We start from the raw sequence: 144,179 nt of genomic DNA on the forward strand, positions 1-144,179 counted from the left end.
AACAAAAATATTTACATCGCACCGACTATAAAGTGGAGAATTCATTTGTTATTAATAATTAGAATTCAATAAAATCAGGAATACACTGGAACCTCTTTTTACCGTACAGATTCAATTCAATAAATTAACAAAGCAGTCGGTAGAAAAAATAAATGGTTAAAAACAAAGTTGTTTTATATTTATCTTAGTAAACAATATATTTATTTTCAATTCCCGAATTGACCACCCCCCTTTCGTTGATAGTGAGTGCGGATTCGTAGTAATGTAATATTTTTCGCAATGTAGTGACATTGGAAAAGAAATTAAAAATAATTGAAATGATAGAAAATGGTGATAAAATTGCAGTTGTAGGTAGGGATTTCAAATTATCAGAGTCTACAATGCGATAGATTGAAAAAAAAGCCAAGATAAATGTTTTTAAAGCAAGCAATGCGTGGTTTGATCGGTCGAAATAACGATCAAACTGGCGTTGCCTTAAAACGATTGACAAATCGGGGAGTGAAGACATAGTAACAGCTGCAAAATATCCGATAGAGTTTCCGTGAAAAATCCCCCATTGATCGCAAATTCCATTTATCGCCGCCATGTCCAGAACGCATCCCTCGCGATCAACGGAGGTTACCTGTGGCCCCATTCTGTAATGTATTCGTTTCGTAAATTCATTCGTATCGTATGAGAGGGAACGAGAGCGAAATACGATTTTTATTGAGTAACAGTGAGACGGATATATGACAAACTAACGAAGCCGGCTGCATTGTTATTTTTTTATACGGAATATGCGTGCGTGTAAAAAGGGGTTCGAGTGTAATATTAACTTCATCGCTCAAATCCTAGGCAACCGATCTTAAAAAATTTATAGAACAGTAACATAAATTTAAAATTAGGTTGGAGACATTCATACGTCACTATGTAAAATGGTAAATTTTTTTCTATGCAGTCTTCACGTTTGTACGTCGGTTGGGTTCACCTCTTCTTCTTCTTAATTTTCTCCGAGTCAAACATCTCCGGTTCCGAGTCCAGCTCGGCTTCCGAGAACGACAAAGAATAGCCTAGCCTCCTGTCCAACAAGGTTTCCTGGAAAAGCACATAAACAAATCATACATTATCAAGTTTTTTAATGTCCTGCCGGTAAAACAACTTCAATTTTTTTTGATCGGGAATAAAAATATGTCACAATAGCCTTGAGGTCTTCAAATAATAACTACAGTAAATTTCACAAAAGGTGTTATAATTTTTCAAATACATATACCTACCTACTTTTATGCAGTATTTTACACATATTAGGGTATTAGAAGCAAACTTACAAATCTCCATTGAAGGAGTTACGGAGATATTTGCGAAAAACTTCGAAAGAAGTACTGTGAGATAGCAAACGCTTCACCAACTCAATGGAGAATGCTAAGTTTGCGGCGTCAAGTAGTATAATTGAAATCTGTTTTTGCAAGATTTAGAGACGGTTTTGAATGACGCTATTACTAACTAATCAGCATCAATAACTAATTTTTCATTTTTAGTGGAGATTTCTAAGTTTGGTTCTACCAATACCAATACCCTCATATCTATATCAATAAAGCATAATGTCATTAAATACTTTATTTTTAAAATTGTTGTTTATTAGATAAGTCTTCTTCTTTATTCCCTTTCCGCACCGAATGGTGCATAGGGCACTGCATTGGTACATCAATCAGTCTTGGGCTTCATGTGCCAGTCCAGACATGATTATGAACATTATATGATGTGAATCAATTACCTAAGTCATTTTTTAAAGATTCTCATTAACTTATTTCATAAAATATAAATAAAATAAAAGATTAGTGACTTATCAAGGCAAAATATCCACGCGAAATAAAACAACAAAAAAGAAAAACACACTAAAAATATAACAAAAAGTAATTACAACAAACCGCCATAGTAGAATCATTGAGAAACTCAATGTTCCCTTGGCTATTTTATAAGTAAATAAAGAAAACTTGTTATTTAACAATACGCACAGTTAAAAATAAAACAAAATAAGAGAGATTATCTATATATAGGTCTTTTTAAATCTAAGAACGAGGGGGTTCAGTGGTATTATTTTAATTTGTTATGAGGCTATAAAGACTACACCAAATAAAAAAAATGTGTATACTATCAGCGCTATGATTTTTCAGTTTTGAAATTTGACGTCACAAGTTCTCTTCGGATGTTCAGCTGATTGGTGAATTGGCTTCCCGTAAACTGGAAATCCATCTCAAAACTCTATTGTGGTTTAAAGAAGTTTGTGTATATTAAAAACAAACATATAAATCCAGAGAAGCAATAGCTCTTTTTTTATAATAGCTCGCGCTGATAGTATACACATTTTTTTGGTATAGTTTTTGTCTAAATCTTCGTAGACAAGAACTGGATTTAACCCCCTAGGGAGCTGTTAATATCAATTTATTACAACAGAGAGTGAAAACATTTTAGAGGTTTCAGCTTTTTAACTTCACAAACATCAACAGATTGAAGAAATATTTGAAACCGGGTTGTGGTCTTGTGGTTAGTATCGCGGTCTCACGGATCAGAGGTCCGAGGTTCGAACCCCACTCTACCGCAACTTGATTTCCATTTTCTAATAGTGAGTTATTTAAAACTCGTTGATAATGTCCTCCAAAATATAAATATCTGGGTAAATCATAAGAATGCAAATATAGGCAGAATGGCGAATACACACAGTGCGTAAAGTGGCCATTTATACCAGCCAATGACAATTCATAAGCCTTGTAGATGGCTAGACTTATATAATCCCTTCTCTCCATCTCTGTTGTAATATGTTAATAACCTTTACAATTTTGTTTTACTTTTGGTGCTCGTTATTAGAATTGAAAAAAATAGACACAACTTATGTTAACATCTAATACAGTAGAGGATAGAATACGAGCATGTGAAAAGACTGCAGAAGTTGATTAGTCGCCACCACCAAAAGTAAGAAAAGTTCCATACAAACATGACCAGGGAATAGGACTAATATGTTCCAGCAAGCTCGGTATCACTCATCCAAGAGCTCTCCATACTGGATCCCATTTGCTGGAATGTTACAAGACTGGCTTTACACTGGAGTACTATCTTAGGAATAATTCTTATACAACTCGGCGGTTAAAAGGATAAATTACTAAATAAATGCAAAAATTGATCTCTCAAACTTTTTGGTTTTATCAATTGAATGATGACGGGCTTCACAAATATTGATACCATCGAAACTCTTTACTGCTCACTAGTTCGACCCCATTTAGAATATGCTTCTCCAATTTGGTCTCCATTCCATAGGACCCATATTGATCATATGAGTCTGTCCAGCGCCGTTTTCTAAGAAAAGTGGCATGGTTGCTCGGATTGCAAAGGGGTAATTATTCCTATTTTGAAATAGAGCTATTTCATAATCTGTCTTTATTGGAGAAACGTTGAACTGAAATGAACCTTATATGCATTTTCAAAATACTTAATGCTATAAGTGATGGCCCATCTCTGTTGCAATCAATTTCTTTTCATGTTCCCAACCGTATCACCAGAAGTCAAAATCTGATATTTAATTAATCTTTTAAGAGCGACTTTTGTTTAATGCCCCATGTCCAGAATTTTTAGATTAGTCAATTCGTCACACGACTTGGAATTTTTCAGGATAGAACTTCCAGCTTTTCTTGGATCTCTTTGCCACTAAAACAGTGTGGCTTGAAGATGGATTCGCATGGTTAAGCTTGATGTCTTGTATGTTTATCGTGTTTATGAATATATTGTAGAGCATTATTTTATTGCCCTTGTTTGTCTTTGCTACGTAGTTTTATGTTCTTTTTGTTCCGTTTTTTGCATATGTGTTTCTTCATGTAATTGCTGTAATTGGCTTAGGCCATATGTACAATAAATAAATAAAATACGAGAGTCGATTGAAGATTTTAAAATGAAAAATGAGAATAACATTTAAGGTAAGGGGCCGTTTACACCAATACAATAGATAAGACAACATCGTCCTGTCCCAGCTCCGTGAACAGCCTCGACCGCGCAGGACAGAACGCTGGGACAATATGAAAATTCAGTGACAGTTCACATGTGTGAACGCTGCGGAAATGAATACACACACGGTGGCATTTGTTATGATCAAGTTCACGAAAAATACTACATATTAATTTTATACCAAGATGTACTGGAATTGTTAAAGAAAGAATTGGCGGCCTCCGTGGTGTAGTGGTTAAGACACACACGGAAGGTTCTGGGTACGATTCCCCGTGGGAACAAAAAAATTAATGTGATTTTTCTCAAGCCCGGGTATGCTGCGCTGTAATTCACCACTATAATTGGGCCTCCTGGCCTGTTGTGGTTCAAAAAAAAAAGAAAAACTAAATAGATTATTTTCTGCCTCCATTTTTGGCAGAAAAATTATGCGGGAGTGACACGTTCACATCAAACAAATTTCTATTGTCCAAAGGTCCCGCCATGCATGTAATCATTATTCCGTGGAGATGGTCAGTCTCGCGACAATGGGTCTTGGGTCCTGGGACAAAACAATATTGTATTGTCCATGTGTGAATGGCTTTAACGCAGGTGTTATGTAAAGCTGTTAAGACTATGCGGGACAGTGACGGGTAACCTATGACGGAGGCCACACCAAGATATTTCGAATGACATACGTCGTTTACTCACAATATTTCCGTTAATGTACTTTTGCGGGACCTTATTCTCAGCGTTGAATAATATTAAAACAAATTAATGACTCGACTGACTGATAAAGTTTGCAAAGCTAGTTTGTGTTTCAAATGTACGAAATACTAACCTTCAATTCGTTTTCAGTTTTTAATAATAATAATTAAATAGTTCAAAAACTATTTAATTTACACCTTGTAAAAATAAGCTTCAACCATAGAAAATTCCCATTTTATTTACAAATATTCAGTGCCTATTCAGAAGTGAACAATATTTTTTTAGATATTGTACGAAAAAAATATTAGTTGTAGAAGAAGAAAAGCGTGCAGTGTGTTAATCGGCGTTAACTGGATAAGAGAATTACAGTGAAAATTATAAAAAAAACTAATTTTAAGATTTATTTACTACAGAACGTACTAAAATTAAAAAAGCCTCGAGTTTATTTTTTAATTACTGGTTCTTATTTCTAAATGAGGAGAAAATATTCAAAAAGTGATTTGTCCAAATTTAAAAAAGAAAAATAGATTTAAATAAAATTTTACTGTTCATATCTAAATCTATGAGAAGAAAACACATTGAGCCTTACTTATAAACCTAGTATAAAGTTACGCCTAGGCATATAACTAGGATGGTATTCCCATCAGTATTCTACCACTTTTAGGCGTACCTAGGCGTTTTACCTAGGCGTAATTTAAAGCCCCAGTATTCATAAAAAAATGTATTTTTTTTTACATAAGTATGTCCTAAAGTTCATACATTTAAACAAATCGCATTGTAAAAAGAGAGTTGTTTTTCAGTTTTCAAACTATATTTCTGAGACGCATTACTTTTTTAATGTTTGCTCCTCAAAAATGTCTCTATTTTTTTTGTGCTCAAGTTGATAGTCAGCATCAAACGAAGAAAGTTTTTTTAGCTGAACGAATTTCTGTCTTCATTACAAATAATATTACATCACAAATTATTGTGATATATTATATACGTTTTAGATACTGTGCCGATCAGTCATCAGTTGGAAAGCCAGTGCTCATAAAAATGAAAATAAAATAATTCCTTTTGTAATAACGATACATTTTTATATCCAATTAAATTAATTAAGACCTGAAAGGGTTAGCTATTAAACATACCTACTGATATCTCAATCGAGATGAAGAAATTATTCTTATTAATCATTGATTCTTGAAAGACTGTGCAAAAAAATGCCTTTGGAAATCGTGTGAAAGATGAGATTATTTAATTTATAAATTAATAATCTATTTTCTGTCTCTTTTTAACGGAGAAAAGGAAGAAGATATGTTTGGAACATTGGGTGGTAACTCACATCTAATATTCCCGCACTGGGCTCGGAAGCATAGCCCCCAAAGTGAGTCTCTCTCCCCTCGTCCTCAGACTCGGAAAGGCTCTCATCCGAGCGAGATCCGGGAGCCACTTGGCACACCATCTGAGCCAAGTCTGTGAATGTGTATCTGAAAAGCAATTAACACTCGAACCTTAGCGGCGCTGCAGCAGTAAATTTAAAAACTCTCAGGGCAGGGTTCAAAATATTGAAGACAACTCACTCGCTGGCTTTGTGGTGGTGTTCCCTATGCGTGCCCCCGTCCTGGCGCAGTACCGGCAGGGCTCCGCGCCTCTTCTGCCCCTCGAAGTAGCCCTTCCCGTGCTGGTAGCCGACGTCCTTAATCTCGTCAAACGACCCAAACTGCAGCGTCTTGTACTTGTCGATGGGCGGCCTGATGTACTCGCAGTAGTCTGACGTCTTCACTTCCTGGATTAAAAATAGAGCCATAAGATAGACGAGACGTGCGAAAATAATAATAATAATGAATAGATATTAGTGACGGACTAGCCTCCAGTTGCTTCACACAGGACACATATGCCAGCCTGCTCTGTATGTCCGGTATGTTGGGCACCTTCACCGGGGTGACGAAGGGATTCCATTTCTTCCACAGCAGCCACCAGCCGGAGAGGTCGTCGCCGTAGTTGGTCAGGTCCATGTCGTCCTGCGAGCCGACGTCGATGGCCAGGATGTGCCGGGCCCCGTACGCGCGCATTATGTCGGCTAAATGAGACATCGCAAGTAAGCAAAGGTACAAAAACTGTGAAATATTAAATGGATCGATAGACCACAGTGAAGGAATAGCGTACTATAATAAGCGTATTGAAGTGGGTCTTATCTCCACTCAATTACCTTTTCAAGATGTTTACCGGAGAGCGGTTATTGAATCATAACGAGTACGAGTATATTAATATTTCATACTCGTTTTTTTTAAATATTTTTATTTTTAAGCACTCTTTATACCACATATATGTAAATGGCAGAAATGCCGTATATATATAAATAAATAAATAAATAACACTTACAGGATTCTAGTTTTAAAGCACTTTCTTTTTTCTTTCTTTTTTCTCTTTTTTTTCTTCTCTTCCTCTTTTTTTAAAACTGATATTTTCTTTAATTTACCTTTCTTTTAACAATAAATATTTATATTTGTTACGATGTAGTATTTTTTAAAAATATTTAAATACTGTTTACCATTGTATATTTTTCTCAATGTTTTGTTCTTTTTTAATATTATGTTATTTTTTTCACTGGTTTTATTGTAATTATGTAAAAGGTTCATGGAACCGTAAATAAATAAACTCCATTTCGTCATATTTGGAGTAACCGTAGTTTACCTTTTGCATACATAATTGTTACTATATATATATATTTTTTACAGTAAATGAAAAATCTCTTTAATCACAGACAAATTAAAATTAAACAAATACGTTTTGAATAACATACTTAAAAAATTAAGAATTTTCCGCATCATAGTTTGTGAAATAACAAAGAGGTGGAAAATTGTATACTTACCATAAAATCAGAACATTTAGTAGCGTAAAGCTATGGTTTCCTAAGAAAGCGGTGCCGTTACCTAACGGCCATAATATTCCGTGATGCGGTGGGTATTACAAGACCAACCGTCTTGAGATGTCTACTTTTTATCTGATATTTAAAATTTTTAAAGATAATGCTTAACATTATTAGTAGATGTATTTGAAAGATGGAGGAGTCTTCGGAAGTCGAAAACTATCGTTTGGAGAATGAGATGTTTAAAAATCATGATACAGAATTTTTCAAGGTTCAGTGACAATTTTTAGCTGTTCATAATTTTCTTTCAAAATGTATCAAAATTTTGTCGGTTTTAGATGCAAAAATGATATGTACCAAACTGCTCGTACTCCTGCAATTGACGGCACGGCTGTTTGACGTTCTGCTCACAATCAGCGCTCTCTGAGAAACCCGCGCAATCTAAAAAGACTTTTTAATGATGTCATCCACCACTTGGGAAACCATAGCTTAACACATTTTAAAGAGATTTCTAAAGGTTGAATCTTTACAGCGTGTAAAAGTTATAATATACAGCAGTAATTGACACAATTGAAATAAATAGAGAAACATTAGTTACCTGGTACATTGTTAACATAACAGCCGTCTACCAGAAGATGTCCGTCCAAAGGGTCGCAAATTGGTGGGAAAATACCTGCGATGCTCATCGACGCGCGGCAATACCTCCACAATTCACCTAATCAACAATACTGCCGGCTCGAGAAACAGTCTCCAAAGGATAAAACCAACCCACCCACCACAAAATCTCGGGAAAACGTTCACATGTCGAAACACGCGAATGTTCAATTTTGAAAATGGAATTTCAAAGTTGGTATTGCCAGCACTATGACTCTGGAAAGGGTAGGGTCATCGTTTTCATTTGACTTACCTCAGGGTAGGAACTTGCGAAATCATGAAGGAAGGGATGATGTGAGATGCATGTTTATAAATTATACCTACTGATAAAAGTCTGTCTACAACACCGAATGTATTTCATTTCAAATATACACGAGACATCACATGGAACGCACATCTCACAATAGCCAACATTCAAAACATACCAATGGTGATTGCCGATTGTTTTATTTTCCGTTCTGTTTTCGGTTTCGGTCGGCGCCGGGGCAGATCGCTTATGATTGGTTTACCTGGCAGATTGTTGACGTAACCGCCGTCCAATAGTAGATGGCCGTCTGTGGGGTCGCAAAGGGGCGGCATGTACCCGCTGAGTGACATGGACGCGCGCACGTATCGCCATAGAGATCCTGCCAAACGCGAGCTGCCATTTTAATTCAGATCGACAAAATGGCCGACACACAAAACATAAATCAAACAGACCACTGTCCATTCTCCTTAACTCAAAAACATTTCAGTCAAACCAAAAGTGTATATTGATATTAATACTTTCCGAACGAGACACAAATTAGAAAGTTTTAATGAGATTAGGTTAGGTTTGAGAGGGGGATTGGGTGCACTCTACTCCTCTCGGCTAAGAATTTCTAAGCAACTGTTTGATAATTAACTATAGAAGGCATTACCATAGCACGAATAATAAATTAGCTCAAGCTTGCTACTCTTTTAAGTAAAAGTTTACACAAATTAAAATGCATTTCACTAGGTCATCACACTAGCATTTTTTACATTGCTACCAAGTATATTACTGAATAACTTACACAAAATAAAACCATTCAATTGAAAATAATTTAATACTTCAATATTAAATTTCACCTAATCAACACAATCCTTACTGCATAAGCTTACTTGTAAAACATTAAAGATATAAACTATTTCCATAGAATTGAGAATAGTCCAGAAGGAGCGTAGAATCATATTTTAATACATCAGACAATCCCCCCACTATGCCAATAAAATATTGATTGGCACAACAGAGTAGATAAGTTAAGAGTCGTTTAATAAGAGTAATTGAATTAATGAACTTTGAACTTAGAATATAAAACAAATTTTATTTTACATAAAACTGATATTTTTATATCATGTTAAATAATATTTACTGTTTAAAAAAAAATGTCGGTCAAATGTCCACCACATAGTTGTTTAATCCGAGGTCCAATTTTGATTTTTTCTCTCATTAGATGAACAAAGTAGGGTAAACAAATTTACTATCCTGGCAACACAACAAAATGTCCATTTTGATTTCTTCGACAATCTGACAGATGGAAAAATAATTCAATTTTTAAGTAATGTATTTGCTAATTACACATTTATTTGCTAATTACACATGAAATGTGATCCCATCCTGTTTCTTTAAGATCCTAGCAGTATTTCTACACTTTAAAAGGACACAACACGGCATAGTTGAATTCAAATCAGGAGTTGCGTACTGAGCGACGTCTAAAAAGAAACTGTTTGATGCTTGTATGCGGTTTCTGGACTATTCTTAATTCTATACCTATTTCATTGATCATTTATAAGTAGAAACTGTCTATCTCGGATAGCATCTATGGAGATGTTTTCATAGTATTTGGAAATCAACATTTAGGCTGGTTTTAGTCTGACGCACACACATGTATTACTATGAAGCACTTCTGGATAATGCTGATCATACGGTCACGCGCCAGCCCCACTGAACATTCAGCACCGACGCGCCGCCGCAGCCAGCGAGCGTTTTCGTTTCGCGCTGAGGACTACAGTCACGTCTAGTCGCAAGCATCCGTACTTCACGGTAATCAGCACGATACTAAAACGAATCGAGCTGACAGGTCGGCACTGACTTGCAGCGTAAAACGTAAACCAGCTTCATGGTTTTTCTCTATATCTGCTTTTTGACAATGACATTTTTTTTTCAAGATTTGTTTGTCAACATTGCTATATTTTAATTTTTTGAAACCGTTTTAGCAACAATTACTGCATACATCGAATGAATCCAATAATATGTTATTGTGTTTAATGGTTAAACAATGAAAAAGAGGATTTATTTTATGTCTTTTTAGAAAATATTGTACAGACAAAAACGTGACGTCTCAAGTTCTCTTCGACTTCTGCTCGGTCACTTCTGCCAATTGGTCCATTGACGGTAAGTAAACCGGAAACCTTCCACGACTCTCTTATTATTGGTTGATTCATATGAACTAGTGAAGTCGTTCTAAGTAGTTCGTTTTTATTAAAACATATATAATTTTTTTGTACATTTTCAAAAAACTTTGCTGTAAAATTTAATGCTCTAATTTTTACCACGCGCAAGAAAACATTGTATCCGATTTTCCATAGGGCTGAAGTTCCTCATTAATGGACGTTTTTAAAAAACTGACTTTATTTTCATGACATAATAAAATAAAAACAATAGAATATAATGATTATAGTAAACACATACATATATCAACAGAAATGGGGATTTTTTTTATAGAAGGGAATATGGAAGTCTGTCATTGGGTGCTTTAGGTGATACTCTTTATTCACCGCGTAACATTCACCATTCTGCCAACGTTCGAACATCCATATTTCTTCAATTTTTCCATCCGTTGATTTTCACATTTTTTAAACAAGCCAGTAATGCGAAGAAAGAGATACAAGCATTGAAGAAAACACTGCTAAGAAAGAGAAAGATAGAAAAAAAAAGAATTTATGTATTTGTGGATATAATGGTGTGTGTGGGGGGGGGGGGCAGGTGTAATTAATTACAGATTTTTAAATAACTAAGGTGAAAATAAGTTATTATTGTTTTTTTCCTGCTAAAATGATAAAAAAACTATTTATTTTTTTATGAAGTGTTTGGCTACAAAATTAGATTTTTTAGTTGCGTACTATTATTGAATTAGGGTCAGGAGGGGTAATAGTGAGATGAAATTTACATATTTTCTCGCTAAAGAATCTAGTTTAATATATATATATTTAGACATAAATATATTATAGGTTTGAATAGTCTTTCATTATGGACATTTTCTTTGACAATTATAACTATTTACTCAATAGATTTAAAATATTCTTTCCAATATACTCGTACGTACAAAATGATACGTCAATCCTCAAACCACTCTCATACACACGTTTGTCTAATAATAATGTAAAAAATAAATAAAATTGAGCGGGAATTTCGTACCCATTATAAAACGAAATAATACAGACTAAAATGGATACAAAGTCGTTGGAACAATAGGCTTCTTTCCCCCCTCGGCCAACTACATGTGGACCGGACCATCTTCTAGGAATTTCGCAAAAACATGTGTTTGCACATGTGCGACACTGCGACAATGACTAGTGACTACCCAAAATCTACGAAAGCTACCCTTCGGATATTTTTAACTGTTATGTTACCCGTAGTGTTGAAGTGCTTTATCTGTTTAGTTTTTTATTGTTTACTTTTTGGCATGAACACTTTACAAATATACTATTATGCTCAATGTTTGTTTTTGTAAATTTATTGATAATTTTAAGTTGCCAGAATTTCACTCGTCCATGCACTTTGTAGTTGCATCTATAATTTTCTTTAAAACCTACGGGAAACGTCTCTATTTCAGCTAATTCAAAATAACCCCAATTTGAATATTTGTAGAAAAACATTACTATTATTCTTCTAATTTTTTTACTATTTTACAAAAGAGGGTATTAGACGCAAACTTAGAAATCTCCACCAAAAACGGAAAACTAGTTATTGATGCCAAAATAAACTATACATAAAAACCTACCTACCTAAATAGTAGCGTAATTCAAAACCGTCTCTAAATCTTGCAAAAACAGATTTCAATTATACTACTTGACACTGCAAACTTCTCAGCATTCTCCGTTGAGTTGGTGAAGCATAATTACAAATCTTACAGATCAGTGTTTTTTTATATTTTTTAATAGACTATTAAACTAAGCCAAAAAAAAATCTTTTCAATTTTTATATATAGTATTATCAGCGCTAAGATTTTTGTTTAGTTTTGTGTTTCGGAAATAACTCCGCGTGCGACGTCAGAGGTTCTGTTCCGCTTATTCTCTCGCTCAGCAGTTCAGCCTATTGGTCCATTCACGGCAAGCAAACCGGAAATCTTCCATAACTCTACTTAAAGCTTGCCAAATGCTGGGCTTCATTTTAAGAGTGCGCCACGGTTTGGCCACCACTGGTCTAAACTATATCTTTTTTATGTTATTATATCATTGTTGACTGTTTGTTTCTGTAAAATAAATAAATAACTCTCTCTTATCATTGATTGATTCATATGAACCAGTGGCGTCGTTCAAAGTGGTCCGTTTTTATTAAAATGTTTTTTGCTATTTTTTTGTACATTTTCAGGTAACTTTGCCGTACAATTTAATGCTCCGATTTTTACCGCGCGCAAGAAAAAAATTATTGTATTCGTTTTCCGTGGGGCTGAAGTGCTTCATTCTTTTTTCAAAGATTTTCAAAAATATCTCACTAACTTAACATAAAATTTCTCAGTTTGGTTAAAGGAATATTCAGATAGCTGGAACTGTTGAAAAATAAAATGTATTGTAACAAGGGCCCGTGGTTACCTTAATCATACGATAACATTTGTAATTTCTTCTTTCTATTTTTCTAGGATTGTCAAATTAAAATACGACTGGTTATAAAATTATTAAAAGCCATGCGAAATGGTGATTAATGCTACATAAGCTCCTGTGACGTCACTGCGACCTGTGTAGATCCACTGTGACGGCTCTAAACTTAGGTCAGTTTTAGCATGCGAACCCTCATACAAAATGAAAAAACAGTAAAATTAAAATTTATATTACTTTTTAATTAAAAAATAAATAAATTGTATATTTTTCTTTGCATTTTACAATAGGTATAGTAAAATTACATATACAAAAAACTACAGTCGAACTTGTTTATTACGAGAAAAACAGGACCTACTGAATTTGCTCGTATAAGCATTACTCGTTGCTAGGAAAAATGGCAGCTTTAAAAAAGAACTGGGAGTGCAATTAGGAGTAGCAGGCGCCACATTCAACAGTATGAAAGCTGTCTGGAGATCGGATATTTACTCAGTAAAAACCAAATGCTGATGATAAAACGCCTGCATAACACCTATTCTCCTCTACGGGTGCAAATCGTGGCACCTCTCTAGGGCCCAAAACAGCAAAATTCTGAGTTTTGAGAATACGTGGCTCAGACGAATCTTGGGTGTGCGGTGGTTTGACTTTGTGAGGAGTGAGGTAATAAGAGAACGGACGCAGCGAACTCCGGTGACAACTGTCGTCAAGTGGAGGCGATACGGTCGGTTTAGCCATATACTGCGGATGCCTCCTGAGAGCCTCAACCACGCTTGCCTACTTTACAAGGCATCAGGTTCTCGATGTCCTGGACGTCCACTGCTGACAGTTCGTCGGCAGTTTATGTCAGAACTTCGGGACGAGAACCTGACTTGGGGGGATGCAAAGGAGTTGGCAGCCAACAGAGATGCATGGAGGCTCTTTGTAGATACCATATGTTCCAACTAGGGAGCGGACATAGAATGATGATGATGATGAACTAGAGATGAACAGATTTTAACACGGGTAGCGTCTGCGAGGTCTTGAACTAGTTCCCGGGTAAATTTCATTCTTGATCTTAAAAGAAGATACTTTTAAAAATTGCTCTGCTGCATAAGTCAACAACAATGTCATACATATGAAACAAGGGGTAAAAAAAAGGATAAGATTAGCAATGAGGAGTAAAACAGAATCTCAAAACTCATTGTACAAGGGATTGAAGCTGTGCAATGAGTTAACTGAACAAATAATGAAAAGAGAAAAAATCGAAATATTTAAAATTAATTTTTTAAAAATATGTTATTGAGAAATTTTGATAAAAAAAAAAAGTAATATTATTAAAAGTTTATATTAGTTCTTAAGATGTTATGAACTAGCTTAATAAAGTATAAATAAATAAATAAGTAAGTATCTTTGGTTGGTCTTTAATCTTGTATCTTTAAAATCGTCCACAACACTATTCCACCAACAGATTTCTTCGTTTTCTCACAAATGTCTCGCACATTTGATCCTTGCTGATGAAGAATAATAACCTTATGACGATCCATCAGGTTGATTTTCCCCCTTATTACTATTAAAGAAAAATGTGGGATTCTAGAACTTTTTACGCTATAAAATAATCAACTGCTTACTCTCTCTTCGATGGCGCTACAGCCTATATAGAGCTTTGGCCTCCTGCAACTTTCGCCTCCAACTCTGTCGGTCCTCAGCCGCCGTCTTCCAATTACCACCTGGAGAAACTGCGCTGCACCCTTTCTCACTCCATCCTCCCATCTCAGCCTGGGTCTTCCCACTGATCTCCTACCTCCCGGGTGTCCGCTCATTATTGTTTTAGGGACACGTGAGTCAGGCATTCGCTGTACATGTCCGGCCCATCGAAATCTAAGCATCTCCATATGTGCCGAGATACTCGTGGCCTGGTATATATTGTACAGTTCTTCGTTATACCAAATGCGCCACTGATTATTCTCTCTCACTGGTCCGCAGATTCTTGCAGAGTATTTTTCATTCAAAAGTGTCCAGCATTTCAGCCATCTTTACTGTCAGTGTTAGCGCCTCACACCCATATGCCAATACAGAACGTATAATTGTTTTGTATATGGTTATTTTGGTTTTCCTGTGAACGTTACGTGATTTGAACACTGGCAGCAAAGAAAATTATGTTTTGTTGGCTGCTGTGATTCTTTTTCTGATTCCTGCTGGATCCTCATTATTCTCAGTTATACTGGAGCCCAGGTAGGTGAATTGCTCGACCACTTCGAAGGAGTAGTTATCTTTGTATCGGACACAGCCTCTTGCTCTGTGCGATGGGTTTCTTCTCCGTGTCATTATTTTTGTTTTATCAACATTGATTTGCAGTCCCACATCTCGTGCAGCTGTTTCCAAGGGATCAAAGACCTCTTTGATGGCTGTTATTGATCTTCCGACAATGTTGATATCATATCAACTGCTTACTACCACTTTTAATTCTTCTAACCCTTTTCAGTTACAGGAAACGATAACGAATTCTTAGAATGAATTAATATTCATAAATTTCTAGTCATGAATTCCTGGTATTTTGAGGACGAAGGTATTTAAAATATTGACTTTCTGTAGTGTCTGTGTAATTACGGAACACAGAGCCATAACTACCCAGCGTTCGGATCACGAAGCACTTTCGGTTTCATCAATTTCCACTCGGAATCATTCGGCTTCTAGCTTCCTTACCAGTCAAACGTCATTGTTAGAATGAACTAATATTAGATTGTTATAAATGATAAATAGAGTTATCATTTACAAGAACCTACAAAGTGATCTCTTGCGACTGGAGTGGATCCAGGCCAAGGATTTCACACTGGCGCAGTGGCGCATTTAAACATTAAGAACAGTAAGTATATAAGCAAAAAATTGCAATAATAAATTTGTTTATTTAAAGACAGTTTCATAACTACAGTCTATATAATATGATTGAGGAGCTCAGTTCGAAGACTTTGTCACACCACTGTATGTCACAGAATCTTAAAATAGGGCACTCATAAACATATGTTTAGCGCACGCCCTGACCTATTAATGAGTTGCCACCATTATGAGTAAGCTGACTGTTGTGTACGCTTCGTGGTGCTTGTTTGAAATACCGAAAAAAATTGGAAATCCCGCCGCTTATGAGACAAGGTCCGTAATTTGTTTCCTTAATGCGAAGAACATTAAACCAGTCCACATTCATCAACAGTCCTGTGAGGTGTACAGAAAATATGTGGTAAGTGATTCAATGGCGAGGAGATGGGTGAGACAGTTCAATGACGGTCTTGCACGACGACGAACGAAGTGGGCGTCCCCTTTTACGAAGAGTTAATAAAAAAGCTTGTGCCACACTATAACAAGTGCCTACGAAATGGTGAGAGGGATAAAGGGTCTAAAGATTTTTTCACAATATTTTTTTTTTAATGTGTAGGTACTTGTTTTCATCCCTGTCAAACGGAACATAATTTTTGAATATACTTCGTATAAAAAAATCTACAAAAATGTTTCGATTAGAAACTCGCAGCAAAGCAGTACATGATAGCAAAGTTAATTACTAAAGCAATCTAAAAACATCAAATTAAAAGGAGTTAATGACAACTAAGTGAAAAATTATAAAAATAATTAAAATATATGGGGAATTCAGTAACAGACAATGTGAGGCATTCGGGAATTAAAAACGTGTTTATTTATATGTCAAAAGGTAAAAGGAATACAATTTAATCACCTTCTACAAATGTCCATGACTCATTTTATTGAGTTTTAAACTTCATGCCGTGTTTGAGGTAAAATATTGTTAGTAGTAAAAAAAAAACACAAATAATTCTTAATTTATTATACACACATCAAAATTCAACAACTAAAAACATGTAACCATTTTTGTAACCAATCAAAAGCGATCCGCATTCTTAACTTGAGCATTTTAAAATCTGAAATCTTTTTTAAAAATATACTCAATGGCCGTCAAGTTGACCATTATGATATGTAATGTAAGTAAGGTAGGTGGTATGAAAAGATTGTTGTTTTGAACTGAAAAATCCAAAAGTCATAGTACTGGTAACACCAAAACAACAAGAGAAAAATATTCATCTATCACCAATGTAATTTTTTTTTATGAAGAGAGTGCACCTCGCATTATGGAAATGATAACATTACAATTGTCCCCCTCCCAAAAGAGAAATGTTTGGATATTCAAATTATATAATGTGTGTATAAAATATTTAATGAAAAAGCAGACATTTTAAAAGTGATTTAAAAATGAAATAATAAATAAATATTGATAATTGATTGCAGATATAATAAAGGGAAGCCACAATGCCCCTTTTTTTTCAAATAACGATGTTTGTCAAATGATTTTTAAAATATTACATTTATAGAATCGGGTTGTGGTCCCGTGGCTAGTGTCTCGGACTCGCGGATCAAAAGTCCATGGTTTGAATCCCTAATAGTGAGTTATTTACAACTCGTCAAAAATGGTCCTCAAATTAAAATATTTGGCTAAATTAAAAGAACACAAATATTTCTTTTCATAAAAAAATAAATAAAAATTATTACAGTATATATAAATAAAAGCTTCCTTTTATAATTTTTCTTATATTTCTATAATACTTTTTTGTAAATTGTTAAAAAATGTTATTAAATATGATTTCAATCATCATCGTCGTTTCATTTTCCGCACCCAATGGTGCATAGGGCACTGCATTGGTAAAAACAAACGCAGTGTATTTTGATCATATTTTACACGGTGATAAGTTGATCAGTCTTACGCTTCAGGTGCCAGTCCAGGAACAATGAAATATTGAGTTTAAAATCAATATTTCACATCGAACCTGCAAGGAATCGAAGCCAGGATCTCAAACGTGGTAGGCCAACATACCCACAACTAGACTTCAAGGCGGACTGATTCTCAATCGATTTATTTTTTCAAGATTTTTACCTTGATTCGAATATAGCCATTGTGAACCAACTCGAGGGGGCTGTAAAATAAACACGCCGACATGTCTTGCAGCTACAGAGCAAATGGGCGAATTATTTTATTTTATTTATCCCAAAAAATATAGTTCAACTAAACTTTAAAATTTATGGAATTAAATGGCATATTTCCATTTAGCTACATTGATATGTATGTACACACTAGATGCGGCACTAAGCACCCGTCTTGTGTTCCATTCAACTTAGGTTCCGGGACTTAACTTGTATTTGACAGCGTAAGAGGGCGCAACATACAGCTATGAATTTACAGCAAACTGGCAGAGACAGTTAGTCTTTTTTACGACGCGACAATGCTAACTTTTTGGAACATATTTTAACCTATCGTTCTATGAAGCATCACCTCTATTTAATTGTACCTCAGTTTTTAGCTTTAAAATACATTTTTTCTGCATCTTAAATGGACATTTAAAAATCACTTTTAATTTTTCTGTTTTCATAAAAATTAATATAACCAAGCATTAATCGGCCGAATGAATTAGAACATTGACACCACAAAGAGCAATGATTTATGAACGATTGAAAATACACATATTTATAACAAATAATATTAAATAAACATAACATTGAAGCAGTTTTTCCCACACACCATTTAAATGTAATAAAAACAATTGACATTGAAACATTTTCGATAACCTTAAATAATAATTGAATAGATTATTTTGATTAAACAAAATAATTCATCAGCTTTATTAGGTCGAAGGCAAATCTTTAAACACTGATCTTACTTTAATCCATAAATCAAAATATTTTCATGTTATTTTTTAATAATAAATTGCCATTCTAAGTGATGCTGTTTTTTTTTTTCTTTGAGTATTTACTGAAATATTCATTAAAACTTTTGAAAACAAAAAATTAAAAAAAATACAGGTTCCTTCTGTCGATCCCATCTGACAACCGATTTATTAACATGTTTAGTACCCTATCTGCACTGGGAGGTGCATAGGGTACTGAATTGGTACTCCAATTGCAGCGTTGATAACCACTTTTAAAATCAATGTTTCACATCCACAGGCCAGGGATCGAACCAAGGACCTCAAACATTGTAGGAAAATGTGCCATCCGTTTATACAAATATAATATTGATTTTCTTCATCATCATTCCTTTAGCTGCATCTAATGATGCAAAGGGAACATTCATTTTTACACCAAGAGCAGCGCATCTCGATATTCGGAATCACCCGGCAGATTTATATAAAAACATCAGATCATTTAATCGACGCTGGAAAGGAAAAATTACAGAGCGACATGTAGCGACTTTGCAGAAGAGACAATTAAAGTTTTTTTTTATTTTTAATTACTAACGATTCGTATTTAATCAATTTTTTTTAATGATTTATTTATTAACGGACATTGTCCATTTATACAATTTATAGGGTTTAAATATTACAAAAAAAGAATAGTTGAAAACATCTAAAAAAGAGAAAAGAAGCATTGACAAATATAAGGGACATCAAGACAAGATCTGGACTATTTATTAAGTGCTTGTTTAAATCGCTGTAAACTTAAACCAAAAAAGTCCAGATCTTGTCTTGAGTTAACAATACGACAAAGACGGGTCATTGGAGAATTAAGGTCATAGTTTGTTCTCTGATCGATGAACAGTACTTCATTGTTTCTCAACCTACAAGTTGGAATATTGAATTTTACTTGTCCCAGTAATGATGGAACATCAATTATACCATTTAGTATGCCGAACATACATATAGAATCAATATTAGTTCTACGTTTTTGTAGACTGAAATATTCAACATTGACTCTATATCAGCATAAGAATAATTACCTCTCTCTAGTCCAAGCATCCACGCTACTTTTCGAAGCGAGCGATGTTGGACTGATTTAATGTGATTTATGCGATTCACATAATGGAGACCAGACCACTATTCTAGAAGAGGGCGAACAGTTGAGCAATAAAGAGTTTTGATTGTACGGACATTAGTAAAATCAGAGGATATTCTGTATAATTATGTAGGAATGACACCAAAATAATACATAAGTATGGGATTAAAAAACTTTCATTGGCTCCTCTGCTAGTAATCTACTTTTTCCTTTCCAGCGTCGATATGAGTTATATTGTAATTAGTTCCAAAACCATTAGATATATTGGAGTTAAATTGATGTTATGAGGGATCCAAGACCCATAAATAAATGTTTTTTTAACATATTGATAAAATTTACTGTTGCTTATATATCTATATATAACATTAAACATACAACGCGGGATATTTATTAACTATATTATGTCCAATCAGCTTCAATTACACAATCCATTTTTGTAGAAATTCGTTAAGAAACGTCGGAGATTTTTCAAATTGCATTATTCAAACCGGTCGCTAAATTCTGTCATTTCAATATTTTTAAACCTACTAAAAAGGTTCATTTTTTTAAAAACAAAGATAATTATTCAATTCTCACCATATCGTCACCCTAACTTGTAAAACTCGTAAGTCCCAAACATACTTTTGTTTAGGGGAGAGTAAAAAAAGTTTTTACTTCAGTAGCAAATAGCAGTGAATTAAAAAAAAAGTCAACACAAGGAATATATATGTAAGTTTTACACACATATACAGTAAAACCCTTTTTTTACGTTTTTCAAGGGAGCAAGAAAAAAAGTTTAAAACTGAGGAAAACGCAACAGTGAGGAAATGAAAAATGTATGGAAAAGATAGAAATTACATAAATATAAAATTGATTTGCTACGCTATAGTGTAAATATACTTCCAGAAAAATTGTGAAAACGGTGATAAGTGGAAATCGACCATATTTTTTTACCCATTTTCAATGATTTCACTAAAAATATTTTTATTGTTTTTCAAACAATATTATGTAATCTGATTTTTATTTGATTTAAAAACTGCATGTTAAAATTATTTTATGTGTAAATAAAAAAAAACGAAAATAAAATTTTGAATTTGCATAAAATAAAATACAATAATTTTTCCCCTAAATGTTGGGAAATTTTATTTTTATGGTATCACTTTTTTCTATGGCATTACTAAAAACAACTGTCATATAGATCGCGGCACAATCATTTCCACTTTTATGACAACTTTTTAAACCATCTTTTTTTTAACTAAATATTTTTATTGTTATGTTTTAAACATCGCAATTTGATGATATTAAAACTTTATTGTTTCTAAACGTTTGTCAACTGCGTAGCATGATTTGTACAAGTCAATATGGCGTTTTTGTTCAAATGAAAACTAAGACTAACCCTAAAGGAAGACACTCGAACAAAAAGGTCAATTACACTGCACCTGCTTTGAATTTAGGTTGTGACAATAATTTATCCTTTATTAGTTGTTTACCTGTTTTTATTCTTCATTCGCGCGGCACACGCGAAGGCGCGGCATTATTATTACGACATAATTTTGGCTTTTTTGACACATCAAATGAATTCCGTAAATTTTTAAGCGTAAAACCGGGGTGATGAAAAATGTAAAAAACGTTAATTGGGGGGAATATTTGTATGAGAATGTATGAATAAAAGTGAGTCCTGAACATTTCAGTGTAAAAAGTGGGAAAACGTAAAAACGAGGTTTTACTGTATATGATTCGTTTAAAGTCCTAACAGAAAATGTCTGAGTTTTTGACGATTTGTGGAAATGCTAGTTTTAAAAGTTAGGGTGATGATATATATCTGTTTAACCATTCTTTCTACATGACCAAACCATCTTTGTGGCCCTTTCTTAATCTTATCAATTGAATGCAGTTATGCAAAAAGCAGCCAGTCCAATATTTTGAAAAATGAGATATTGATGTTATCGGGTGCAGGAAGGTCAATTCTATGTTCTTCTACAACAGCCAGGCCGCTTTCGCACAAAAAATTGTATTAATCACCTTCTTAAAATGGTGTCGATCACAAAAAAGCATTTTTCAATTTGCAGAAAACACCCACATCTCTAGAAAAATCTTATGGTTTTTTAAAAATCATTAAAACTGGTCAAATACATTATTAGATTCTTGTTTGTAATATAAAAAAAAACTTATGTTTTCATTGTTTATTATTTGTTAAAGTCAAAAACATTCTAACTGTTGTTTAGATTTGATAATTCACTCATTATACAAAAGTGATAGTATCTCAGTTTCATTTTTATATGGCTGGCTGCTTTCTGCATAGCTACGTTTAATTATACCTGTCTCAGATTTGTACTCTCGCCCGACTTCATCATTCGTAACCCTGTCATACATTGATTTTTCACACATTTGTCTATGAGACTATATTGTTTTATAATTGATTCGAAATAAAAAGAAGTCATTTCACCGTCCATATAATTGTAGCTGACTGGACATATCGAATAGTCGACAAACAATACAATGAACTGAATATAATATATGTATTATAATAAGTCAGTTGTAACATACCGTGTCGGTGAATCCTCATGCAGCTGGCCGATATATCGGTGGTGACGGTGAAGTAGGGCAGCCAAAGGTCCTCGATGTGCGTGTCTTCGAATGTGCTACGAATGGTCATGTTGAAATGGCGTCCGGTGAACATCGATGTGGCCGGGTATGTCAAGTCCAGGAGTTGGCGGCTCCATTGTGTCATTTTCTGGATGCACAGAGACGTTTAATTGACAGTTACAAGTTTAGCGGTATCAAATTATTCTTTTTTTCACTTTGTCGTATGATATTTTACACCTATTTGTTGTAACAACTGACCAAATATTTACATTGAGGATTATACCGGAAAAAATGCTGGAATATAATGTTGAGATCTAACACACGTTTAAAAGCGTCATATGACAGTATAAAAGGAATAGAAAATATTCAGAACAAATTTATAAAGTATCTAAAATACAAAACCAGTATTTCTTATGTATCAACTCTCGCTGCCTCCACCTACCATGGAATCACTTCTCTACAATACCGCAGAGTGTGTGTGGACCAACTACTGCTTCACAAAATTATGACAGGAATAGTTGACTGTGCAGAATTACTTAATTTAATATCAATACATGTTCCAGCAAGGATTCGTAGATGGTACCGTCTGTTACATGAACCAATAAATAAAACATAGTATGTTAAAAATTCTCTTTTTCGTAGGACTTTTTCAGTGTACAATACAAAATTTAAAGGCATAGACTACACAAACATCACTCGGTCAGAATTAAAATTGACACTAAAAATGCATTATGTAACTTAGTAGACATTATAATAATAAATATGTACATCTCCCTTCCCCTCCTTATCCTCTCTTCAAGCATCCTTGTCCTAATCCCGCCCAATTTACAATAACTTACTGTTCTTAAAAAAAAAAAAACTTTAATTATTAAAAATACATACATGAAAATAGTGTTTTTATATGTATAAACTTATATGTATTTATATAATTTGTATGATATTTTCTTTATTAACTTTGTACACTTTGTGGAAATCTGTTATTGGTTCTGAGTTTATACACTATATCTGTTTGTTCACTATAAATATGTTTGTTGATTTCCCGAAAAAAAAAAAAAAAAGTATCAAGAGATTGAAGCTGTACGAGGCAATGGCTGCATCGGGGATTACTAAAAAGCTAATACGACTTACTAAGATGACAACCTTGATCATTTTTTAGAGAACCTTTTATACATGGTACTGCATGGAACGTATTCACCATGTAAAAAGAGTCTTCGGTATAAATAATTTATTTATATTTTTACTTGGCAGTGCACTACTACAGTCCATAAAATATAGCTGGATTAAAATGAAAGCTGTCAAACTAATGTCACTAGTGATGGGAAATTACTGATCGCTGATCATGTACCGGATCAAATAGATTTTATCAGTTTTTTCGTGCAAACATGAAACTATGTTTCCGAAAATTGATAAAAAAACGCAATAACAAGCCTATTATAGTGTGTTTAAGACAATTATTTACTAAAAAATAAGACATAAAATACTTTTTTTCATGAACAACAACAAATGAATTATTTTTTATTCGATCGATTTACATTGATCAATTTGTCCCATCTCTAACATTTTTGCAAAATGATGTAACCTTGTAAGAACGTCGTTAAAAATTAGGTTTATTTTAGTTATTTTTTGTTTTAAAGCTGATTTTATACATTTATGTTGATTTATATGTCAAGCATTGTATTAAAAAAATTAATTAACATACCAGACACAAATGATTTTTTGTGTGTCAATATAAATCACTCCTTAGACATTACTACAAAGTTATGTCACCACTTTTGCTAACAACTGTCATTCTAATCAAGCTACACTTCAGGGACTATAGGAATCGCCTTTGGCAGGTAGGCAAGTCCTTTTTTAATATGGTTTGCAAAATGGCTTTAAAAATTACCTTGGACCATTCTCTGGCCTTCTGCGTCACGGATGTAATGTTTTTCTCACTGCACCACAAAGCTCCCATGAACGCTCCAATGCTCACTCCTCCCACCATGTCAATGGGTATTCCAGCCTCCTGGAATATATAGAAAAACGTAGATACAGGACACTTTATTTATTTATTGATTGTGGAAATCATAGTCTTTTTAGCAAACTCAGGGTACATCAAAACAATTAGGACCTATTACAGATTTCACATTCATTTATTATGAAAACAGAAGGAGAGGAGAAAAAAATAGTAAATACTAAAACAATAAACATTAAAAAAATTCAATGAAAAGTTATTATATCAAAACTATCATAACTTTCTTATTGCAAAATGTGATTTCTTTGAATATGTGGTAAAACTATGCACGATAGATGCGCAAATGTCGAAATCCATACAGAAGCACAGATGACTTCAAAAATATCAATACCCTTAAAACTCTCTTCTGTTCCCCAGTTCTGTTCCTCTGTTATCTGGTCTCCATATTATGATGTTCACATCAAGAATATTGAATCAGTTCAACATCGATTTTTAAGAAAGATAGGCTGGAGGTTGGGCTTATCCAGAGACCAATATACGTATAATGAGTTAGAAATTAGCTTAAATATATCTTCTCTTCAAGACCGTCGAAATAAATCCGACCTTCTAGTCCTATTTAAAATTCTCAACTCTTGATGCGCCTGAACTTAGTGAAAGCTTAGTAAAATAAAATATCCCAACTAGAAAGCTCAGAAAAACTTATTCTTTCATACCGATAACCATAGAACTAACTATGGTTTTCATTCCCTATGCCCAGAATTCTTAGGTCTGCCAAGGAACATACCTGTCTTGATTTCTTTGATAACAAGTTGTCTTCTTTCATACGATCACTGAATCAAATTCAATTATAAACACCTCTCTCCCGCTTCCACTCCCACCGAGTCTACTATATACCATTGTGTCTTTCTACTTTCCTTTATAATAATTTTCTATGCATAAATATGTCCTTAAAAATGCCCACTGGGCGTATATATAAATAAATAAATTACATACAGCTGAGGATAAGCTTTATCGACAGAATCAAGAAAGGAGTCCTGCCCTGGTTTGGACATGCAGAGTGAAAGGACGGCTAAAAAGATTTAAGGATGCGAATGTTGACGGATGCAGAAATAAAGGAAGACCGAGAATGACATGGCATGACCAAATCCAACAAATATTTGAAGATGGACATGTCAAAAGACGGAATAATCGGTGCGCGTGCATGAGAAGATGAATATGAATGTAAAGCTTAAATTAAAAATGCTTTTTTTCGTAGGACTTTTTCAGTGTACAATACAAAATTTAAAGATATAGATTACACAAACATCACTCTGTCAGATTTAAAATTTACACTAAAAATGCATTATGTAATTTCAGTAGACATTATAATAATAAATATGTACTTCTCCCTTCCCCTCCTTATCCTCTCTTCATGCATCCTTGTCCTCATCCCGCCCAATTTACAATAACTTACTGTTCTTAAAAAAATAATTCTTTGATTATTGAAAAATATTTACGAGAACATGAAAATATCATTTTTATATGTATAAACTTATATGTATTTATTTAATATGTAAATTATTTTCTTTACTAACTTAGTACACTTTGTGGAAATCTGTTATTAAAGTCCTTAAAATTAAGCTTGATTAAAATGACAGCTGTCAAACTCATATCAATAGTGATGGGAAATTACTGATCACTGATCATGTACCGATCAAATCGATTTTATCAGTTTTTTCATGCAAATATGAAACTCTGTTTCCGAAAATAGATAAAAAAAAACGCAAAAACAAGATTATAGTGTGTTGAATACAATTATTCACCAAAAATAAGACATTTATACTTTTTTCGTGAACATTATCAAACGAATTATTTTTTTATTAGATCAATTTACATTGATCAATTTTTCCCATCTCTAAAGTTTTTGCAAAAGATGTAACCTTGTAAGAACGTCGTTAATAATTAGGTTTATTTTAGTTTTAAAGATGATTTCATATATTTATGTTAATTTATATGTCAAGAATTGTATAAAAAAATAAATGAACTACCAAATACGAATGATTTTTTGTGTGTCAATATAAATCACTCCTTAGACATTAAGTTATGTTGTCAGTTTTTCTGACAACTGTCATTCTAATCATCTTACATTTTAAGGAATATAGTTCTGAGTTTATACACTATATCTGTTTTTTTACTATAAATATGTGAGTAGAACTGTTGATTTCCCAAATAAAATAAAGGAAGCGAGATCTGTATGCAAAGACAGAATGATATGACGTTCTATCCCCTCTGCCTACCCTTACGGAGAAACGTCGTGAGGGTTTGTTTGTTTGTATGATTGTAATATATTTCGTGCCATTTTTGTAATATAATACTTCAAGGGCGCTTTGCAAAGTGATTAATTTTTAAATTGTAATTTAAGTAAAACAATTTACTTTGTTACCATATGCTACGGATTCATTTAAATGATTTAGAGAACAAGTGGGTTCTAAGATTTTTCCGAAACATCACTTCACTCTCACAGCTTCGCACCTCTGCTGGGAGAGCATTCCATGCCGTAGGGCCTGCGACCGCAAATGCTTGTTCACCGATTTTAATCCGCTGTTTGCATAGAGGTATAATAACTTTTCCCATCGACGCAGATGTAGCTGATCTAAGCGTAAGACGCCTGTCAGCTAGTTCATCTGGATGCAGAGTTCCCTCAGATATTCGGAGCGGAGTTGTGCAGTGACTTATACATAGACCAACAGAGTTTGTATTCCACCCTCTGTGGAAAACGTAGCCAGTGTAATTCCTGAAGTAATATAACTGAATTATATTTATTTTTAATTGGCCGTATGTTTCCTTTAAATAAATAAATATGAAATATCAGCAAATTTGCCATGAACTATCATCATTACTAGTTTTCCGGAATCTAGTATTTGAAAAATATGTCGACGGACTAACCTGTATGGAGCGTATCATGCCGACGTGTGCCGCCCCCCGCGCCCCTCCACCGCCCAGCACCAGCCCCACAGACGTGCCGGTGAGCCAGCGCGCGAGGCGTGAGAAGTCCGAGTGAACCGAAGCCTCCGACATCAGCACCTTATTGTAGAGCTCACACTGCAACAAATACAAGCAATACAGATTGATTGGATGATTGAATTTTTTTAGTATAAAAATCCTAGTGGTGTTTGTAAAGTAAAATAACAATATACGAGTATACTGTGCATGGTGTTTCCGGAAAGGATTTGTCAGTGATTTTTTTGATGATCAATTTTTGCGTCAAACTTGGCAAGACTGCTGCGGAAACTGTTCGAATGATCAAGACTGCCTGTAAAGAAGATGCTCTGTCGAATCAACAAAAGGTCGACGTCTCCTCACCCCAAGAAGGCCAGGATAAGCAGATCCAAAATCAAGACGATGCTCGTTGGATTTATTCTTAGATATTTAAGGTAGTCAACTGGTTTTAAAATCTGCACGAACAATTAATATCAAAGGACTGGTCGATCACGAGTTTGTACCACCTGGTACAACTGTGAAAGCTAAATTTTACGTCAGACTGAAACATAAGATTCAACGAGTTCGGCTGGACATCTCAGACGACTGGAAGTTCCATCAGCGCCTTCCTCACCACCAACTACCTGACCAAAGCAGGGGTTCCAATAAGTCCCCAGCCCCCCTACAGTCCGGACCTGGCTTTATGAAAGGACCCATGAAAGGAAAGTATTTCCAGACCATCAAGGGGATTCAAGCAGCTTGTACCGCGCCTTTAAGGAACATTCCGGAGGAGGCCTACCGAGGCTCATTTGATGCCTGGAAAAATCGCTGGAGTTGATGCATCAACGCAAGAGGAGCCCATTTTGAGGAATTTTGATGTGTTGTAATGAAAAATTCAATAACTTCTTTGTGATCGACTTACTGACATTACTTTCTGGACCCACCATGTACAATACATATTTTTTATAAGAATAAAGTTCTGTGTGTGAAATTGAGCAAAACCCTAAAGAACTGTAGAACAATTTTCAAACCAATATACCAATTACCAACCGATTGTGGAATAATCTACCCACTAATGTTAGAGACCTTCTTTATTTACATTTAAGTCAAGATTAAAATGTCACTATCTAAATATTAAAGTCATTCCTTTATCATTCTTCTTTCCTTCCCATTCCCTCTCCTCTCTTCATAGTATAGTGTTAATTATTTATGTATTTTTATTTTCTTAATCTGTATTTTTAATTTTGTATAAAATCATAAGTTTCAATGTGTACATGTACTTGTAATTTTCTCAAACTGAACAATTTGGGCAGGTAGAAAGAAATTTAATGGTGCCTTAAAGTCTGTCGTAGCAAATAAGTGTCTATCGCAAGAGGCTAAATTAGCAGTTCATAATGGAGTTCTGGTACCAACCCTAATGTATGGAAGCGAAGCATGGAGTTGGAAAAAAAGGGACGAAAGTAGACTGAATGCTGTTGAAATGCGATCCCTCAGGCGAATGTGCGGAAAAACAATGTATGATAGGTGCCCTAATGTCGAAATTAGAGCAGAATGCAAGGCTGAGTTAAGCATTATCGACAAAATTAAGAAAGGTCTTTTGCGATGGTTCGGTCATGTGGAGCGAATGAACGATGAAAGAACGGCTAAAAAGATTTATGATGCGAATGTGTCTGGTTGTAGAAGTCGAGGAAGGCCGAGAAAGACATGGCATGATCAAGTACAACAAATTCTTGAAAGTGGTCATGTGAAAAGTCGGAATAATCGACGTGCGTGCATGAGAAGATGTATGAATGTGAAGGAAGCAAAGGAAGTGTGCCAGGACAGAGTGGTGTGGCGTTCTATCCTCTCTGCCTACCCCTCTGGGGAAATGGCGTGATGGTTAGTTAGTTAGAAAGAAATTGCCTTAAGGCAATGTGCCCGTCCTTATATGTATATAAAGTGTTAAATAAATTTTTAAAAAAACAACCTAATCCAACAGAGATTTTTAAAAAGATAGCACGATTAATTAAAATCAACAGCCTGTACAATTCAAATGCGTATGTGTGAGTTACATAAACGTGCCAGCAATAAATTGTAAATCGATCTGTACATATTAGTGGTTCGTAGCTTGAAGTTCAATGTGCACATTGAACATAAAATGGAGCTTAAAAGAAATAGTCCATTCGCTACTGATTTTGTTGGTTGACCTGAAAACAGTGATCGTGGACAGTGGTGTTTTTACTTTTCTCCTGACAATACTTACGATCCTATACTGGCTCTTTCTCGTAAACATTCTGTTCTGGCACAGGATGTGGTGGTGGGAAGACACCCAGGCTCGCATGTTGAGCCAGTCCACCGTGCCCCGCGGGCGCGGGCCTCCCTCGCGGTGCAAGAGCACCAGCTCTTTCTGGGTGCGGATCGCCAGACGCTCTATCTCCTTCTCAATCTGAAATTACATCAGAAAGTAAGACTCCCGATCGGAAGGTCGCATATTTTATTTTATTGTCCATGAAATACAGCTATATCAACATATACAAGCTATATTGGCGGCCTCCGTGGTGTAGTGGTCAAGACGCTTGACTCACGCACGGAAGGTTCAGGGTTCGATTCCCGGTGAGAACACAAAAAATTAAAAATGTGATTTTTCTCAAGCCTGGTTGTTCTATAATGTAATTCACCACTGTAATTGGGCCTCCTGGTCTGTTGTGGTGCAAAAAAAATAAATGAAAATGAAATGAAATGTGTAGAGAATATGAAGGTTTAGAATCCAACTAAGAATTTTTTATTGAAAGAGTTGCCGAGATATTTGCAAATAACTTTGAAAAAAAAAATTGTGAGCTTTCTATTTATGCTTCACCGACAATGGAGAATGCTGAAAGTTTGCGGTGACAATTATAATTGAAATCTGTTTGTACAAGATTTAGAGACGATTTTGAATCATGCTATTATTTAGGTAGTTGGGATTTTATGTATATTTTATTTTGGCACCAATAACTAATTTTTCATATTCGGTGGAAAAATCTAAGTTTGCTTCTAATACATTTGTGTCGTCTATTTAATTCTGAATGACCTTACACGCCTAAATATAAATGTACGTTCAAGAGTACTGTAAACACTGCGTTATTGTAAAATTGTTAAAAGCGATAAAATTCAGTGAAGAATCCAAAGTATAAATAGCCAGTCAGTGGTTATTTTCACTAAGATAGCAGAACTTAAGCTTAAGGCTGTAGTCTGGTAAAACGCACGCAAAATGAGGGAATCATACGACTTTGCCAATTTAAAACGAATATTTTTTTAAACTGGTTTTTTAATACAGGTACCAATAAGGGCAGGTATGAAAGTCATAAAGACGTGAATAGGATATTGTTATAAATTGAATATTACAACCAGAATTATCATCTTTTAAAAAAAAGATAATACAATTCTATAACAAAAGGTTTCAACTAAAATATTTCAATAAATACATTAACATATTACAACAGAGATGACGAACATTTAAGAGAAGGTAATATAGAAGTCTAGGCATCTACAGGGCCTGTCAATGGCTGGTTTAAGTGGCCACTTTACACACTGTGTAACGTTCACCATTCTGCCCCTATTCGAACATCTATTTTCCTTAAATTCTTTCGTCTATTGATGTTTGTGAAGTTAAAGAGCTGAAACCTTTATTTATGCGGGTGAGATTCATCCAATTGAATTATTTCACCTACACACTAGGCAACGTCTGAAAATGTTATTTTTTCAATTTCTATACTTCTTCATGGACCAGCTGGATTTATCAACAATATTTTGAGCTTGTCCAAATTTTTGTAGACAAGGACTGGATAATTCAGATAATTAAGAAGACAAGGTGTCTCATCCTTCGTAATCAAAAATAATATAAAATACTTAAACTCATTAAAATAGCATTATATCCATTCATTAGTTAACCCATAGAAAATTTGTTGATAATGATCCTTAAGATAAAAATAACTTTATTTAATTTACTTACATATAACTTTGAATTATGTATCCTTACCTCTGTTCTGTATAAATACATTTAACTTTTTAATAAAGATACCAGTCTCGAAGATGTCGCGAAAGCGATGAAACCGGTCACTGGATATTCCAAATTTGTGGATTAAAGTATCACTCGTGTTTTATTTATATAATTGTATTTTAGTTACATAAATACCTTTAAAAATTATTGTTTTTATCTAATTTATGTTTTAATTTTTTATTATTATTTCACAATTGAAAAAACATTAAAATGGCAAAATCGTATGTTTTCCTCATTTTTCATGCGTTTTACTAGACTAAAGCCATAATGTCTCGATACATGCCGATGAAGATAGTGATTGTAATCACCCCACCGAGGTTCCAATCCGGCCGATCACAAATATAGGAAATATTGAATACAAACCTTGCCGATACTGGGCTGTTTGTAGCCAAGTCCGACGATCAGAATGCAGTCCGCTTGTCTCACACACCTCTGCGTCCACTGAGTGAAGCCGGGGTCGCACTGGTAGAGAGCAACCTGTCAGAAGCGGAGGAATACATATTATTAAGAAAATGTACAGTCAGAAATTAATTCTAAGAGTGATGCTGCGTCTCCCCGCCTTCGTTTTGTTCCATTGTTCCAATTCATTCAAGTACTGGACATGAGACAATTTTTTTTTAAAAGAGTCATTGACACATTTCTGATCATGCGGCTACGAGAGTAGATCCCAGCAGAATGCTCGTACGAGGTTTTCCTGTAATTTGAATGATTTAATTCCAAAAACACGTAGGACGCTTGCTCAGAGGAATGTCCTGGATGAACATGTTAATCTGTCCAAAACGAAAGCCATTTTCAGGAGGAGTGTACAAGTCCGGAAGAGACCATTGCAGGAGACTGCTGCCGAGATATTGCATAGATTTATATACTATTAAGCGTGTTGTCCAGATGCCCTTTGAAATATATGTATGTTAATAATATTCAATTTTTATTTTTTTGCTATTATTTAATTATGTACGTGCTTCCACTTTTCATTATGTTGTATCCCAACTCAACACAGGACCCTTAGCCTCATAGAGTTTGGGATACATAATAATGGTATTTTTTTGTAATATAGTATGTATTTGTATTTGTATGAATGAATAAATAAAATAAATAAATACACATATAATATGAAAAACAAAGATATTCAAACATAAAATGACCAATTTACCAACTTAAATTTTAAAAAATAAATAATCATTGACGTTTGCATTTTCCATGGAGATAATTTTTATAACTTTTCATAATATATAATCATTCTTAGGGATACCAGTGATAAAATAAAAATTACAGATCAGGTAATAAAATAATATAATGCCAACCTTATGAGTGTCTTCTTGCTGGGCCAGCCAAGAACTCAATCGGTACTCGTTGTTAGGGTCCATTATACTAAGGCCTAACGTTTTTCTAATTACTTCAGAAGTCAGTCGAAGGGTAGGACCTGTCAAAGATGATTGTTTTTTAATGGACAGTTTTGATGAAAAAATAGGACGTTTTGTGAGACTTGTACGGTGAAGCAGCCAGATAGTGCAAAAAATCATTGAAAGAGGATGCCCACTTTGTTACAATTTGCAAATTACATTTTGTATATTTTCAAATCTGACGCATATTTATTGTATTGAAATAAATTGTGGTAATTGAACTTCTTACATTAGATATGTAAATTGTGGTATTTTGAAGTTTCAAAGTTTGTTCTGGTTTTCTACACATGAAAAAATGAGAGATTTTAAATCGTAAAAGTGTAATATTCATCGGCAATTGCTTCAATTATTAATGGTTGAAGTCAAAAGGGAAGATATTTTAAAACATTAACTCATGTTCTCAGTGCGCGCAAAAGAACCGTACCCAACAAAAGTCGGGAAGCTACTAACGCAGCTAACAGGCATCTGGGAGAAGTACAAGAAACTTTGCTCTTTGCGCGTGTGACGCATAAAAATTATCTCGCTCGCTCCCAATTATACCCGTATTATCGAGAGTGAGACGTAAAAAGTGTGCGAGACAATTATATGTTAGGATTACTCTTTTACTACAAACGCAACATGCGACACATTGGTAAACTTTCTATTGTATTAGTGATATTTCCGATTTTTGATAAAACGCTTTTTATGTTCCCAATAAGCATTCATTATTTAATAAAACAAACATTTTATATGTAAATGTATAACGAAGAAATACTGAAAATCTCAACCCATAATTGATTATATTTATGGAGATATTAAGGTTATTAGATGCAATGTGTACTGGCTACACATCACCGGGAAGGGAGAGTTAACTTGAATAAAAGTGTCTAAATTTGTTGTAACAGAGGGAAAACATTTTTGAGAAGGGAATATGGAAGTCTAAGCATTTACAGGTATAATGACCTATCGTTGGCTGGTTTAAGTGGCCACTTTACACACTGTAACTTTCCCCATTCTGTCTATGTTTAAACATCCGCATTTCCCTGACCCGTTCGACCCTCGCTGCCTACTTCTACGGGGGAAACACTGTGACGGTTTTATAGTTCCGGATGCGGAAAGGGTTGAGGGTTACCTATGGCACACAGAGAGTGGTAGAGTTCATACGTGAAGGCGGTCAAGGGGACGTCATCGCTGACGGGAACTATGGCTACTGTTGAGAAGTTCAGCTGCGACGGGCGAGCGTCGACCGCCGCATTCGGCCTGCCGATGGCGTGGGACGGCTTCTGCCAAGAACCTGCATTCAACAAAAAAAGACTAGGATCATTATTTGAGAATCAATGATGGCTAAAAGACACCCGAACTATTCTTGAGAATAAATTAAAAACAAACAAACTATCACGCCGGGATAGAACGCCACATCGCTCTATCTTTGCATACAGATCTCGCTTCCTCTACATTCATACATCTTCTCATGCGCGCGCATCGATTATTCCGACATTTAAAATGTCAGTCTTCAAGTATTTGTTGGATTTAATCATGCCGTGTCTTTCACTGTCTCCCTCTATTTGTGCATCTATCAACATTCGCATTGAAAACATTTTTAGCCGTTCTTTCGCTGTCCATTCACTCTACATCTCCCAACCAATGCAGAGCTCCTTTCTTGATTTTGTCGATAGTGCTCATCTCAGCCTTACATAATGTACGGATCTCAACGTTTGCGCATCAATCGTACATAATTTTACCACACATTCGCCTAAAAGATCGCATTTCGGCAGCATTCAGCCTACTTTCGTCAGTTTTTCCAAGTCCAAACCCTCCCATACATCAGGGTCGAGACCAGGACTCCTCTGTGAACTGCTGATTTTGCCTCTTGCGACAAACATTTATTATTCAAAAATTACTCGTAATCAAGTGAAATTTATTAGTTCATCATAACTTACTATGGAGATAAAAGTTGAATAATGCTGAAATCCACAATTTGAAATAACCGGAGACCAGTTTCTGTACCCATTATAATATATTTACTAACAAGCTTTTACCACGGCTTCGCTCACACGGTATTAGGGAGAAATTAGTTAGTTAATTAATTAATTTTGTCGTTTAGCAATAACAATTTTTCCTGATGAAACGATATATTTTTTTCAGAACAGAAAGTAGCTTGCATCGATTTGTTAGTCTATGGTGGCGTCGCGTCGTTATTTTGTTCACAAATTCAAAATCCTATTACAAAACTAAAACGAAAATCAAATCAAACTAACCATAGATAAAGCAAGTCAATTATACAAATTTAAATAATTAATATCAAATTGATTCTTTTTGACATCCCACCTTACCGCATACCCATTTTCAAATAATGTTGCGCATTGTTGATATATTATATATTTTTTTAATTGTACTTTTTTTGAATCGGAATAAAAAATAAGTATCCTATATTATTTCTCATCTTTCCGGCTATCCCTTTGCAAAAAATAATGTCAATCGGTCGCTTCGTTGAGACGTGAAACAAAAAAAAACAAACACACTTTTGCATTTATAATATTGGTATGGATAAATTATTTAAATTTATTTCAACAGAGGGGGGAAAACATTATTGAGAAGGGAGCATGGGCGTCTAGGCATTTACAGGGCTTATGACCTGTCATTGGCTGGTTTAAGTGGCCACTTTACAGACTGTGTAACATTCACCATTCTGCCCATGTTTAAACATCCACATTTCCTCAATTCTTCCATGTGTGGTCTTAAACCAGCCGATGACAGATCATAAGCCCTGTAAATGCCTAGACGTCCATATTCCCTTCTCAATAATGTTTTCCCCCCCTCTATTGAAATAAATTTAAATATGAATAACTCCCTAGGGAGGAAATCCAGCCAGTCTGCAAGCATTTGGACATACTCAAACATTGTTAGATAAATTATTTTTAAATACTATATTTAAACGGCTAATTGCCGGTCATTTAGTTCTGATTTCTTGCCAAATGGTTGAAACTTCTTTGGCACGGAGACAATACTCTTACATAGAAAAAATATCTTTATATATATAATTCTTCTGTACGTATGATGTCACTGAACTCCTCCTAAACGGCTTAACCGATTAATGTGCGGTTCTTAAAAAAAGTGTAGATCTTTGCGCTTCGCGTGTTCGTAGATATTAAAATTATCGAATCTGTAAAAAAAAGTTAGAAGCATAAATATTTTTTTCATCGACCTACCAGGGTTGCATTCGACGAGAATGTATGGGTATACAAAAAAAGATGTTGTTTTTTTTTTTGTTTGAAAAAAGTATGTTTTTGGATGTTTTCAAACAACATTAGCTTTTTATGGATCCCAATCAGATTCTTTTCTTACATTCCTTATAATTTCTTCCCATTTATTTATTTTTACTGAATTTTTGGTAATACTAAAATAATATTAACTGACATTCAATCAATGCACCCCTGTTGGTGAGAAGAGTCGAGTTTGACATTTGCAAAAAGAATTCTTTATATGAAAATGAAATATTTTATGTTTTGGAATTCAACTATAAACAAGTACCTAGGTACCTGCTTGAATTCAATATTTGGAAATTAATAGTTTTTAGTTTTGGAATTCAATCGTAAAAAAGTACCTAGGTACCTACTTATCAATGAAAAGTTTTTTCCAAGCTAAGAGCAGTCAAGCCAACGTTCGGGCAGGACAACGTCTGTCAGGTCTGCTAGTATATGATTTAATGTACGAGCAGTCTTACACGTGTTGAGATAGTAGAAGAAGCACTGGTTTGATCTAAAATTAAGACATTTTACCTAAAATTCTGTGTCCCAGCAGATTGATGAGCCGCGTGACAACAACCGGGAACCTGAATTTGATGGCATTGAAAAGCCCCTCGGGCAGTTTGGCCAGTTCCGAGTCCCTGACGGCCATCACAGTGGTACTGCGTTTAGTCTGAGTCACCATTTCAACCTGAAGACAATAATGATTATTAAGAAAATCTAATGCCAATAAATCCCCTCAAGTAGGGCAAACGATAAAGTGACCGGACACTTGTTCCGATTCCTTACAATGGATATTTCAATGAAATAAAAATATTATTTACATTCAGAAAATAAAAAAATAAAAAAATTGAACTTGAAAATGTTCGATCACGGCGGGGGTGGCCCATCACTATATCATTTACCCTATCCAAGCTTTGGGTATGTCTCTAAACTGGTAGACATATAAAAGTCGGTGAGTAAATTAAATATGTTTATAGTATAGGACTACTTATGCTCTAAAGATAGAAAATCTCCATCTTAGAACAGGCTGTGCCATGTTAGATGGAGACTATCATAAACAGAGAACACTCCGTTTTCATTTTATATTAATTGGTTTTATATAGATTCCCTGTTATTAAGTATGTATATTACTTTTTTTGCAATAAATTTATAAATAAAATTATAATTTAGTGGTCAGCGCGGATGCCTACCGTGCAAGAGGTCTCGGGTTCGATTCCCGACATGGTTGACAAGAAATATTTATTTTTAAAAAAGGTGTTTTTACACTAGAATATTAGTCCCTAGACTGATACCGGAAGCGTAAGACTGATCATCTTACCTTCATGTAATAAAAATTATCAAGATGAACTGTAATTGGTGTACCAATGCAGTGCCCTATGCACTATTAGGTGCGGAAAGGAAATGATGATGATATTATAATTTAGGTAAAAGGAAATAAAGCCAAATATGTTAAATAAAATAAATAAATACAAAGTGGCTTACTATTCCGACTAAATCTCCCTTGCCATACTCCCCCACCAGCTCCTTCTTTCCATTGGTGTGGGTGATGACAGAACGCAGGCGCCCACTGAGAACTATGAAGGTCGAATCAGAGTCGTCATCTTGCCTGTACACCGCTCGGCCGGACTCCAAAAACACCTTTGAAAGGATACACACATTCGTTACACATTGGCTTAACAGGCACTCAGCAATCATGAGCTAAAATGAAAATCAATATTGCAAAAACTGGGGTAATTTATACCACTTTGTGCCTTGACGCCCTAAATCCCCTGACTGTCAAACCAAGCAATTGAAAGGGTTGAGAGTTTTAAATAAGTTTAATTTAATTTAGTATATTCTCTCCTAAGGACAAGGCAGATCCAAGACCTTGAACTGATATATGACTATGTACCTTGGCTTGCTTATTTCCAACAACGGCAGTTGCAAACCTGAGATTGGTCGCAGGATTCAAATGGTCAAAGAAGCAATGAATCGTTTGGAGAAGATTCGGCGAGATTGGGGTATATCAATAAACACAAAAAAGCAGTTGATGAAAGCCCTGGTATTCTGTTTTCTTTCTATTTTCATCCTAGATGGGGCTGAAACGTGGACGATGCGTCCCTACGAGAGGAAGAGGATCGATGCATTCGAGATGTGGTGTTGGAGAAGGCTGCTGCTTGTGCCTTAGACAGCCAGAAGGACGAATGCATCAATACTGGAAGAGCTTCATATTAAAACTCGTCTGTCAGTGTTGTGTTTGAAGAGGATGCTGTCTTTCTTTGGACATATTGCTAGACATGAGCCAGACAATCTAGAAAAAGCAATATTGTTGTGCCGAGTTGAAGGTAGGAGAAGCCAGGGTAGAATCCCATATAGATGGACTGACCAAATAAAGGAGGCTACGGGGATAAAATTCCATGTGTCAGTTCATCGGGCTGAGGACAGACTGGAGTGGACAGACTAATCAGAAGTGTTCATGGTGGTCAAGATCCTCAGCATTGAGGGACCGACTTGGAAGAAAAAGATTCTTTACATAGAATTTATTGAATCATTTATAAAGGTCAATAAATTATAACTACAGTAAAACCTCGTTTTTACGTACCTCAATTTTACGTTTTCACGCTTTTTACACCGAAATATTTAGGTTCCGTTTTTTTCCATGCATTCTCATAAAATTTTCCCCCAAATTAACATTTTTTACGTTTTTCATAACCCCGGTTTTACGTCGAAATTTTTCCACAACTCATTCGATCTGTCAAAAGACGCGTGAATGGAGAATAAAATTGAGGTAAATAAAAAAATGTGTAAATTATTGTCTCAAACTAAATTCAAAGTAGGTGCAGTGTAATTGATCATTTTGTTTAAGTGTCTAATTTCGACATTTTACGAAATAGTGACGTGCAGTTGACGCATGTTTAGGAAGAATAAAGTCTTCACATCAATAAATTACGATGCAGAAAGTTTAAAAAATTGGCAATATAAATATTATTTGATGTTATACACACAAGGAGAGATAGTTTAAACAGTTATCATGAAAGTGTGAAATAGTCCGCGATGTAAATGACAGTTGAAATTTTGTGGTGCCATACTAAAAAAAGTGATACCATATAAATAAAATTTCCCAATATTTAGGGAAAAAATCGTTGTATGCATTTTATGAAAATTCAAATTTTTATTATTGTGTTTTTTTATGTTAAGTACCTAGATAAAATTATTTTTGCATGTATTTTTTTGATTCAATAAAAAATAACACATTGCAGTATTGTTTGAATAAATACAAAATATTTTTAATTATATCATTGGTAAATATGAATAATCCCAGTCATGACAGTTCTTACAATTTTTCTGCAGTAATTTAGTATGGTCTTGTACAATAATTATATTTTAATGAAATTTCATTCTTCCCATACATTTTTCATTTCCTCACTTTGAAGTTTTCCTCAGTTTTACACTTTTTTTGTTGCTCCCTTGAAAAACGTAAAAAGGGGGTTTTACTGTATATAATACAATTCAACAATTAGTAAATTTAACTCAACAAACAAATAAACTCAAATCAACAACACAATTAAAATTGACAAACTAAAATCAGTAAACACAAATCTAATGCCGAGCTGTCTTGTCCTGTAAATATTCTTCAACTTCGAGGAAGCTATTCCCAAACAGCCATTTACAGAGAAAAAATTACTAATAACAATTTATACGAGATAGGTACTTACCCAATCTAAAGCAAAGTCCACCTGTCTTACAAAAGGGGACAGTCTCTTTACTACTGTGTGAGCTATGTGCAGAACTATCTTTGGTTTCTCCCTCATTATACTGTAACAAAAATTGCAAAAACATTAAAACTAAAGAAAAAACATTGACAATATCAAGGGAAATTAAGTATCAGTTGACTCGGGTTGTGGTCTCGTTGTAGTGATGCGGACTCCACTCCACACGACTTGATCGCCATTTTCTATCAAAGTGCTTTCCACTCCAACTCTTTCCGGTGATATTAAATTTACCACTCTCCCTACAACCCCCGAGGCTGAGACGAGTATTTTAAGAAAGGGGTGCTGCGTTGGTTGAAACATTCAGAGCGAATGAACGGCAACAACTTAGAAGATTTAAGATGCAGATATTACGGGGTCTAGGAAACAAGGAAGACCGAGGACATGGCATGACCGAATCAAACAAATACTTGAAGATGGACATGTAAAAAATGACAGAATATACAACTTAAATTAATACCACTTTCAGACAAAGGGATTTTGAGTATTATGTAATTAAAATCTATGACCTACTTCTACTGTCTATTAAAACAATTAGAAATGAGAAAATGTTCAAAAAGGCTATAAAAAAGGATAGTGGAGCTGGGTACAAGTAAAATGAATTGTCTCATTCGCCCAAACCAATATCGAACCAAATGCTCTACAAATGTATAGTTTATGTTTTGTTTTTGTTCCTTCATCATGCATTTTATAATATAAATGTAGTGTTTAAAACTGTCTGAACATTTTGTTGATTATCTCTGTATATTAAGTCTTCTTTGTTTATTGTCACATGTAAAAATATTTTTAAAAAGTATATTTTTAGGTGTTCTCGGCACGGGTAACCCCAGTGGGGTCACATTATTTTTATAATTAATCTTTGTTTATGGTGGAAAAAAAAAAAATAACGCAATAACCATCGCACGATATGCGAAACCGGCCAGCAAAGGGCATTGTAAAAACATTACTCAAGACCTATGCAATTCTAAAGAACTGCGATCAAATCATGTTGAATCGGGATAATCGAACATCAGTTCACATTTTGACAAATGTACGAATGTAGAGGGAGCGAAACCTGTATGCAAATAGTGGTGTTGCGTTCTATCCTCTCTGCCTACACCTAAAGACAAATGGCGAGATGGCTTGTTTGTAAAAATACTAGTCTCACTTGTAAACAGAGTTCTTTGAAAGGAGTCCTATTCTTGAGAAGTGCTTGGCTCGGATGGTGAAGAAACTCGGTTCCCCGGTTAAGACTGCCAGACCTCCCAAAACTTCACCTGAAGATGGAAAAAAATGTTTTATTATTATTAAATTAGGGGCAGGCACCTATCAGCTTCGTCCCCATCTCGTCTTTCTGATCTTATATAACTTTTACTATTATTGTCATAGGCAGGCAGCGTTTGCTGGTGCGCCGATAGAAAGGACAGCTAGGCTTGGTAATTTATTCCAGTCTGAAACCACCCCGCTGGGAAGTGAGTTTTTTCGGGATTGACGTGGAATTGGAGACAATAGAGCTTCCATTTATGACCACGTAAATTGGTGTTTGGATTTAATTGATACATCTCATGCGGGGGGCAGTCATAGTAATCATTGAGTGTCTTTGAATTTCAATCAAGTCCCCTCTCTTCTGTCGTTCTTCTGATGATGTAAGTCCTAGTGCTTTTGATCTACCACAGTAGGGCATTCTTTTAAGTAATTTGGGGATTTTTGTAGCATATCTTTGGATTTTTCCAGTAACCAATAGTATTCAATAGAGGTATTATATATTTTGAGGAATATCTCCGGAGCAATATTTCGGAATACCTTCTTATTCAAATAAATTATTGTCTCACAATCTCAATCTCACAATGAGGAATTCCACTGTTCTCTAATATTTTTTTTCTATTAGCGTACTATTTAACTAAGCAAATATATATATATTTTATTTTTTTGTGCGTTATTTACAAAGATATGATTTTTTTAAATTACATTTATCAAATACCGCGCCCAAATGACTGTAATCAGTGTGTCACTTTTCAGTAGTGATGTCATGAAACGGTTGGCGTTCTTACTTTCACTGACCTGACAAGAATCTATGGAATATTGCTTTGATTACTTCATTTAGTTGATCGTAATTTGCTCATTTCTATGTTATGGTTGTTTTTACGAACGTTTCTATTTGGAAAAACCTAGAAAGTTGACATAATCTCTGGTTGAAAAAAGAGTACGATGAAAATTATACTTTTTTTTCTATGGTCAAAACATTCCTTAGAAGGTGCGGGGGGCTTTAAAGCGGAAATACTACACGTAGATATTAGGAGTGACGTCATTATTTACGATTTCAAAATGAATACTATTTTTATCATTTTTTTATTTATTTTTGCGTGCGTTTTTGAGATATTTCATCCTACTCCAAAATTTTTTAATATTCACGTGTACACGAAAACATTTTTAAAATTTAATTCCGGGTTGGGCTGGAATTCCTCATTCTTTTTTCATAGTTTTTCGCAAATATCTCAGTAACTCCTTCAATGGAGATTTCTAAGTCTGCTTCTAACACCCTCATATGCTGTAATCGGAACACTAATGCAGTGCCCTACGAGCCACTGGGTGCGGATAAGAAAATGGCGATGAAATTTGGATCGGTTACTTTACCTGGATAGGATGTGAACATGTGAACTTCTGTATCGCCTTCGGACAGTTTCTGCGATACGAACAACGCACCAGACAGGACGTAGACCAAGGCGACATCCTAAAAGGAGAAACAAACAAACAAAATGTTATTTATAATCATAGGAATAAAATTGTCGACAAACATTATACTAAATGTTAGTAAATATTAGTATATTACCACTTCCCCACTTTTATGTCTACTGGTTTAGTTTTGAAAAATAATATTCCCTAATAAATAATCAAACTTCAAAATTTGTTGCAACCGAGAGGGAAAACATTTTTGAGAAGGGGATATGGAAGTCAAGACATTTACAGGGCTTATGACCTGTCGTTTATAGTAGGATAATTTATATAGCGCCATTTTTGAAAAAATCACCTCAAGGGCGGTTTGTTAGCTGGTTTAGGTGGCCACTTTACACAGTGTAACATTCACCATTCTGTCTATGTTTAAACATCCGTATTTCCTCAACTCTTCCTCTGTTGACTTTTGTGAAGTGAAAGAGCTGAAACCTTTATCATGTGGGTGAGATTCATCCGGCTGAACCAATTCACCTACTAGGCAACGCCTGAAAAAACTTCCCAATTTTTATACTTCTTCTCTTAAGCTAGGGTTTCCTAGGACAGCCGTGCCCGTATTTTAACGACCGTAGTGAACGGTGATGCAGTGGACAGCCGTCGTAAAGGTGATTAGAGAGTGGTTTCCTAGGAAAACGGTGTTAAATGGTGTTGATAACACCGTTTTCTTAGAAAACCACACTCTAGTCACCTTTACGACGGCTGTCCACTGCATCACCGTTCACTATGGCCGTTAAAATACGGGCACCGCTGTCCTAGGAAACCCTAGCTTTACCAGTTAGTTAATTCAACAATGTTATACTAAATTTAGATCTAAATAACTCTCTTGGGAGGAAATCCAGCCAGTCTGCAAACATTTGGACATACTCAAAACATTTTTGAATCAAATATATTTTCAATATAGCCAACTTTTTGATTTAAAAATTAACTAATCAAGTAACTTTCAACCTCCTAGCCCCTCCCCTTCCTAACTCCCACCACCACACATTCTGCGACATATCGCTAAATATTATCAACCTAATTTTAACACATAATCGGACATGGTGGTGTTTGCATCCCCTCTAACTCTGCATGTAATTTAGGCATTTTTTTCGTAAATACTATATAATATGGTAATTACGATGGTAAAGGTGAAAGTATATTTTAGTATTTGCATGTTGGCGTGGTGAGTGTCCTGACGAACAGACGGGATGTCTCGAAACCGGTAGACATAAAAAGTCGGTAAGTGGTTATATACTAATATTTACTAACCTTAATTGAACATAAAATTACTTAAACTCTTTTCTTGTCAAATGTATCCTATTGGAAACATACGATCTAATTTTTTTCTCATGGACTAAAACACAAATAAAACAGTATTCTGTTAAAACTGCTTTACTATATTTTTCATTCTTAACTGCTTAATCACAATAAACTTTGATTAAAACAAAAAAAAATGGTAGGAATTCCTAGGCCCTTTAATTCATGTCTTTCTATAAGCCCAAAATATGGCTTATAGAAAGACATTGACCATGCATTCATTGTTTGGCCTTCAGGGCTCCAATTACAATACGAAGTTAACAGAGTTATCTTCGACTAATCTATCTTAGACTATCTTCGATAAAGCAAAACCGATATTCGGGTACGAAAATGAGTATATTTGCATGAACATTTAAAGTATCTTCGTCGGTAAATTATAATTGAACATGTTTAGAAGAAAAAATTGTACACATATTCTGGTTTTCATACAGAAAACCATAGAATTAAGAATAGTCCAGAAACCGCATACGCACATCAAACAGAAGGCGACTCAACTACTCATAAATTTAAATTTTTAAGTGTAGAAATACTGCTAGGATCTCAAAGAAACAGGATGCAATAACATTTCATGTGTAATTAGCAAATGAATGTGTATGTCACAAATGCATTAATTACTTAAAAATTAATTTATTTTTCCATCTGTCAGATTGTCGAAGAAACAAAATGGAAATTTCGTTAGTGTTGCCAGGGTAGTAAAAATTTTTACCCTACTTTGCTCATATAATAAGATAAATAATGAAAATTGAACCTCGGATTAAACAACGCCGAGGTGGACATTTGACCAACATTGTCTTTAAAACATCAAATATTATTTAACATGATATAAAAATATCCGTTTTATGTAAAATAAAAATTGTTTTATATTTTAAGCTTAAAGTTCATTAATTCAATCACTCTTATTAAATGACCCTTTACTTATCTACCCTCTTGTGTCAATTAATGTTTCCGGGTGCACAATAAAATTTTAGAAAAATTAACAAATTGTTTTTTTAACCTTACATTTGTGTTATGGTTATATTCTTCGCGATCTGGCAATATTACGCGGTGACTTCAAGTATGCGCGCGGCGAAAGTGTGTCTAAGTGGGGGAATTATAGGACACAGTCCGATGTATTCAAATATGATTCTACGCTCCTTCTGGACTATTCTTAATTCTATGCTGAAAACTTAATTTCACTTTGTGGATAAAATAAGGATAAATGTTAGCTTTCCATTGTAATCGGGGCTCTGGTACTCAAAGAAGTTTTTAGGTGATGAATCGGGTGGATAAGGGCAATGAGACGTTACTTCTGTGTTTTTCTCCTTCAATTGATCGGAGCATGAGTCACATAGCTTTTAACCATTGAAATATTTTGTGAAATAATATACTTAAAATTATGCTAAGTGTTTAAAATTTCAAATTTTTAAAATCCTTAAGACATCATTAATGATTTATGTTAATAAATAAAATAAGATGTTTCTTTCAGTGAAAACCATTTTCATTTAAAGTCAACATTGTCAAACTGTTGAATGAACTCGAGCATTCTAGAAGAAACATTTTTGAACTGGAGAATTGACTCAAGCATGCGAATGAACTCAGCATTCTCGAACAAATGGTGAATAACAAGAGCATTCTAAAAGGAACATTCTTGAACTGGAGAATTGACTCAAGCATGCGAATGAACTCAGCATTCTCGAACAAATGGTGAATAACAAGAGCATTCTAAAAGGAACATTCTTGAACTGGAGAATTGACTCAAGCATGCGAATGAACTCAGCAGTCTCGAACAAATGGTGAATAACAAGAGCATTCTAAAAGGAACATTCTTGAACTGGAGAATTGACTCAAGCATGCGAATAAACTCAGCATTCTCGAACAAATGGTGAATGAACACGAGCATTCTAGAAGGAACATTCTTGAGCTGGAGAATGAATTCAAGGATGGGAATGAACTCGAGTATTCAAGAAGGAACTTTCTTAAACTGGTGAAAGAACTTAAGAATTTTAGAAAAAGCATACTTTTACCGTTGAATGAACTCAAACGTAACAGAATAATACTCGAATTGTTGAACATTTACTTGGTTTGTCTGATTGTGGAAAAGTAGAAATAGGGAAGGGAGAGAACATGGTGCCAATAATTATTTCACATGTTGATTCTGACCTTGTCATAAGGGGGATGATCTGGCCAAGTCCAAGGTGTCTGGACAAAATATTAAAGCAGCAACTCGATAGAACAAAACAAAATATTTTAAAAGAAAAAAATATCATAAAACATGCAATTTTAAAGACTTAAGTACATTAAACTAAATTCAAATTATTTTAATGGGTGCTGGTTTATTTCATATGCCGAAACCTTTATTGATGTAGGTGATATTATACTGAAATATTTCACCAAGAAGAGAACAAGTTTCGGTAGAAGCTTGACTGCAGTTCTAGTGTCGAAATGGGAGACATTTTGATTTTTTTTCCATATTTTCAAAGATTAAATTAGATTAATTGAGTTATTTTGTAGGTACAAGCAGTTTTTATTTGTTGCGGAGATTACATTATTGAAAATAAAACATATATTAATTTAATAACATATCCTTATGCGTCTCAATCTAATTTATTTATTTATTTGGATAACCAAAAGCTATAATTATCTTATATATATATATAACAAAACAAATAACAAATAAGCCAATTACAGGTTTTCACAAGTAGCATCACAGTAAGTTAAAAAAGATTCTCGAACATAAAATGAATAGTAATTAAATGTAAATTTAAAAGAAAAGAAAAAATACTACAAATTATTTTGAAAGCAAACGCCGTGCGTCATTAAGATTATTTGCAAATGTCTATCTATCTTAAATGATTTATTTATTACATTAAAATTATAAAAAGTTCGCCATAAATATGAATTTTGCCTATAATTAGACGAAACAAGAGGTATGTGAAGAAGAGGGTTATTTCTTAAAACTTTGGAAGGAACATTGATAGAAAGTTTGCAAAGTAGTTCAGGACAGTCGATTGAACCAGAGGCAATTTTAAGTAAATAAATTATATCCGCTATTTCACAACGTTTTTTCAGAGGCAATAGGTGATGTTTTTTACATATATGAAAATACTGGTCGGATTTAAACTCAAGTAATAACTTGTAATACAAATATTTACAATCGAAAATGGCTTTGTTTGTCAAAATATTATCTTTGAAGATCGATACACTTTTGCATGCGTTTTAACCAATTTTCTTTTTTTTTCTGGCACAACAGCCGATTTTGGACGACCTTCACGAAATTCGTCCTGTAATGAAGTGCAACCACAATTGAATCCAGAAAACCAACAAAACACGGTGGCCCGAGATGGAGCTTCATCACCAAAAGTCATAGTGAATGGATCGGCACACTGTTGTTGGTTTAATCCACGTCGAAAGTCATAGAAAATCATCGCACGAAAATGTTCACGATTTAGTTGTTCACATTTATTTTAACAAAATGAATTTTTCAAGTATCTGTAAACAACACAAATATAGCTCGTATGACAAAACGTTCTGAGTACGTTTACCATTAAAAATGGCAAACTTTACGATGACAATGTTAGATTTGACATATTCACACCGGTGTTGCCATATCTCAAAACTTAAGTAGCAACCCTCGTATAGTAACTGAAATTATTTTTGTTCATTTTGATTATGATGTAAGCTGTAACTAGTTGTTGAAGTTATTTTTTACAACTATCTAAATAAATACACTACATAACACAGCGGTGAGAGATAGAAGATTCTCGAAGGTGCAGAATTGGAGGCATTACTTGATGAAGATTCGAGTCAAAATCAAGAAGATTCGGCACAATCATTGGAAGTGACTCAACAAGCAATTTCAAAATGCCTCATTCATAACCATGGAATCGGCCACAATACAACAATTCGATCTATGGCACACGGCCTGGCTGACCAGCGCTTGACACACTGACTCGCAATACAACGAGAGACACGGTAAAGTGATTTTACCGCATGACAACGCTCCACCCCATATTGCGAAAGTGGTCAAGACATACTTGGAAACGTTGGGAAGTCCAGACTCCAGATGTTGCTTTCTCAATGGCACGCGGCCTGGCTGACCAGCACTTCCGGTCTTACGAAGAAGTGAAAAATTGGATCGATTCGTGGATCGCGAAGAAGACCAGTTTTTTCAATGCAGAAGTCGTGTGCTGCCCGAAAGATGGGAGAAAGTAGTGGCTTGCGATGAACAATAATTTCAATCATAAATATATAACCAGTTTTTTATAGCAAGACCTTGAATTTTTGAAAAAAACGGAAGCAAAGTTGTATCTTAATAATCAAACTATTCATTATTGGAATGTCCCATGCCATTTATTTTTAGATTATTTAGCAAATTTGTTGAAATAAGAATTGAAATTGATGACGGCTGATTAATTTTGACGTACTGACCTTGTCGCTCTCCTCCTTCATGAGGTAGGTGCCGGCGGGGACTTCCCGTATTTGCACCTGCCCCTTGCCCAGCAGACTCGCGTCCCCCAGCCCCAACTCGCGCACGAAGGCCTCAGTGGCCAGGGCCAGGAGGGCGGCCTCGTCGCTGTCAGCGAGCGCGCCGCCGCGCCGCCCCTGAGGGATGCTGGACGGGTGCGGCTGAACATCCGGCATTTTCTAGAAGGAGAGAAAAATAATTACCGTGGCGCTAAAAGCATGAAGAAGCCATGTTTGTTTTATCTGTCACAATGAGGAAGTTAAGTCGTTTTTTAGAAAAAAAAAATTATTGGTTAAAAGACTATTAAACTAAGCCAAATACAAAGTATTTTATTTTTATGTGTTGTATTATTACCAATTACACTGCTCGCAATGTTATGAGTTCTGATCAGTGAGTGATCAAAACACACATATGAACGGAGAAACATAACTGACAATAAGCCAAGAATACATGAGTTTAACTGAAGTTTATTGTACGAGCTGAGGACTTGCAAGCATTCTACGACATCATTTGACATGATCGGATTAGTTTGTAGGAACGCCAAACAATCTGTTTTTGTTTATGAAATTTTTTGAAAGTTAAACCCCGTGCAGTTACAATATGTATCTGTAACTCGCTAAACGTCAGCAAACATGGCTACCCCGTAAACTGGAATCCTGTTGCTGGTAGCAATCATGATCGCCCATGGTTGCCACAACGCTATAATTTGTTAGCTATTGCAAACACGTGGTCTCATAAACCTATGACGTTGCAAAGCAGTTCATTTTATTTATAAAACATATGTTCGTCCACTCCTGGAGTATGCCTACCAAATCTGGAGTCCCTATTTTTAAAAAGACATAGAGTTGTTGCAGAAAGTCCAGAGAAGAGCAACTAAAATGGTAGTTTTGCTAAGAAATAAATCTTACGAGGACCGCTTGAGGGAGCTCGGGTTAAGTTCACTGGAAGAGCGGAGGCAGCGTGGTGACTTCACTGAGCAATATAATGTACCCAAGTTGAAATCAATGTTCACTATAAATGAAAATTGCCATCTCAGAGGTCATTCATTGCAACTAAACACTGCCTCCTTCTCATCCAACCCCGGGAAGAACTTCCTGACAAACCGAGTTGTGGAGAAATGGAATGGCCTTCCCGAGAAAGTGATTGGTGCTAGTTCAATTAATGTTAACTAGATGCACACATCAATTTATAATGTTTAATAACTATGTACACTTGATATACACGCATCAACTTAATAGCTGCTAGTGTATTATTAATAATAATGAAGGTAAGATAATCAGTCTTACTCTTCAGATATCAGTCCAGGGGTGCTATTCGGAACCACTCTCGAGGCACGAGAAAACAGTTTTTCTCGTGTATTTTGTATGTAAACACATGAGATAATACGGCCACGAGAGCGTTTGGAATACCAGCCCAGGGACTATGAAATATTCTAGTGTGAAATCACCCTTTGAAATAAATATTTCATATCAACCATGTCGGGAATCGAACCCGAGACCTCTTGCATGGTAGGCAAACGCGCTGACCCTTACACCACGAGGCTGACAAAAAGATTACAAAACTTTAAAAAATCAAATCATAGGAACAAGACAATGCGATACATAAAAATATTTGTTCAATTTTTTGTTAAATCTTCCCCATTCAATTCTCTAATTTTAACCACGTGCAAGGAAATATATTTAATATCCTATTTTATATAATTAACTCCCCTTCATTTCCTCAGCTAAGATTTTGACCGGGTTCCGATACATAGAACTCTATTCTTCTCTCGCCTGGACACAGAGAATATCTGAATGATGTTTACCTGCGAAGTGCTGGAAGTAATGTCGGCCACCATGTCTGGCTGCTTGCTCCTCAGGTAGCTGGTGTGAGGAGCCTGGGGTGACACACTGTGCTGCAGATGTTGCTCTGGCTGTAAATATATCTATATGTATAAAAAGCAATGTTTATATGTGTGTCCTCAATAGACTGATAAATAACTACTGGACCGATTTACGTGCTGTTTTTAGAGAAACAAAGAGCTTTAGCCTGAGCATGTTTGTAGCTATTAAAATATTAAATATTAAGTGGCATAAACCAAATTGTTTTTATTTTGATTTAAATTACAGAAATATGTTTACTGTGGAAACCATACAGTCTTTAACTAAATAATAATTCAACTATCATATAAAAAAGTTAAAAATGTAAAGTAAGAATCATGTATTAAAAGTAAACCACTTTTTTTTTTTTAAATAAATATTTGCGTTCTTATGATTTACCCAAATATTTCATTTTGAGGGCCATTTTCAACGAGTTGTAAATAACTCACTATTAGAAAATGGAATCAAGTTGGGGTAGAGTGGGATTCGAACCACAGACCTTTGGTCCGTGAGTCCGAGACACTAGCCACAGGACCATAACCCGATTAGAAATAGAATTTACAGACGGTAGCTAGAATCCGGGAGTTTAGAATTGTCTCAGGTAAAATCAGTATCCGGACTTACAGTGCAGTTCTCCTTCGGAGGGTCGGAGAGGGAATAGTGAGTGTGGTCAGAGTTGATGATGTCATGCAGCCCGCTGGGTTTCTTTTGGGGGGAATGTCTAAACATGGATGGACGCTTTGACTCTCGGCTCTGAAAAACAAATCATTATTTTAATTGTTTATTTATTCGTGGTTCAAAGAAACTTTAACATATTGATTTCACAAAATTAATTAACTATTGTGATATAACTAAGTTCTCGCTATTTTTTTGTGAAAATTAATGCTAAATATAGAGGCCTTTGAGACATGTGATAGTGGTGCTACGGAAAAATATTGTAATTTCCTGGAGACCACATCACTAATGACGAGGTTCTCAGCAGAACCGTAGAAGGGAGGCACCTAATCAAAACCATCTCGGAGAGGCAAGCCCGATGGATTGGCCACATTATACGCCATTAGGGCCTCCTGCATGCGGTTGACGCATGTTTAGGAAGAAGTCTTTACGTCAATAAATGTATGTTTATGATGTAGATAGTTTAAAAATTTGGCGATAGAAACATTATTTGTAATTTTATAGGTAATTTGGAAAGAAGATAGTTTAAACAATTGTCATAAAAGTGTGAAACAGTTTTACCGCGATGTAAATGTCAGTTTAAATTCTGTGGTGCCATACTAAAAAAAGTTATACCATATAAAAAAAAAATCCTAATATTTAGGGTAAAAATCATTGAAAGCATTGTATGCAAATTAGAATATTTATATCAATCTCAAATATATCGTGAAACATTTGGGTACATCATAAAAACTTAAATATTACTTTAAATAAAATAAAAAAACAATAAGTCTAAGAAATGCTTGTTATACTTACAGGATTTACCAACTCGGAGCTGAGTCCAAGATACTGGTGAAGGGCGGTGAAGGTAACTCTCTGGAGACGCACCATTATAATCTAAAATACATTGTTGCAAGTCAATCATTTCGATTAAAAAATAACACATTGGAGGGAGGGATTCTACAATTAAAAATCAATTAATTACAAAAAATATTTAACATACGTACGGTAAAATTTAGGCAAACTCAAAATACTGTTTTTCAACATGTTACCATTTACATAGGCATCAAAATTTTGCTTATTTGTATAATAATAATGTTTATTTGCTACTAGAAAAAAAATTACATTCCAGCATTTTTTTTCTATTTCAACACATTTTCTCTGGAATACCTACCGCATGCCAAACTAGGTGAAACCTGTTTTAAGGCAGACATTTTTTATACAGGAATTTACCAACAAGACCAACAATAGTACAAACCGTCGCTTATTTACCCTTTCAGCCAGGGTGTAAATTCAAATACACACTAATTTTAAAATGTTTTCACTGGAACCCCTAAATATGTTTCTATTTTTTTTTGTATACGTTAGTAATCAGCATTACACAGAAAAGTTCATTTTTGACAGCTGGCTTCTGGCTGGTTTGTTTGTTTCGGAGTGAGTTTCTGTCGTCCTTATAAATTATATGTAAAGCAAGTCTCAAACATATTTCAGAGATTGAAATAATTTTGAAAAAACATATATTGTAAGATAATAACACATTTAAAATTAATTTTGTCAGTTGATTATCAGTTTGACACCCATAGTTTACAAAAAAATTACATAAATGATTTCTAAAGTATAAAAGATAAAAAACATTGAAAATACAAAAAATGTTCAAATAATTTCTTTAGTACACGCAGAATAAAAAGTACTTTTACATCCACAGGAATTAATTCAGGCCCGAAAGAGTCAATAATAAATACACTTTCTTGCTTATAAATATACAGGATGTTCTTTAAACCTTGTCACATCCGAAACCACGATGATCAGTATGAGCAAGAAGACATACTGGCACATTAAAATACACTTTTAGAACGAATAAAATTTAAAAAATAAAATATTTATATAAACAAATGGTTGCTAACTTCTGCAGGGAAGAAACGAGGAGGGGGGAGGGGAGAGTCTGGCACATCGTTAATCGCGCGGCCGCGCCCCCCTCGCTTGTCCCCTGCAGAAGTAAGCAACCATTTGTACTTTTTAATATTTTATTTTTACAATTTTTTTTCGTTCTAAATATTTTTTTAATATGCCAATATGTCTTCTTGCCCATACTGATCATCGTGGTTTCGGATGTGACAGGGTTTAAAGAACATCCTGTATAAATGAATTTATCATTTTTTTCACAATGCTCCCTCTACACATCCAAAAACACTGAGGGTTTTTCAGTTTCTCATAAAAAAAAAACTTTTTTTTTGTCAAAAAATGAGTATCAGTATTTTTTTAAATTTCATAAATTAATTAGAATTTGACTCCCTGCTTTCGTTGGCCCTTTCACTTTGCGTTTGGCAAATTGAATGAAGGGCTTATGTCAAATATTGTCATTCTTCCTCATGACCAAATTATTACACATTATTTGAGACACAAGTCCCAACTCCATGGGACTAAAAGTCCTGTGTTGAGATGGGACGAGCAATTAGTTGACACAGACACATGAGTATATCACCACAAATATAAATTCAGAAACACAAAAAATAATTTTAAAAAACATATAAATGGCAAACAGTAATCTCAAACATTGATAAATTCATCAAGGAGTTTTCCACTTAAATCCCTCCCACTAAGGAAAATCCAGTCCTTGACTCCTCTCTTGAAAATAGTTTTTGTCCTTGAGAGCTTAGTACGCTCTACCAAAATATTGAACACTCTCAGTGCGACAAATGAGAGATATCTCTAACCAAAAGTCGTACGGGTTTTAGGTATGACATAATTTGTGCTGTGGGAAAATCTCGTATGGACATTTTGTTGAGACCTCTCCTAATTGTTCGACCAGAAGTGTGCGAGTGCTTCTTCTAGGTACAGTTGTCTCATATCCAGAATGCAAGTGTTACCTGCATAACTCTAACAAATATGTCCGGATACTCTTGAAAAACTTCTTGGAAGGCAGCCATCGGTAATCTGATGACCAGAGAGTCTTCTAAAGCTTTGGCGCTAACAGTTTTATATGGTTGAGGATGACCCTAGAAAAATTACATAAAATCAAAACAATTGAAAAAAAATTGTAACGCAATTCGATAATATGATTTATAACAATGTTTTGAGTAGGTCCAAATGCTTGCAGACTGGCTGGATTTTAACTGTAAATGCCTAGACTCCCATATTCCTTTCTCAAAAATGATTTCCCTCTCTGTTGCGAAAAAATTTAATATGATTTATATGTTAGAATGAAGAAGTTCAGCCCTACGCAAAATTGGATATAAAAAGTATATTCTTATGCGCAGTAATAATTAGAGCATTATCTGAACAAATCTGAATTGGGTTGTGGTCCTCGGACTCACGGATCAAAGGTCCGTGGTTCGAATCCCACTCTACCCCAACTTGATTCCCATTTTCTAATAGTGAGGTATTTACAACTCGTTGAAAGTGGCCCTTAAAATGAAATATTTTGGTATATCATAAGAATGCAAATATTTCATTTAAAAAAAAAAATTATACAGCAAAATTTCTTGAAAATGTAGAAAAAAAAAATATTTTGATAAAAACAAACTACTTTGCATGACATCATTAGTTCTTCCGAATCAACTAATGATAATAGAGTTGTGAGGATATGCGTGATAGGGAATTTTGATAAACAGGTATTTGAAAATTGTTTTTCTGCAACTGTCTTGATAATGCCTCCCTAAAATTGTGCGAAAAAGACAACTGCATATCTGGCCTTTTATGCCCAACTAAAATAGATAAATAAATAAATCACTGTTCTAGTGCCAAAATCCAGGGAGAAAATATGGAAATATATTTGTGTGAAGAAAAGTCAGACTGTGTTTCCTCTTAAGGTCATTATTAAGTATACCTAACTTAACATTAGTTTATAATGCTTTTACGTAACCATAGAAACAGGTTTAGTATTCTTAAATAAAACCATCAACCTAGTAATACACATAGACGCACCCTGAGCCCTCTAAAATTATGACACTTAACTCAGGCCCAAAGCGTATTTAGTCATTCTTTAACCGCCAGTCGGGTTTTGGCGTGAGCTTGACATTTAATTCGAAACCAAAATGACTAACTGTTTCGTGAAAACATGCGAAAACCGTTCAGATAAATGTAAAAAGATGTATAACTTTTCATTGGTATGTAAGTACCTAGGTACTTGATTATGATTTAATTCCAAAACTAAAAATAATTCATATTAAAATATAGAATTATTTTTGTAAATGTCAAACTCTGCTCTGGGAGCACTTAATGTGGGAACATGATTTTCAAAAATGTATTGAATGTCAGATAATATTATTCTGGCATTACAAAATTTCTAGTAAAAAGCGAATGTTGTTTGTAAACATTCAAATACGATATTTTTTTGTATAGTAAAAAATAACATCCGCCCATTTTTTAAATATATGCATTCTTCTCATCGAATGCAACCCTGGTAATGGATGAATAAAACATTTACGCTCCTAACTTATTTTCTACTAATTAAATTGAATATATAAGAACTATAAATGTGCCCAGCGCAAAGCTCATTATTTTGCAAAAAATCACACGCAAATCGGTCCAGTTAGAAGTTATTTAGCACACAAACATTGCCTTTTATATATGTAGATTATCTATTTATATTTATACTAAGCAGTGTACTATATTTAAATGCATACTAAGAAACCGTCTTGTTGGAATTAAAGAAGAAACTCACAGTAAGAACGTCAGTAAAGCTGAGAAGAGAAGTGACGCTCTCTCCCGCTTTGACAACCTTTAGGGATAAGACTGAACCATCTGTAGAACGGATGAAAACATTCAGCCGTCCCGTCTGCACTACATATACATTCTCATCGGCGTCACCTGAAAACAAATGTAAAATAAAATAAAATCAGCACAAAAAAATAAGTACATCAAAGCGCAAGTTCTTTACTTCAATGCGTGGCAACAGTAGCTTGGAGAAGAAATCCACATTTGCTTGTGTATTTTTTCCGATCACGACTTAACAAGTATTGAAGACTTCCGAGATGAAGACACTGAGGACGGTAGCAGGTAAAGCTCTGAGAGATCACACGAGGAACACCAGGATAAGAGAGATATGTGAGGCTGAGGACATAGTAAAATGGAGTAGCAAAAGAGTGTTCAAAGAATGGATACCACCACATGCCCCCTATGGTCTCTTTAAAGGCCATGTCTCCATAATGTGAATGTACTACAGGAAGTTGTTCATATGTATGGACGTTTTATGCGCAGTACTGTAAGTCTCGCAGAGTGTAATGTATTGTATTAATTATAAAATGAGGACTTGCTTTATCGATCGTTGGTCTTTACTTCAGGTGAAATTACTGCACGTGTGTGTTTCACCGATCAATGGGCTATGACCCCCACAAAAACAAAAAGATGACAATGGCACAGAATACCCCAGTAGCGAAGTGAAAAAAGCCATCAAAGTAAAAAGAGGAGTGCCTTACCTATTTTGAACAGGTAGTTGCCCATGGGTATGTTGAGTATCTCCGTATATTTACAGAGCTTGAGGAAGACCGGTTTCTCAAAGTGACCAAACACTCTTATGGAATGTAGTATATAAAGAGCGTCTGGGGGGACACGCTCATTACTTGTCAGATCCTCTTCCAAGTACTCTGCTGGAGGCTCCAATACCTGAACAAAGATATGTTTATTTATATGATAAAGACACTCCATACATATGTCTTGACAAGAAACTAGAGTAGTGTAGAATGAGCTGGACGCACGTCGATTTGAATAGGGAAATATCACGTTTGTACGTATTAGTTGCAAAAAAAATACTTTTAAATTTTAGATTTCCTCAAAAACGGTTCATCGCATTGGCCACGCCCCTAATACGTCATGATTCGGTTAAATTTTGAACTTTGTTTGTGACCGTTTAAATTCAAATAGAAGATCGTCACGAATCTTGACGACACAATTGTCAAAGGCAAACATGTCGGGTTTTTGTAAAGACACATTTTTTGACAATTTCATTTTAAAAATTATGTATGAAAAAAATTCTCCACAATATCCATATTGATATCAAAAATGCAATTAATTTTTCTAAATTCATTTCACATGTTTTATTCGTAGAATGTGATATTCCTCTATTGTATTTTTTTTCAAAAATATAAGACGGGATGCGGGACTGTGTAAAATTCCTTTAGTAAAGACCTTGAGTTGCGCGGGCGCCTGCTCCTTCTTGAGCTGCAGCAGGCGGCGCGCGAACCTCATCACCGCCCGCCGCTTCCTGCCCTGGCCGCTGCTGGAGATGGACTTGACCTTGCGCAGCATCCTCCTGCCGTAGAACAGCATCTTGTCCCGCTTGCGGAAGCGGCCGCGCGCCGCCCCGTCCGCGCCCGCCGCCGCGTCCGCGTCGCCCGCCAGCACTTCGTCTAGAAGGAGAGATGCAAACGAATCATATTCCCGAAAGATAAAATATCCCTCAATAACGATTGTCAAGACAAGCATCATCATCATCCCTCTTTTCGCACCCGGTGGTGCATAGGGCATTGAGTTGATAAACCAAATGCAGCGTATTCCGATCATCTGATCACATGAAGACAAGGCGTCAGTCCAGTAACAGTTTAATATTACAATCATATAATTAAGAATAGTCCAGGAGCGTAGAATCATATTTGAATACATCGGACTGTGTCCAATAATTCCCCCACTATGCCCCACTTTTGACGCGCGCATGCAGTCGCCGCGTAATGTCGCCAGATCGTGAAAAATATAATCGTAGCACAAATGTAAGATGATTTATTTTTTTTTAAATTTTATTGTACACGCGGATAAGTTGATTGGCACAACAGAGTAAATAAGGAGAGGATCATTTAATAAGAGTAATTGAATTAATAAACTTTGATCTTTAAAAATGTAACCATTTTTATTCTACATAAAGCGGATATTTTTATGTTTAATATTTGATGTTTTAAAGACAATGTCGGTCAAATGTCCACCACGGCGTTGTTTAATCCGAGGTCCAATTTTCATTAGTTCTCTCATTAGATGAGCAAAGTAGGGAAAAAAAATTACTACCCTGGCAACACTAACAAAATGTATATTTTATTTTCTTCGACAATCTGACAGATGGAAAAATAATTACATTTTTAAGTAATGCATTTGCTACTTACACATGATATGTGATCCCATCCTTTCTTTAAGATTCCAGCAGTATTTCTACACTTTAAAATGACACAACACGGCATAGTTGAATTCAAATCGGGAGTTGCGTACTGAGTGACGTCTACAAAGAAACTAACGGGTCAAATTGTAAAACTACTAGTTTAAGAGTAGTTTAGTCGCCCTCTGTTCGATGCGCGTCTGCGGTTTCTGGACTATTCTTAATTCTATGATTACAGTTTAAAAAAACTTTAAAATCAATATTTTTTAACGTCCACCCCGCCGGGAATCGAACCCAGGACTTCAAGAATGGTAAACGCATTCGTCAACCACACAACGAGGCGTGACTAACGCGTATTTCTGTGATTTTTTATTTATTTATACATACATTTCATATTTTTAATAATGGCACAAAAAACACAAGTTCTGCTTGTACTGGGAGTAGGCTCAGTATATGAAGGGTTAGCAAGCCAGTAGCTCAATCACAAATAACTATCGACGTGCTTAAAAACATGCTAAGCATTTGAGCGATCACAAACAACGAACAATAATAAACATGCTCAAGTCATTTTTTTATTTTTAAAAAAATGTTTTTTTACAATAAACATAAGAGGTAAAACAGAGTATTCCAAAAATATAGGATAATTACAAAGCAATGAAATAAATATTAATAGTAAAAATAGTAAACAAAAATCCCACAAAGGCATGGCCTGTTCGTGGTTATACTAGAAAAAGACAATGAACTTTTGCTCCTATAATAATACAGTTATAATTTTTGTGTAACATAAGAAAGAGAAAATAAAATATACTGTAAAAGATCATAAGTTTTTTTATGGTATAATTAAAAAAGGAAATAAAAAATATTTTTTAAAAAACATAAAAATTTTCATCATTATTAAAGGGCAACAAAATATATCATAGAAAAAAAGAGTTCATATCTTTAGTTTGAATCCAGGATAGTGCGTGTTTTTTAAAAGAAAGAAAATTTTTAAAGTTTGGAATCACAGAAAAAGTAAAAAATAATTAAAAACTTTTGGGCCTATAAAATATGCATGTCTCTATTATCGCGTCATAAGTTAACGCGTGTGTAATCTCTAAGTCAACGCTCGTGTCGGTTTGTTTTTTGTTCTCCTCGTAAATAAATACAGTTCATTGGCAAAAAATCGGCGTTTACTATAAAAAATAATACAATATATTGCATTTGCAAAATAGTAAGGAGTATCTAATACAAAAAAGTCCAAATTAAATTACAATTACTATGGCGACTGCTTTTCTTGACATTTGGCTTGCCAACCATCGGCTAAATGCAATAAAAAGCATGATGAATGATAAATAAAGAAATAAAAATATCAATTTTTGAATATTTTCCACATTTACATCGGTAAAGTTAAAATATGTGATTGCGCAGCAGGATCATACGTCGCAAAACGTAAATATTTTGACATTTAAAATTAGGTGTTCACGGATGTTGCATTGTGATCGCGAATACGATAAACAACCATGGTGAGAAATTGTTAGCACGTCGCTTATTAGCACGTCGATAGTTATTTATGATCGAGCTACAGAAATATTAGTATGCCTGATGTTGCAACCGGTTCCTATATGGGCAAATGGCTGTTCTAAGAAACCAATTTGCTGCGGCAAATACGGTTATCGAATATGTTTCCCATAAATAAAAATAATATTGAAGATTGATCTTAACAAATTACAACAGGGATGGAAAACATTTTGGGGAAGGGAATATTAATGTTTAGGCATTTAAAAGGCTTATGACCTGTCATTGGCTGATTTAAATGCACACTTTGGGCAATGTGTAACATTTATAATTTTTCCTATGTTTGAACATCCATATTTCTTAAATATAGTATTTTCACAAGTCGGGAACAACGTTAATTTAGAGCAAATTATTACGATGTTATTCATAAAACTCAATATATTCAAAATATGTTTTCATGTATAATTTTCGGGTTTAAAAATGAGCACATACAAAACGGCTCGCAGTTGGCATTACGTCATTTTGACGTCACGCGTTATGACCGCCGACTGCGCTTCTAGTAAATATTGCGTACATGTTGGGTGCCAAAACGTCATACGTGCCGTTTGTCCCACAAGGCACCAATCGTCTCGTTTTCGGATAATTGAAAATATGCATATTTTAAACCTTTGTAGAAAATTTATCCGACGCGATGTTACACAAAAAAAATATTACTACCGTTACTCATTGTAATTTTTAGCTTAATTATTAATAAAAAAATAATAAAACAAGGTAAAAAGACCCTATTCTTCCAACTGTTGATTTTAGTGAAGTTGACGAGCTGAAACCTTCATTGTTGGGAAGAGATTCATCTGATCGAATTATTTCTCATACTAGGTAACGCCTGGGTTCGACGTGCATTAATTAACAACTGCGGCAAGCCTACACGCAACCTTCCGACTGCGCAGTTATGCGCGGACTGAAGTAAAATACACTTGCGCTTCGTCTAATTCTGGAATATGGAACTGCGTTAGATTTTTCAGTACTGAATTCAAAAGTTCGCGCATGCGTAAATTGAGATCTTTATTATCTCCGTTGAAGTAATTTTAACAAACCAATCCACGTTTATATTTCGTGTATTGTGACGATTTTCTAACAAATTTAGCAGTTAAATCAGTTGACACGATGGTATTATAATATGTATTAAACTATGAAATATAACACTTTTATGGTGAAATTATAGCATAAAATTTCTTTTTAGTTCATTTTAAAGCACTTAACTCGAATAACTGTTGGTAGTAGGTACCAGGGGCGAATCGTCCAAATAAGCGATTATGCACAGCTTACCATTATATTTGACTTTCTATAATAATGTTTTAATAGTAACTACGTTTGTGGGAAAATAAATAAAATAATTATTATTTATTATAAATTACCACTACTGTTAAAATCTTCTTACAAAAAAATATATAAAGTGCGCCCAGCGCCCAGCTCGATCTCAGTGAAACTAGCCGATTACCTCAGCTTATTTCTCCATACAAAAAAGTACGCTGTATTTTACAACTTTAACACAGTCCTGTTTTTACAGTACTAAAACAAGCTTGTAGATAAAAAACATTATTTGAAGATTCCTTATTTCGAAACTAGTATTTCAAACAATATTTCTGAAGGACTTTTTATTACTATATATTACTAGCGAACCCGACAGACGTTGTCATGCCCGAACATCGGCTTGCCTGCCATTAGCTGGTTCAGCAAACGTTTTTTCAATATTCAATTTTTCGATAAACTATATACTAAGTGACATTTGACATTGAGTTTGACATTCCAATCTTTTCGTTTCGTCATTGTGTGATTTGCTGTTGCCTAAAGCAAAAGCAAAAAAAAAGTGTGCAATACCTCGTTATCCTGCGCCGATTGGCTAAGGCTCGGTTGTATGATCGTTAGTAATGGTAAAAAATCTGTAGTAATGTCCAAAATAGAAAAAAATAATTCGTTAATAAACTAAACTCTAGTAAAACTCAACTTTCGTTTTAAAAGTACTTATTTGTGAATAAATTCCAAAACTAAAAGTTGTCAATATTAAAAAAATATTGAATTTAAGTAGGTACTTGTTTATGGTTGAATTCCAAAACATAAAATAAATATTTTTTTTAAATATGGCATTCTTTTTGCAAGCGTCAAACTCCGGCCGTCTCACCAACAAAGGGGTGTACTTATGTAGGAATATGATTTTTAAAAATGTATTGAATTTAATATTATTTTAGTGTTAGCAAAAATCCAATAAAAAGAAATAAATGGGTAGAAATTATAAGGAATTTAAGGGAAGAATCTGATTGAGATCCACAAAAAACAAATGCTATTTGTAAACATTCAAAAACAAACTTTTTTTATACACAAAAAGACCATATCTTTCCATTTTTTTGCAAATGCATTCTCCTCGAATGCAACCCTGGTAGATCGATGAACAAAACTTTTACGCTCCTAACTTCTTTTTTAAATATTCGATTGAAGATTTTAATCTCTACGAACACGCACAGCGCAAAGATCTATATTTCTCTAAAAACTGCACGTAAATCGGTTAAGCCGTTAAGGGAGAGTACGGTGACATCACACATACAGAATGATTTTATTTACAGGTAAACTATAAGAAAAATATCATATATTTGTACCTACATAGAAGGTACATAATATAATGGAAGTAATTTATACTATAAATTGATATTTTTCTGTGGTTGTGTGATACAACAACTCTCATCCATGAAATCAACTCAAACGATGTAACTTCGTGATATATTATATAGATATATTATCCGTTACTTTAATACATATTTTTTTATAAAACAAATAAAAAATATTACTATGAATTCAGTCGATATTAGGTATTCAACTGAAATGTCAACTGGCCGAATCGTTCTAGTAATTTATAGTGCTAAAAACGGCCGCGTGGAGCGCTATGTGTGCTGCAATATGACGTATGAAAGTAATTATAGTCTTATGTCAAAAGTACCATCTCAAACAAAAATAGTCCTTAAGAAATAATGTTTGAAATACTGTTTTCCAAATCAAGAATCTTCAAATAACTTGTGTAATCTGCAAGTTTGATCTATGATAAAAACCCGCACTGGGGTTAATACATTCAAAATATAGTATACTTATTTGTATGAAAAAATAAGCTGGAATATCGGCTAGTTTCTTGGCTCACCGCAGGCGCTGGGCGCGCTTTATTATTTTTTTTATTTATATTAGGATAAAAATACAAACGGTGGAAATGATTAAAAATAAATGTTAATTATTTATTTGTTTTTATTTTATTTTATTTTATTTATTTACTTAAGTTAGTTAATATTACATTGTAACTAATATATTTACAATTATAACAAATACTTATTAAATATTTCTTACATAACTATGTACATTATTACAATAAACATAACATTTTTTTTTTAAATCCGTAAGTTTTCTTTCATTCTTCATACTTTCAGGCATCTCATCATACAGTTTTAACCCTTTATACATTAAGCTATTTTGTGATTTTGTTTTTTTCTTAAGTGGTAGTCTTATCCTATTTCTATTTCTTGTCCTATATTTATGTACATTTCTATTTAATATAATTTCACTTATAAAATACTTTGGCATGAGATTATTAAACACTTTATATATAAATACAAATACATTATACAATAGTCTTTTCTTTATTCCTATCCAGTTCAATTGTTTTCTCATTTTTTCAACACTATTATATTTGCTTTTTTTCAGTATAATTCTCATTGCTCTATTTTGTAGTATTTCAAACTTGTTTATGTCTCCCTCGTTAGCTAAATATAATATAGTAGAGCAATAGTCCCAATGAGGGGCAATTATTGTTTTGTATATAAGTTCTGCACTCTTTTTATTTATTTTTTTTCGAATTCTTCCTAGGAAGAAAATCTTTTTTGAAATTTTCTTATGTATATATTCAAAGTGTGATGTTAAATTTAATCTGGAGTCAAGAATAATTCCTAAGTATTTCATTTCATCAACCCTTTCAATAATTTTACCATCAATATTTACATTCATTGTTATGCCATGTGCTTTATTACCTATTTCCATATATTTTGTTTTACTAACATTTAATTTCAATTTATTTATCTTTAGCCATGACGATATGTTCTGTAGATCTTCATTCAATTTATTAATTGAGTCTTCATAGTTTTCTCCCGCTATATATATAAGGGTATCATCTGCGAATAGTCGTACTTTGCAGTGCTTTATTATCTGTGTGATGTCGTTTATATATATAATGAACAATATTGGTCCTAGCACTGATCCTTGGGGGACACCTAGTTCATTTTCAATCGGTTCCGATTCTGAGTTATCTATTTTTGTTATTTGGTTCCTTTCACTTAGATATTCTTGAAACAAAATTTCTAAGTGAAAGGAAAAAATAAAGTTACAATAGAACGTTATTATAGTTAGTCTAATATAATGGTAAGCTGCGCATAATCGCTTCTATACACGGTTCGCCCCTGGTATATAAAGTGTTGAATAAATAAATAAACAGTTTACGCACGCTCCTTAGTTAGTAAGTAAGTAAATTTTCTAAATAAACCTGCATTAGAATCTTACCTTTGTATTTCCATTTTCTATATAAAAGCATTACTAACACTAGCAGCGCGGAGAGCAGTCCACAGATAACAGACCACAGAACCTGGAATCAAACGAAACACCATTTAGTAAAGAAACATCTCTGGCATACAACTTCAAGTAGGTACTTTTGTTTTAACATCTTTAATAATCAACAATATTTTGAGTTTGTCCAAATTTTTGTACACAAGGACTAGATTCAACTCCCCGGGGAGCTGTTTATATTAACATATTACAACAGAGATGAAGAACATTTAAGAAAAGGTAATATAGAATTCTAGGCATCTACAGGGCTTGTGACCTGTCAACGGCTGGTTTAAGTGGCCACTTTACACACTGTGTAACATTCACCATTCTGCCTATATTTGAACATCTAACATCTGCATAAATAAAGGTTTCAGCTCTTTAACTTCACAAACATCAACAGATGAAAGAATTGAAAGAATATACATGTTTAAATATAGGCAGAATGGTGAATGTTACACAGTGTGTAAAGTGACCACTTAAACCAGCCATTGACAGGTCATAAGCCCTGTAGATGCCTAGACTTCTATATTACCTTTTCTTAAATGTTTTTCATCTTTAATCTTTAATAATATGCCACACTAGGCTTCATACGACACAAGACTTAATATATATCTATTATTTTTTTTAAATTATGAAGTTGTCTTTTTTGCAATCTTCAAATGCACATTTTCACACCGGATCCGAAAAGTACAAATTTTATTAACATATTACAACAGAGATGAAGAACATTTAAGAAAAGGTAATATATAAGTCTAGGCATCTACAGGGCTTATGACCTATCAATGGCTGGTTTAAGTGGCCACTTTACACACTGTGTAACATTCACCATTCTGCCTATATTTGAACATCTATATTCCTTAAATTCTTTCGTCTATTGATGTTTGTGAAGTTAAAGAGCTGAAACCTTTATTTATGCGGGTGAGATTCATCCTATTAAATTATTTCACCGACATACTAGGCAACGCCTGAAAATGTTATTTTTTCAATTTCTATACTTCTTCATGGACCGGGTGGATTTATAAACAATATTTTGAAGAAGATTTTGAATGAAGAACATTTAAGAGAAGGTAATATAGAAGTCTAGGCATCTACAGGGCTTATTACCTGTCGATGGCTGTTTTTTTTTTTTTTAAATTTTTGTTTTCTTACAATAAACATAATAATAAAACAGAGTATTAAAAAATAAAGCATAATTACATATCAACGAAATACATATCAATAGAAAAATAGTAAACAAAAAAATCCCACTAAGGCATTAAGTGGCATATTCATCTCTGTTGTAATATGTTAATATAAACAGCTCCCCAGGGAGTTGAATCCAGTTCTTGTCTACAAGAATTTGGACAAATTCAAAACATTGTTAAATTTTTTTAACTACGCTGGATTTTAAGGTGATTCTAAGTGAAAATATTGAACCAATTATTTATGGATGGCGCTTTTATAAGTTTTTATTGAAAAATGCAATTTTTTCGTTTATTTTCAATGGAAATTTTACAAAACTTGGTTTGCGGAAACTGTACACTATATTGATTGTAACAAATACCATAACAATACAATTTAGGTCATTTTCACAAAATGGTGTACAAAATCAAAAAATAAATTAACTTTTTTTATTCTCCATTGAGCTGGTGAAGATAATTGGACGTAGTTATGCAGAAAGCGTCCAACATACTACGATATCTTTATGTGCTGAAAACGTCCAAGCTCGAAGTGCTATATTTTTTTGCCAATTAAAGAAATTGATAAAATTGATATAAATAAAGAGCAGCAGAAAACATTCAAACCACTAGGACGTTTTTAAAGTTAATATAGCAGTGATACGCGTGATGTGGGTTAGAAATTTCTTTAATTGGCAAAAACAGTATAGCACTTGGAGTTTGGATGTTTTCAGCACATAAAGATACTGTAGTATGCTATCGAAACCGGCATTGATCATTTTTAGCAGTTCGAGGGTTGGACGCTTTCTGCATAATTACGTCCAATTACAAATCTCACAAAAGTTTTTTTTAAAGTTTTTCTTAAATATCTCAGTAACTCCTTTAATGGAGATTTATAAGTTTGCTTCTAATACCCGCATATGTATACGTAAATAATATAATCAGTATAACAAAATAAGAAAGCCCTAATGTCGAAATTAGAGCAGAATGCAAGGCTGAGTTAAGCATTATCGACAAAATTAAGAAAGGTCTTTTGCGATGGTTCGGTCATGTGGAGCGAATGAATGATGAAAGAACGGCTAAAAAGATTTATGATGCGAATGTGTCTGGTTGTAGAAGTCGAGGAAGGCCGAGAAAGACATGGCATGATCAAGTACAACAAATTCTTGAAAGTGGTCATGTGAAAAGTCGGAATAATCGACGTGCGTGCATGAGAAGATGTATGAATGTGAAGGAAGCAAAGGAAGTGTGCCAGGACAGAGTGGTGTGGCGTTCTATCCTCTCTGCCTACCCCTCCGGGGAAATGGCGTGATGGTTAGTTAGTTAGTTAGTTAGTATAACAAAATTAAGTGTGATGAAATTATCATTTTAGTAAAGAAAACATATTATTTTAGAAATTCAAAATTACTACTTAAGCGTCCAGATTTTTTGGTACTGTTTTTACGTATCTAACAGAAATAAAATAATGTTTTTATTTCAACAGTTTTGCCAGTGGTTAGAAGAGATACAGTTTCTTAACAGCATAAACTTGATTTCAAAATGCAATATTTTTTTCATATATTCATTTGTGTAACTTTTTTTCATTATTTAAGTGATCTTAAATAAAATAAAATAAACTATTTTCAACACAGAATATCTAGGTGTACCACAGGGATTGGTTCTAGGACCTGTGATAACATTTTCAACATAGAATATGTGGGTATACCACAGATATTGGTTCTAGGACCTGTGTTAAAATTTTCAGCATATAATATGTAGGTGTAATACATGGATTGGTTCTAGGACCTGTGATAACATTTTCAACATAGAATATGTGGGTGTACTACAGGGATTGGTTCTAGGACCTGTGTTAAAATTTTCAGCATATAATATGTAGGTGTAATACATGGATTGGTTCTAGGACCTGTGATAACATTTTCAACATAGAATATGTGGGTATACCACAGAGATTGGTTCTAGGACCTGTGTTAAAATTTTCAGCATATAATATGTAGGTGTAATACATGGATTGGTTCTAGGACCTGTGATAACATTTTCAACATAGAATATGTGGGTGTACTACAGGGATTGGTTCTAGGACCTGTGTTAAAATTTTCAACATATAATATGTAGGTGTACCACAGGAATTGGTTCTAGAACCTGTGATAACATTTTCAACATAGAATATGTGGGTGTACCACAGGGATTGGTTCTAGGACCTGTGTTAAAATTTTCAACATACAATATGTAGGTGTACCACAGGGATTGGTTCTAGGACCTGTAATAACATTTTCAACATAGAATATGTGGGTGTATCACAGGGATTGGTTCTGGGACCTGTGTTAAAATTTTCAACATATAATATGTAGGTGTACCACAGGAATTGGTTCTAGGACCTGTGATAACATTTTCAACATAGAATATGTAGGTGTACCACAGTGATTGGTTCAAGGGCTGTGTTAAAATTTTCAACTTATAATATGTAGGTGTAACACGGGGATTCGTTCTAGGACATGTGATAACAATTTTAACATAGAATATATGGGTGTACCACAGGGATTGGTTCTAGGACCAGTGTTAAATATCTTCGTACTTACAATGAAAACAAAGGCTCCAGACATCCATAATGCCCGAAGTTTACTCTTAAACCCGAGGAGAAAAGCCGCTTCTCTGACAATGTGCTGCAACTTATTCAAAGAAGCATATCCTCTGTACGGCACGCACTCCATCACGACAACATTGCAAAGAAACTTGCTACAAATTGCCGGGCACTTTTCACTTTATTGTTAAGTCATTGGTTAATCGATTCGACGTAGGCGAAATAGCATTATTACTGTTTTCACTTATCAATGAAGAGCTTATATTTAAATAATGCATAAAAAAATATTTTTAAGAGAGTTTGGACAAGAAAAGGAACAACGTACTAAACCCAGTAATCAAAGCCAGGCTGGCAGTGCACGACGGAGTTTAGTCTCAACACTTATGTATGGAGGTGAAACACGGAACGGGCAGAGGAGGGATTAAAACAGAATGAATAGTCGAAATGCGATATCTTAGACGAATGGGTGGATGGCGGCCTCCGTGGTGTAGTGGTCAAGACGCTTGACTCACGCACGGAAGGTTCCGGGTTCGATTCCCGGTGAGAACACAAAAATTAAAATGTTATTTTTCTCAAGCCTGGTTGTTCTGTAATGTAATTCACCACTGTAATTGGGCATCCTGGCCTGTTGTGGTGCAAAAAAATGAAATGAAATGAAATGAAATGAAATGACAAGGTTACGAATGATGAAATTGGGTGAGAGTACAAATCGGAAGTTAGGGGCGGAGAAGGAGTCGACTCCGACCTGCAACGGATCCATGTGAGTGAAAAAAAAATTGGGATGCATGAGATGTTAATGGCGGCTATTTAGGCTGGCCGTCACCAATATTTTAACTTTCCGTGAATGTAATAATCCATTAACGCAGATAGTGGCTTTCATGTCAAGCATTGATTTTTTGGTGAATTTATTTTTATTAAAAATGTTATGAGATTTGTATTTTGTATCGTTTTTCGTATCACTATAAGACATAACATATTTTTTATTCAAGAAAAATCTACTTTATAGTAAACCCTATCAAAGTGGGTAGCTCTGTGTAGCTTCAAAAACACGTTTAAAGTTAGTAAATTTGTAAAAAATAAACGTTACAAAAGCAGGGAGGGTCTACCCAAAACAGGAAAATCGGCACGTGGTCTATGGGACAGAAAAGGTCGAGGGCCTCTGGACCCCGATTACAATGGGAAGTTAACATTTATCTTCAATTTTATCTACAAAGTAAAATTAAGTTTTCTGACTTATAATTAGAAATCAAACACTGATTTGAGTCTACTGAACATGTTCAGTAGACTCTAGTTTGATTATGTCCAAATGCTTGCAGACTGGCTGGATTTCCTCCCTAGGGAGTTGTTCATGTTTAAATTTATTTCAACAGAGGGAAAACATTTTTTAGAAGGGAATATGGACGTCTAGGCATTTACAGGGCTTATGACCTGTCATTGGCTGGTTTAAGTGGCCACTTTACACACTGTGTAACATTCGCCATTCTGCCCATGTTTGAACATCCACATTTCCTCAAAGCCCTGTAAATGCCTAGACGTCCATGTAATGTTTTTCCTCCGTTGAAATAAATTTGAATACGATTTCATCATTTAAAAAATAAGAGAGATATATCAAATCTTGTATCGTATGTCGACTAGTGTGACATCACAGCCACACAAGAGTTAAACAAATATTTGGCAAGCTGATTAGCGCGTTTTATAAACGTTCGAGTCGTTCAAATAATGGTTAAATGATAACTACCCGACTTTCGCCGATTAAATCCATTGCGATACGTTATCTTATGCTGTATTTGACATTGAGAGATGTTTTGGCACGTTGTTATTCTATCGTTTCATTATTCATATTCAACGGATGTTTAATCGTTCATAACCACACCCGTAGACGGAGAGATCTGTGCTTTCCGAAACTTTTTAATATATTTTTTTATTTGTTTATTTTTCCATACATGTACATAGAATTTTAATTACAAAAATATATCTTCAAGTTAAGCTATTACATACGAGTAATTTGGAAAAAATGCCCACAAAGACTTCAGCGTCTGAGCGTGGGCCATTCCTTTTATATTGATTAATAAGTTTATAGTTTATAAATATGGTATGACATGAACATGAAAAGAAAAGAAAAGAAAAAGGAAAATAATAAGAAAAGGAAAAAGTAAAAGAAAAAGTAAAAGAAAAAGAAAAGGAAAAGGAAAAGGAAAAGGAAAAGGAAAAGGAAAAGGAAAAGGAAAAGGAAAGAAAAGGAAAAGAAAAAGAAAAGAAAAAGAAAAAGAAAAAGAAAAAGAAAAAGAAAAAGAAAAAGAAAAAGAAAAAGAAAAAGAAAAAGAAAAAGAAAAAGAAAAAGAAAAAGAAAAAGAAAAAGAAAAAGAAAAAGAAAAAGAAAAAGAAAAAGAAAATAACATATGCTGATATAACAAAAACCGGATTCATTTGCAGTATGCATTTAAAAAAAAAAGTTTCTATTTGTTTCCTCCATGCTAATCCAGGACCTCAAACCTACTTTAAAGTGTACCAGTGATTTAAGGTTTTGTAATTTTAAGGAATTAACTATGGTTAGAAGGTTGAAGGATCTTGGACCAACATGTAAGGAGTAAGGAGTGCCTCTGGGCGAACTTAGTTCTGCATCCTGGAACTGACAGTACACGATGGGATCTATTGCTAATACGATTTAAATTATTACTAAATAATTTCCTATTATGTGAACATATTTCAGGCACTGAAATAAATATAATTTTCTAAAACTAAGGAGTCCACTCTCTACGTACAGTTCATTACTAGGAAATAGTCTATGTTTTTTGTACATTATCTTGATTATATTTTTCTGTGCAATTTCTATTGAGCGAATAGGCACGTCCAAGGCTCCTCCCCATCCTATTATACCATATGTTATTGAAGATTGAATTAAAGCGTAATATACCATTTCTTATTTTCCTTTGGTTAAAATATTTTTCAGTCTTTGGAAAACATAAAATAAATATCTGAGTTTGTCTTTTAGTTAGCTATATGTTTTCCCCAGTTTAGCTTATAATCTATGTATATACACAAATATTTATAGCTTTTCCCTGAACTTATTTTGTAGCACTTATTACTTATATGTCCATTACATTTTAAATCGTGGATTTTAATTGACAATCTAAAATTACTCCGCGTGTGACGTATCAAGTTCTCTTCCGCTTCTTCTCGGTCAGTTCTGCCGATTAGTCCGTTGAATTACCGTAAACCGGAAATCTTCCACAACTCTCTTATCATTGTTTGATTCATATAAACTAGTGACGTCGTTCAAAGTAGTTCGTTTTCATTAAAATATTCTTTTAATATTTTTTAGTACATTTTTAAGAAACTTTTTCGTACAATTTAATGATCTTTATTTTACCGCGCGTAAGAAAACATTTTTTTTATCCAATTTCCCGTAAGGCTGAACTTCCTCGTTTGATGTATTTAACCATGTAACTCCACAAAACTGACTATTAAAAAAAATATTTTACTCCTTTTTAAAAAAATAAACAAACCATTACGCCGTTTTCCCGTAGGGGTAGGCAGAGGAAAGAACGCCATATCACTATATCTTTGCATACAGACCTCGCTTCCTCTATATTCATACATCTTCTCATGCACGCACGCCGATTATTCCTGCTGGCTGGCTAGCTGGCTTTTAAAAAAAAAGCTCCAACCTCAAAACGATTAAAAATGTATAAATCGTAATTAAAGGAAAAATTTCTCGGTGGAACAAAATATTTGTCACCATTAATGCGTAGATAAACGTATCGAGGGGTTCTAGACCCGTCGGTATAAACTGATGCACTTACATCAAAATTTGATGGTGGGGGTATCGATAGTATATCTTTGTAGTCGATCGGGAGAATTTTATCTTCAACTATGACGTAATACTGAAGCTGTCATTTTAGAGTGTAGATATGTGTACCGTGGCGTACGCTTCCCATTGTTTCATATCGACGTACCTACCCAAAACTTGAAGGTGGGGGGTCGGTAGTATATGTTTATAATCGCTAGAGCGAATTTATCTTTAACTATACCGTCAAGGTGAAGGTATGACGTCTTTATCTTCCCATCATAATCGAGGCCCTGAAATGTGTTAATGACTCTTTAAAAAAAGTCTAATGCCCAGTACCTTCATAAATAAAAAAAATCGAATCATCACTCTGAGTTAATTAGACAAATATTATTCACGTAATAGGTATACAAAAAAAAACAAATATACTAAACGTCAATGACCTAACAGCAATCTTATATAATATTATTATACTTTACATAATTGTAATTTGAAATAGTGTTACTTTCTATTTCTAATACACATATTTTTTAAAACGTTATGGTGAACAATATTTTGAGTTTGTCCAAATTTTTGTAGACAAGAACTGGATTCAACTCCCTGGGGAGCTGTATGAGCGGGAGTTGTCATAAGCCCTGTAGATGCCTAGACTTCTATATTACCTTCTCTTAAATGTTCTTCATCTCTGTTGTAATATGTTAATATAAATAGCTCAATAATAATAATCACCCCTGGTAGTGATAAAAAAAAATTATACACAACACGCATGCGCGTAGGAATTGTTTTGCAATATTATTAATTCCGTCTGTAGCCAACTTTTTAAAAAGTTTTGAAATCATTTCTGCGAATTAATCATGTCCAATCAATTTAATCCCAGTCAGTGAAAAATTCAATTCCCTCTTTTCTCAATCCAATGAAGTACATATTATGTACTTCTGGATTACTTTCTTTCAGCACAAAGATGCTAAGGCTACCAGATTACAGAGAGCTCTTTCGGACAGCTGTTCTCGTTTGACAAAAAATTGAGCAAATTTTACGTGTATGTGGGCACCGGCATGGAGACTTATGTCCTCAGATGCGGTGTGCGGTATGTGGCGGGCAAGCTGTAGCCAATTGTTGCTTTTATCTCGCGTATTTAAATACAAAATACGCGAGATAAAAGATTTTTTTACGGCCGAGAGAGCGTTTGGAATATCACCCCTGGTAGTGATAAAAAGTGTTTATACACAACAGGCATGCGCGTAGGAGTTGTTTTGTGATATTATTAATTCCGTCTGTAGCCAACAGTAATATTATAATTTCATAATGTTCGTGTTCAATTGAGCATCTTCTACGGTACGGTCCACTGTCAAATAATTGGCCATTTGTCTGTCATACTGACGCAGGGCAGTCGGGATATTGACGCATCATATTTTTTTCCTTAAACTGTATGCAGATATAAATTTGTTGCAACAGAGAGGGAAAACATTTTCGAGAATGGAATATGGTAGTCTGGAAAGTAAAGAAAAATAAACAAACAAACCACCACGCCGTTTCCCCGTAGGGGTAGGCAGAGAGAATAGAACGCCATATCACTCTATCTTTGCATACAGACCTCGCTTGCGCTTCATTCGTACATCTTCTCATGCACGCTCGCCGATTATTCCTACTTTTGACATGTCCATCTTCTGGTATTTGATGGACTCGATTGTGCCATGTCTTTCTCGGTCTTCCTCGTTTTCTGCATCCATCAACATTCGCGTCGTAGATCCTTTTAGTCGTTCTTTCGCTGTCCATTCGCTCTACATGTCCAAACCAACGCGGCACCCCTTCCTTGATTCTGTCGATAATGCATGTCTCAGCCTTACAGTTTACGGATCTGGACATTTGTGCACCTATCATACATCGTTTTACCACACATTCGCCTGTGAGATCGCGTTTCGACGGCATTTAACCTACTTTCATCATCATCTTTCCAATTCCATACTTCGCTCCCATACATTAGAGTTGGCACGAGAACTCCATTGTGAACTGCTAGTTTAGCCTCCTGCGATAAACATTTGTTTGCCAAAGTAGATTTTAGTGCACCGTTCACCCTGTTCCCGGCACTCACCCTCATTTCAGAATCTTTCTCGGTCTTTCCATCCCTAATAAACATACTTCCCAGATACACAAATTCTTCTACCTGATTCAGAATATCTCCGTTCACACTGATCTCACATCTATTTTCATCCCTTTCAAAAAGCATCACTTTCGATTTATCAACATTCATAAGCAAATCGCTTTTCTTGCATATATCGTAGACTTTTAAAAGTAAAGAAAAATATACTACTGAAAATGCAATTAAAATAATAAACGCAATTTAGTTATATTAACTGAAGCGTAAGACTGATCATCTTACCTCCGTGTAACTAAAATGATCAAGATACGCTGCAATAGGGAAATATCACATACTACGATTACCGATAAAAATATATGAAATGTATTTAGAATAATTCATTGAATTTTCAAAATCAATATAAGGATATTGCGGAGAAATGTTTTATACATAAATGTAAAAAAGAAGCTTGAAAAAAATACGTGGCTAGAAAAACGCGACATGTTTAGCCTTGACAGTTGTGACGTCAAAATTCGTGACCATGTTCTAAGCAAATTTCAATGGAAGGAAAAAATAAACATGAATCGTGACGTATTAGGGGCGTGGCAAATGATATGACCGTTTTTGCGGCAATTCAAAACAACAAATTTAAAAATATTTTTTATGCTACAAAGGCATTTTTTTTTTACTGGACAGTATTTTATAGACATTTAATACTTTAAAATATTTAAAACAAACTTATATTTCCCAATAGGGAAAAAAGATAGAATTACATTATTTGTGTTTTTTATTTTTCAAAAACATATTTTAAAAAATTACTTTACAATTTACAATACAATGAAAAATAAGTTTTACGTGTGTAATTATTAACTAAGATTTATTCCTAAGAGATTATTCGCAAAAGTTGGGAGAGTATCATGAAAAATGGCGATTTTGTTATTTCGGCAGTATATATTATGGGTATGTCCAAATGCTTGCAGACTGGCTGGATTTTCTCCCTAGGGAGTTGTTCATATTTAAATTTATTGCAACAGAAAGGGAAAACATTTTTGAGAAGGGAATATGGGAGTCTAGGCATTTACAGGGCTTATGGCCTGTCATTGTAAACAAACGGAAGAGTTGAGGAAATGTGGATGCTCACACATAGGCAGAATGGTGAATGTTACACAGTGTGTAAAGTGGCCACTGAAACCAGCCAATGACAGGTCATAAGTCATGTAAATGCCTAGACTACCAGAGTCCCTTCTCAAAAATGTTTTCCTTTTTGTTGCAATAAATATAAGTATATGTTATATTCACGACACATGCGGGCCATGGGTGTGTGGTATGTAGCATTACTTGAATGAAGGGGTTAGTGTCTACTTTATAGTTGAATATTTTATAAAATCGTAAACAACGCGGCGTTTTGTCGGGGAATCAAAATATAATTATATGTATATTATGCACTACGCGCGGATTATGATAGTACATAAAATTGTAAATAACTTCACTTCACACGCGAAACCTTGAGAAGGCTCTTTTACGTTCGTAAATAATTTATTATAAAGTCGGTATTGATCGCTCCACTTTGGCTTGAAAGTTGTAAGGCACACGAGCTGAAGACTTAAGACTCGAGACGTTTCAAACAAATATAGCAGCACTTGGTGTAACCGGCGAGGAACGATCGTTGACCCAGCACCGACGAAATAAACTCCGCTACTGAACTGAAACTCTGAAACATTAATATGAACTGAACGAAGAACGAATAAAAATAATCACTAAACTATAACATAACCGTCGAGTGAATAGCGATTAGTGATGTGCATAAAATTAACCGATTGTTTAAATTAAATAACTTGTTCATAGAGGTGTTCAGAAAAGTAGTAATTAGTTAATGATAATGATAAAATTATAAATAAACTTATCAATGAAACTTCTTGGTCTAGTTTAACTTTTTATTATTTTGACCAAAGAGCGCTTTCGCCTAAGTAGGCATCTTCAAGACTGGTGAATTGTTTACAACATCAAAATAATAAAAAGAAAACTAAACCAAGAAGTTTCATTGATAAGTTTATTTATAATTTTATCATAATCATTAACTATGGAGTTTTATCAAGAAATATCAACAAAAAACATCAATATTAGTAATTAGTTACTTTGGATTCGTTTCTTCTTCAAGTACCGAGCACCTAGTAATGACAATCATTAAGTATTCGTTACTTTTGTCGCTACTCGGCGCTATTTGAATCGTGAATTCAATGAGGAACTTGAGTCCTGCGGGAAATCGAATACAATAAATATTTTCTTGCGCGCGGCAAAAATTGGGGCATTAAATTGTGCGGCAAAGTTTCCTGAACATGAACATTTAAATAAAAACAAAAAAAAACGAACTACTTTGAACGACATCACTGGTTCATGCGAATCAACCAATGATAAGAAAGTTATGGAAGGTTTTAGGTTACTACTCGGTTAGATATTCGGTACAACGGTATTCGTTACTCTCCAAATGCGAATACTGTTGCTGAATTCAGTTCGGTAATATTATTACCCTTATAGATTGCCCGTATTCAAAATTGTTGACTGACAGTACTAGCATATAGGTGATAAAGCTTAAAACTTTATTACCTAACCCATTATTTTCTTTAAACAAAACTCTACGTAACATTTTTTAATTTTTTTATTTTTATTATTAATAAATTTCATAAACGGTACATGTTTTTTAAAATTATAAACAAATCTACTTTTATACATCTAGTAAATGTAACTGTAACTCTCCAAAAAAAAGACTAACTCTTGTGCTCGGATAGTGACTTACACTGTTGAGTTGTTTATTTATTAGAGTTTACATAATTTTGAATATACGAGTTCATGAGAAATAAAAATGAAAACATAGGATATGTAAAGAAAAACAGAAAATAATAATACATTCATACTAATTAAAATTTAATGCAGTTTTTACACTTGTTCAAAAAAATTCTTTAAATTTATTTATTGATATATTTTTTTTGAAGTTTTTAGTTCATTGGGGAGATTATTGTAATTTTTTACACATTGAAAAGGCTAATTACAAGGCTATTTTGACCATGACGTGTGGAATTTAGGAATTTTAATATTATTTTGGTATCTGAGTGACTTATTCATCTTAATTTTTTTTCTTCTTTACAAATTTGTATAATGGAATTTATTTTATAAAGAGTGTCCACTGTGTGAATTTTTAATAATTTATTTAAAAATACATTTAAAATAAAATAAAATAAATGAACAAATTGTCGGCTTCGTGGTGTAGTGGGCAGCGCGTTTGCCTGCCATACAGGAGCTCTCGGGCTCGATTCCCGACATGGTGCAAGCGAAATATTTATTTAAAACAGTGTTTAAACACTTTAATATTTCATAGTCCCTAGACTGGCACCTGAAGCGTAAACTGATTATCTTTCCTTTATGTAACTTTTTTTATCAAGATACGCTGCGATTGGTGTATCGATGCAATGCCCTATGCATCAATAGGTCGGGAAAGAGAATTAAGAAGTAGTAAACTTCAGATAAAATTCACAAAAAAGTTTCGCTCAACGAAGTTCGATAAAAGGTCTCTGGAAACTATTGGCCATTCCGAAATTAATAAACTCCCGATGAGTTAAAACACGAAAAATCGAATAGCGAATCCAAAATTGTCACAATAAAAAAAAAATACCTAAATCTTTTTGATAGTGATAGTTTTTTATGTAATTTATATAGGTAGTGTAAAGTACTGAGTTTTATGTTTCTAATACTCGTATTATGTTTTCTTACTATTTCGGATGTATTAACTATGTATGATATTATGTATTGTCACAAAAATGATTATTTATTTTACTTCATCTATATTTTCCCTGTTTATGTTTAGTTTATTGCATTCTTTAAGTTTTCTTATTGCTTACTATCAGATATTTCAATTTATTTATTTCCAACCAATAAGATATTTGATTCAAATCTATTTGCATCTCATTGCAAGCATCATCGACATTGCTTTCAGCCACATATAGTAAAGTGTCATCGGCAAAAAATTTAACAAAATAATATTTTAAACATTTAACAATATCAATTATATAAACAATAAAAAGTATTGGCCCAAAACTGGTCCTTGTGGAACTCCTAATGTGTACAAAAAAAGTATCTTTATGAATAATTTTGTATCAGCCTACTAAATAACAGGTGTAATTCGAAAATGAATAGAAATATATATTTATATATCGTAAGCGTACAGCGAAAAGTTTTTTTTTGCAAAATTGATAGCCGTATATCGATCGAGACAGTTTATGAACATCTGCTACAGGGAGTATTGTCAAAATCAAAACACTAGCATACTAATACAATACGTTGATAATGCTTTGTACTATTTAAAACAAAACACAATTAAAATCGAAAGCGTACTAAATAGCAAATTGGGTCTATGTAATAACTTAAGCATTGCTAGTAATTGGTTGTTTTTCCAAATATAAACGAATTTTAAAAAAAAGTAATAATTAATATTTGCGTTCTTACAATTTACCCAAATATTTCATTTTGAGGGCCATTTTTAACAAGTTGTAAATAACTCGCGATTAGAAAATGTGAATTAAGTTGGGGTAGAGTGGGATTCGAACAACGGACCTTTGAGCAGTGAGTCCGAGTCACTAGCCACGGGACCACAACCCGATTTGGTTCGATTTAATGATAATAAAACGGAAAAGGTCCTAGGTTCGAATTCCGCTCTATCACAACATTTCTTATTTTGCAATACGATTTTTCGGACGGCTAGAAAATGGCTCCAAAAATTGTAAAATTTGAGTAAATCATAAAAATACAAAATTTTATATTTTTATTTTAATAAGCCATACAGCGCAGTTATTTTTCTTGAATTTTATTTTCCTTGTGCTGTATTTTGATCAAAATTGAATTTTACGTTTTCGTTATGACAATACACCACCCACCCACACATTCCTTAAAACATTCAAACAAATATATTCGATAGTAAACTATTTTCAGTACATTATATCGTAAACTTTAGAAAAGTTTCGTCGTACAATTAAATGTTTGTAAGATTTTTATGCTAGGAACTTGTAACACTAAACTACGGCATTGGCTCCGCAAAATCAATCGGTTATTCGAATAGCGTGGTCCAAATTGTTCGATTTATCGGTCACGTCCATCGCTATGAGTGACGCGCAACAAGTAACTGGAAATGATAACAGGTTTTTTATTTGACTGCGGCGTTCGAATGTCGTGGGGCTCGCATGTGCTCGCGATGATAGCGAAAATTTGCTGATGACGCGAAGATAAGCCATGGTGTTATTTGTATGCGCAAAAAGCGGGTCAGAAGGGCGGGAACTTTAGAACAAAGAACATATTTATTTATTTATTACTAGCGGAGCCGACAGACGTCGTCCTACCCGAACGTTGACTTGCCTGCTATTAGCTGGTTGAACCATCGTTTTTCGTAAATAAGGACACGCGTCATATATTTTGGACTTTTTTGAGCTATTTATATATTCGTAATAAGAGTGTGTTTTTCGTTTTTATTTACTTATGTGATTGGCTATAATAATTATATTAATTATAGATGAAAGAATTGAAGGAATATAGGTGTTCAAATATAGGCAGAATGGTGAATGTTACACAGTGTGTAAAGTGGCCACTTAAACCAGCCTTTGACAGGTCATAAGCCCTGTAGATGCCTGGACTTCTATATTACCTTCTCTTCAAAGTTCTTCATCTCTGTTGTAATATGTAAATCTAAAGATTAATTTAGATATGAATTTGACTTAGTTTAGATATGACACATACAGCTTTTATGCTTAAGAAACAATTGACATATTTTTTACATTTGCATGAAGTTGATAAATACTAAATAGTGTTATATCTCAAAACATGACTTTTGCAAATAACCTCCCTTTTACTTATGACGGCAGATTGCTGCCGTCAGATGCCACTACTTTTAAACACATAAAAATTGACACCCATCCTTCTCCATCAATTTTTTTTCATGTTCCCAACTATGTCACCAGAAGCCAAAATCTGCTATTTATTAAATCTTCCAAGAGCAACATTGGTTTTGATACCCCAATGTCCAGAATGTGTAGATTAGTCAATTCGTCACAAAACGTGGATTTTTCGGGATAGATCTACCGGCTTTTCGTAGATTTCTTCGCCATTAAAACAGTGTGGGATGAAGATGGACTGGCATGGTTTAGCTAGAAGTCTTATATGTTTATAAATATATTGTACGCCATTATTTAATTGCCATTGTTTGTCTTTGTTGCATACTTTTATGTTATATTTGTTCAGTTTCTTGTACAACTGTTTATTTTTATTTATTATTTACATACAATATTACATTTTTACTATTTTTTAAAACATTTTCAAAAATTTTTTTTACAGGACTCACCATCAAGCCAATTCATTTTTTTTTTGTTTTTAGTACATTTTTTTTTTGCACCACAACAGGCCAGGAGGCCTAATTACAGTGGTGAATAACATCACAAAGCACACAAGCTTGATTAAAATCACATTTCAATTTTTATGTACTTACCGGGAATCGAACCCGGAACCTTCCGTGCGTGAATCAAGCGTCTTGACCACTACACCACGGAGGCCGCCTTTTGCTTGTCGGTAAAGATCCTTTACATTAAAACATATTTATTTATTTATTTTAAAGAAACAAACAGTCGACAATGATATAATAACATTTTTTAAAAATACAGTTTAAAGGCAGACCAGCAAAGTTTCTAAATAAAAATCATACATATTATTCAATTGTGTTACAACAAAAGGATGTGTTTATGTGTATTTGTAAGTATAAATGTGTGTTTATGTGTATTAGTGTAGGAGTAAGTGTTCAGGAGTGTGCATCATTAAATAGTAAGTGGGATCGTATCGCAGCCAGAAATAATAAGTCTTAATTTATTTTTAAATAAATTAAGGGGTATGTAAAATATATCAATAGATACACTACATCGTTGTATAATAATAATTACTACTAACTTAAATATAAGGAGCGAAAAAAAAAGTTCATATAATTTATGTTTTCAAATAATATTTAGAAAAATATTTTTAAAAAAGGAAAAAATAAGTAAATGATATCGATAAGATAAAAAACAAATACAAATTTCTTCTTGTAAGTGTTGTAATTGGCTTAGGCCGTATATAAAATAAATAAATAAATAAATATCCGTACCCTTCAAATGTATGAAATGGTATTTTTAACACGAGTATGAAAAAAAAAATCCACTTAATAAACGATGATTAAAAATAAAATAGTTTTTCATGTGAGAATATACAAAGAAGACTTAATTACAGAGATAGTCAAAAAAATGTTCAGACACTTTTATACTCTACGCATTGACATATTAATTCACATAGACACGCCCCGAATCCTCAAAAATGATGACATTTAACTCATGCCCAAATGCTCAGTCATGCCCGACGCGTATTAAGTCGTTCTACGACCGCCAACCAGGTGTGACGTTCAGAATCCAATCCAAAATGTCTACTTGGGTCATGAAGGCGTGTAAAAACCTTTCGGATAAACATTGCAAAAAGGATTGTGTAACGTTTCATTGGTAAATATAAGAGACCAACAAAGCTTAAAACTATTAATATTCAAATATTATTTTTTGTAAACGTCAAATTACGCCTAGCGGCGCAATTGCGAAGCTCTTCTTAGTAACAATGATGCACTGATAGAAATACATTTTTATAATATATTAATCTTTTCGTTCCTAAAAATCCTATGAAGAGAAATGAATGGGTCGAATTTTTTATGAATTTAAGCAAAGAACCTGATTGGGATCGACCAAAAACGAATGTTGATTGTTAACGTTAAAACATAACCTTTTTTAGGTATCAAAAAAGAGTATTCTTTAGTTTTTGCCTCAATCCGGCAATGGATCCTCGTTTAATGCAGCCCAGTAGCTCTATCACAAATAACTATCGACTTGCTTAAAAACATGCTAAGCATTTGAGCGATCACAATGGACAATAATGAACATGCATAAGTTGTCGCGGTCACAAGTCAACGCGTGTGTAATCTCTAAGTCAACGCTCGTGTCTGTTTGTTTTTCTCGTAATATGGTTCATTGGCGAAAAATCGGCGTTTACTATAAAAAATAATACAATATATGCAAAATAGTAAGGAATATTTAATACAAAAAAGGGAAAATTAAATTACAATTACTATGGCGACTGCTTTTCTTGACATTTGGCTTGTCGACCGCCGCGCCGGCTAAATGCAATGAATAGCATGATAAATAATAAATAAATAAATAAAAACAGCATTTTTGGAATATTTTCCATATATACACCGGTGAAATTTAAATATGTGATTGCGCAGCAGGATTATACGTCGCGAAACGTAAATATTTTGACATTTCATATTAGGTGTTCACGGATGTTACATTGTGATCGCGAATACGATAAATAACCATGGTGAGAAATTGTTATCACGTCGCTTATAAGCACGTCGATAGTTATTTGCGATTGAGCTACTGGTCTAAATAAACGTACGTTTTCGTGTTACCGCTTTTAACAATATTTTACTCTACAGGGCGTGTCTATGTATCATATGTCAATGACCTGGACCAAGAGGAAGAAGAAAAAGAGAATAATGCAAATATTTCATTTATAGATTAATCTATAAAATGATGTTACTATGGAATTATCATATTTAGACATATTACTCTAATTATATCAATTATTCAGCACAGTATAAATATTTTTTATCGCTACCGATAAAAATATACGCGACCTCTCAATTTGCGGGAGTCAGACCTTGAAATGTTAGATTATATTATTGTTATGTAAATTTTTGATGTCACTCAGAATGTACATATTTTTAATTATCGTATTAAGATATCGATTTATTTTTAAACTGATAAACGTCATAGTTATGCGAGACACGACAGTGGGAAGTAGAGAGTTATCTTTAACAACTGTCTATAAGGAGAAATAATTATTAAAAAATTGAAAAAAATAGGAATAAAAGGAAAAACTATAAAATGGTTTGAAGAGTACCTTGGCGATAGATACCAAATAACGAAGGTGAATGATGAAATTTCCGAGCCCCTCAAAATTTCATTGGGAGTACCACAAGGATCGGTTCTCGGACCGGTTTTGTTTATTATATACATAAATGATATTGTCGAAACATTAAAATATTCAAAAATAAGACTCTTTGCAGACGATGCCTTAATATATATATCGGGAGAAAATTATAAAACAATTATGGACAGACTAAATCATGATCTTAATAGTGTATCACTGTGGCTAAAAATTAATAAATTAAAATTAAATGTTAACTAAACTAAATATATGAATATAGGAAACAAAAGAATAGAAATTACACCATCAATTGTAATAGAAAATGAAAAACTTAATGAAGTCACTGAAATTAAATATTTAGGTGTAATGTTGGATTCAAAACTTACATTTCACCAAAACGCTAAGATGGTAATAAATAAGATTGCAAAAAAAATATCAATTTTGGGAAGGATCAGAAGATTTATTGATAAGGACTCCTGCAAAACTATTTACAAAACAATTATTGAACCACACGTTAACTACTGTAGTAGCATTTTATTTTTATCAAACAAAGAAAACATAGATAAACTAACTGTATTCCAAAATAAAGCCTTTAGAATCATTTTGAAAAAAAAACAGATATACGAGGGTAAAGTCGATGGTAAATGAAATGAAATTATTAACATATAAACAAAGAATATTTTACAATACAATGATATTTGTTCATAAAAGTATAAACTCTAATAAAAAAACAGAATTTTGGAAAAAAATTGATCGGAACCAGCATGAACACGATCACAATACTAGAGAAAAGAACAAAATTAGACTTCCATTTAGAAAAAAGGCAAAGTCACAAAATTCAATTTTATTTAAAGCAATTAAAAAGTATTACGAAATGGAAAAAAATATTTGTGAAGAAAAAAACATATCAAAATTTAAAATAATGGTCAAGACATATGTGATAAACAATTTATAAATTAAATATATTTTCAATGTTATTATTAGAACACACATAACAATATGTATGATATGTGTGCCCTACTTTAAGATTTAAATAAATAAATAAGGTAAAATCTTATAAGGAAGTTCAGTATTTAAAAAAATCAAAATATATGTTAATAGACTATTTGACTAACCCAACAAAATCTTAATGTTTTTATATATCGTATTGCCAGCGCTGATGTTTTGTATTTCTCAAACTGAATGCCCAATTTAAAAAAATGCCGAAGTCCAATTTTATCGGTTTTGAGTTGGCAACTCTGCCGTGTAGAGCATTTTGTGAACTATACATTAACCTAATTAATATTTCGATAAATAATACCCATATCGAAATTTGAATTGGAAAAATTATTGAATGAAGAGTTTTTTCCCTGAGAAAAAATCCCTTAGTCATTTAAATACTTTAAAAAAATTCTTAAGTCCTGACCTTAGGCTTAAGTCCACTTTTTTACAAACAATAATTTTGTAACTAAACATGTAACAATTTTGTATTTTTTTTATCTTAAAATAAAGAAGAAGAAAAACTTTACAATACGTATTTTAAATTTTCCGAAATTCTGTCATTAAATATTTCATGAACAAAATAAACACTTCAAATTGAAATATCTTAGAACTACAAAAATGGACCTGAAAAAAGGCATTTTTTGAAATTAAGCATCCAATTACTCCGCGTATGACGTATCAAGTTCTCTTCCGCTTCTTCTCGGTCAGTGCTGCCAATTGGTCCGTTGACGTAACGTACACAGGCAATATTTTACAAATGTCTTATCATTGGTTGATTCATATGAACTAGTGACGTCGTTGAAAGTAGTTCGTTTTACTAATTTTTTTTGCTAAAAAAGTTTTAACTTTGCCAAACAATTTAATGCTCTAATTTTTACCGCGCGTCAGAAAACATTTTTTTTATAAATAATTTCCCGCAGAGCTGAACTTAATTATTTAATAAGCTCCGCTAGCAGAAATACGTTTAATAATAATTAGCCCTAATATATTGAGAAATTTATTGGGATGAGACGGTTTGGGTTGCAATGCACGATATATTTAATGGATTTTTAGTAATGATAACATAATTTTAACTGACATTTAATACATTTTTGAAAAAGGAATTCTTACACTATTTTTTTTATAAATAATTTCCCGCAGAGCTGAACTTAATTATTTAATAAGCTCCGCTAGCAGAAATACGTTTAATAATAATTAGCCCTAATATATTGAGAAATTTATTGGGATGAGACGGTTTGGGTTGCAATGCACGATATATTTAATGGATTTTTAGTAATGATAACATAATTTTAACTGACATTTAATACATTTTTGAAAAAGGAATTCTTACACTAAATGCACCACTGTTGGTAAATAGCGCAGAGTTTGACATTTGCAAATAGAATTCTATATTTGAAAATGCATTATTTTATGTTTTGGAATTCAACCATAAACAAGTACCTAGGTACTTTATCAAATTCAATATTTGAATATTAAAAAAAAATAGATTTGTAATTCAATCATGAACAAAGTACGTATTTATCACTGAAAAGTAGTTTTCCTTTTATCCGGACAGTTTTTGCACGCTTTCACGATACAGTCATTTTTCTTTTATTATTTATTGACAGACTTATACAGTCCATCCCGACAATAGTAAGAAAATTTTCTAAAACTAAATACAGGTACAAATGAAATAAAATACAACTAAATAACATTAAAGTTAGGACAAAAAAAATACTACCTCAAGACAGGATCTGGTCTATCTTAGTTCTTTCTTTTCTTTAGGTTTCGTATTAAATGTCAAGGTCATGTTGAAATCCGTCTGGGAATTAAATAATGAATAAATTCGCATTGAGCATGAGTTGAGTGTCATAATTTTAGAATGTTCAGGGTAAAACGCGGTCTGACTTATCTTTATTAACACATATTCCCGTATTTTCTCCATGGACTATGGCACCAGAATAGTGATTTGAGCACGACGAGACCTCTTAGCCAACACATGAGGAGATAAAACGAAAAACTAACCCTTATTACGAATATAAAAATAGCTAAAAAAAGTCCAAAATAAACAACGTGTGTCCTTATTTTACGCAAAAACGTTTGTTCAACCAGCTAATAGAAGGCAAGCCAACGTCTATCGGGTCCACTGGTATATAATAAATAAAGTTGTTTTACCGTAAAAACTCGTATTTTCACATGCCTGGTTCTCTCGTATTGTGTCCATAAATTTGGCTGCACATGATGTGACAATAGCAAACTTTTGTTCTTCATTTAACGAGAACGACGTCAGTGCTTCCATTTTTCATTTAAAAAACACACATCAACAAAGCATTGCATTATTTATCACGGTTTATCGCATCAGCTGTGCGGCTGTCAAAATTAGAATAAATACATATATTTTGTTTTTTGGTCTTCCGCTTTTGCCTGTTTGATAATTTTCACGCGAAAAGAACTCAAAACTTATCTTATTTAATGTGTACGCAGATAATTGGTAGAATTCCATATTAAAATTTAGTACGCTACTCGTATCCAAAATAAAACACTAAGGTATATTGGATTTAATTCTACTTTAAAAAAAATATATATGTGCCGCGTTTCGTCTTGTTAGGAATGAAACCTATATTTAGGCACTACATTATTGTACAATATAAATATATAGGGTGTTCTTTAAACCCTGTCACATCCGAAACCACGATGAACAGTATGAGCAAGAAGACATATCGGCACATTAAAATATTTTTTAGAACAAATAAATTTTTTGAAAATAAAATATTAAAAAAAGCCAATGGTTGCTTACTTCTGCAGGGGTGAAACGAGGAGGGGGAAGGGGGGAGTCTGATACTGCGCCGCTCTTCCCCCACTTCTCCCCTGCAGAAGTAAGCAACCATTTGTTTTTTTAAATATTTTATTTTCAAAAATTTTCTTTGTTCTAAATATTTTTTTAAATATGCTAATATGTCTTCTTGTCCATACTGATCATTTTGGTTTCGGATGTGACAGGGTTTAAAGAACCCCTGTATATATACATCTACATGTAACGTTGTCTCATTCACAACACATGAAAGTAATCATTATATATATAACTGTTCTATACGTGTAATGTCACTGAACTCCTCCTAAACGGCTAAACCGATTTACGTGCGGTTTTCGGGGAAATGTAGATCTTTGCGCTGCGCGTATTAGTAGATATTAAAATTTTAATCGAATCTGTAAAAAAAAGTAACAAGTATAAATCTTTTTTCCATCGACCTACTAGGGTTGCATTCGACGAGAATGCATATGCAAAAAAATTGAAAGGATGCTGTTTTTTTGTGTTTAAAAAAGTTTGTTTTTTAATGTTTTCAAACAACATTCGCTTTTTATGGATCCCAATCAGATTCTTTCCTTATTCCTAATGATTTATTCCCATTTATTTATTTTAATGGATTTTTGGTAATACTAAAATAATATTAACTGACATTCAATACGTCTTTAAAAATCGCATTCATGAATAAAGTGCACCCCTGTTGGTGAGAAGAGCCGAGTTTGACATTTGCAAAAATAATTCTTTGTTTAAAAAATAACTATTTTATGATTTGGAATTCAACCATAAACAAGTACCTAGGCACATACTCAAATTAAATATTAAAATATTAATTATTTTTATTTTTGGAATTCAATAATTGTCCGTCTTAATTAGGACATTGTCGGGTATTCTATTGTAGAAGCGTACGCAGTGCCACACAAACGATGTGCTGACCTTACTTAGCTTTAATTTCGGGATTACTAATCTGTCTTTACTTTATCATCATCATTTCCTTTCCGCACCTAATGGTGCATAGGGCACTGCATTGGTGTACCAATCGCAGCGTATCTTGATCATTTTTGTTACATGAAGGTAAGATGATCAGTCTTACGCTTCATGTACTAGTACAGGGACTATGAAATATTCTAGTGTGAAAACACCCTTTTAAATAAATACTATATGATCATGTTTAGGTAACATGTATTCTTGGAACATATAAATACTTTGTATTTGTATAATAACGATTTTTAATTTCTTACATTTAATTAGTCAAGCATTTATAATTAAGTTGTTTTAGTTTTTTGTTTGTTTTTTTTATATTAGTATAGAACTACTAAGGCTTTAAAAGGTAAAAAATCTCCATCTTAGAACAGGCTGAGCCATGTTAGATGCAGACTATCCTAAACAGAGAACACTCCGTTTTCATTTTCTATTCACTAGTTTTATATAGATTCCCTGATATTAAATATGTACACTTATTTCATGCAATATATATATATTTTTTTTTAACCAGCCAATGACAGGTCATAAGCCCTTAAGATGCCTAGACTTATTTATTTCCTTGTCTAAAATGTTCTTCATCTCTGTTGTTATATTAAAAATATGCATTCTAAAGTGGATGTTCCACACTGCCCTTTTCAAAATAAATGGCACAGAAATTCCTTTCGTGACTTCCGTCAAAACTTTTGTACTATCATAAATAAGCATTTAGAGTGGCACGATCAGGTTTACGAAATTAGTCGTGAACTATATAGCAGTTTGCATTCACAAAAAGATTCTTAAAAGAATCACAGAATTTCTTGCCAATCAATGTTAGGCACACTTCGTTTTCATTTTCTATTCCACTAGATTCCCTGTTATTAAATATTTATAATTATTTTATGCAATAAATTTATAAAATAAAATAAATAATTATTTATGAGAAAATACAAGGTTTTTAAACTTTACATATTACAATATATTACATATTTTATTTGTACGAAATATTCCCTTTCAGCAAAAGTGCTGGTATGAGGGGATATTATATATAATAACAAAATAGTTTAAATAAAAATTCGATAAAATAACATCACATATCACTCGTCACACGGGCGGTAAGAACTGTTTTTTTTAGGTGTTTTTTAAGTACGTACATGTTTTGTATATTTTTTAGATCATTAGAAAGTGAATTGTAAAATTGATTGCTGTATACAAAAAACTGTTTTTTTTCTGTTGGTCCTAGGTTGTTCGCAAGTTAAATTATTTGATGCTCTTGTATTTATTTTATGTATGTTGTAGTTAAATTTTAATTTAATATTTGTCATTATTTTATTCTTTTTCATCTTAAATATCATTTTTATTTTTTCCGTGTAGGTCAATTCCTCTAGATTGAGCATTTTTGTTATTCTATATAAATCTGTGGTTCTGGTATATTTATTAAAATTAAATGTTACTTTAAGATCTTTATTCATTGTTCTTTGTAATGATTCTTGCATCTGTTTACTGCATTGCGACCATATTATTAATCCATATACAAAGTGTGGAAGTATAAAAGCATTGCATTTCATTAATTTTGTACTTTTGTCGACGACATCTGTTCTCAATATTATGTATCTTTTTTGGGTGATACCGTGTATGTTGGATTTGATCCGACGTTTCGGCTACCATTGCAGGAGCCATCTTCAGGGAAAACTGTGTGTTTTATAGAGAAATGTATGTGTTTATGTACTAGTAATTTGTACCGTGTCACAGTCAGCAGTAGGCACATTTTATAGACACAGGACATTTTTTCGCCTTTGAACCAAAAATTCTACATAAACCTAGTAATTATAGTGCACGAATAATAAAAGAGGCAATTGAAATACACAGACATCCAAATAATATAAACAAAGACGACGGGCTTGAATTAAATTCAACATGGTTCCCAGCACTATATATGACAAAAACGAATAGAAATGTGCCTACTGCCGGCTGCGACACAGTACAAATTACTAGTACATAAACATAATTATTCTTTCCTACAAAACTAGAAATGTGCCTACTGATGACTGTGACACGGTACAAATTACTAGTACATAAACACATACATTTATCTATAAAACACACAGTTTTCCCTGAAGATGGCTCTTGCAATGGTAGCCGAAACGTCGGATCAAATCCAACATATTTTTTTATTTATTTAACTTTTTGTACATAATGTTATTTGTACATTGGCGGGCTTGTTGCCAAATGGCAATTTCTTCCAACCAACCAATAAAATAAAAGTTTTATTTTTATAATTCAAGTTACAGAACATATTCAATAGAAAAAAAAGATTAAAAATTTAAAGATATATAAAAATAGAAATAAACGTATTTGTTTATAAATTACCTTAAATCGAAACTATTACTCAATGGGAAAAAGGAAAAAAGAGGAAAAAGGAAAGGAGGAGAGATTAAGGAAGAGAAAGGAGATGTTTCTTCAGACGTGATTTAAACAGAGATAATGTAGTAACATCTTTGATGGTGGATGGGAGATGATTCCACAGTCGAGCCGCATGGACAATATATGAGTTAGAGAAGAAAGAGGAATTGTGTATGGGTATTAAGAGAGTGCCTTGAGAATGAGAACGAAGAGGTAAACCATGAACTGATACATACACGGTATCACCCAAAAAAGATACATAATATTGATAACAGTGACCGTGAAAACCTTCGCACCTATTTGACATCTGTTCTTCTCATTATTCCAATAATTGGACCCAGTTTTTTTATAACTGCTTTTATTTGTTTTGTCCATACTAATTTTTCATCCACCTCCAAACCCGAGTACTTAACATTTTCTGTTTGTTTAATTTGCTCATCTTTAATTATTAGGTCAAGTTTTATGCGGCGTTTGTTTTTTGTTTTATTATCATGTATTTATTGTTAACGAGTTATTATCTAACCAATAATTGATCACCTTAGTTATTTCTGCTTACTACCACTTGAGCGGAGCCGCAGGTAGAAGCCAGTATGGACACAGACAACTTTAATTTTCGATTGCGTCAACCGACTTAATTGTACCTGTGAAAGGAAAATTACCCGCAGCGGGTTCATTAATTTTCCATACAGTAGTATCTGCGAATAAAAATCGATCAATACCATTAAGGGAATAGAATGTTCGAGAGCGCGGTTATAATGTTGCAACGATTGTAAAATGTAAACCCAAGGACATCTATGAACATTTTTCATACAAAAGGGGTGAAGCTAGTGTTAAAATAAACCAGCCAATGGCAGATCATAAAGCCTTGTGAATTTTTTCCCAAAGAAGTTTTCCCCATATGTGAAAAATAAACAGTTAATTTTGTAGGCCGAGTCATCATTCATCATTCATCATTCATCATCATTCCCCTTTCCGCATTCAATGGTGCATTGGGCGTTGCGTTAGTAAATCAGATGCGGCGTATTTCGATAATTTGTTACATGACGGTAAAGTGATCAGTTTTACGATTCAGGTGACGCTCCAGGAACAATAAAATAATGCAGTTTGAACAACCTTTAACTCTTTTAGTATAAAAAACGTACCACATATTTATTTATTCGACGGCTTACGCCTTCAACAAAATATATAATGATAATAAAAAACAATTATAATGAAACAAAATACAAAACAGTTGTACAGAAATGAAGAAAATATAGATACATAAAATCAGCAGAAAATTAAACAAGAAATTATAGCATTGGTATGCATCAAATTAACAATTAATAAAGAGTTATGAATGCTTCAAAAACTAAAGTTATGAGTGATGCAAACCAATCATGTAACATCTTAGTAAATGGAGAAATAATTGAAAAGATTGATAGTTATATATACTTAGGACATGAAATAAAGCTCGGCAAAGATAATCAAGAGGTAGAAATAGAAAGAAGGCGAGGTTTAGCATGGGCCGCCTTTGGTAAGCTCTCATATATCCTGAAATCTCCGAAGTATTCACATTACTTAAAGAAGAAACTTTTTGATGCTTGTGTTCTCCCTGTACTGATATATGGCTGTGAAACTTTTGTGTTCACGAAAAAAAAATTACACAAATTATCATTGACACAGAGAGCCATGGAAAGGAGAATGCTGGGTATTTCGTTGAGATACAGAAAAACCAATACATGGATTAGAGCGAGAACAAAGATCGCCGATGTGGTCCATAGGGCTGCCAACCAGAAATGGAGCTGGGCTGGTCATATAGCCAGAATCACAGACTCTAGATGGACCAAAAAAGTCCTGAAATGGCGACCCAGAACGGGTAGAAGAAGTGTCGGCAGGCCTCAGACAAGGTGGTCTGATGACATAAGACGAGTTGCAGGAAGTGGTTGGATGCGGTTGGCTCAGGATAGGGAAATATGGAGACTAAAGGGGGAGGCCTATGTTCAACATTGGACAAGAGACGGCTGATGATGATGACGATGAAAGAGTTATAACACGTCTGGTTATATTTCAAAGATATTTATTGATTCAGTTCATACTTTACATACAGTACAAGCACTAGGAAATTAACTTAATACAATATCGTTGGTTACACGGGTTGACAAGCACTGATTTTACAGATTGAGAGGCAGCGGAATTGTTATTCACAACAGGGGGGTGATTTCGGGTTCCGGGTGGCCAAAACACGCGTGTGTCTCGGACAACCGAACTAGCTCTTCCTAGTAATATGATGTCTCGCACCGTATTCAGAAGTTAGCGAAAGGGCCGAGCAGCCAGCATTCGTACTTCACTGAGTAGGTACTCGGGATCAATTACTAGGATCTCGATTAATCAAATTATATGTCTGACCAAAGAACACGGATGAGCCTAATAAGGCAAGCAACTAGGTTAGCAAGGGTTGACAGTATAATATGACTGTACGGGATGAGAGCCAGGGCGTAGCCTAGTACCAAAGAGTTCCAGAAAAGGAAATCAAGCTGGATCGCTAGGAGAGCCCTGAGTGGGTGTCCTTACCAAAAAGTACCAAGAAGTTAGGTAAGCAGAAAGGTTAGAGTTCGACCCGGAATACTCTTGACTTCTGGGGCTAGAAATCCGCCTTATAAAGGTCAAAATCGAGGGGGGGGTGAGAAATTTCGGGGGTCTCGCGGGGCATGAAGTCAGCGCGGGCGGCTGGAGGGCATCGCATTGGAATGCGGTAGAATATGCAAACCTATACCATATGTTGGAGGAGTTGTTACTACGTAACTATCTCGTAAGAAAAGGATAACAATTTGCCAAATAAAATTTATAGGGAAAAAGCGGGTGCTATAGAGTTTAAACACTAAAAGTATTGAAGTAACACAGGCGATGTATCATAGTATAAACAGTAAAATAACCAAACCTTTTGAACTTTTTCAAAGATGGTGAATGGTAATTATATTGATTTATTCATGCATTTCATAATATATACAGTTTTTTGTTCACTTTGCCCAGCTGTATGAAACAGTACTTATGATTTTATTCTTGTATTACTGTAGAATGTTTTATTATTTAAACTTTCTACTAAATATGCTGGTTAATTTTTTAAATATAAATCTTGTATAATGTTTAGGTTTTTTTTTTTATAAATCTCGGTTATAGGAATATTTATGATTGAAAAAAAAAATTATATTAAGCCAAATATGTTAGTATTGTAAATGTTTGTAAAAGGCAGATTTGCCGTTTATGTTAATAAAATTTTAAAAAATAAGTATGACACTTAGTACATTTAAATAATTTAGAAAAGAAGCGATTAAAAAATAACGATTTTGATTTGTATAAAGATAAATTAAATTAATTTAAACGTCCACGTTTGTTTGCTAACATGTGGAGCCGTGGAATAGGCGAGTGTTAAGCATAGTTTGAACTATTGCAAATCGACAGAAAAAGTGGTATTTTGTCTCGTTCCACGCTGTCTCACATTAAAAAACACACAATCAAAAATTTCGGGACTGTCAAGAGCATTATTTAATAACGTAAAAAGCAGAACTAAATCTGAAACATCCCTTCTTTCGTCATATTCATACGCTGTTAAAAAGATTCGACATCTTACTGACGTAGAAACAGCTAGGTCGGTCTATTTCAGTAACTTCCACAGCGTTGTGTCTCACGGTACACCGCTGTGAGGAAGTGCTGCAGATATTGATTCTGTTTTTGTGCTCCAGAAAAGAGCTGTTTGAGCAATATACAATAAGAATCTCAGAGAATCGCGTGGAGATAACAACAACAAACCATCACGCCGTTTCCCCGTAAGGGTAGCAGAGACGATAGAACGCCACATCACTCTATATTTGCATACATATCTCGCTTCTTCTACATTCATACATCTTCTCATGCACGCGCGCCGATCATTCCGACTTTTGACATGTCCATCTTCAAGTATTTGTTGGATTTGGTCATGCCATGTCTTTCTCAATCTTCCTCTATTTCTGCATCCATCAACATTCGCATTGTAAATATTCTTAGCCGTTCTTGCGCTGTCCATCCGTTCTACATGTCCAAACCAGCGCAGAGCTCCTTTCTTGATTTTGTCGATAATGCTTGTCTCAGCCTTACATACGGTACGGATATCAACATTTGTGAATCTATCGTACATAGTTTTACCACAAATTCGCCTGAGAGATCGCATTTCGACAGCATTCAGCCTACTTTCATCCCTGTTTTTCCAAGTCCATACTTCGCTCCCATGCATCGGGGTCGGGACTAGGACTCCGTTGTGAACTGCTAATTTTGCCTCTTGAGACAAACATTTATTTGCCAAGGTTGATTTAAGTGCTCCGTTCACTCTGTTCCCAGCACTCAGCCTCCTTTCAATATATTTCACAGTCATTCCATCCCTAGTAAACATACTTCCCAGATACACAAATTCTTCTACTCGTTTTAGTATAACTCCATTCACAGTGATTTCACATTTAGTCATACTTTCATTTCTTTCAAAAATCATCATATTCGATTTATCGACATTCATCAGTAAATCGCTTCCCTCGCATACATCGTAGACCTTTGTTACCAAGAATTGCAGTTCCTCTTTGTTGTTAGCAAGAAGCACGGCATCGTCAGCATACAAAAGGCAATGGACATTTAAATCACCCTTTTTGCTCCCATGCTCTTAAGCCTTTCAGTTCTTTCATGCAGTTATCGATATACGCGTTGAACAGCCATGATGACATCACACATCCCTGCTTCACTTCTTTATGAATGTCAACCCAAGATGTGTATGATCCGTTTACCCTAAGAGATAAGATTTCAAAAAGCATTATATTGACAGTCACATGTCAATATATCTATGAAAACTTGATGTGTGTACATAAAAATATTGATAATTTTGGGAGGAACAGATATTTCTAAAGGTTCAACACAAGAAATAAAGATATGTTGGTTTTGACCACTAGACTGCAAAAAATCAATAATTCTTTTTTATCAAATTGCATACGATTCTACAACAAGGTACGTCTTGAAATTCAGGCTTTGCCAAAAAAATTTAATGATGTTGTCAAGCACAGGCTGTTTGGAAAAAGCTACTTTGGAGTCGAAGAATATTTGCAGGACAAGACAACTTGGCATTAGATTCGTGTTTATTGATTTTAGTTTGTTGATTTAAATTTATTCGTTTTTTAGGTTTAATTAACTAATTAGGATAAAATAAATAGTAGTATTTCTAGGTCTCAAAACGTAAGTACGCGACCTAGAACAGGTCGTAATATCTTCATTCCCAAATTAAAAACAACCACTGCACAACATCATTATACTTACAGAGGAATATTTTTCTTTAATGAAATGAACAAAGATAATAAAAAGTACAGTCAGGAATACAATATATTTAAGAAAGAAGTAAAAAATTACATCTATAATTCTTCTTTATGTAACACTGATTGAAAACATCGTTTATATCTTTTTGTAATTTATTTTTGTTATTCTAATAATATTATTGATTAAAATAAAATAATCTATTGTAAGACGTCACTCCCCATTATGTACACAAGAATTGTTTATTTCTTTGACGTAATGGGAAACGTTAATGTGAATAGATGTATTTGATTAATGTAAAAAATTGTATTTGGTTGTAATATTGTATTTTTATTTGTTATTAATAAAAATAAAAATATAAGAAAAATAAAAAAAGTTGAATTATAGGAGTGTTCATATCCTCAATAAATAAATTTTAAAAAAAAATAATATTAAAAACTAATGTCCCGACCTGCGCGGTCGTGGCTGTTCACAGAGCTGGGGCGAGACAATATTGTCCCCGTGTAAACCTAGCTTTATTCTGGTTGATCGAAACGGAACTTGATTATTCAATTTGATATCAGCGGAGGTGTGTCTTCGTGTAAATACGACGTCACACTTGGATAATGAAAATATTACGGAGACTGAGACCACAACCGTAAACAAGATGTCGGCGTGACGTCATGTGTTTACCATCTGATATCTAAGCAAATAATATTAGTGGTAAACATTTCGTAACAAGTACTTGTGAATGGAATTTGTAATATTGAAAAATAAGAGATATTAACAAGGTTCAAGGCAAAGAGCTTAAGACAATCGTATCTAAAAGTCACTCTGTTTCGTAATTCTATGTACGAATGTCATCCAAATTCATCGGAATATTTTTTAACACGGTACAAAAACGGTAAGAGGTATTTACAACTTACATTTTCGCGATTCTTTAAGAAATCTTTAGAAATAAACATTATTTATTTATTTATTTTGTTTATTAACAAAAAATAAAAATTAAATACATGCTAACATACTAAATAATAAACAGAATATACAGAAAAAAAAAGTGAAATTAGTTAAAAATGATATGATAAAAAGTTTTACAAAGTAAAAAAAAAAAAAACAATAATAATGCAAGAAAAAACAGTAAGCATATAAACAAAAAATGCAAAGATATAAGATTATGAAATAAATTCTGTAAAGCAAACAATAAATAAAGTGTTACGGTAAGCAAGAAAGACATTTTTAAGTTAAATTAATAAACAAGCAAGCATATATTATCACGAAAAAATAAGAAATAAAAATATGTATCTATGAAATGCGTATTTGCCAATACTACGATGCAATTTGATATAATAGTAAAAAATAAAAAACAAGTATAAGGTAATAAAAATAAACAAGTAAGTATTTTTTTTAATTTATGGAATTGAATTGTCAATAATAGTTTGACGAGCAGCTACAAATAAACTTGATATTGTGGACTTATAAGATGGTAAAGAATTGGACAGAATGTCTGCAGCCGTTCCATAAGTGTTACCTAACCTATGCAGTCTCGGTATCAAAGAATTGTTTTGTTGGTTGGAAGAATGACGGTATATAGGCTGATATAGAGTCAATGTTAAAATATTTCTAGTCTACAAAAACGTAGAACTAATATTGACACCATATACAGGGTGTTCTTTAAAGTCTGTCACATCCGAAACCACGATGATCACTATGAGCAAGAAGACATATTGGTACCTAAAAATATTTTTTTAGAACGACTAAAATCATAAAAAATAAAATATGGAAAAAAACCAAATGGTTGCTCACTTCTGCAGGGGAGAAACGAGAAGGGGGGAGGGGGGAGTCTGAACTGCACGGCCGCGCCCCCCTCGCTTCTCCCCTGCAGAAGTAAGCAACCATTTGTTTTTTTTCTATATTTTATTTTTTAAGATTTTAGTCGTTCTAAAAAAATATTTTTTTGTGCTAATATGTCTTCTTTCTCATACTGATCATTGTGCTTTCGGATGTGACAGGGTTTAAAGAACATCCTGTATATTATACTGAGGGCACCATACTGATTGCAGCGTAAAAATATATCTCTCTTTCAAAAAAAATGCGACAAACATAATTACAATACTAGAAGTAAAGTCGGCCTCGTGGTGTAATGGTCAGCGCATTTGCCTGCCATGCAAGAGGTCTCGGGTTCGATTCCCGGCATGGTTGACATGAAATACTATTTAAAAAGGTGTTTTTAGACTATTTCATAGTCCCTAGACTGGTACCTGCAGCGTAAGACTGATCATATTACCTGCATGCAACAAAAATGATCAAGATACGCTTCGATTGGTTTACCAATGCAGTGCCCTATGTAACATAAGGTGCGGAAAGGAAATGATGATGATGATATAAATATTAATATTTTTGAATAATTTAAATAGCGCCATTTTTATGAAAATTACCTCAAGGGCGCTGTACAATAAATAAATATCCCAGCACGTCTTGCAGCTACAGAGCGCATGGACGGTTGAGATTCTAGTTTCTCGTCTCTAATTATGATATATAGGAGCTAGATTACAGTGCGTCTTGCAGCTACAGAGCACATGGACAGTAAGAAATCTAGCCCCCATTTCCTTATTTTTATTGACAACGAAGTTTAGAGTTTAAGTGATATTTTAAAAAACGAAACAAAAAACAAATTTATAAAAATAGAAGAGAGTTAGATTACAACAAGTCTTGCAGCTACTGAGCACATGGACGGTTGAAATTCTAGACCTTATTAACTAAATTTAGATATTTGATAAGATTTAAATAATATGATAGCTAACATCACAGAAAGTCTCGCAGCTACAAAGCGCATCGACGAGTGGAATTTCAGCAACATAAGAATGATTTTAAAAAGTTTACTATAAAAAAAAATTTAAAAAACAATAATAATACATCGAGCAAAGAACTAGTAAGTATGGCAATTAAGTGAACATGTAACAGCACAAAAAGTCAACAAAGATAGCATTCCTTAATATATTATTAAGGTTAACAAGATGACAGACGATACTCGGTCGGTTGCTACTTGCGGCCAATGTTTACCTCCACAGCAGCTTGTCGTCGGACCCTCGCTTATTCTCCCAAAGTCTGCATCTCAAAATTTTAGCTCTACTAAATTCAGTTTTAAAAAAAGGAAAGTGGGGATTTCGCTAGATATTTTATTTAGCTATTATGGAAATAAGATATTACAGATGGTTGCATGATAATATTGCGCTGTAAACAACACTACAAGGCCGTTTAGATGGGTTTCCTTCTCCGCTGACTACAAACATATTACATGCTCGTATGTGTGTAGTACATATTGGGTTTGTGTTTCTATCGAGAACATTCATGCCTAATGGAAATGAAAAAACGCATATAAAAATATTTAAAAATTGCGCCACGACAGGCCAGGAGGCCCAATTACAGTGCTGAATGATGATTATTTATTTGTTATACGTCACAAGTGCCGTTTACAATATAAAATATAACGTTACAATGAGTTCAGCTGTACAAAATAAAAATCATGGACATACAGGATGTTCTTTAAACCCTGCCACATCCGAAACCACGATGATCAGTATGGAAAATAAGACATACGAGCATATTTAAAAAATATTTAGAACAAAGATTTTTTTTTCAATAAAATATTTTTAAAAACAAATGGTTGCTTACTTCTGCAGGGGAGGAGTAAGGGGAGCGCGGCCGCGCGGTTGTGGGCGCATCAGACTTCCCCGCCCCACTCCTTGTTTCTCCCCTGCAGAAGTAAGCAACCATTTGCTTTTTTTGATATTTTTTTTTTTTTTAATTTTATTCGTTCTAAAAAAATATTTTAATATCCCAATATGTCTTCTAACTCATACTGATCTTTACGGTTTCGGACGTGACAGGGTTTAATAAACACACTGCATAAAAATAACAAGAAAAATATATACAGGGTGTTCTTGAAACCCTGTCACATCCAAAACCACGATGATCACTATGAGCAAGAAGACATATTGGCACATTAAAATAAATTTTTATAAGGAATAAAAATTTAAAAAATAAAATATTAAAAAAACAAATGGTTGCTAACTTCTGCAGGGGAGAAAGGAGGAGAGGGGACTGGGGAGACTGACACACCGTGAACTGAGCAGCCGCGCCCCCCTCGCTTCTCCCTTGCAGAAGTAAGCAACCATTTGTTCTTTTTAATGTTTTATTTTTACAAATTTTCTTCATTCTAAATATTTTTTTTAATATCCCAATATGTCTTCTTGCCCATACTGATCATCGTGGTTTCGGATGTGACAGGGTTTAAAGAACATCTGTATACATATATAGAGGTATGTCGGTATATTATGAACATAAAATGAGTTAGCTGCAGATCATTAGCATAAGTAGCTTTTGCAAATTAATCGTAAATCGTTACTATAGAACATCATAAAATATTTATAAAGAGGTGATTTGAATTCACAGAGACTCGAGTTAAAAATGTCGATATGAGAGGTACATTCGTTTCCTAGTCTGTGTATACGCGGTATTGGTGAGTGACAAAGATAGTTGGTTTGAGAAGGGTGACAATAATGTAGACTATTTTGTCTAGTTCTACGTGTTGGTATGTTAATATTTATTAAATCCGGAAGTTCGCAACAATCGAATTTAGAATTAATGATTTTATAAAAAAAATATTAAGTCTGTTATTGTCCCGCGATCCTCCAGAGTAGGTAAATTCAAAGAATTTAACAAAGACGTGTAGTCAATTTGTTCTAAAGGAATATTCAATTTATATAATCTCATTTATAATTATATTTCTTCTTCTTCTTTGTTTATTGGCTCTTTCACATCCTTCCTGTAGCTCAATCACAAATAACTATCGACGTGCTAATAAGCGACGTGATAACAATTTCTCACCATGGTTATATTTATATTTTTTTTATTAAAGAAGGTAAAAACATGAATAGAAAATATAAAAGGAAAAATAATGAAACCCACTAAACCGCGGAACCGGCTTGTCAGCAGGTTTCTTATTTTTCCTTTACAAAGAGAAACGTTAAAGAAATTATATAAATTTAAAAAGTAATATAAACATTATTATTAACTAAAAGCATACCTAATTTTCACACAAAATTTATTTATAAAAATTAAAATAGATGACATTAAATGATAATCAATATAAAGCTTTGTTATACAATAACCATTTAATTATTTTTTTCTTGAAAGCTTTGTCAACATTTTATTTTAAAATCATCTTAGGAATCTTATTAAAATTTTAGTAATTGTATAATGAAGTGTTCTTTGGCCATACTTGTTTACAAACCTCGGTACTGACAAGCTTTCACGCTGTGCTAGCCTTGTATTATGTGAATGTAAACGCCTTTTCTGGTAGTTACTATCAAATCGGTATCTAGTAACAAATTTGAGCCTAGGTTGTTGAACTACGTTGTTTATCGTATTCGCGATCACAGTGGAACATCCGTGAACGCCTAATATTAAATGTCAAAATATTTACGTTTCGCGGCGTATAATCCTGCTGCGCAATCACATATTTGAATTTCACCGGTGAAAATATGGAAAATATTACAATACCGCTATTTTTATTTATTTGTTTATTTATTATTTATCATGCTATTTATTGCATTTAGCCGGCGGTTGGCAAGCCAAATGTCAAGAAAAACAGTCGCCATGGTAATTGTAATTTAATTTTCACTTTTTTGTATTAGACACTCATTACTATTTTACAAATGCAATATATTGTATTATTTATTACAGTAAACGCCAAATTTTTGGCCAGCGAACTGTATTTAACAGCCGACTAAATGCAATGAATAGCATGATACAATACAATATAATAAATAAATAAATAAAAATAGCACTTTTGAAATATTTTCGATATTTCCATCGGTGAAATTCAAATATGTGATTGCGCAGCAGGATTATGCGTCGCAAAACATAAATATTTTGTCATTTAATGTTAGGTGTTCACATTAAATGACATGTTACATTGTCATTCAACGTGAACACCTAACTTGTTACATTGTGTTCGCGAATACGATAAAAAAAACCATGGTGATAAATTGTTATCGCGTCGCTTATTAGCACGTAGATAGTTATTTGTGATTGAGCTTCTGGCTGGCGGCCGAAGAACGACTTAATACGCGTTTGGCATGACTGAGCGTTTGGGCATGAATTAAGTGTCATCATTTTTGAGGGCTCAGGGCATGCGTATTGATATGTCAATGGTGTGTGCCCAAAATAAAAAAATAAAATAATACGTACGTTTAAAAAATACTTTTAAAATAATAATTCTTTTGATACATGAATTTGATTGATTACTACCACTTATCAATGATCGGAATCAGCAACACAAAAGAAGTCTCAAATTCCAAACTCGTGCTGTGACGAATCGCGCGTGTACAATAAATACCTATATATAGAAGGGAACAATACGTTTAAATTGTATTTTGGGTTAAAATCCAGATTAATACTTATGCATACGAAAGAAATAAAAACAAAACTTCATTTTCAATTACTCAGTCCCATCTTAAAGCAGGTACCGGTATTTTGTCATTTTTGTAGACGGATATGTTTATTCACGGCTGAATTAATTCAATTTTAACCAACGCTGATAAATAATCGTGGCATGGCGTCGCATTTTCTAACAATTTTGATTTGACATAAACAATAGCGGGACGCTTGTTTTTCCGCAAAAACTTGGCAAACATACGTAGCCTTGAAATCGATTTTTCACTTACCTGATTCTCTTGGATTGTGTCCATAAATTTGGCTGCACATGATGTAACAATAGCAAAATTTTGTTTTTCATTAAACGAGAACGACTTCAGCGCTTCCATTATTTATAAAAACACTAAACAAACATAATAATCATCGCGACACATTTATCACATCAGCTGTGCGTCTGTCAAAATTAGAAATTCATTTTTTACTTTTTGTCTTCCGCTTTTAATGTTGCCAGTTTCAAATTTTTCATGCGGTAGGAACTTATAAGAACCACTATTTCTTGAAATTAAAAAAAAGTATTATTTTGGCAACACAATTTGAATAAGTCAAAACAAATGTCAGCTAAATGTCAAACGTCAAAAGAGGGTGTTTATAAATTATTCAGATAGTGATTAAATAGCAATCCGGATAATATTTAATATTAATATTATCATGGGTAACGCGGGATTGAAACAGCACTACGAGACGGCGTCTAAAACTGGAGTTTTAAAAATTTCTAATCAAAAGCTGAAAGAACTACCCCCTGAAGTTAAGCAATTATCTGGAGTCATCAGGAATTTAGATATATCGGAGAATAAATTCCACGCCATACCAAATACAATAAGTGAATTCAAAGTGCTGAAACATTTTAATGTAAGCCAAAACAGACTAGAAGAATTACCACCGTCTATCGGAGAACTCACGAAACTTGAAATATTGAACGCTTCATTCAATGGACTAGTGGCACTCCCGCAGAGTATGGCGAAGTTGGCAAATCTGAAGCAAGTCAATTTAAGCAATAATTTCTTCACGGAGTTTCCAGAGGTCTTCTGCGGGATGAAACATTTAGACGTTTTGGACTTGTCTCATAATAAAATAACGAGTGTTCCGGATTTCGTGGAGAGGTTTATTTGTTTTTTTATAATTATTTTTTTGCATAAAATATTCTTCTCCATATTTATTTATCCCTGGGGGAAATCCCTTGTCTCCACAAATTAAAAACATTGTTAATATTTAATTGGTTTTGTTTTAGATTGCAAGTGTCCGAGCTGGTTTTGAACCAGAACCAGGTGGCTGTCGTCTCGGAAGGTCTGGCCCGGTGTCCCAAGCTGAAGGTCCTCCGCTTGGAGGAGAACTGTCTGCCCTTGACGCAGATACATCCCTCGCTGCTGACGGACTCCCGGGTCCACACGCTGTGTCTGGATGGAAACCTGTTCGACTCCAAGCAGCTGATGAGCCACGATGGCTACGATGACTACATGGCTAGATTCACGGCCGTCAAGAAAAAAATGTTTTAATTTTAGCCTTTTAAGTGCCGGTAGGTATTGCTATGGCTTAACCCGGTAGGCCGCCAATGTTTAGGGAATTTTTAGATAATGTAAAACTTAAAATAATCATTCATAACACATGGATATAAAATAAACATTAAAACCACGGGGAAATAATAAAATAAAGGCATTGAACACTATGACAAACTGAGATTAAAAAATAATACCAAATGCTAGAGGCGACTCCCAAAAATATGTGTCAACCCTGCATTATCGACGCATATCAAACATGCAATTTGCTCTTATTTGAGCCCCTGTCATGTCGATAATTTTAATTATTCCTTTTGTCTTAGTGTTTCATTAAGATTCTAACAGATGTATCCGAGTATATGAAATCTAAAATCATTCGGAAACCTTGGCGAGTAAAGCGCATGCAACGGCGCGCATCTTTACGCACTTTATTTGTACGGCCAGCCCCCCGAGCACAGAAAAAGAAAGCACTTATGGCAGTTCAACAGTTTATTTCAATTGGATCAGTTTTTGGTGTTGTTTTGGCAATGTAAATGATCGTTCACGTCTTGCCTGTCTCTTGTGGTCTGGCAATGTTGCTCGTGTAGGAGTTATTAATTCATTAAACTCTCATTTACCCTATGAAATACGGAATCAAAAAGTACTCACCCACCACATCAATTAAATTTTTTTATTTCCAAATCATTATTTATATTAAAGGCCTGCTCGATGAGGAATTTCATACCCCCGAGAAAATTGAATACAATAAGTGTTTTCTTTTGCGCGGTAAAAATTGGAGCTATTGTAGTGTGGAACCAGATTTAAAACGAGTATTTTGCGTCCACCCTATCAGGAATACAACTTCAACAACAACAACAACAACAACAACAAAGCATCACGCCGTTTCTCCGTAAGGGTAGGCAGAGAGGATAGAACGCCACAACACTCTATCTTTGCATACAGATCTCGCTTCCTCTACATTCATACATCTTCTCATGCACGCGCGCCGATTATTCCGACTTTTGACATGTCCATCTTTAAGTATTTGTTGGATTTGGTCATGCCATGTCTTTCTCGGTCTTCCTCTATTTCTGCATCCATCAAAATTCGCATTGTAAATATTCTTAGCCGTTCTTTCGCTGTCCATTCGTTCTACATGTCCAAACCAGCTCAAAGCTCCTTTCTTGATTTTGTCAATTATGGTAGACAAACGCGCCAACCACAACACTACGAGGCAGACTTATATCTATTTGATTTATCTTACATTTGTACAATATTTGACATAATTTCACAAGTGAATGTGGAAATCAACTTACTAGGCAGAATTATCAATATTGCACAGCGTGTGATCGTTAAACCCAGCCGATGATAGAGATTATAAACTCTATAAATGTCTAAACTTCTGTATTCTCACATCGCTGTTAAAAATATGAACATTTTTTAACAAATAAGATAATTTCTTAAATTAATTTCATGTGAAAAATGTTCCTTCATTAACTTGTCTTGTGGTAAATGACAGAACAGAAGTATTGCCTTCCTGATTTTTACTATATTGTATTGATTCCCTGGACTAGCATCCGAAGCGTATGACTGATCACCATACCATCGTGTAACAGATGATCAATATACGCTGAATTTGGCATACTAACACAGTATCCTATGCACCACAGGATGTGGAAAGGGACATGATGATGATTATTATTACTAGTTTCAACACAATCTGCACATTATAATAGTAATAAAAATGATCTGAAGATATTAGGAGCAAACTTAGAAATCTCCATAAAAAATGTAAAATTAGTTATTGATGCCAAAATAAACTATATATGAAAACCTACCTACCTAAATAAAAGCGTAATTAAAAACCGTCTCTAAATCTTGCTAAAACAGGTTTCAATTATTCAACTTGACACAACAAACTTAGCATTCTCTATTGCGTTGGTGAAGCATAATTACAAATCTCTTTTTTCAAAGTTTTTCCCAAATATCTTGGTAACTCCTTCAATGGAGATTTCAAATTTTGCTTCTAATACCCTAATTTATTAATATAACAATTGCTATAATCGACTACATTTTATGTGGTTGTCTGGATTGTGCGTAGTCTGCCTGACTAGGTACAACCTGTTTTAAGGCAGACATTTTTCGATACATTATTAGGCAGACATTATTTATTTCTTTTGCATCACAACGGGCCAAGAGGTTCAAAATGGGTAAGAACAAATCACATTTTTATTACAACTTAAATAACTTCTTTCTCTGTACTTTTACTTAAATCTTAAGAGGAAAGGTGACCTGACTTTTCTTTATACAAACATATTCCTGTATTTTCTCCCTGGATTATGGCACTAGAGTAGTAATTTTTTCCCACTCGTATTTACCATTGGCGTGTCTATCCTTTTGCTTTTGTGATAAAATGTTTCTTATAGGAGCTAGGACCATCCAAAAACTCAAAAGCCCCCAGTTTTATCTGCCGTCTTAGGACGTACGCTATACAAATATAATTAACAATTTTAAGAATAGGCACAGAAAATTTAATTTAAAAAAATATTGAAAACGGTTTAGTTTTGGGGTGCGGGAAACGGGACAACAAAACCTCAAATATAATCAGTCCAATATCAGATATGCATCTGCGAGAGAGTGACAGAAGAGTGTTAAAATACTTATTCATCAAATTTCTCTGACACATATTTTTTTACGAACTTATTCAGTCCATTTAAAAACAGTAAATACATATCTTCTTTGTTTTATAATATATTATGTACAATATAGGTACAATTGAAATAAAATACAACTAAAGAAAAATAAAATTAGGACAAAAAATTTTAAACAATCATTACTACCTCAAGACAAGATCTGGTCCATCTTAGTGATTGTTTAAATCTAGAAAGACTTACACCAAAAAAGTCCAGATCCTGTCTCGAGTTTACAATGTTACACAATCGGGACATCGTTGCATGCAATCAATACTGTAGATAGATCTTTACCTTAAACATTTGTTTCTTTTTGTATAATCTTGATATATGTATGTGTATGTATGTAACGTGTTGTGTTGTGGAATACTTTCAATCAAACATATTCTAAAATAGGTGTGTAGATTTTTTGTATTGTCTTTTTTGGGTAATCCCGTGTACACATCGTCATTATTCTATGTCCGCTCCCTATTTGGAGCATACTGTGTCCACAAAGATCCTCCAGGTATCTCTGTCGGCTGCCAGCCTCTCTGCATCGTCTCAAGTCAGGTTCGCGTCCCGTTGACATGAACTGCTGACAAACAAAACATCATGACAAACATCAAGAAGCTGATGCCGTGTAAAGTGGGCAAGCCTGGTTAAGGCTCTCGAGGGGCGTGTGAGATCAACCTGCACAGAATCACCCAAAAAAGATGATATGTATTGATATTCTAAAATGGTATAACATAGTTTTATTGTATAAACTAGGGTAAGTCTAAAAATTCACAGATTGAAGACTGGGGTAAATATGTAGAAAGGTGGTATTTTTTTTCCATTTCAATATATCGGTAGTCGGATGGCAGAAGGGACCATCTGTAATTTTTTATTATTAAGTGTTTCAGTAAATACATATAGAAAAAAAACAGCATTTAGAATGGTAATTGACTATTGAAAAGTGACACTAAAATATTTTAGTTTGTGGATTGAAGTCTTGAAATTGAGTCTTATTTTAGCTCTCTGAACATTTTTGAGAATTACAGATGGTCGCTTCTGCCATCTGACTACCGATATTCTCCTTTAAAACATATACATTGTTCAAATCCTTCAATTAATGTATTATTTATACCCTCGAAAAAAAATGTTTTGTCACTGTAAATTTCTTTCCTCGAAGATTAAATGTTTTTTTAGAGTAAATGATAATCGAACGGGGCCAGGTCTGGACTGTGGGCAGGGCAGTTTTTTTTATTTGAAATCTATTTATTTATAAATCCTTACGGTTTACATTCATTTAATCAAATAATTTTCCATTTTTAAATTCACATTCTACTGTAAATGATAATATTTTAAACATGTTTTGTAAATGTTTTCCGAGTCTTTTGTTTAGTTTTGTCTGGTAGTTTACTGTATAATTTCAGTCCCTGGTTTATAAGTCTCGACTGTTTAATGTTTGGAAGCTACATTTGTAAAAAGCAGTCATTGCAACATTGTTCTTCTGCACGGGCATGTTGTCCTGGAGAAGCAAGACACTTCGGTAAATTCGCCTCTCCTTTTCTCCTTCACAGCTGTTTTAACTGCTCCAGTAGATTAGCTTAGTATATTTCGGTTTTAATGACATCATTTTCCTCATAGTAAATCAAAACAATTCCCTCTATATCCCAAACAACAGTTGTCGTGACCTTTCCGGCCGATTGCTGCCGACCATAAACTTCTTGGGGAGTGGTGAAAACTTTTAATACCGCTACATGGAATATTGTTTCGATTCAGGCTCGTAATGATGAATTCACATTTCATCTCCGATAACAATCTGATCTCAGTAGAGGTCTAAAAAGTCGCAGGAACTCTCTACGCACTGTTGCTTTTGAAGCGGCGTACGACCTTTGACATACTAAAGTGTTTTTTTTATATTTCAAATAAACATTTGGATTCCAATTTTAAATAACTGAAAAAAAAAGAAAGTCCAGTTGTGGTAGAGCGGAGTGCAAACCTCGGACCTTTAAACCCTGAATCCACGATACCACGGAACTACAACCTGATACGTATGAAGTAGTATACTCAAAATAGATGTAGATGATACTTTTACTATTTCTGCCAACTGCCTTTTCTTCAAATGGGAATCCCCCAATGTTTTACAACTTTTTCAATCAAGTTTGATAAAGTGGCCTCAACAGGCTGTCCAGGGCGAGGGTCGTCTTTAATTGACTCTCTGCAAAGGGAAATACTATCCAATTAATAAATAATACATACTGCTGACTTCTTTTTCAAAATAACACGCTGTGTTTATTATGTTTAGTGAGAAATTTTACGACAACTTGAAACACAATTTTATCCATACTCGGCATTTCTCCCGGATTGACGCACTTATCCAGGTGTAACTTGGAAACTAATTCCTCGTTTATGTCAATACTTGCTATATATTATACTAGTGACTCATCACACCATTTACTCATGCAAAGTAGTACCCCCTAACCCGCTGGCAAACTTTCCATTCCTCGAATTATTGGACTTACCCTCGTATATAATATTAGTATTAAATGTTACATTCCTTTTTTTAAATGTACAAGTTTACGAAGGCTGACAACACCAAATACATGATGTTATGTCAAAATTATTAAGGGCCATACAGCCTCATGACATAATATCTGTATAAAATAAACTATTTTTTTTTAGGATTTTGATGTTTATGCTATTAATTTTACTTATGAATTTATTGCTGGCTTTGAATGAAAAAAAATCAATTAGAATTGTAAATCCAATTGTGGATTATAATAAGTTAATTTACAATTTTTCCTTATCGTAGAACAACGACATATGTGCAAAGATCTCGACATTGACTTTCTTTTAAATTTGATCTTGAAATGGTTATATAAAGGCTTTTATATTCCAGGTTTGAAAAAATAAAATAGACACAACTAATCAAAGTATCAAATGATATACTTTGACACTTATTGTATTGTTCTACGTTGTTCTACGATCATGATGAATTACTCATGATATCTATCTAATACACCTTTTACAGTCAACGTTTTTTTCTTTTTAAATTTAGTTTTTGATTGACCAAATGGAAAATGGTTTTCAGGCGTTGCCTAGTTGATGATTTGGTTCAGCCGGATTAATATCACCCGCATGATAAAGGTTTTAGCTCTTTTATTTCACATAAGTCAACAGATGGAAGAGTTGAGGAAATGTGGATGTTTAAACATAGGCAGAATGGTGAATGTAACACAGTGTGTAAAGTGGCTACTCAAACCAGCCAGTGACAGGTCATAAGTAAATGCCTAGACTTCCATATTCTCTTCTTAAAAAGATTTTCCCTCTCTGTTGCAACAAATTTTGATCTAAAAAGAATATTTTTTTGTTAGTATGGTGGGATTTTACGTGGGCACAATTCAACTATTGATTTTTGTTAGATATTTAATCTATTTTTTTTCTTCACTTATGTAACAATGATTCTAATCCCATCACAATATTTTAATTTTAAAATAAAAATATTTACAATGAATTTAGATGTTTCCTCATATATTTATTTTTGTATTCTAAATGTTAAAATGTACAATTTAAATTAATATTTTTACAATAAATGTTTATGAATAATATGTATCATGTGTTATTACTGTCCTTATTCTCATTTTGACTATATAATTTTAATAAGAAATATGTGACCTTTGTACGACCTGTCAATAACATAACCTTGAAATATTAGTGAATTTTTATCAGTATACATAGAATTAAGAATAGTCCAGAAACCGCATACGCACATCAAACAGAAGGCGACAAAACTACTCATAAATGAGTAGGTTAACATTTTGACCCATTAGTTTCTTTGTAGACGTCGCTCAGTACGCAACTCCTGATTTGAATTCAACTATGCTGTGTTGTGTCCTTTTAAAGTGTAGAAATCTAATGAAAATTGAACCCTCGGATTAAACAACTCTGTGGTCGACATTTGACTGACATTATCTTTAAAACATCAAATATTATTTAACATGATATAAAAATATCGGTTTTATGTCAAATAAAATTTGTTTTATATTTTAAGTTTAAAGTTCATTATTTCAATTACTCTTATTAAGTGACCCTTTACTTATCTACTCTGTTGTGTCAATCAATATTTCCGCAAGCACAATACAATTTTAGATAAATTAACAGACTGCTTTTTTTTTACCTTACATTTGTGTTATGATTATATTTTTTCCCATCGTGCAACACTACGCGGCGACATCACAAATGCGCGCGGCGAAAATGGGGCATAGTGGGGGGATTATTGGACACAGTCCGATGTATTCAAATATGATTCTACGCTCCTTCTGGACTATTCCTAATTCTGTCCGTATAATATATTCTTTTGTGTGTGAAAACGCTGAGTTTTGAGCCGAATAAAAGTCATTTGCGGCGAACGTAGATTTTTCACATTTTTGGGATGAATTGCCTACATATATTTAAAAGAAGAACCTCAGAGTAATAATTCTCTAGAAAAGCCACTAAGCTTTGCATAGAATAAAAGTGTTCCAAATTTTTGGTTTAATTTTGTGTAACAATTCTTAACTTAAGTACCTATGGCCAGTTGTATTGCTGTAATCTGAAGCTAACTTTGTGGTCAATAATCATAGAATGGTTATTCTCCTTATGGGCTATTTCTCTAAGATTATAACCATAAACAAGAAGTACTGTATATTTTTATAATTGTCCTTCTGTGTCTCTTCATCATCATCATCATCATTACATATCCGCTCCCCTAGTTGGAGTCGAAAAATCAATTCATTCAGAAAAAATAAACATCACTTTCCAGGTGACACAATCAGGTTTTTCTCACAGGAAACTAAGTCCTCGAGTTAACTAGTATTGACAGTTTTAGTAATAAATTGGTTTCCGTCAGCTATCACTGAAAACACCTAGAATACCATCTTCTTGTTTTTTCCTTCCTGATTCATGTCATTTAAAAAAAAGCTTCAAACATATCTTACAATAAACCAAATATTACATAAATAAATACTCTTACTTTTGTGTGAAGACATGGAAAAAAGAAGTTAGGGATTTTTAACACTACAACTGTTAACGAAAAGGCGGACTGTAAATGAAAAACGAATTTCATTCAGTTTTGTGATAGGGAAATATTTGAAGAAAGGATAGGAACATGGAATGGATACCTACCTTTAATATGATCTGAATGTTCTTCAATTTCAAGCACTGGATGACAAAATGCACTATAAAATGTAACAATATTTTCAACGGCGCGCGACGAATCCAACCACTTTTTATCCAATTTTATGTGAAGTGAAAAATGTTGTTTGGTTTTTGTTCTAAATCCGAATCTTCTAATTTTGAATATCTTCTACCTTGATGTAAGGCAGGTTCCATAAGGATAGGTCAAGGGAAGGATGGAAAAGAAAGGTAATCGGACAGGAATAGTATTGATAAATGCTGTTATTTACTTAACAACAACAGGTAGGTATTTAAAAAAAAAAAGATTTTTTATTTATATTTATTAGTTTACATCTACACATCCATTAGGCCTTTGAATTATTATATGCTTAAAAAGACGCTTTAAGTATAATTCACACGTATAAGTTTTAAAAAATTAAACAAAGTTGTATTCAGCAACTGACAGAAAGCATAATAGAGTAAAGTTTCACCATGCTAAGTTTATTTCAGTAACATTGCAATGCTTCTTTTTATTTTATTTGTCAAAGGGTGGCGGAATCAGTCACCGACGTATTCCAAATAGACACGTTATTTCTTTACTGACCATCTGGCGCAGTTGGTTAGATGACCAACTGTGAAACTGGCGTCGCGGGTTCGATCCTGCCAGTTGCGAGAAAAAAATCCAAGAAATATTATTTTCACAATTAGTCTGGGAGTTGCTGTGTATTTTCAGAATCTACTGCCATATCTACTCTTTCCCACCTGCTGACGAGCCTCTAAAATAGAGGGTTAACGAGTTATTCATTTAAAAATAATTAAAAATCAAATATCGCATTCCCCTCTAAAATTGGAAATAAAGAGATGCAATACATATCGAAACATTTGTGGGAGAAAGATACAGCAGAACCTCTATATTTGTCATTAATCTGTTCCTGTGGGTCTAATGAATAAAGAATATTATTTCTTCCAAACATGTCCAGTTATAGGTTACTGACGAAGATACTTTAAATGTTCATGCAAATATATTCATTTTCGTACACAAATATCGATTTTTCTTTATAGACAGTTATACATAACTCTGTTACTTTCCCATTGTAATTGGGGCCCTGAAACGTCAAATTATTTATGCTCATAACATGTCTATTTGGTTTTACATCATTGGCATGAAACATACTTTATATTCTATGTCTTATGTTAAAATAACACTCTGTCATGCTAAGAGTATAGATAAGGGTATGGTATTGTAGAATTTTCCGGCTTAAATTTCTTGAATTTCAACTGACAGAATACACACTGCTTGAATTAGAGCGACATAAATAAAATGGATGAAAAAATTCGGAGTAGGTAAACTGCTCGAGTCGACAACCAAAACAGCCTGAATGGACCAACTGCTAGAATCAGCCATGTTTCAAGTGACAAGTTGTCTGAATTAAAACTGTCAGAACAGACAATCTGCTTTAATTCACATATGGAAAAAATAGGCTTCTTAATATTTTCTCTAAATCTTGAGTAAAAATATCGGCAGATATTTTTTTGTCACATTTTAAACTTGTATTACTTTAAATATGCAGTGCCAAATAACGGAGTAAAAAGAATTGCATACAATACCCTCTCTTGACATAAAGATTATTAAAATGACAATAGACCTGCCGCTGGTAAATTCAAACGAATATTCATTTCATTAGCTTTCAAATATCATTTGGAAGTAAGACGTTTTTTTTCTCGTAAGATACTTACAAATCACATTCAAAATAATATACATTTTTGTTCGCTTAAATTGACCTGTAGCAAGGCATTATATTATATAAAGAATATTGCAAATTGAAGCTTTCAATCCTTTTCTTGGCAATGTATCCTATAGGATACATAATACATTATATTTTTTTCTAATAAACGAAAACACGAGTAAAAGAGTATTTAGTTAAAACTGCTTTACCATATTTTTCGTTCTTAAGTGCATAATCACAATTTTGGTTAAACCAAAAAATAAATTGTTTGGGATTCAGAATATATATGTGAAAAAAAATGTATTTTCGTTTTGCCAAGATAAGGGTTAAACAGAGAAGTTTTGAGAGTTTAAAATAAATAAGCGTTATTTACCACCTAATGAGGTGAGAATAATGTATTCTGAATCGTATTTTACGTAGAGGGGTCTACAAAATTGAAACCTTTTAGTATGACGTATTTTTAAATCGAATTCCTTCACGTCGGATTAAGTTCTGTGGATGATTGGACAGTATTTCAACAGATTTGACAGATATATAAAGACTAAAAATTGAAGTAAATAACCAGTAGAAAGTCTAAGATATTCAAAAGTAAATAGATGTGAGCTCAACTCGACAGTATAAGATTAATTGCATGTACAAGTTAAAAAAATATATGCAAAGTCAATAAGACATCAGAGAAATATATGTTTTACATTTTTATACATAATACACACAATTTCAGAAACTAGATTTCACTTAAAATAGGATAGTCATTGATGCAATACTTCCAAATAGATAATTCCTTATAGGAATCATTAAAATTTGATAATTTTTCACAATATTTAAAAGTTTTACAACATTTATAAAACACACAGAGATTTAACTCGCTAGGTTTTACAGATAACACTGTTTATTCATTTTTACAATCACTATCAAGTAGGATGTTAATATATAATATCTACAGTAAAGCATTTGTTATGGCCAAATACGTTAATCCCACTAACTATATAATCCAATTCACCATTTCATACATTGCTCAGGTGTTTATAGATTCCCGATCTAAGTTAGTGGTTTTAATTACGCTTGGAAAAACTGCCATTTTTATGACTGACATTGTCAACTCTGAACAAGTGGCTTTCCATTACATTTACTTTTCTATGCCATTCATCAGCATTAGTTACAACTATTATTAGCTAAAAAACGGCACAATTGATTAATTAAAGATTTCACAAGTCTGTATGAAAATTATTATGCCAATTTTATTTATGTTCGTAGACAGTGGATTTTTAATGTTTCATTTTATCAATAATGTTAAAATTAATTTTATAAATAGAAACATGAGTTTTGATCAGTGACCATCGGGCTGTCTGACGATGTTGATTTTGAAATAAAGGCATGCGTTTTCCTTATCAATCAAAATATAATTCCACTAAGAAATGTCAGGATGCCAATAATGTTTTAATCATTGCTGCCTGAGAAAAATTCAATTCATTCAACCTGTATCAATGAGTGTGATTTTGAGCTTATAGTGGTGAATTCATTATTTTTTATCTATATACGCCCAGAGACTTTTACATGACAGGTATAAAATTAAAATTGCAGAGTATTTGGTATTACAATTTGGTATGTACAGTGTCTAAAAACTGACAATGGAAAACGAAACTCAACAATTTCTTCATACTGGTTTCCGAGCCGGTGCAGACGATTGTAGAATTTACAAAATAATTCTATCTACCAGACCAGCAATCTTGTACATTATAACTGATATAATTGTTTATTACAAAATCAAGATGAGATCTTCGTTTGTTTTAAGCTTAGTGGGATTAACTGACCGAACAATTTACATCATAAGCAAAAATGTGTACAAACTAGTAATAAATTTATTCTATAAAGCCATCACACAGATGAGTGACACTACTTACGCCTAACTCCTAGAAAACAGTCAATTATTAACGTATTTCAAGTATTCCTTGGTTTTCGTTGTGCTAATATTACATAAGTGAGAACATTCTCATACAGATTAACAAAGCAAACATTTAATCAAATCAATTCCATCGTTTTACATCACCTGCATTTTATAACATCGATTTACTTCAATTTGGGCTCCGTGAGACATCTTCGTGCTACAGTTCGTAACAACTTTTGGCATTTTACAAATTAACACTCTGAAAAGTCAGAATACAGTACAAGTGAGATGAAATTCTACATTCCACAATGATAAATACATATTTGTCAAAACAGCGTAGAATCCTTTCAAGATACAATAAAAACTATCAAAAATTCGATTCTAATTAGATGTCTAGTTACTTATTATTGTAATGTTATTGTTTAGATTGAGATATTTTCTACTATAACAGAAAATACACAGATAAACTTCAAAGGTCAAATATGTAATATACGTTGGGTGTGACTCAAATCTCAACAAATTACTTTGTTACTGTTGGGTTTTCCTAATTTGGCTATACATGCAATATCCCTAGCAACAAGTTTGTGTGAGCTACAATAAGCAACAGGTGCTTCACAGACATTGAACACACTCAAAAATCATAAGATCCTATTATTTAAACATTTATATTTTGGGCTTTGATTTCTTTCACATTTTAATCAAATTGTCGACATCTCAATAATCGAGCTGACAAAATTAAGAGTAATGAATAATAATTATTGACACATATAACTTTTTTGGTGTCTTAGTAAATCTTTCATAAGATATCGTACATTCGCTTCGAATATGATTTTTACAGTAGATTTTACCTAAGTAGAATTACAGAAATTTAACAATTTATTTTTAAGAATCGATATGTCGATAACCTTTAAAATTTAAACCATCACTATGCAAAATGAACTGCGCAAGTTACAATTAAATATGATATTATACAGATGCAGTATGGCATTACATCTTTATTTATATTTAGGTGATCAAGTTGATTTTCGTTAATTAATGAATGAATTCAGCATTAGCCTATCTAAAGCATAATTATTATATAATGATCTTATATATTCTTAGGTAAATGCAAGTTTTAAAGTTCATTTCTTTGGCTCCGAAATAATGTGAGTTTCGATACTACTTTAGTTTCAAAATATGCCACATTTTAAATACCAAAGAATTATAAAATACAGCTATAATAATCATACTAAAAAAATTTGTTGAGCACATACAAGAAATAAAGACTTACAACAAAAATAACTGTCTTTACCGATAAGTTTTGATTTAGAGATATCATTTGTATTTTATAGCTATTATCTGCTTCAATTTATAATGATTTAAAAACTATGACATGTGTTACTATGTGTTTTAACTGAGGTGTGCTGGTATTAGTTAATTTTATAGATGAAAATTGATATAATATATTATAGCTTGGAATTGTTTTCTAATTTGAAGTCATTTTATGGGCTGCGTTAAACAGTATAACACCAGAACCCATATCACAAAACAACAGTAAGAGATTGATCCATGGTTGTACATATAAATACATGTAGAAAATTCTAATTTTTTATTTGAAAATGGGAATATTCATATGAAATTTCATATACAAATAAACAAAAAACTTGAAACTGGCCAGTAAACTCTAGAAGGTGGTGAATAAAGCCATAATAAATTATATGTATAAATATTTAAATTTTACTAGTGTATGTAGGTGAATCTCTTACTATGGCCATTAGTCATTAAAATAGGTACATTATTAAATTATAAGTCATTATTTCAAGTATGTTTTAACAGCTAATGGTAATTAGTTAACATTTGTTTCAAAGAAACGCTACAACCTGAGAGATTCGTTCAAAAGAAATGACAGTTTCTCTAGTAATACGAAATAGTGTATTTTGATTCCACATTCGACTGATAAGCCTCCCTTAACTACGAACATACATGACCAACATGTAGACAGTCTTATTTTGATATATTTCATGTCAAATTTACATTTATAAAAAATATTTTAATTTTTTTCAAATCACATCGTCATAATGAAAATACTTACATTTTCAGGTTATTCACAACCCAATGCAAGATGCCAAATTAAAACCGCCCATGTTTATAACAATTTAAACAATTTACCGACATCATCTCTGCGCACTCTCTCCTTAATTACATTGTTATATATTACAACGTTAAATAGACAAAAAATACTATAAAATGTTCGGATGAAGTCATAGAGCGGTGTCAATACAATTATTATACAAAATATGAATGACCTACGTGATAATATATTACAAAAATGAGAAACATTTGTGAATGATTCGTTTTATGCGTAAACTATGCAAATAATGTTTTTCATTGATCGAGCAGGAAAGTAGAAAAATATTTTTATAATTGCATGCAAAAAGTGACTCAAAACATCAATAAGTCTATGAGAAATGTGGAAGCTTTACAAAGTGTTTTTGAGCAGATTATAATGTATTTGAATTACAAAAAAATGTATTGTGAGCAAATTTCCTTTAGAAAAATAACGGTGGCGAATTTCTATTTTTCAAATAAAGGTTTTATTTTTATTTATAAATATTATGGTATCATACACGCAAAATCAGATTTTACATAGTTTGAGTAATGCGTTTTCAATTCAGCATAAACAATGTCGATAAACATGACACTGGAAAAGCATAAAATCTTGTTATACAGCGCCGTTTCATTTATTTAAAAAAAAACTTGTTCGGAAGTACCAGCTCTCGATCAAAAATCTACATTTTTTAGATAATTATTGCTCAATTTTTTGAGAGATTTTAAAATATATGCGTTTAGATACTAAATTTCTAGTGGGGCTAGATAACAGTGGTGAATCACAGCACAGGCTTAACAAAAATCACATTTATTTGTTGTGATTTCATCAGGAATGTAACCCAGAGGGTTAGGCAAACCTCTCAGCCACTATACAAGGGGGCTGCCTGTTTTTCTACAATCGTGCATTTGTTGCCATTATAATTGTAAAATTTAATCGAAAATTAATTTGTCACACATCTTGAGTGCCCCTCATTGATCAATTTAGTATTAAAAACTGTACAAACTATCATAAATATACAGTTATTATATTTATCATGTACTAGAACATAAAATAAAAATAATTTAAATGAATGCCTCGACACGGGTTATGCCCAGTGAGGTGTTCATATAGAAAATAAAATGTTTTATATGAAATAAATAAATAATATCTGTCATATATCTACCTAACTAAAATCAAATCTATGACACATCAATAATTGTATATCCCTAATTTATTTATGATTTCTAAAATTATCTAAAATATGTACTAATCTAAACACCCATTATTTCTATATTAATTTAACAATATTTCGAGAACGTCCACATCATTTTAGACAAGTTCTGAATTTTCTCCAGATAGGATAAATATCAATAATAAAATATTTTCAACAGAAATGAATGTATTAAGTATGTGGAAGTCCAGGCATCTATAGAGTTTATAATCTGTCATCGGCCGGGTTAAGTGATCACTGTAGGCTTTGCGTATTATTCACTATTCCACCTATAGGTAGCTGACATCCACATTTACGCATGTTAATTACGTGATTATGCCTTTCTAACCCTTGATGTTGAAATTGTCAAACGCAATGCCTACTAACAATGCTTTCACTGTGACTTGAATAAATTGGTGTAGTTAATAACCTTCAAATGAGCGGTGCTGGATGCCTGATTGTGGAATTTATCTTTTGGTGACTTGTATGAAATGCTATAGACTTTTGTAACTGAACAAGTAAACACAGTTTTTGCTACCATTTGTGTTTTGAATACTGTCATAAGGACGAATGAAAATATCCTACAAAGGTCCTCCACATAATTTTCCAAACTCACAGTGAAATAAGTACAGTTAAATTCAATTAAAATTGCAATATATGAAATTGAAACTGGTGTAAAAACCAAACATACATAAATTTAAAAAATGTCTGTGGGCAGAATGGTGAATGTTCACTTAACCCAGCGGAAGACAGATCATAAGCTCTGTAAATACCTAGACTCTCACAGCTTCATCTGCGTTGAAAATATCTAAGTATTATGTATGTATTTTAACTATAAAAACAAAATAATGTTGTAATGATAGCTTTTTGAGTAAATAAGAAATTTTGAAATCGTGTATAAAAATATTGCCTACCATGCAAGAGGTCTGTGAACTTTCCAAAGTATTTTTAATTTCCGATAGTAAAATTATACCAACGGTAAAAAGGCAATGACTATAACCGAAATTGAATTATATATACAATTTTTCTGAAAATTTCAAGCTGCGTCGTATGAGCCGACACCTATGCAAATCAGACATAAATTTTGGTGTTCACATCGAAAACCCTCTGGTATGACATTCATAAAATCAATGGACTTATGTCAAATAAAATTGGACTTATTTTGAAGAATGTCTTTGTCATACATATGAATACGGATAAATATCCTTCTTCTTCTTCTTTCTCAGCCTTTTTCTGTTCACTCTTGGACAAAGGTCGTCTCCATTCAGCTCCATGTCGCCCTATTTTGTCCAGACTGCACCTGGGTCACGTCGATATGCCGGTCTAGGTCATCTTTCCGCCTTAGTTGTGGTCTACAAGTCAACAGGCTTTTTGTCTATTTCTCATCCAAGCTTCTGGATACGTGGCCTGCCCATTGCCATTTTAGGGTCACCATGTGGTGAATGATATCAGTAACTTTCGTTCTTCTTCTTCTCACCTCTTTATTTCTGACTCCTATCTCCCGAGCTCATCCCTAACATGGCTCTTTGTGTCACTCGTAGTTTCTCATCACTTTGTTTGGACAGTGTAACCGTTTCTAAGCTATATGTAGAAACCGGCAGCACACATGTTTTATATTATACATACTTTCCTCTTCAGGTTGATGGGTACTTACCGGTTTTTCAGAATAAAGATCATTTGTCCAAAAGTTGCCCAAGTAATCCAATTATTCTTTTAATCTCTGGTTTTCTCGACCTCATCATCATCATCATTCCCTTTCCAGACCTAATATTGCATAGGGCATTGCATTGGTACACAAATCTCGGCATTTCTTGATCATTTATGTGACATGAAAGTAAGATGATTAGTCTTATGCCTCAGGTACCAGTCCAGGGACTATAAATATTCTTGTGTGAAAACACCCTTTTAAATAAATATTTCGTATCAACCATGTCGAGAATCGAACCCGAGACCTCTTGCGTGGTAGGCAAACCCGCAGACCACTACACCATGAAGTGCTTAAACTGCATTCATAAATTAAAACAGCCAAATTTATTTGTAGTTCTGGGGGTGCGATAAGCATGTGATAAACATTGTTCTGAAGCAAACTATACATAGAATTAATAATGGATCTTTTGCATGCAAGAACATCGTGCTAAAATTTGATCAGCTATCTATTTTTACTAAAAAATGTGTTGAAAACCTGACAATTTATTGTCTTATGAATAACAATTATTTTACCCTAAAAACATTTAATATTGCTTCGGTTATATGGTTTTGGTTTGTGTTTTGCTAAACACATATTTATTGGTGTAATCTACTTTTTATTATATGTTAAATGACTTAAAATAGGTATATTTACCACTATTCCACAGAAATTTTAATGGCATTGTCTCAATAATTTATGGTTTCAAATAAGGGTCGGGCTAAATGGTATTAATGTTATAGTCGAATGAAACGCAAAAACAAAACACACCAACATTATTTTAGAATAAATTATACTATGGCTTATAATTAAAATAAATATACATATTAAAATAAAAGACCGTACAGAAACCACATATTTCCAGCCAAATTTCCAGTCTATTTTTTTTCCAGAGTTAACTGCACAATCGACCATGTAGATTTGAGTATCTGCGATAATTCCTCAATGATTAATCGAGGATCTGACTCGACCAGGGATATGCCATCATCAAATTTTAAAGGCCATCCAGATTAAGGTGTATCTTCTAGATTTCTACTACTCAATTTGAACCTTTGAAACCAATATTGACATCCTCATCACGTTAGCACTTCACCTTAAACTTCATTTATAGTGTTAGTGCATCGCTGCATTCGAGGCCTGGTAACAAACAGTCCTGATGTGTCCTTTGTCAATTTCTGGTTTGGACATTACACCGTTAACAATAATATAGATTTCATTACTGTATTTTTTGGACCACAAGATGCACATTTTTCCTCTGAAAAGTAAATCAAATTTTGGGGTGTCTTATGGTCCGATGCGTCTTATCGTCCGCAAAATACGGTACTTGTAAATAATGCCAATAGTTCAAAGTAAAAAATGACGTAACTTACTGCACTCAAACGGCACGTCATAAAATACGCAATCTCCTTATGATCTCATACTATTATGTTTATGTACGAAGGTTGATGCCAATAAAGTATTCTTGGAATCAGAAACTATATAAGAATTTATGAATGAAATATCTTTATAAGTTGTGTTTGAAAACAAGGCATGGTCTTCTTCTCCAGACTAATGTATAGCTTATTTTCCCTGGGTTGGATAGCCAGGGATTGACGAGTAAATCATCAAGACACAATATTTTTATACTTTCATTATAAATTAGAATAAACTGAAAAATGTCCATTCACCGTGGGACAGAGGAACTATATTTCATAACTCAACAATGAGTATTGCTCGAGTAAAATTTATTGACTTAAGTAAAATTTGGAAGTCGAGGGACAATAAATACATCCGTAAAAAAAAATGTGGTAATTTTCACTGGAAAAAGTATGTGACATTTTTTTAATCCCTCAGATTTCTTTTTAACACAGAAAAAAGCCTCCTCTTTTTTTCATATCAATTTTGGCTCTGTTTTCTGTCTTTTCACTCAGAAATAGTGAACCGTTTTCAGTTTTTTTTTTTTTTTTCCTTTAGATTTTAATTTGTTTTTTGTCCTCCAGGTTTCATTCATGAAAATCTGTGGAATTTGGATCAAATGGGTAGATCTACCGAAAAATTGGCGAGTTTGGCAATACTGCAAATAATGTTATTTTTACTTACCGAATGACTGCACATTTTGAAATGTTTTTTTTACAGCACAGTAGAAGTTATTTTAAACAAAATGTCACTTAGGGCCAGTTGCATAAAAAAGAGTTCAGTTAATAAAATATAATAATATTAATAAATTGAATCGACATTCACTTTGTAACATTTCATTATAAATTATTACGAAAATAAAATTTTGTTATTAATGTTACACAATTATTGACACCGTGAACAATATTATGTGTCTACTATTATACTACATCGATGCTCTCCCGAAACTGTAGTAGTGTTATTGTAAAATAATAAAATTTTGTAACACTAATAACAAAGTTTAAGATAATAAAAGTTGAATAATAGGGTATTTCCAGCAATATTTTAAGTCTATCCAATTTTTGTAAACAAGAGCTGGATTCAACCCCCATGAGAGTTATTAATATTATTACAACAGAGATGAACAACATTTTACAGAAAGAAATATATAATTCTAAACATTTACATGACCTATCATTGGCTGGTTGAAGTGGCCACTTTATGTACCGTGTAACATTCACCATTCTGTCGAAGTTTGTCCTGACAAAGCGACGGGTATGTCTCAAAAGTCAGCAAGTTAAAAATTCAATGTAATTAATGCATATCGAACATCAACATAATTTCTTCTGCCACCTCCGACCGGAGTAGGAGTTCTAACAAACAAAACCTACATGCCTCACTTCTGCCGTGCAACCCATTTTGTCCGCTTTGACCCAAATGCAATTCTTATTCAACTTAACTTTTTTATGCAACTGGCTCAAAAATAATAAGCAATTTTCTAATTAGATTTATCATGCGATTCACATTTGAAACAAAGCGACATGAAATCATAAAATAAAAAAAACAAAAATTATAATAATTAAATTTATTGATAAAAAACATAAATATAAAAATGTGTAAACCATAAAATAATACATATAAATAAATTGTAATCTCAAACATACAAAATAATAATTATGATTATCGTATGAAATAGATTTTGACTATGCTAAACTTACACTACTCATTCTAATATGATTTTGTTCTACATGTCCTATCTTCACTATATAATTTAACATAAGGGCGAATATGGTATATCACTAACGATTATGCGTAATGATTATTTATTGAAAATGGCAAAACAATAATTAAATTTACAAATATTAATTACAGTTCGATTCATCGATACAATTTGCCCATTTTATCGGATCAGAGAACTGAACGAGTCGGTTAGAATTCTGAACGAGATATATTTTATAAAATTTATATTTAAAGCAACGACTTTGCGGTTATTCATTATAATAAAATAAATATAACAAAGGAGGTCACCCAGCCTCCATACATTTTTGGGCTAATTTTGAAAGTGCCGGCCATCTAAATTAAATTCAATATTTTGCACTTATCAGTTTATAATTTTGTATAAACCCCTTTAATTTTGAGTTACACTTCGACCGGTTTTGAGGTTACTACCTCATCATCAGGAATTTAACTAACTCATAATTACACGTGTTGCTATTTATATTATAAAATATTTTATAAAAGAGACAGAAAAATTAAAGAAATAGAAAGAAAGAAGATAAAATAAATCATAACGGGAATATTTTTAAAAGAGGACTCGAAGTAAAATTTAATTGATTATTTGTTATTTGAAGTTTTTGATTATTATTATTATTTGCACCACAACAGGCCAGGAGGCCCAATTACAGTGGTGAATTACATCACATAACACCCAGGCTTGAGAAAAATCACAATTAATTTTTGTATTCTCACCGGGAATCGAACCCAGAACCTTCCGTGTGTGAGTCAAGCGTCTTGACCACTACACCACGGAGACCGCCAATGGCTTTACTAATTTCTAATCATTCTAAATTGTCTAAACGAAAAACATTTTTATTGACATGCAAAATTTCTACACCCGTGTCTTGATTAAAATCATGGTTTTCGATGTTTCTGATGATGAGGTAGTAACCTCGAAACCGGTCGAAGTGTAACTGATAATTTAAGTGGTTTATGCAAATTTATAAATATATAAGAGTAAAATGTCATACCACAAAGTGAAAAATGTTTTTGATAACAATAATATAAATTTAATATTATAATAGAGTATAACAAAACAAAATCTTTTTATTATGAGACTAAAGTTGTGAGTCAAATCTGTGAGATAATATTCTATCTCAAAACATCTATTCTATTTGTGGAATAAAACCTAATTATCATTGAATTTCTCGTAATAATGTTCAAGACAAGCTATTGCACACTATTATTGCTCCTGCCATCATGGCAGAAGAACTATCGACTGCTGCTCCCGTGTAATGTGTATACTCGTAGTATGCTACATGGGGTATGCGAGGCACTCGCCTACAATAAACATTCCTGCTGAAGGGTTAGTGAATTATAAAGGATAACATTCAAATGCAGGTGAGACTGAAACGCAATTAACTACTATTACACCACTTTATGTAACACTTTTGACGAAACAAAACTGCTTTACATCTGTAGGGTCCATAGTCGATGACACACACGTGTTCAATTAGTTCACCTGAAGTAGACTAATGACCGACGATGCAATGTCATCATTTCCTATCGAACTAATACAATTTATATTACAACTCTAGCAATATTGCACATAAAGACGGGATCGTCGCCCTGCAGTACATTCACATCATCCCTACCACGAAGAAATGAACTACAAAGGAATATGGTCTATAAAGAGACCACAGGACGTAGCCAACGTCAGTCAGTTCAGTTCACGTCAGACCAGCTCGACGACAGCACGCAGTTCCAGCATGTAGTTCAAGTGCAGTTACTTCAACCCATCATCGCCGCTACGCTCGCGCCTTGAGCTACACAACCAAGTGCTGTATCTTATTCGCCATGTAATAAATACGCATTAACGCGCAACCTCGAGTCTTTTCTGTCAATCTCTAACTGGGGTAGAAACTCCAACTAACACCCAGCAACTTGTATCCTACACATCTATGCTGAGTGATACTTTGAGGCTAAATATTCAAACCTAAATATAATCTCAGATAATTGACTTAGAACTTTGGTATAGTAATAAAAAATGTTTATAATGCTGGGTTCTATTTAAATAATGCGTTTATATTTGTTGGTCGGCAAAATAAAAATTAGCCCAATCTGGGTGATCTCCTTTGGTTTTAACCATTTATTTTTTATTTTTTTCTACCGACTGGTTTTCAAAGCTATATTATCTTTATTTGATAACAAGCCTTAAAAATGGAATGTCAAGTAGATGAAAGTGGGCATTTTCAACACCTCATTTTGTTCGCGTTCAGTGGGGAATAAAGCAGAAAACAAATAAACTAATACAATACATTATTGACTAATTTATTTTTAAATAATGAAGGAGAATTATCGGGGCCGGTGGTAAGTAAGAACACCTTTCTGAAAAATCGCCATAAAACCTTTACCTTAAGTATGGGCGTTAACATAAATTGTGTCTGTTTTTTTAAGCTGAGTCTGAAGATGGCTCCTGCAATGGTAGCCGAAACGTCAGAACAAATCCAACACATACGGTATCACCCAAAAAAGAAACATATTGATAACAGTGACCGTGAAAACTTTCGCACCTATTTTCAATAATGTATTCTCCTTCATTTCCTCGATTCAACGCGAACAGAATGAGGTGTCGAAAATGCTGACTTTCATCTACTTGATTCCATTTTGAAGGCTTGTAATCAAATAAAAAAATATTTGTAACGTAAAAGCAAACGCAATATCTCGTAAAGCGTTTAGTGCTCATTTTTAAATTTGAAAAAATAACAGACACAACGTATGTTAACATGGCTGTTAGTTTTACATAACAACTGTCTTACCTACATTGTTTTGAAAATTTATTGAATATAATTAGACATTTTTCATTTTGGAAATCTTTAATTGACTCTCCAACAAAATTCACTTTATTGGCCCATCGTTTGAGGAGAATATTTAATATTTGTAATTCAAGTTTTACAAATAAACCAAGATACACTACAATGCAATTTCTCGCTCAGTCTTCAGATCCGTAAAATGGTTTTTGGCTTTTCACTGTAATATTTCATAGTCCCCCTGAGCGTTAGTTTGAACATCTTACCTCCGCGGGTAACAAATGATCAAGTTACGCTTCGTTCAGTGTGCCGATACAGAGCCTCGCGGACCGAGGAGTGGCGGTGACGATGTATCAAATGACTGCGGTTTGAATACGATCATTGCCAATTTTTATTCTGGTGGAAATAGGCGCTAGGAAAAATACATGCACAGATAAAAAATATCTTAAACTAAAATATTGGTAACTTTATACTCGTTAAAAATTAAATAAAAATTAATTGTAATGAATCCATTTAAGGTCGAAATGGGCGTCGGATGTAATGATAGACTTTGATATAAATAAAATACGGTTAGAATAAAGTAGAGTTACGTTAGGATAAAGGTCTGTGTGTGAAATAGAATTAAAACGCTTGACGATTGTTTTATGTGTGCAGAAAATTAAACTTTTAACATGTGCGTGTTGTCTGGACCTCTAGTCTATACTCGGTCAAAACGAAATGCCGATTATTCAAATATTGTATTACGCCAGTACTCTTTGTCGGCCTTGTGGTGTCAGCGTGTTTGCCTACGATATGAAATATTTATTTTAAAGGGTGTTTTTACACTTATATAAATATCTTCCGTGTGCGGGAAAAAGGGCTTAAGTCATAAAATGGCCAAAATGACTTAAGTATACAGTAAAGAAACTAGTGAGCTCAATAAAATTAAATATCCCAACAAGAAACCTCAAACAAAACTTACTCTTTCATACTGATAACCATAGAACAAACTATGGTTTTCATTCCCCTATGCCCAGTATTCTTACGTCTGCCATCAAACATACCAGTCTTGATTTCTTTGATAACAAATTGTCTTCTTTCAAACGATCACTGAATCAAATTCAATTATAAACACCTCTCTCCCGCTTCCACTCACACAAAGTCTACTATATACCATTGTGTCTTTCTACTTTTCTTTATAATAATTTTCTATGTATAAATATGTCCTTAAAAATGCCCATTGGGCGTATATATAAATAAATAAAATAAAATAAGATGCCAATTTTTTTGCACATTTTTTGGTGTATTTGTCATAAGTTATTGATATTAATCAATCGTTGCATTACAGGTCAAAAACCTTTTAATCATACTTTTTTCAGAAAATTTTTCAATTTTGTGATCCAAAAGACTTAAGTCATGTAAAAAATCAAATTAAATGCAAAATTAAAAAAACACAAAATATTATAAATAATTTTCTAAGTATACAAAAAAAAATACTCAAAACAGTTGAATCCTTATGATTTGCCAGCTGTTTTCTCGATTTTTAGACACATTCAAAACTTTGATTGGTTCTCCTGAAAAATAGACTTTTTTGGCTTAAACCTTTTTTCCGTGTACGGAAGATATTTCATAGTCACTGGACTGGTACCTGAAACGTAAGACTGATCATCTGTTGAATATTAGACACAAGGTGATTCGATTTCGAAACTGACATTCAAGTCCGAGAACGGACACAGCAGCCTCCCATAATGAGAGTCTCGAGGACGCGGCGGCAGTCCTGGCATGGACACGTACTGCGCGTGCCTCGGGAAAACTTAAACCCGAGATGACTCTTTCTCACATCCGCAGGTTCCCGGCGTCCCGGAGGGCCGTCGGTGACGTTCTTTCGGCTCTATTCGGCGTAACTAAGGGACACAGGATTGACGCGGGAGGAGGCGAGAGTGCTGGCTGGCGATCGGGCCTCCTGGAGGCGTCTGGTGATGAACGCACGCTCCACGTAGGAGCGGATGCGGAAAAGAGAGAAAAAGAGAAAGTGAATCATGCATTTCCTGTATGTAAACAACAAAACATCAATCAAAAATACTGATTCCATAGCACGGATGTCAAATTGCTGACAGACAGGGAAATGGAAGATGACCTCAGAACCCCACTCAGAAGTAAAGGGAGCACTACGGGCAATTACTATGTAAGCAGTAGCACCCTTAGGTAACATGATTATTTCAGTTACGATATGAAGTAATTCAATTCAATAATTACCTAATACTTGATTGCCGAATTTTATTCAAGATGTAATTAATATACATCGAAGTGTAAAATTGTTTGCTTCTGTCATCTCCAATTGGGTTGGAGCTCCCTATGTCAACAAGTAAAAATTCAACACAACAAAAATATATCGTTGTGATCGGTGCACTAATGCACTGCCTATTAATAATAATAACATGAAAATACATACTTTGGTGGGTGACACGAGAATACATAACTCTACTTTATTTCATACATTTTAAAATGGAGAACAGGATGAATTTATGTAAAAAATTCAAAATGTTTACAAATAATGATGGTATAAAAAATCGTTTCTCACCGGGGTAAATTCTGTGATGAAAATATCATAAATCATGCATGTGTAAATGTGAAAAAATTCTATAATGAAGTTTGCGTTATATGGGTCAGAAAATGGTGCAAGATCAAGGCGCGAGATCTTGTGCAATAATTCTTGTGCCATTTTGTTTGCTCTTTTAAATGCGGCAGTTTCTAGGATTGATAATTGCACGTAAGCATGCGCGGTACGTGCATTCGGGGCCATGAGAGATAACGGGCAGTTTCACAGTTGACTAAACGAGCTATATTGTGACAACCAACAGCATAGTATCCTGCGATCAACCATAGGGAAACATTCCTTTTTTTGTGCTTACTAGTAGTGGCACAAAAAATATTTTTTAATTCCTGCGAAAACTGAGCAATGCATTGGCCACGCCTCTAATATGTCACAATTCGGTTAAATTTTGAGCATTGTTATATAGAATCGCCACGAAGCTTGACATCACAATTGTCAAGGCCAAACATGTTGCGTTTTTGTGGAGACATATTTTCTAACAATTTTATTTTGAAAGTTAGTACAAAAAAACATTTCTCCATTTTAATCCATATTGATTTTGAAAATATAATTAATTTTTATATATTTTTATGTATATTCGTAGCATGTGATATTTCCCTATTAACAACTGGTCTCTAAAATAACTTGGATAAAATAGGTATTTGTTTATTTTGTTCATTAACGCCCAAGGGGCATTAAAAGAAATTTATTTATTTTTATTTCCAGAAAATAAAAGGCAAGTGTGAAATGAAACAAACGAATAATAAATTAAGTAACACAGGCAAATACGCGTTGACAGTTGAAGTTGACTGTTAACAGTATCACAGACGTGGGATGCGCGTGCAGATTTTGGTTAAAATATTTTTTGAAAAATAGAACGTGTTTTTCTAAATTTGAGCACAGATTACACTTTATTCGTTGAGTCAAATATTGCACAAGATCTTGTACTATTTTCTAAACCATGCATACTACAAGCATAGGGATTTACTTGACAACCATTTTGTGATGTATGTACACAATGTGCATTATTTTATCAGTTAATAACGGCGTTAAGCCATAAGTGTATATGACCGTGTCCCGGCAGATTAAGAACACAGTTCTGTGTGTAAAATAGAACTATAATCACTATGGCTAAAAAATAAATACCAAATGAGTAAAACTAATACAAGACAAAATATCATATCCATAATTTATTACAGAAATAAAAGACGTCCGCGATATTCTCAAGACTGGTATCTTTATTACAAAGGGCCTATTTCTCCATTTCTGAGTAAAGTATCGAACGACTAATCATCACATAACATTAATCTGATGATTAACGTCCCGATTACCGAGCAACGCTTTCACAAAATACGAGTGTCCTGTCACATTTAACCGGTCTAGGCTCACGTCTGTCGACGGATGATTAGCAAATAATCACAGCTTTGAGTAGTGTACCCGACACTTACTCGCCGAATAGCGCTACTTGGCGGTAGTGAAATAGACTTTTTGTTTTACTCGACGAGTAGTTCTAATCGAGACCTTACTCAGAGTTGGTGAAATAGGCCCTAAACCTTTTAATTCTTATTAGACGGCTAAATAAGCTCCGTCGTGACGGGTCCCCGTAAATCAGTTCGCACCCTCCAAGCACGGGTTTTTATAGAGCCTGGATGTTGAGTGGCGGTTACTCATATTGTTAAATCTCCTCCCTGAAGCCGGAGTCCTTAAAGCGAGGTAGGGGCGAGTGCTCTCATATCCTCAGGTTTAAACAATGGTCCACAGAGCGGACTTTTAAGAGTGGATTTAAAATTAATTAAATTCAAAACTCAATGTTTCGATTTCGATTCGATGTTTGTAGCACTAACTTTGCGGAGCATTGTAATATTTTGAAATGAAATGACACTGTTCTATGAACCACTTTAATAGTTTACACAACCGACTAGTTTCGGCAATGACACGTTGCCCTCTTCGGGGTTACTTAACAACTAATCCATGGAATTTTGTCCAGTGAACGCGACCCTTTCAATGTTCGCCGTCAAAGGCTTGATGGGTGGGAACGCCTACCCTTGTCAATCCACCATTTCAGCGCCTATGTAAATAGTTCATAAAACAAAGTAATATCATTTCTCAAAATTACTATAGTAATTTAAATAGCATTTTTTTCGACTGAAGGATCTTTTTACAAAGGATTACGGGGAAAATTTAGCTGATCTTTTTTTTTCCATAACAAATGACGATGAACTTCTTCCGATAATTTTCACTAACAAACTTGAATGTCATAACTTTTACTTAAATATATAAATTATATTTAACAAAGCGATTCGAACAATAATATAATGAATGATCGTAAAAGTAAACATACTTTTTCTAGTAGTTTGTCTATTTGAAGAAACACAATTAAATTAATGAGGAAATACAGTATATATATACACACACAAATTTGCGTATTGATCAGTTTTTTTTACACCTAAAATCATGCAACGAATAATTAAATTTAATTATTTATACCGAAGAATAACGCACCCTCGTAAATCTACGCAGGCACGTGATTAGGCCGAACGTAAACAACAAAAAAAACATCACATTTCGCAAGACGCGCAAGTCAATAACTTACTAAATCAGAGTAATTATTTACACAGACAATTTAAAACATAATCTCCCGGTGGTTAGCGGCATACAACATTGGTCGGGCGTGCGGTAGAATAATGTTGATATGTACAGTAGAGAATGGCCAGTCCCGAGAGACGGACGCGCGACATGGAGTAGAGAAGATTTTTGGCATTGGGATTCAACAAGGTCGGACATCTATGGAGTTCTTGATAAGCCATTTTTGCTTCACACAGATTTCAGATATCCTAAAATGTAAATAAAAATAATACTTTAACATAGTAGAGATCGTACAGTTAAAATAATATTTAATTATTAAACTTTTGTCCCTAAAGCCCGGGGCTACCATATGACAGGCGTTTTCCGGATTTGACAGGCATTTTTCAATTTCAAACTAAAATTCAGTCTATTGAAAAAGAAGATGTATCGGTTGTAGAAATAAACATGTATTAAATGCAACTCAAAATCCCCTCGTTTAAGGATAACAGGTCCACCACGAGGAGGTCGGCCTCGTGGTGTAGCGGTCAGCGCATTAGCCTACCACGCGTGAGGTCTCGGGTTCGATCCCGACATCGTTGACACTAAGTATTTATTAAAAATGTGTTTTTACGCTAGAAGTTGGAAGGAAGTTATGAAAAAAGTTGGAGTGTATTTTTCAGAACAATTATTTCTAGCAACCCGCAACGCCTGTTTCACAGTCAGCCGTCTAACCAACTGCACTATGGCGCATGTTTATTTGATTATAAGTCACTTAATGTTGATTTAACTTTGTCCGAGGCAATAGGCACTAAGTTAAATATTACAAACTATCACACTATATTCCGATCGGCATTCTCTTGCTTTGCTCTGGCACTCGGGCGCTGGGTGCTTTAACTTACCCCGCTTCTTGCGCTTGGGGTTGGTCTGCGGAACCTGCGTGGAGAGGGGGGGCTATGCGGCGGTGGTCCTCTTGCCCCCCCGTGGCTTGATGGACTCGGAGATCTGCCACATGGCCTCCTCGTTGAGGACGTCATCGAAGCCGTTGAACATAGCCATGATGCGCTCATTTTTCTTGAATGTGTATTGACTGAAATATTTATTATTTTAGCAAAAAATATATTAAAAATCAATGGAATAAATAGCCTTTGCGATAAAGTGATTTGTGCACATTTGATCAATAAAAAGGCACTTTTTTTTTAATGTTTCCTATTGTATTTTGTATGTATGTATAAAGTCGTCTTATCGCCTTCCCTCTCTCGACGAATTCCGAATAGAGCTCCTCGCTACTACCCGTTGCCCTGTTATAGGTCCTGTCCGATGTACAGATTTGGTGGTTTTCAAATACAATTTCAGGGATGGGAAGAATGTGGAAGAAACTCACGCTTTACTGAAGCGCTTCATATTCTCTAGTATGTGGTACTGCTGCCATCTCTTGGAGAAGTTCACACTTCCATCGGGTAGCAGGTCTGTGTTTCCAATATGGACAAATGTCAGATCTTGGAGGACCAAACCGCTGAAACAATATGTACAATTATTATCATCTATTTGTTTAATAGGCTCCGAGAAAAGTAAAGTATATTAGGCTCCACTCATACGAAAAGTGAAGTAAATTTGGCCCCACTCATACAGAAGTATATTAGGCTCCACTCACACAAAAAGTGAAGCGTATTAGGCTCCACTCACAAGAAATGTGAAGTACATTAGGCTCCACTGTCAAGAAAAGTTAAGTATATTAGGCTCCACTCACACAAAAAGTGAAGCGTATTAGGCTCCACTCACAAGAAAAGTGAAGTACATTAGGCTCCACTGTCAATAAAAGTTAAGTATATTAGGCTCCACTCACACGAAAAGTGAAGTAAATTTGGCCTCACTCATATGAAAAGTGAAGTATATTAGGTTCCACTCACATGAAAAGTGAAGCAAATTTAGCCCCACTCACACGAAGAACGCTTTAAAAAAAGTATGTTAGGTTCCACTCATGAAGTATAAAGAAATAAATTAAGTATGTTAGGCTTTACTCACATGTAAGGTGAAGCATTTTAGGTTACACTCGCATGTAAGGTAAAGCATTTGAGACTCCACTTACATATATAAGAAGAAGTATACATATTAGGATTCACTCACACGAAAGGTGAAGAATATCAGCCTCTACTTACATGTAGGGTATGCAGGGGGGTTGAGTCTCCGCCAGGGCCTGACGGTACGCGCGGAAGCTGGAGCTCGAGTCGATGAGCGCGCAGTACTCCTTGAGCCCGTCCGTGATGTGCTTCTGCCACTCGAGGCGGCGGATGGGGGCCGAGTCCAGCGCCGACAGCAGGGCCAGGTAGGAGTTGAAGTTGTTCATCTTGCGGAGGTGCTTCATCACCTTGATGAACTTGCTCACGTACTTCTCTCGCTCCTTGGCCTCCTCCTGTTCGAGGATTCTTGATCTTGCCCTGGTTATACAAAATACAAAATGATTACAAAATTTATATAAAATGTATCTGGTTTACCTTTATAATTGGAAAATGGTCCGTAAAATAATAATAAACAAATATGTGGGAGTCAATCGGAAACGAATTATGCCTTCAGTCATCTGACCTAGCAAACATTTGTGGAGTTTATAGTCCATGAACGATGACACACACACACACACATGCTAAATAATTTCACCTGAAATTATAGTGCAACGACCGATGAAGCAAGTCAGGGTTGTCAATCGAATTCAATTCATTACATTCCGCGAACCACGAGACCAACGTCCTGCAGTACATTTACATCGTCCCCACCATGGAGATAAAGAGAACAAAGGAACGTGGCCTATAAAGAGACCACAGGGCGCAGTCAATGCTCAGTCCAGTTAAGTTCAGTCAGTCAGTCAGTCAGTCAGCATCGGTCACTCGGTTTCAGCATGTAGTTCAAGTTAGGTCTCTTCAGCCCATCATCGCTGCTACGCTCGCGCTACACAACTAAGTGCTGTATCTTATTCGCCATGTAATAAACCCACATTAAACAGCAACCTCGTATCTTCTGTTAATCTCTAACTGGAGTAGGAGCTCCAACCCTCAGCAACAAGCTAAATCGGAACACATTTCCTATACAAACTAATGGCGCTGGTTTCCTAGGGAGCGTTGATTGCGAGCAGAACGTCAAATATTGATACCGCCATTTGCAGGACGGCCGTCATGGCGGTTTTCGAACTGTTTTTCTCATGTAGCGGAGAATATTTTTGCCTGTCAAAATAAGTGCAAACGTGATGTGGACTGGTGAAATTGACAAAATGTTAATTGATCTCAGTCAATCTCCAACTGGGGTAAGAGCTCCCGGCACCATCAATCGAAAATCCTCTATGTAAAGTCTAGTACGGCACTCACCAGTAGCTCATCTTGTTGAAGTGCTCGGTGAAACGAGTCAGGTTCGGGCTGCGCTCCTCGCACTGGTCTCGCGCCCAGAGCAGCGCCTCAGGCGCCGGGATGCGGGTGAACAGCTCCGCGTCCAACAGCGTCATCTGCTCCGCCACCGCCTCCGCCTTCTGCTCCAGCACCGAGTCACGGCGCGACGACATAGCCACTGGATACTGGTGCTGGTGTTGCTGAACGAGGAAATCCAGTGGTTTTTAAAAATAATCTTATTTGTTAATACGAGTAGACTATCAAACAAATCCAATTGAAAAATAATTGTATTTTTTTATTAATAAATTTCATAAAAGGTACATGTTTTTTTAAAATTCTATACATATCTACTATTACACATCTAGTAAATGTTATCACTGTACCTCTCCAAAAAAGAGACTAACTCTTGTGTTCGGAGAGTGACTTACGCTGTTGTAGTTGTTTATTGTTTATTGTAAGAGTTTATATAATTTTAAATACGAGTACATGAGAAAAAAATAAAAACATAGGATATATAAAGAAAAAACATAAAACAATAATACATTCATACTAATTAAAATTTAATGTAGTTTTTACACGTGTTCAAAAAAAATATTTTGATTTACTTTAAATGTATTTATTGATGTATTATTTTCAATAGTTTTTAGTTCATTGGGAAGATTATTATAATTTTTTACACCCTTGAAGACAAAGCTATTTTGACAATGACTTGTGTGGAATTTAGGAATTTTAATATTATGTTGGTATCTGAGTGACTTATTCATCTCAAATTCTTTTATTTTTTCTTTTTTATATATTTGTATAATATAATTTATTTTATAAAGAGTGTCTACTGTATGAACCTTAAATATTTTAAATAGACTTTCCGTATTGAATGTTGAGGGTTTCTTTAGAATTACTTTAATAATTAATCTTTGTACTATTTTAAGAGGGTTTAATATATTGGCGTATGAACCACCCCACCCTACAATACCATATTGTAACAAAGATTGTACAATTGAGTAATAAGCTATTTTTTAATTATTGATTTTTAAAATATTCCTTAATCTAATAAATATGTATGTACATTTTCTAATTTGTTTAACTAGTTCACTAATATGGTCTTTCCATTTTAAGTTTTGGTCTATTAATTAATCATTTTAATCAATTTATGTATTGTATTACCGGCGCCAATTTTTTTAAAGTTATAAGTTGTGAGCTTAGAAAGTTATATTTTTTTAAATATAATTTGCCAAACTCACAGTGAAATCGGTAGAGTTAAATTCAACAAAAACGGCAGTACATCAAATTGAAATTTTCAAAAATTGCTCAAGCTTTGACAAAAAACAGTTTTTTTTGGTACGAGTGAAACTGACAGGAAGACCCTTGGACTTTTTTTTACAAACAGTTTTTGGGTAAGTGGAGGGAGTGTTTTCACCTCGGTTGAGATAATAATGATAACGGTTAGGGCGAAATTTACCATTAGCTGCTTGCTTCTATACTTTTCCAGGATAATGACCCTTAGAACTTTGGCCATTGCCAGGTCGCCCGAGCTCACCAGCCCGTACACAAAGTCCATTATGAGCTGCAACATCTCATCATCCAAGTCGGCCATACTGGAAAAATAGAATGATTTATTTATCTTCATCATCATCATTCCCTTTCCGCACCGATCGCAGCGTATCTTGGCTATTTTTGTAACGTTAAGGTGAGATAATCAGTCTTACGCTTTTTTTAATTACTGCAAAATAAAAAAGTACCATATAATCTTTTACAGAATATTTTCTTTTCTCTTTCTTTTATTACAGAAAATATTATACCTGTCTATTTATTATAGGAGCAAAAATTCATAAACATTTCTTGTATACCCACGAACAGGCCATGCCTTTGTGAGATTTTTGTTTACTATTTTTACTATTAATATGTATTTCATTGCTATGTAATTATCCTTTATTTTTTTAATATTCTGTTTTACCTCTTATGTATATTGTAAAAAAACAAAAAAAAAAAAAAAAAAAAAAAAGGTACCAGTCTGCGGATTATGAAATATTTTTATGCCATATCAGCCATGCCAGGAATCGAACCTGAGACCTCTTGCACGGTAGACAAACGCGCTGACCTTTACACCGCATGGCCGACGATTAATTATGCAAAAAGTCTGTCATAAAACAAGTACGATACGAAGAGGAATTTCGGCGGTATTCTCAATTTTTTACATTTATTTTATAGGAGAGTACTCACGTGAGGTCTCCGACCACTCGGGTGAGCAGTGCCTGGACTTCCCTGGCCTTGGTGGGCTTCCCGTGGCGGGCCAGGAAGGCGTGCCGCCGGTTCAGCTTCTCTATGAGCGCCAGCGGAGACACGAATGTGCGGTACGTCGTGAGGAATGCTTCTTGGTAAGAGAAATCTAAAAGAAATACGAAAATTATCAACAGTATTTCGAGGTAGTCCATCCACATTTTTGGGAAGTTAAAGAGCTGAAACGTTCATAGATGCGGGCGAGATTCATCTGACTGAATTATTTCACAAAATTGAGTACTGACCCTATTTACTTATGGGTTTTTAGAACAAATTTGGTGAATCTCTTCTGGCAATACAATTTTTTTTTGTTCTGTTGGTTTCACTGCGAGCTATCCTTATTCTTATTTGTGGTAGTCAGTGCTACGCGAGCTCATGGCGTCACTGCGACCTGTGAAGATCTATTGTGACGGGTCTCCGTGGATAGTTCTTGCTTTTCAAGCCCAGGTCTATAAAGAGCCTGGCTACTGTGTGAAAGGCGAAAATTTACATTTTAAACTTATAAAATAAGAAATCAAACATTGATTTGAGTCTACTGAACACTTTATTTTATTTTTGCAAATATAAAAACAAAAATTTCGTGACAATTGTTTTGCCTTGATAGGGCATTTTCAACGAATGTAAAGATTAGATGAATTGAATGTCCTTATAAAGTTATATTGGTTATGTTTTTTTTTTTATTTTAGTTTTTTATTGTGTACTATGTTAATGATAATTAGGTTAATTGGATTAATTACGTTTTTTTATTGTTAATATTATGTTTACTTTGTTAAATAGTTAATCTTGGGCATGTTTCACATTTTGTAAAATGTTTCTACATTATTCTGTATAAAAATAAGAATCCAAACAATGTAGAAGTATAAATAAATAAATAAATATAATTCAAGGTACTTTAGTAAAAAATAATCTTATAAACTATAGCATGTACATTAATCATAAATGTGGGAAAAACCAATACTTAAGGGCAAGTGTTTAATAGGTAATGGGGAATTTAGATATTTATATTTGAATTTCGGAAAATTTTATTTTATTTTATTAAATTTATTGACACACATGTATGTATTGTGAGATAATTAATGAAGCTTTATAGTTTTATATCTTTAGATAATTGTTGTGGAAATTATATTCATAATATAATAATAAGTTGGTTTTCTTTTAATTATCAATATATACTGCAGAAAAATTGTAAGAACTGTCATGATTGGGGATTATTCGTATTTACCAATCATATAATTAAAAATATTTTGTATTTTTTCAAACAAAACTGCAATGTGTTACTTTTTATTGAATTAAAAAAAATACACGCATAAATAATTTTATCTAGGTACTTAACCTGAAAAACACGAAAATAAAATATTTGAATTTGCATAATTTGTAATATATTTTCTTTACTAACTTTGTATACTTTGTGGAAATCTGTTATTAATTCTGAGTTTATACACTATATCTGTTTGTTTACTATAAATATGTATGTAGAACTGTTGATTTCCCAAATAAAATAAAATAAAATGCATGCAACGATTTTTTCCTAAATATTGGGAAATTTTATTTATATGGTATCACTTTTTTTAGTATGGCACCACAAAATTTCAACTGTCATTTACATCGAGGACTGTTTCACACTTCTATGATAACTGTTTAAACTATCTCCTTTTCACATTATGTGTGTATAACATATAATAATATTTATGTTGCCAATTTTTTAAACTTTCTGCATCGTAATTTATTGATGTGAAGACTTTATTCTTCCTAAACATGCGTCAACTGCACGTCACTATTTCGTAAAATGTCGAAATTAGACACTTAAACAAAATGGTCAATTACACTGCACCTGCTTTGAATTTAGTTTGAGACAATAATTTACACATTTTTTTATTTACCTCGATTTTATTCTCCATTCACGCGGCGGCGCGCGGCTCGACTTTTGACAGATCGAATGAGTTATGAAAAAAATTCGACGTAAAACCGGGGTTATGAAAAACGTAAAAAACGTTAATTGGGGGGAAAATAGAATGAGAATGTATGGAAATAAATGGGACCTGAATATTTCGGTGTAAATATCGAGGAACGTAAAAACGGGGTTTTACTGTATTGCATTTTGAAGTTTTTTTTTTTAATCGGATTTTTGTCTATTGGCCTAAGTTTTTTGGATTTTTTCCCTCTAATTTATTTGTGTTTGCGATTTTTGTGTAGTAGATATGTTGCTTTAACACGGCAGTTTACTGAACCGACTGGGTCGTAGTGAACGATTGATAGTTATCAATTGAAATAAATTTGTTAAAAATATTTTTAAAAAAATAAACTATGAACACGTGAAATCAAACGTAATAATTTTCATTTAGAATATTATTGCGACCTTAAGCAATACCCAAAACACTTGATTAAGTTGAACTGTTCAAACCCTATTAGTTTTATTTCCATTTTTGCAGCAGTTGTATACACCACTTGGCGTTTAATCATCAGTGAGGCCATTATGTGAAGCAAAGTCTTGTCACTTTAAAATTCAATATTCCGACTCGTAGGTTGAGAAACAATGAAGTACTGTTGATCGATCAGCATAGAATAAACTATGGCCTTAATTCTCCAATGACCCGTCTTTTGTTAACTCAAGACAAGATCTGGACTTTTTTGGTTTTAGTTTACAACGATATTTTAAACGAGCACTAAATAAATAGTCCAGATCTTTTCTCGATGTCCCTTATGTTTGTCAATGCTTCTTTTCTTCTTTTTTTAAATGTTTTAAACTATTCTTTTATTGTAATATTTAAAACCTATAAGTTGTATACATGGACAATGTCCGTTAATAAATAAAAAAATAAAATAATACAATTCTTCAAATTAATCACTCTCTAGGGGATAGAGAAGATTCATAATTTCACCCCTGGTTTCGTAACTACGACTCAAATGTAAATTAATTAAACTGAAATGTTTCGATGTATTTTTACTGGTGAAAATTACAAATACTAAAAAATATCGAAGCATCAAGATAAAAGACATATTTTTGTCTAGGTATGATGGTAAACTTACTTGTGTCCTTGTCTGATGATGAAAAGCGTTAAAACAAAATCAAACAATTTACCAGAATATGCAGCAAATGTATGTAAATGTTTCAATATTTTTACGTTCAATACTCTACTAATTTGATGGCAGAAAATAGCTTAATATATATAAAACAAAGTAGAGCCGGATGAGATATAAAATGCAAGAATGAAACTAGACTATAAATGTTAGTAAATATTTGTATACACAACACAGTGTGTCAGGGCCAGACCGCGAAACTTCAGAGGAGCATTTTTCGTGATAAACTTTTTAAACAATCTAAAGTAAAAATATTTTTATGGTTTAAAAAGTGAACATTTTCGATATCTTCTAGAGCAGAATTTTTTTTTTTGCTTTTGGTGCTCATTTTTAAATTTGAAAAAATGGACACAACTTATGTTAACAACCGATATAAATATTTACCGACATTTATTAAAATGTTTGGACCACAAAGTTAATGTTGCAAATGTTAATGAAACTAGACTAATTATTGTAAATTTTTTGTAAACTAAAACAGTATTATGGAGGCGTATAAAAAAAAAAAAAAAAACAGTATTATGTCAATCATTTACTGAACTAAATGAATTTGTCTTGATTTGTAGCAACAGAGAGGGAAAACATTTTTAAGAAAAATATGGAAGTCTAGGCATTTACAGGGCTTACGACCCGTCACTGGCCGGTTTAAGTGGCCACTTTTCAAACACTGCGTAACATTCACCATTCTGCCCATGTTTAAACATCCACATTTCCTCAACTCTTCCATCTGTCGACTTTTGTGAGAACTCGCTGATGTTTGCCTTCTTAAGAACATAATTTTACGCTTCGTATGGCATATTCAACTTGAAATTGACATTTTTGGGGTTAGCGACTTTTGCCTGAAAAGCGACGATATTACAGAGGCGTATTCAAGAATGGCACGAATAAATAAGGGTTAAATTACTGATTACTAAGCGATAGTAAGTCGGGAGATTATCCAGTCTAAGTATGGAGTTTACCTTTGGTAGATTTGATGGCGTGAACTATGAGAGCGTCCGGATTTCCCCCCCGTATGTCTGGGCCTTCCTCCCCAGACCTCTTGCGCACGAGGTAATTTGATACATCCATTTCTAACAGCAAGTCTACTTCACCCTGTAAGAACAAGTCACAATTAATTTTGAACAAATTATACAATAGGGGAAATAAAAGTACTACACATACTACGAATACTGATAAAAATATGTGAAATGGATTTAGAAAAATTAATTGTATTTTCAACATCAAAAGCGTGTTCCTGCGCTGTGTAGTCAATACACAAAAAAAGACATTTATTGACTGAATTTGTAAAGACAGAAATCGGGAGCAGACGAATTCTATCACGCTTGAGATTCGGGGTTGGGTATTAAAATATGCAAAAGCCTAAATTAAAAAGAATACCTCAGTTTCCATATTGGGTTCAGCTTCTCTGCTGCCGGGACTCGAGCTGGCATTGGTCCTCTGCTCCAAGTCTAGATCTTCGACGGGGAACTTCCCCGGCTTATTAGGCGATTGTTGCCAGGAGTCATCTTCAGCAGTCTATAATAAAAACCTCACATAATTGAGGAACCCAACCGCCATATTTACTCAAATGAGATGGTAAATAGAGCCACAAAAACCCTAGGCTTTGTTATCAGAACAACAAGAGAGTCTAAGTCTGTTGATGCATTAAAAATGTTATACATGACCCTAGTGAGAAGCCAGTTAGAATATGGGTCCTCAGTTTGGTCTCCTCATTGTGTTACCCATGTAAACAGTGTGGAGAAGGTCCAACACAAGTTTTTAAGATTTATGAATTTCAAATTAAACATTCCAATTGAAGAGCTTAACTATAAATGTTTAATGAAGCAGTTAAAATCAATATGTATTAGTGATAGAAGGGAAATTTCAGATTTAGTGCTGCTTTTTAAGTTATTAAATAATGTTCTTGACAGTCCCGAACTTTTAAATTGTGTGAATTTTTACACGAGACAGCGTGGGACGAGACAAAATACTTCTTTTGCTGTTGATTTGCATAGTTCAAACAATGCCAAATACTCACCTATTCCACGGTTCCACATGTTAGCAAACAAACATGGAAACATAGACTTATTTCATTTATCTTTATACCAATTAAAATCATTACTTTTTAATCACTTCTTTTCTGAATTTAAAAAATGTACCAAGTGTTATACTTATTTTACTGTTTATGCTATGATACATCGCCTCTGTTACATCAATACTTTTTTATTTAAACCCTTTATTTATTGTTAATTTGCTGCATACCTATGTTATAATTACTCATTTAATTTTTCTTTATTATTTCTTTATTTTCTGCTGATTTTATTTCATGTATCTATATTTTTTATACTGTGTTCAGGTGTTTTGTTTTATTATAATTGTTTTTAAATATTATTTTATACTTTGTCAAAGGCGTAAATCAATAAATAAAAATAAATTTAATAGGTACAAGCCCTCGATTACAATAGGATGGAAGAGTTTTACCGATCGATACAGTTGTAGGGTTCATAGTCCACGATCAATGACACACAGTCATCATTTTATTTTGAATGCGATACAACATATTATGCAAGTGTAACAGCATTGCACATAACAACGAGAGCATTGTCTTGCAGTACATTAACATTGTTCCTAAGATGGAGATATGAAGAACAAAGGAACGTGGCCTATAAAGAGACCACAGCCAGTCAGCCCAGCCAGCCCGAAGAGTCAGTTCAACGCAGTCCCTCAGTTCCAGCATGTAGTCCAAGTGCAGTTAATTCAACTCCTCATTGGTGTAACAATCAGGTGACATAATTAATTCATTATTTATTCGCCATGCAATAAATACGCTCAAACAGCAACCTCGTGTCTTCTGTCAATCGCTAACTGGGGTAGGAGCTCCAACACACTCTCAACAATCGAATCCTAAACAGTCAACATGAATTTTCTATCGCGAAATATGAATATTTTTTGCTTTTATTATTATTATTATATTATATATGAGGAACGCAAAATCTGAGCAGAAGAAAAACAAATAATATCTCACCAATAGGACAGCTTCGTCTACCACTTCCGCAGGGGGCGGAGGGTGGAACTGGAACTTAGGGGCGGGGCTGATGGAGTCTCTCCCCCCGGGGCGGGGGCTGAGGGCGGGGCTGCAGGGGGCCAGGGGGGAGCCACACACGGCGGGAGGCAGGGGACTCACCGGCTTGGCGGGCGACTGGGTAGGCGTCTGGAAACATCAATATATTTATTGACTCAGTTCACACATAACACACAGTAATGGCACTACAAAATCAAAGAAATACAATATCGTCGATTACACGGGTACTGACTTCACAGATTGAGAGGCAGCGGAGTTATTGTTTCAAGACACGGGGTTGATTTATGGTTCCGAGTGGCCTCCAAGTCGAGGACCCTGTTTCAAACGAAACATGGACTCGGAGTTCAAATAGCGAACTGATTTCTCGAAAAATGATTAAAAGTTCATTGGCATAGAGACGATACTCTTACATAGAACAAAGAATATATAATATAATGCGAGTTACTGACTAGTTTCCTTAGAGAAATTGGCTGCAGAAAATCTGAGAGGTTGATGATAGCTAATAGATAGCCAACACGTGTTCTTGTTTGAATTGTTTTTTTTTTTGTACTGATTAACTCTCCCTTCCCGATGAAGTGTAGCTAGTACACACATCTACTAACTTTAATATCTCCATAAATATAATAAATGATGGGTTGAGATTTTCGGTATTCCTTCGTTATACATTTACGTATCGGTAAAAAGGTTATTTTTTGTAAATCATTAATGCTTATTGGGAACATAAAGAGCGTTTTATCAAAAATCGGAGATCACCAGTACAACAAAAAGTTTACCAATGTGTCGCATGTTGCGTTCGTAATAAAAGAGCAATCCTAATATATAATTGTCTCGCACACTCTTTACGTCTCACTCTCGATAATACGGCTATATTTGGGAGCGAGAGAGATAATTTTTATGCATCACACGCGCAGACAGCAAAGTTTCTTGTACTTCTCCCATTAGCCCGTTAGCTGCGTTATAGCTAGTATTAGTAGCTGTTCGGCTTTCGTTGGAGGCAGTTCTTTTGCGCACACTGAGAGCATGAATTAATGTTTTTAGCAATTAGATTAAAAATACCATCACCTTTGACTTCAACCATAAATAATTGAAGCGATTGCCGATGAATATTACACTTTAACAATTTAAAATCTCTCATTTTTTGCATGTGTAGTGACTACACAGCACCACGGGGAAATTTTTTAGGACAGTAAGGGAAAGGTTAATTTTTTTTATCAGTCATAATATTCTGCACTACCAATATTTTTGGTCAAGAGTCGCTTGTGCCGGTCAATGACAGGTCGTAAGTCCCGTAAATGCCTAGATTTCCACATCGTCCGATAATTTCTTTGCCTCTGTTGCAATATCTATCAATGATAATTCTTCCAACATTTGTTAGTCTTCATTGCACAAAATTACCAGTCTGGGTTTGCCCCTCTTAGGGGGCAGGGCGGGCGGCGGAGGCTCCTCTAGGAGGGGCAGGCTGGGGGCGGGAGCGGGTTGGCTGCTCTCCGAAGACAGGCGGGCGGTGGAAGATGAGCTCGAAGATCGCACCGAGTCGTCCCTGGTAAGGCGCGGCGACCACAGCGGTGATGAGAATCCGCTGTAATTTGGAAAAAAAAAGACTGTAAAATCTAGAAATTATTTTGTATGTTTTTTTATTTTATGATTATCCGAATGGGGTCCGGTCCTAATTGATTCGGGTAGTTGGAGTTCTACTGTATTGTTTTATTGTTTAAAAAATTCTTAAAAATTTTCCACACATTTTAAGCAAAATAGGCTAGGATCAACAGAATTAAAATATTTTTTTTTAGACTAAAATTCTGTCAATGTTTCGGTCGAATAATTATAATTACCTCAGTTGCTGGCTGGACGAATTCGTCGACGACATGCTGAACTGGTGCAGAGTGTGACTCTGCGTCATCTGATTGTACACCGAGCCGCCGAGCATGCCGTTCTGGGCCGGGCCGCCGTTGTGCGGGAGGGCCAGAATCGCCTGGCCGTTCTGCGTGACGGTCACCACGCTCCCGTTGTGCGTGAAGGACGACAGCCCGTCGCCCGCGAGGTGCGTCGAGCTCGCGAGCTGCTGCAGCTGGGAGGAGGAGACGAAGTGCCCGGAATGTTGCGCGGCGTTGTACGCGTGTACAGAGTGACGCAGGAACTCGGTGCTGCTCTGCGGGGAGT

General features: G+C 33.9%; 3 protein-coding genes and 1 long non-coding RNA gene across 9 annotated transcripts in view; 1 reads left to right on the forward strand and 3 right to left on the reverse strand.

The window, feature by feature from the left end:
- Positions 1–836: 836 nt before the first annotated feature.
- On the reverse strand, positions 837–101,764 carry sws (patatin like phospholipase domain containing sws). 6 transcript variants are annotated; one of them, XM_088235792.1, is made up of 29 exons: positions 74,749–74,767; positions 67,545–67,789; positions 63,767–63,848; positions 56,734–56,954; positions 56,025–56,211; positions 55,271–55,416; positions 53,475–53,603; positions 51,424–51,504; positions 50,578–50,706; positions 49,899–50,006; positions 48,058–48,273; positions 45,790–45,828; positions 42,259–42,355; positions 40,793–40,901; positions 39,592–39,691; positions 37,379–37,534; positions 36,428–36,584; positions 33,781–33,942; positions 32,571–32,689; positions 31,633–31,746; positions 29,494–29,676; positions 27,219–27,374; positions 24,225–24,344; positions 22,301–22,487; positions 8,665–8,781; positions 6,501–6,712; positions 6,213–6,418; positions 5,975–6,119; positions 837–1,074 (listed from the first exon to the last, which is right to left on the reverse strand). In XM_088235792.1, exons 2-29 carry the CDS (start codon positions 67,674–67,676, stop codon positions 964–966), a joined length of 3,921 nt encoding a protein of 1,306 aa, XP_088091918.1. In that variant the 5' UTR covers positions 67,677–67,789; positions 74,749–74,767; the 3' UTR covers positions 837–963. The 6 variants fall into 6 exon arrangements, with proteins under 6 accessions (XP_088091918.1, XP_088091919.1, XP_088091921.1 ...); XM_088235793.1 differs by lacking the exon at positions 45,790–45,828; XM_088235796.1 differs by lacking the exons at positions 45,790–45,828; positions 67,545–67,789; positions 74,749–74,767 and adding exons at positions 2,965–3,048; positions 101,575–101,757 and having other exon boundaries at positions 936–1,074.
- Positions 101,765–101,883: 119 nt separating this feature from the next.
- Positions 101,884–102,970, forward strand: LOC148275368 (leucine-rich repeat-containing protein 57). Its single transcript, XM_088235790.1, has 2 exons — positions 101,884–102,444; positions 102,573–102,970. The coding sequence occupies exons 1-2, from the start codon at positions 101,993–101,995 to the stop codon at positions 102,835–102,837; spliced, it is 717 nt and encodes a 238-aa protein (XP_088091916.1). The 5' UTR covers positions 101,884–101,992; the 3' UTR covers positions 102,838–102,970.
- A 1,330-nt stretch (positions 102,971–104,300) lies between these two features.
- On the reverse strand, positions 104,301–115,076 carry LOC148275369 (uncharacterized). The gene is made up of 2 exons (XR_015824045.1): positions 114,399–115,076; positions 104,301–106,077 (listed from the first exon to the last, which is right to left on the reverse strand). It is a non-coding gene; the product is annotated as an uncharacterized LOC148275369 (long non-coding RNA).
- Positions 115,077–129,155: 14,079 nt separating this feature from the next.
- LOC148275370 (guanine nucleotide-releasing factor 2-like) overlaps positions 129,156–144,179 on the reverse strand; it is a 217,967-nt gene continuing 202,943 nt past the window's right edge. Inside the window, exons 15-26 of the mRNA XM_088235791.1 lie at positions 143,852–144,179; positions 143,415–143,598; positions 141,963–142,148; positions 140,336–140,473; positions 139,918–140,050; positions 135,827–135,992; positions 135,066–135,201; positions 133,589–133,806; positions 132,392–132,670; positions 131,617–131,748; positions 131,135–131,322; positions 129,156–130,504 (exon numbers count right to left, since the gene is read on the reverse strand). The exon at positions 143,852–144,179 is cut by the window's right edge and continues 36 nt beyond it. Coding sequence (XP_088091917.1) covers positions 131,187–131,322; positions 131,617–131,748; positions 132,392–132,670; positions 133,589–133,806; positions 135,066–135,201; positions 135,827–135,992; positions 139,918–140,050; positions 140,336–140,473; positions 141,963–142,148; positions 143,415–143,598; positions 143,852–144,179 — 2,036 coding nt within the window. The 3' untranslated portion in view covers positions 129,156–130,504; positions 131,135–131,186. The remainder of the gene's footprint in view (positions 130,505–131,134; positions 131,323–131,616; positions 131,749–132,391; positions 132,671–133,588; positions 133,807–135,065; positions 135,202–135,826; positions 135,993–139,917; positions 140,051–140,335; positions 140,474–141,962; positions 142,149–143,414; positions 143,599–143,851) is intronic.

The sequence above is a fragment of the Micrasema longulum genome, unplaced genomic scaffold (genome assembly GCF_059751315.1).
Source record: "Micrasema longulum isolate JH-2025_06_02 unplaced genomic scaffold, ASM5975131v1 h1tg001441l, whole genome shotgun sequence".
Classification (NCBI taxonomy): Eukaryota; Metazoa; Arthropoda; class Insecta; order Trichoptera; family Brachycentridae; genus Micrasema; species Micrasema longulum.

What these genes read in the sequence shown, in the direction of transcription:
- sws (XM_088235792.1), bottom strand. Translation starts at nt 67,676, where the DNA reads ATGGAGTGCGTGCCGTACAGAGGATATGCTTCTTTGAATAAGTTGCAG. An exon ending in TGAAGGAGGAGAGCGACAAG is followed by an intron (nt 45,829 to 48,057) that starts GTCAGTACGTCA and finishes TATTTTGTCCAG; the next exon opens with ACACCTTGGACTTGGCCAGA. An exon ending in TCAAAGAACTCTGTTTACAA is followed by an intron (nt 39,692 to 40,792) that starts GTGAGACTAGTA and finishes TTTTTGTTACAG; the next exon opens with TATAATGAGGGAGAAACCAA.
- LOC148275368 (XM_088235790.1), top strand. Translation starts at nt 101,993, where the DNA reads ATGGGTAACGCGGGATTGAAACAGCACTACGAGACGGCGTCTAAAACT. An exon ending in GTTCCGGATTTCGTGGAGAG is followed by an intron (nt 102,445 to 102,572) that starts GTTTATTTGTTT and finishes GTTTTGTTTTAG; the next exon opens with ATTGCAAGTGTCCGAGCTGG.